We start from the raw sequence: 143,887 nt of genomic DNA on the forward strand, positions 1-143,887 counted from the left end.
CAACGTCTAGCTTTACAGTTGTGTGTGTGTTAGGGTAACGTAAGGGAATCCAGACACATATGGTGAACTGAAATTCCTGGCTTTTGCAGAGGGGGTGAATTTTGAAATTGAAATTGCAGTTATCATTGTGCAAATAACACAGCCAGCCGCTTGTTGAAAAAAAAAATAAAATTCTTTTGTTATTGCTGGTAATCATATGCCATAGGATCTGGGGGGACTACCCTCAGAATGATAAAAATCACCACAAAATGGTGTGAATTGTAGTACATAGTGTTCTAAGAAGCTCTAAAACATGATTTTGAAATCTCAGACAGAGTCTGGGATCAGATTTATATGTGTTTTGGAAGAACTAGTATTCACTGTGCTAAAGTGCAAAAGTGGGAAGACTGAGGCATTTGAAAAATTCACCCAATTGACTTAGATCAGATCACTAGGCCTATTCAACCACACTAGATAAACTTCCCTCCTCCTCACTGTTATTTCTTCTTATTTCTTGAAAGATAAACATCCAAGGTCAAGATCAAGAGTAAATAATTGCATTTGGCATTCCCATTTGTTTAACCTTGTATAGGTGATGCAATAAATTTAATTACATTGCATGAATCTATTTCATGCAAATGTTTTCTTCTTTCTAGTCACTTTTGGTCAGTCTGCATAGCAGGATACAATTTCCCCCAAAAGACTAAGTGAGATCTAAATAAGTTTCTGTGGTAACACCAAAACTGTTTGCATCCATTCAACACTCATATGAGCTAGTAAGCTAGTGGAGCTCTTTGTCAATACTTCTGCAGTGCTTTCCATATCCCAGCGAGATCAGTCAGGGCTGCTCTATGACTCTAGATTGTGCCATGTACTCATACTCTTACCCTTTCCCACTGATTTAAATGGGTAGCTTTCACTTGTTTCAGGAAGTGAAAGGCTTTTCCTCATCCATATGGGAAGATGCCACAGAACCATAGATACCATAATAGGGATGAGGCCAATAAAGACATAGAGAAATGGACTACAGAAATTAAACAACAATTAGATCCCTTTATAGGTCTGTAAGCCATCCAGTAAAATTCAACACAGGATTATATCCTTGCTTTAGACATGGATGGTTTGGTTGAACTCTTTCTTTAAATTCCGTTGATTTTTCCTCTGATGCCTGAAAACTCTGTAGAAATAGTCATGCCTTTTTAGGATTCATATTCTCTTAGCTGGACATTGAACCGAGAGTTTTCAAAAGCAATTTTTGTCACCCCCTTTTTATAGTATATTTCTTGGTTTCAAAATCAGCAACAATGACCTGACCATTTATGGAGATGTCACAATCAGTATTACTCTGCTTCATATCTGCAAAAGTTATCTTTACTTGCCTTTAAAAAATTACATTTTCCAGACAATTTCCCTATAGTAAGACAACCTATGGACTTGTAATGTCTCAAAATTGATTTAGAGAGATTTTTAAGAGGATATCATTAATAATCTTCAATGAGCATTGTTTTGCATCAAGTCCATTGGAGGATGGCCAACTGTGTTTGAAAGTCCTTGTGTTTAAATCTAAAAAGTTCCACATATTTTTCAGAAACTAGCCTATCAAGCAATGGTCTGCTGTCAGATTTGATAAAGTTGGATACCACATGTGCTCAGTATATGATCCAAAACAGGAAGCACAGTATCCGATGAAGGAGATGACAAAATGCCAACAGCGGATATCTGGAATATGTGCTCCTCAAAAGGAAAAGATATTTTGCCATTGGGCAATAGTTCACAGAAATCAGCTGCAATTGTCTCCTTTCACTTGGTGCTCTGCAGTTCAGATATTTGAATCGTTCTGAGAGCCTTCTCCACAGCCCTTGAAATTACTGAAGAAAATGATAGTGATTAATCTGTTCTTCCATCAGTTTGCCAATGAATGAAAAAGATATTTTCCCCTTAATACTTCTTCGATTTGCATTGGGAATTCATGAATTCAGTACAGGCTGTAATTTTGGCTTATTTCAGACATATTTTCAAAACATATATGCTTATTTATTAACCTTTAAATAGTTTAGCCCCCATCTAACAAGCCAAGATTACAATTTCTGTGGCGTTTTCTGAGATGGGTGAGGCCCGGCAGTTCTTCACATTTCTCTGATGTCTTTAGTGGATGGCTCTGTCACTTGGTCTCTTCCTTTTAGGGACTAACATATTGATTATCATCACATTGACACTGTCTGGAAATGCTTGGCCCACCTGTCCTTTATTTCAATACTGTGAAAGATTCTACTGGTATTTTCCATTCCTGGTCCTGGCAAAATAATCTACCACTCAGATATGGTCTTCTTTAGCAATGTATATGGACTTGGAAGCCTTATAGGCCTCTCATTGGTATGCATTATTTCTGTCTTTAGTCTTCTAACTTATTTACTTTTGGTGCTGTTTTCCTTTTGAACATCTGGGCTCCAGTGTGTCCAAAAGCCCTCCCAAAATCCACAACTGCTGTTCAAGGAACCCCTAACAGGCTCCATAAAAATTAAGTGAGGTATGCAGTCACTGAGGAATGCTTCATGTCTTTTGTTTACTGAAAAGTAGCACATCTTTCTCAGCTTTTTCTGTTTCCTATTCATATACTACTACCTAACCTTTACAACTCATTCCCTCACTTATAGCATCTTTCTATATCCAGTTGTCCATAATGTCACTGAATTCTTTATGCATGTAGATATAATTAATACAAGCATCTACATATAGTAGGAACAAAAATACCAGAAACCAAGTGACAAAGAAAGAGCAGGGCAAATGCAGTTTTTATAGGTCCCCAGAGCCAGCTTTGGTTGTTTGTTGAGAATGAGGTCCTCACACACCTGGACTGGCCAAAATACAGCTATTTATAGTGCTTATCACTCTCTAGGTTTTTTTAGAAATATGGAGGGCCTGAATTTTACTACATTCAATTCTTTCTTTTATGCTACCTATTATACTTTTCGCTATTATTTTGCCCCAGTATTGTGTTACAGTAAGTATCAATCTCTATTATTTCCAGTACTTCACATACTTTGTCCCACTTTTCCCATCACTTCTCCCAGCTTCTCTTACAACCTTGTTCCCTAAATTTTGCACATAAGCCGGTTAAGTACACAGACAGCTATGACAATGTAGCGCTAAAAAGAATATACCATGTAAATAATTTATTTCCCAGAAATAACTGTATTTCTTTTGGCTGTTCAGTGGTATGACAAATCTAGTTCTACCAGTGCCACCTAAAGAGAAGGGTTGCTATATTTGCTTTCATTGAAGCCAACATAAACCAGAACTAAATTAGAACCGTTAACCACGCTAATGAAATTGGCAACACTCACCAACAGTAGCAATGGGAAAGGCAAGTGCAATATATGATGATGCACGTGCCCCAGCTCCATTAAAGATCAAGACATGACTCACAAATTCTGGAGCCACTGAACTGGCAGCAATATAGCCTGGTCAAGGGAAAAACAAAACTCCTCACCCAAGCAGAGATTATATTGCACATTAAGATTTAGTTCTGAAACAGGCTTTTACAATTGGTTTTATTATTTTTCCCCAGCTCCTGTGGGAAGACTGTCTGGCTGCAAGATAAAGAAAAGAATAATAAGAAAATTGGAAGCAATTAACCAGAACTACTGAAAATGTTCCCGTCAATCTCTAAACTCTGGGTTTTCATCCTTACTTAAGAAGTCAAGCAGACACTGCTCAGAGGTTCAGCTACCAGCTCTAAATGATTACACCAGAAACAGGGAGCATTTGAAATAAATGGAACAGCTGTCTGTATCGCCTTGGCTATAAAAGAGACTGTATTTCAATAAAGAAACGCAAATAATGAAGTATTTTCTCGGGCTATTGGGAGCTTTTCCCTTTCAGTCTGCTGGTTTCCCCTGGAGCTTACAGAACACCTGTTCCAAGAAGTTTCTGGGACTGAATAGTTAGAAGGTGGATTTCCTTCTCAAAACAGCTAGAAAAATACATACAGGATGCAAATCATCAAGTAAGGGGAGGCTTTCTATTGTTGATACTTCAAGGTTTTTTTGTTTTGTTTTGTTTTGTTTTACTTAGAATGGTAATTTCAGCCATATACAATGTGCTTGCTTTGAGTCTGTGATTTTATTTTGTGATTTATCTTCATCCTTGCATTTTTGCATTTATAGAAAAGATGAGTGGAATAGTTTTGTTCTAACAGAGGAGGAATAAGTAACAAATCTGAGAAGAGATTTTCCCTGACTCTCAGCTACACTGAGCTGTTTTGAGTCATCCAACTCACATTACAGCACCTAGACCAGTGCAAACACCTGTTTGCTAGGGCACAAAATAACATCATATAGGATTTATTTTTGCAGCCTGAGACTGAAAAATATATCATTATTTTACATGAAATCAAACTTTCATGCTTAAAAAAAAAAAAAAAAAAGAAAAGAAAAGTTTGGATTATCTACAGACTGATTAGACTGGGATTAGAGAAGAAATAGGGTAACCTTTCTTCTCATTCAGCTTTCTTCTGGCTGCTGGGACAGAACAAGAATGACATGTATGGTCTATACTGCCAATATAAAGCAATAAAAAACAAATAATGATGCTCTCCACACACATATGAGTAACATGAAACCTAAGGTATAAATGTCACTCAGAGATGCACCTCTGAGAGAGAGTGTGACTCCGAGGGGATTTGTAGGCTGTGTGGTTTATGCTGTTTACTGTGAATTTCCAAGGGAAAAGTTCCACATTCTAGGTGAGGAAGGGGAGATAACTATATTGTTTTAACACAAATAACTTTTGGATTTCAGTTAAAAAAATCTATTTCAAAACATGTAAGACTTTCATTAAAAAAAAATCATTTTTAAAGCATATTAAAAGCTCTAACATAGTGTCTGCTGCCAGCAGAGCCCCACTGCAGTGCTGTTGGAGGAAGGAGGACAGCATCGTTATTTATGAGTATCTGCACTCTCTCAGCCTTTCACAAAACCCTAATTTTATTTGGCAGCTCTTAAGAATCTCTGAGAAACTGGGTCTTTTGTTATCACTGCATCCATCTAACTTCTGCACCCAAAGACATGGACGCATTTTTGTAAATGAAGAAAAGAAGCCCAAACTCTCTGTCATCAGTGTCACACTACTGTTTTAGCCCCTGAACCCTCTGCAGCCAGGCACCAACAAGTGCCCCTTTCTGCTCCTTCCATCTCCAGCTTTTACAATAATTTCTCTGAGAACAGAATCAGACCTCAGTCATCTGTTTTCATTGGTGGAAAAAAAAAATTATTAGTTTGAGGGGCTTATTTTTCTCCCATTAATTTTTTCTAACCTCATCCCTTCCTCATTTGCTTTCTCAGTTTTACTTCCAGCCAGTTCACAAATACTTGTGCATGTGTTAATCTGTGCATGTATATATATATGTACATGCGTATATTTATATATAAGTTGAAAACATTTCTATCTGTTCAGATAACTTGCTGTTGTTTGCAACATGATACAGCCAGTCCTTTTGACTTCAGTGTGAATTAACAGTCTGATGCTGTACAATAAGACTTTTCTCTCCCAAGAGTTTGTTCCAAGATTGTGGAACCCAGACTAGCAAAGAACATCTGCCACAGTTAGTGGAAGCCCTAAGAATTCTTGTGAATAAATAGATTGGAAAGTAGGTTGGAAATTTCTCAGAGAGATATAAATTTAAAAAAATGAAATCCAGTTGAAGTACCCAGTTTCCCTGGGAGAATACAAGTCTAGCCAACCCGAGTTTAAATGCATGTGGTAGTGATCACTGGATGCTGTTTCCAGTTTTCAAAAACAATCATAGCTAAATTATTGTCATTTAAATATAGCTTTTAATAAAGAAATATCGCACATAAGTATAATTGCAAATCTCCTTTATAATGAAAATATTTTTAAAAAATGGAATAGTGTATTTTTTAAAACTTCCTTAAGGTATTTTTCCCTACTGCCAGGTATAACCAGAATCTTAGGTGAACATTAAAGGTTACATCAGTAAAAGTTATTGACGATGAACAATACAGATCAGATACCTTTTAAGTGCTGTGATCCACATTTTACATCAATCTGTTTTTCCAAATAGTTATGGTGATAACTCTTAGCAGATCAGAGTCAGTGAAAATCTTCTTTTCAAAGGCAGAGATCTCAAATACTTTGACTTTCACTTTTTTTTTCCACTCTCTTTTCTTGGACTTGCCTTCTTCATTTCAGTTGCACACTCACTCTCCCAGTTATTAAGTTAACCCAGTCCTCTGGAGACTGTCTTTGGTTTTTTTTGATGCTTACCATAGAGGGAGTATTATAAAGCAAAACATTTGGGTTATATAGTTTATAAGATAATAGATAGAGGTTACCAGCTTCGTGGGAAATACTTTATTCCTATAAAAAAAAAATATTGTCTGGCTTGATTTAGTATAGCTTTGGTACGTAGAATAAATCATTTACAGCTGACTTACCCGTGCACATGCTTTGGGGATGAGGAACACATGCATGTTATCAATCCATTATTTGTGCTGCAGTTCATTACCACTTGTGTGCTGGACAGCGACATCACTGTCTACCCTAGATCTGAGGGTGTAGCATTAATGGCAATAGATATCAAGCTGTTGGGAAGAAAGCAAAAGCTAGATTGTGGTCGGATTAACATTTGATTGCCTAAACAGTACAGCTTTGAAAGCATGGGAAAATTTGCCTAGTGAGCAAGCTGGATTTTTTTTAAAAAAACATTAAGCCTGCCAAGCTCCCAAACCTAAAGGGAAAAAAGAGCTTGTGGAGAACTTTAATTAAAGTAAATGGAGAAATCACCCCTCCTCCTTCTGAAAAAGACTTAAATATGCTATTTTAACTCTATGCTCATACTGGTTCTTTTTTGCTGATCAAAAAAAAAAGGTTAAGCATGAAATTTTTATAAATGTTTTCTGCTATTTCGGTCCTTATTTCCCTTTCTTCTGCTATTATGGAGAAAGAGGAGAAAGTCTATTCAAATGAATATTGGCCCAAACTGTTCCACAAGAAGTGTTTTTCCTAAATACACGCATGTACCAAGTATTTACTCATTTTAATCTGTTTTGGAGGCAGCATGAAGTTTTCTCCCACTCTTTTCTTGTTTCAGTACAGACTACTGAAGTGACTGTACTAAGGATGCCCTCTACTGAGAAAAAAAGGATAGAAGTCTAAATATCGGAGCTACAGAAAATCTTCATTAGCTAGTATAAATAGCAGAAGACCAATTTTTTCAAGAGTAAAGAATATTGAGTTTTATTCTTTCATTTTCTAACTTAAGAATATTTCTGATGATAGTGTGGGCCAGACATGATCACAAAATCATAAGCTATATGAATCCTAGCAAATCAAACCATTCCAGGGAACGTTCCTGGACAATTTGTCTTGAGTACTTTTAAAGTGCTAGGAGGGTCCCTCGCTCAAGTGTGGCTGACACCAATTAGCACACTCTCTAATATTTTCTGAGCACGGTTTGGGAGCTGGCACAAGCCACTATCATCCTGAGCAGTGTGCAGTTGACCACCATGTTTTAGAGAGTGAGAAAGTTTAGTACTATAAATTCAGACCACTGTGTACCAGCTGACATCATATCAGAAAATGTTTGCAGGCAGTTTTAACTTGCCAGTATGGAGGTAGAGTTAGAAAATAAAGCTATAAGGGCCCTGATAAGATTTTCTACTTTATCTCCTTGCACTGGGGTAGATCATGCATGACAAATATTCAGTGCTCCTGGCAGAAGTTTATCCATCCAGTTCTCAAAAATCTCCAAGGACAGAGATCTCATAACCTCCACTGTCAGTTCATTGAATTGATACTCTACTTGATATTGTTTGTATCTGGTCTAAATACACCCTGCAGCATAGTTACTCTTTTCTTAGCCCAGTGGACATAGGAAAAAAAATTTCCTTTCTGTAGCTACTACTTAGTTATTTGTGGATGACTATATCTTGTTGCAGTCTTTTCTTCTTAAGACTGAATATACTCAATTGCTTCAAAGTTTGGTCATGATTTGCAGATCTTTAATAGCACTTGTACATATGAAGAATTTAATTATTAACATACTAGAAAGTAATAGAGCATTAGAAAATCCCAGCAAATGTAGATACAACAGTCAGTGGTTGTTTCAGTAAAGCAAAATATTAGTAATCTAGAAACAAGCCAACTTACACTATTTCTTCCTTTTCTAGGTCATTCTGTCCTTCTGAAGCCCTGGTTCCCATAGAAACAAAAAGAACCAATTAAAATTAAAGACTATGATGAAGTAGGGGCTGTCTTTTTATCTACAAGTGGGAAAACTCTGTTTTTTCTTGAAGGACAAACTTTCCAAATGAAGTCAGTATCTCATACCCTGGTACTTTTTAAAAATAAACAAATAAACAAACATATGACTTCAGACTGTAAGAAATGTAATAGAGAATATCACCTACACCTGGTCTCACACTTCTTAATTTTGTTGCAAACATTTATGATATTTATTATGCCTTCGCCAGGTCGAGATCTTCCTTTGCAACTACACTGTAAGAGTTTCCCTCTGCAAGGTTTGTTTAAAATTTTTATTCTTAGTCACAGTTATTCCACTTCTTGGAGACTGGAGAGAAGGTTGCAGAAGTTTCACCTGATGGGTCCAAAAGAGATTTCTAAGACTTCCCCTCTATTATCAAAGTAAAGACGTGCAACTCCAGAGACTGAGTCATCTCATTCAAAACCACACATCTAACAGAGGTATGAAGAGTCATCTTCTGAAGATATCTGTTTCTTTCCACTGATAACAAAGTAAGTCCAGGACTGCTAACTCCTACTGAGATGGTTTGCAGAGAAATGCTAAAACAAAGGTTGGAGTGGGAAGGATGATCTCTTGTAATCACGAACAATTGCTAAAAAGTCTATTGGCAAATTCTGAATCTTTGAAAAATGCAACATCAGTGACATGCTATTGTGATAGATATCACAGGTCCAAACAGAGCCAAATAGCTTCCTGACGATGTGGATAATTTTGTTCCTGCTCATACTCTTTCACGATCATTAGCTCTGGTGCTATGCACTGCAAATACAGTATTTGTATTCAGAAAAGTTTCCGGAGTGAAAAGCAAATATTCTGTTTGGATGTGGTCCAAATGGTCTTCTTACTAGTATATACAGGGTAACATACTTACCAGGCACTACCAGTCATTTAAGAATGCACCCTCAAAAAATGTCAGGCTTCAGTGAGCTCATCCTTAGAGGAGGATCCAAACTGTGTTCTCCTATGTTCTCAGCTATCGCTAAGAAACAGACCTAACTCGTGTTGGCCACTGTAAGAGTCGTCCTCCTGGAACATGAATAACTTCATTGTAATAAGGAAAATATTTGCAATGAAAAGCAAAGCATTTGCTCTTTTGGCAGAAGGAATGTAATATTGGAAATTTATTTTTGAATGATGTTACCCAATTGCTTTATTTACTAAGCTTTTTCCTCCTTATCAAAAGGAAATTCTGTTTAATTCCCAATTTCAGCGTCAAAATAAGTGCTCATCCCTTCTTTAATATAGGAGGAGAGAGCCCACCAGCCTTTTTTCTTTATCACATCTTGGGCACTCTCCGGACTCAAACGAGTCCCCTCTCTTTTCAAGGGTCTTTGAGGTTTTTCCATGCTTTTTGATCCCAGATGAGATGGAGCCAGACGGGCAAATGCCTCCCATCACTTGATGGCCTGGCCATTGTTATCTGAACTCCTTTGAAGCTGGGAACCTGAAGCTCTTATCTGTGTCATTGTCTCACCTTTCCTGTTGAGCTCTGCAGCCATTCCTTTTACAGTTTCCTTTCAGTTCACTGTGCATTCAGATAGGCAGTAATACAAAGCAAGCAGAACCACACAGAGTCCCTGACAGATTAAACAGATAGTTTTCCAGCATTGCAACAGAGGCAGTTTCAGAAGATGAAGAAGCAGGGAGCTGGGTTTTTTGCTTTGTTTTGTTTTTTTGTTTGCTGTTTTTTAATGTTCTTCAGGAAAATCCTTCTAAAGTGTCACAAGGTGATTTCTTTGTGACCATAACCAGTCATGCAGGGTGAATGTTGGAAGGGATTCACTGATTTCAACCTCTTTCTAACAGAATATATTCCAGGAAAATGCAATATAATGGTGTGAGAATACAGGTTCACAGAGGCTGAGACATGTTCTCACTCATGTCTTTTGGTGGCAATGAGCTATTTGATAAAATTCATTAGTATGGAGTCTCTCCTATGGAAGGATATTCTGTAGACTGAAAGCTAGGTGTCTAAAAATTGAAATCATGTCAATGCTGTGTTCTGATTTAGACTGTGTGGATTTTTCTGTGTTGACATTCTGACCACGTGACATAGAAATCTATAGTGTACTTGAATAAAATTGACTACCTGGTAAGGCATAAAGGAAGATTTAAATAGAGATTTTGCACAAATTATTCTCACTTTACTTAAGTTACGAGAGTAGTTTCCCTTGCATTCCCCTATAGTCAATAGGTAGAAAGAGAGAGAGAGAGACTACAAAATGTCATCTAGAAAAACTTCTAGAAATGGACAATATTTGTAGGTGAAGGTAATATCTTTTATTTGATCTACTGATATAGTTGAAAGAATCAGGTACAGAAGCCTCCAGGTACAGAAGCCCTTCTTCAGGCTGGAAAGAGAAGCAGAAAAACTCTGACATCCAGAACTGGTATTGAACAGTATACCCTCTGTTAACAATTTCCAGGACCTACAAGCCTTTGATATACAAAGGAGGTAGCTATCAAAATGAGGTGTACTGAAAGAGAAGGCATCCTCAAGAAAATCTAGAATGAGATCAAATACCAGAAGAAGGAGTGGTTGTAATTGCTGGGATTTTTTGTTCTGTCTCAGTAGTTTTTGATATGGTCAAACCAGCTTAAAATAGTAAAAAGTGGTACTATTCTTCTTTTCTTATGAAAGCTGTGATCTGAGCCTTTTCTGGTTAGGACTGGAACATATATAGAGAAGGAAAAGTCATCTCACAATAGAACTGGATGAATATTTTTTTTTTTTTTTTTTCAAAAGACGAGTCAATAAAAAATAATAATAAAAAAAAAGCAGAGAATGAAGAAAGGAGAGTAGTTCCAGAAGAAGTAAATACTCAAATTAAGACTTTATGAAAAACAAAACTTTTAGAAAAAGTTTTTTGGATCAATACAAAATACTTGTGTTCAAAATGAAATATTTTATTTGGAGTTTTAATTAACTTCCCATCCTCTTTTTTTTTCTCTTTTTCCTGATTTTATTTTCATTGAAGTCATCATTTTAAATTAAAATATCACTTCAAAATGAAAAGGCAAGAAATTTAATCCGAAATATGTCCCAAAAAAAAAGACAGCTAGCTCTCTGGTAGATTGGGAACACAGTTTAACATAACTAATATTATATGACTTTTTTTAATCTTCTTTTTAGTTTGTCTGTTTCAATCTCATGTCTATACTCTATTGCTATCTCTGTGGTACAGAAATGACATTTTACTTGATAGTTTTAGAAAACCTAGCATTAAAAATCTGGCCTACATGTAGGCCTCTTTGGAATTATAGCCATTCATAGGATTAAAGCTTGTTAGAAGTTTTCCAGTGGAACTTTTTTGGATGAAGAAAGGAGATTACCCAAAAGTGAAATACTTCTCAGAAATGAAGAGAAGTTGCTGAAGTCGTGAAGGTGCAGGCCTGGGCTTCAGAATCAGCCAATTCTCAAAGTTTCCATCCAGAAGCTGTTTGTTTGGTTTCCTGTCACTTTGCTTACCCTGCCGATAGGCTACCAGGTGGATTGCCAGGCAGCTGAACTCAAACGCTTCAAAAACTCCATCAGCTCATAGGATGTTAAATAAGCTACACTGTTAAATGTATTAGTCCGAAGTGTCTAGTGCAACATAGTGTGAATACCACAAGTAGCTTATACACCCACTTTTCGACTTTAGCTTGTCACACAGCCCTACGTTACTCCTGCCCCCCTGAGTGTCCCTATGGCTCTAAAACACAAGTGCTATTTTTGTGGAGTTTTCTTCTGTTTAAGATCTTTGGCTTAATATGAGGGTTATGTTACAGCCCACCAAAGTGGTGCTCTTATAGCAGTGAATTCAAGAGATATAATGTATGCCAGAAGTATGCTTTCAAGGCATATGTGGACACACCTGAAGGTGCAAAGCCACCTGGTGTAGTGTGAGGAAGTATGAAGGGTGGAGAGAATCAAACCCTGTGCATTCACATCAGATCATAGTCTACAAAAAAAACATAAGATGCTAAACACATGCTGGCCAATAAGCCAAGAAAATTTCTAGTGCTTAAGGAAAATGCAAGAATTGGATTATTTTGCAACACTGTACAAATGCCAACAGGACATTCATTGCATTGACAAGAAGGCAACAGCAGTATTAGCCTAAATGACCATTCACTCATGTTGCAGCAGAATATGAATAGTTCATGAAAGCAAACAAAATAGCATGAATTGTAGCTGGACACAGATGCACAGGCTAATATGAAGTCAGAGACAATGATGAAGAAAATTCCAAGGAAAAGTCCAAGCTGAAGAAATAGAATGGCTACAATTCAGGCATCTTACAAGGGGGGATTTATACCCATTGAGAGAATTATACAATAAATGCAAATCATACATGTGGAAAGCAAGACCATTTGTTATGCTACTGGAGAAAGCTCCCACCAATCTGGTGTCAAAAATAAAGTGAAATCCCTACTGCATATAATCAAATCTGAGTTTGCAGACTAGACACTGGGAGAGTTCCTTCTCTGCTAGAACAGTGAAGATTCTCTTTAGAAATCACACAATAAGTAGACAAACCAAAAAAGCACCACCATGGAAAGAAATTAGAGACACATTCACTTGTAGAGACACAGAATAATAAATACATGTTAAAAAAAAAAAGAGAGAGAATATGCTCTCTCCAAAGTGAATTTTTTAGACATATGGTTGATGTGAAATAACTTTCTGCTCTTAGAGACACAACAGCATGTTTCTCTGTATTGTTATTTTCTTTTGGAAAAATAAACCATCATCTGCTTGTATTTTGTAACAAATTTTTTTCAAGGAAAATAGAGCAAACATTTTGGTGGTAAGGAGAGTGCTAAAGTCTATGTAAATGGCATTTTTTATCTAAAGAAATATAATTGAGGAACATAACCAAAGAATCTGAGCAGTTTCAGAAAGAGCCAGAGATGCTATGCAAAGGAAAATAAACATACCATAATAAACAAAATAGAAATTATTTCATATAGGAATAACACTTGGAGGAAAGAAAATGAACCACAGTAAGGTCAAAGCCACCATGGTCTACTTGGCTGATGAGGAACGGATTCAAAGATTTCTTGAAATAAGCTCATAGCCTGAGCCCATTACCATGTGAAGTTGGGAATGAGACACAAAACTTAAAACAGACTTTGGGAAAGTAACAAAATTTAATACAAGAGCCTCACTCCTACGTTGTCCATAGGTATCTTCACTGGGAGTGATTCGGTGTAGTCCTCAAATAGCAGGATAGGCAAAAGTGGCACTCAGTGGCTCATGCATGTCCTAACAAAAACTTGGTGCTCAAAAGAAGGAATAATTTGGCTTATGGTCTTATATTCTATATATTTTTGTGATTTTGTCTTGGAAGTCCACAGATAAATGAAACTGATTGATAGGGAAGTTAAAAAAGACATGGAGAATATCTCCAAGAATACAAAGAGGATTTTTTTCAGTTACTTATGTATGATATAGAAATTGAGTATAAACCTGTAAAAATAGCTGCAGGCACAATATAGAAGATTGAACAAAAGTGAATCGGGCCAGATTTTACAGCCAGAGTACATACAGAATAATGACAAAAACAGAAAAAAAGAGATTTTTCCTAACCTCCAATGAAAATAGTCAGAGGCAACTCTGCAGACAGTAATTGACTGTGCCTCTACTGCTGGCCAAAAAAGAACGGGAACTGATCTGAGCTAGTGGTTAAGCTGTGTGGACAAACTGGGTTTCAGTGCTTGAGCTCAGTCCCTAGTTGTCTTTTGCTTAGTAATGAAAGCGTACCTATTTTATAAACCGTCTTTCTCTATATTCCAGGAAGGAGGGATGTGAGCGTCAGCAAGCTGATGGCCCAGTAAGGTGCATAATGCAGCAACAAGTTCAGACAACTGCACCCTCAGACATGACATAACCTGAACTAATGCAATTATTGCTGCCTAAAAAAGATTAGGACTGATCGGAAAACCACGCTACAGCGAATCAAGCCACATCCAGCAGGCAGGCAGGTGTTTCCCATGATGTGTCTCAGTGTGCCAGTCGTGCAGACTAGGGGGACTTGCTAGGGTGCTCCGTGGCTCCCGTAACGTTTGGGTACGTTTCTCTCACAGATCCAGGATGCAGGAGAGGCGGCATACGCACCCTGGTATCTCTCTCACATGCAATTCAGAGAAAACAAGTCAGGCATCTGAACCCAGAAACTGGCAAGCTGCATTTTCGAGGCAGATCTTCTGAAATTACTGGAACACATCGCTGTAGTTTAGATGCTTTTAAAGCTTTATATTAAGCTAAAGCTGCTTATTGTTATTATTAACAATACTTATTGTTATTATTGCTGTGTTTGGCAGGAAGGAAAGTTGTGAGGAGCTGAGCCTTTAAAAACAGCATTGAGTGCATTGGAGCCAGCTGTTTTGTGGTGCAGAGGCTCATTTTATCCAGTAATGATCAATGGGAAATCAGACACTGAAGGCCGGAGACCTCGTCAGGTTCCTCACTTCCGAACACCTACCACACGCACTCCCGTCCACTGCGCCCTTGGTGGTTCCCCCCGGCTGTTGCTCCTGTTGGCCAGCACTGTCAGACCCAGAACTCTCTGTGCTTGTGGATTTGTGCATTTTTCTTTCTACCAAGGGGTGATATGAGGGTAAAGCCTCATTAGACAGAGATGTGTGCCACAAAAAAATCTACTGACTCCTCCACAGTCAGAAACCAAGAGTCTCAAGGCAAGACAGTCTATAAACCCTCCCATTTACTCCATTTACCCACTCACCTCCTAGCTGCATTCCCCACTATAAGGATGGTCGAGCTCTCCTGTTGCCCTGGCTATTCAGTTTGCGCTTCGCATCCTGCCAATTATCATGTGCATAGACCAAAATCAGTCACACCGCAGGCAGCCTCATGGTTAGAGCTTTCATACTCATTCAATTTTCTAATGGGAAGTGGATTTGAAAGTTCTCAAGTTTCTTCTTTTGACCAAAAATCCATAGGGTTTTCTTCAAAAGATCATAAAGAAAATTTTCAGTACTCTTAAAGGAAAATCAGTAATATCTTAATGAAAATACTATTATCTGTTATCTTGCATGACAAGGACTGGGAAGTCATTACACTGAACAAGCTGAAAATACATTCTTAAGAAGAGAAGTAGGCTCAAAATGTACTCATCCATGCTGTTTGCAAGCAGAAAATGATCCTGATCCATCACGAGGCTAGAAAAAAAAGAAAAGGTTTCATATCTCTGTTCTTCTTGGTTTTGGGGGGGTTAGATATTTGTTCAGTCTTTTTTTTTTAATGAAATTGTAATTTGTAATTTGCTCTTGTAATTCTGAAGGAAATTTTCTAGAAATGTGGGTACAATTATGTTAGATGAAACAGACCTTAGTAGCAAAGAAGAACAATGGATTTAAGCTTCTGAAATGTATAGAGACGTGTTCATGAACCAAACTGCAAAGTCTCACTCCTTCAATCACCAATTAATTGATGTTGCTACTATTTTTTTTGTGTTATCATAACACAGGATAACAACTATTCTGTGTATTTTAGAGAGCAAGCACAACTAGGCAGTTATTAACCAGTGTTTCCGTGTCTAAATCTGAGACAAAGATAAACAAAACTGCTAGAAAATCTCATATCTTGGAGCTGCAATTCTGCAGATTTCAGTATCAAGGGAAATAACCAATCTGCAACAGCAGAAAGCTGCTGTGTATGTGTATGTGTACATACGTGTATTTTTATAGCTATAGAAATGTTTTCAATTCAACCTGACTGGATGATGTCAAAGAAAGGATGTTTTTCAAGTTATTTATAAACTCATGGTGCTAATGATTCATTTTAGTCAAGTGACTACGATGCTGCATTTCATAACAAAATAAATGTTTAGTATAGCACCCGATGTTCGTATTCCAGTCAAATTGTCTCTCTGTAGGAAATACTAACTTCTGTTTCTGGGAATTACCTTTGTGAGGCTAATTTTATGGGAAAAAAAGGAAGAAAATGAAAATGAATGTTTAGTAAAAAAAAAAAAAAAACACAAACATCTGTAATATATTTTAACATAAAAATCTTAGATCCCAAACTGATGACCAGAAACTATGATTTGCACTTACTAACCAAAGTAAGAGAAAGCCAGAGAGAACAGTCAGAGATTGTGCTACCCAGTATGAATCATAAGATCAGAATACAGCCTTGTGTGAACAGCAAATATTTTAAATGGGGAATTCTGGAGGCTCAGTTCTGGTTCTTTATATTAAACAACAAAAGCATTTGAAATGTGGGTTTCCCTTGCTCAATTTAATTCATTTGCAGATAGCGTCTCAAAACCTGGTCCAGTACAAGAGTACCTAGTCATCACAGTAATCAGAGAATCAGCCTTTACTCACCGGTTGTTTTTTAAAGAATTTTGCAAACCAAACGTACCTCCCAGATAGCATTTCCTATTACTCTACTCACATTTCAGAGATGTGAGTCAAAGCACTTACAGTTGGGGAAGGGGTTCAAAGTCTTGCTTTGGTAAGCTAGAAAGCACTTTTTCAGCTTTATCTGACATATATTAAATAAGAAAAGTAGCTATGTAGTATAGGAGGAATGTAAAGTGTTATGATAAAGAACAGTAAAGATATGTAATAGGCACTGTATTTTAAAATCAAATTTTACACAAGGGAAGACTGTTGTTGACATTCGAGTTCAACAGAAAGGCTTACACAACCATTAATGAGAATTAGTGCTAGGGCAAATGTATGTAAGACAAACCATTCCTAGTATAGGCTCAGAAACCACCTTCAGCAACAGCTCAATTTTATGTATAGCTAGAATATGAGGGGAGTAGCCACTTTGTATTTGGTCAGAACTGCAAATGCATGCACAGATCAAATAAAATGCTGTAAAGCCTGGCTGCAGAAACTTATGAAACTTGACCAAGAGCCTCATGTTTTAGTCCTGTTTGTTTTAGAAGAGAAGGCATATTTCCTGACTCAAGAAAGATGGAAGTGAAAGAGAATGTAATCCAATTTTCTTCCCAGCATGTAGTCACCCAATTTTCCCTGAGAAGCCTCTGTCAAAAAAATCTTGATAACTCTCCAAGAAACTCATTTAGTGCATGTTTAACTTCTGAACAGGATGATGGGGTGATGGGAATTGAAGGACTGGACCACCATCTGTGCCTGGTCAAGTGACAGGAATATGCCTAACCTCATCATATCAGCTGACATGGTTTGCCCCAAAATCATGCTATAATGACAGGTAGCTGATCTATGTCACAGCATTTCTGCTGGAGAGAGGGAAGGTGTAGGGATACCCAGCCTCCAAGGACTGTATGAAATGTGGCAGGGAAGCAGGAGAGAGGAGCAAATGAAGTTCTGAAGGACCTTAATCTTCCTCACCCTCATACCTGATACATGGAAGAGTGACCATTAATTAACGAATGAGAGGCCAGTGCAATAGATGTATTCACATGTATATAGGAGAGAGTAAACTGGGATAATTGGACTTTCAGTGTATCTATCCAGTCCAGCTTTTTTGTTTGTTTGTTTGTTTTGGATGTTCCACTGTTATTTCCCTTTGATGCTCATTTCCACTTTGGGGTCTTTAATCCTCTGTGTATTCCTCTCTGCCTTAAATTCATCAGGATCTTTAAAAAATCCAAATGATTTTCTTAGAAGTTCAAAAAATAAGATAAATGCATGTAGCTGAGCTGCTATATGAACCTATGTAATCACATATTATAGAATCAGGTTAGTTATATCCTATGTGACACAAAGATTTGTAGCTCTGAGTTAACATGTTATCTTCATTTTCTTGCAGTCTTGGATGCAGGATAAGAACTACAAGGAGGACAGATTGTAAAGTCATATATTTGATGATAGTTAAAATGTACAGTGGACATATTATTTCCTTAAAATACAAAGTCCATATTTTAATTATTCACAAAGTATGTTGTGAATGTCAATTGAATTTGACAAATCTGAACTATGCATTCATTTCTGACTATTTCCCTTTGGCCTGTTACAGAATTAGTGATCTTAGTTCTGAAGGTGTCACTTGTCATTTTGAGTATCTTTGTATGATTCAGTCCTACTTGGCTAGTAGCACAGTCTAGTCTTTCATTTGTCATGTATAGTTATCCACTACAGTCAAAGAAACCTAGTCCTATTCCTGATATACATGCAACTTTCAGATATTTGGGCTTAGGCCTGAATGCTGTAAGTTCATGGACATCATAGTTAACGGAATTGATTGAAGATTGAATTTAATGATTTAGCAAAATTTAATAAAGGTTGTCTGCAGTGTCCTTGTGTCCATAATCTTCTCCCATGAAATCTTTTGGCAGAGACATATGGGCTACTATGTTCAAATGTAGTATCTTCGATACTCTTCTGGGACCTGATTCGCTTTGCCATACTCTGTTTGTAGTAGCTATCTACATCCATAAAAGCTGGTGGACTCTGTTAACAGTTCAGCGTGAGAGTACTTTTCACTCATTTGTACCATTTCCTGGTATAACTCGGAAAATTTTACTCAGGCAAAACACACTTTGCAACTTTTCATCCAGAACAAGCCGCATCAGCTCAGCTTTTCCGCCTATGCTTTAGGTAGCATCTCAGTGTCAGCAGGCATTATGTAGCCAAATGCTATTAGCATTAAACCTAGTTGATATTACTTCAAAGTATGACTAATGGCATTGTGACAAATTTGTCAGAACTTACCTGAACGGCATATTATTTGGATATGGGGATATTTTAACCATAATTTGCTTAGCATCAAACCAGAAATAAGTAAAAACTCTATTTAAAAAAAAATCCTCCTTGTATGTACTAGATCTCTGAGACTTATCCTGGTGCCATGTATTTATAGCATGAAGCAAACAGTAGGATTGGTAGTAATACTGCAAGAAAGCTACGGTATGATTTTACAGCCATTTCTACCTGAAAGGCTTTGTCATCTTTATCATCTGCCTGGATGATATATTAAGAATCCTCTCACATGGATTCTATTTTTGTAAATAACTTTCCCTTTCAGAGAAAATATAAATACATATAATTCAATAATAATTAGATCATTTTACAAAAGCTTTTTTGTCAACTGTCAAATTACTTGCAAACAACCTTCCATATTGTTCTACCACATTTCAGTAACCAAATAGCTTTGATTCAGAAAATCATTTCAAAATATTTTTTGTTCATGTGCAAGCAACTGCATTAGGAATTAATTTCCATAGCCAGAGCAGATGTAGCATCAAGCTGAGCTCCTTTCTTCAGGGGGTCTTCCTTGCAGCACTGACTGTGCACACCCAGGTATGGAGAATAAAGAGAAAAAGGAAAGAATTTCACTTTTTCTTTCTTTTCTTCAAATCTATACCACACTATTGATATGCATACCAGCACACAGCCACACAGAGAAGTAAGGCATAGGTAGACTAAGGCTCCTGCAGATGAGGATAGTGGTTATTCGAACTGAATTCTTTGTAAAGAAAAGGGTGTTCTCTATCAAATGTTATCCATCCTACACCTCATATAGGACCTGTAAAATAGGCCCATGATGAGAGTGATGAGGAGGAAAGTAGGGAGGGGGAGGTTCACTACAGTTCCTGCCATCTGGTGACACCTCACTGAAGGCTAAAGATAAGAAACGAGAGAGATTATTGTGAACTTTCTTTATCCTGTAGAGTTAGGAGGATGTTTACTTCCACTTACCTGGTGGCTACATATCAGAAATTTCTCTGTATCTGACTGGAAGCAGACTTCTTTATGATGTTTTTGTCACATCACTTTGTAAGTATATGCCATCTCCATGGAGCCTGAGAAGCAAACAGATGTGAATATTTTGTCCAACAGATGAGCTAAAGAAAGAAGACATGAAAGCAGGAAGATAGCATTCCTCCCTATACAGATACACATTTACCAAGCAGCAGAGGAGAGAGCAAGGCAGTGAAAGTTGTGATGAAGAGTAGCAACTGATTAAAGTTAAAACAGTTTTAACAAAGGGAATGAACAGGACGGAGAATGAGAAGAATGCAGGAGGAACTGTCTCAGAGATAAAACAGCTCACATTAGTCCTGATTCTTATGGGGAGATAGACAAATGTGGCCTCTGTAAGACAAAAGTATGCTAAGGAGGACAGAAGAAAGGGCAGAAGAAAGGACAGGGAAGAGGAAGAGGAATCAAAAGCAGAAGAGGAGGGGGAAGGCAAGGGATATGACTTTTATTTTATCAGCTTTCATTCACACAACTTTTGTGTAGCCTGATAAAAAATGGGACATGAGAGGGAAAAGGTTGGACACCTACTGTTGGAATCCTTGTTCCCAAGACAGTTGTCCATGTTTGTCCACTGATAATCTAATGCAGAAGGGATGCATATGCCAGTCAGCTGGTCTGGCTAGGCTCCACTAACAGCTCTAAGAGATCCACATGCTCTTAGAATATAAAAAAAAAAAGGTGAATTCAAGTTTCTTCAATCTATACAACATCTCTTTTCTTCTGTCAGTCTTCTGTCAGTGTGCTAACCACCCAGCATCTCCTGTCAACATGCTAACCAGCTAAATGTGGACAGTTATGTCAAATAAAGGTAATCATGGGTTTGACCAAATCTCACTTTTCTTTTCTTTCTTTTCTTTTTCTTTTCTTTCCCTCCCCCTCCCCCAAGGCACTTAGGCAGTATTTGAGTGTCAGTCTTCCTTGGTTTGAATCACAACAGTGTTTTAGATGACAGATAGATACCCATTTCCTAGCAACAGCAATTTGAGCATTTGCAGGTGATTAAAACCAAGAATCCAAGGAACTTTCAGCCATTTAGTGAGGTTCCTGGTGAACGTAGATGTCCAAGGGATTAGGTTAGCCCAGAAATAAAGTAGCTTTTTAGGAAATTCCAGCAGATTTTTCAGACTAGATCCCACTCAATATTTTTTATCATCTGATACCTTAAATGAAGCAATTCTACCACTTAAAGAAGAAGCCTAATTCCCTTGCTCTTTCACCCCCCACATCTACTACGTGAGAATCATCTCCAGCTTTGGAGCTCAGCATCACCCATGCAAATGCTAGGTAAATTTTCTGTAGCTGCATTTGCAGACTGAAGTTCAGCAGTCTGGCCCTATAACGATTAATCAGAATGTGGCTGGGATAACTGTGTTCCTTCTCCCATAACCATGAACCAGTGATTATTTCAAAGTCATACTTTGTAGTGTGATTCGCATTACTTCAGGACTAGGCAGAATTCACCTTATTTGACACATTTTAGTGCTGTTGCAATAGCTGATAACACACAAGAGGGGGAGGAAAGGGAAGAGGGAGAGAAAGGCACGCCAGGGAATGAGCAGCAAGTGCTTGCACAAACCTTTCTTTCAGTTCAAATATGTAAAGTGAGATAAATGGTCAAACTGCAGACATACTGTACTCAGCAGGAGCCAAAAACTGCTCCCTGGATTGGCAGCTCCAGAAGCCATCAGCACCGGATCCTCTCGGCAATTACCAGCTCGGAAATGTCCTTCCATTGATTGTGACAGACGTAAACCAGCTGCGTTGCAATAGCAAGAGAACAGAGGGAGGAAGAGACAGACGGCAGGACACAAACAGTACCAAACACTGGGACCAGCTGCAGCCTGCAGGTCACACTTCCATGTCAACAAAAAATGTTATTTAATATTTGCCAAACACTGAAGTAATTCATCACAAGGTATAAGTGGACCTATAATGTCTGAAATCGCCTGTTGAAGATTAACTGAACGTATCGCATTTCCAATGTGATGACCTAAATGGGAAACAAAATAGTCTGAACCTTGCAGGCAAGGCACTTATTCATTCTCTGCAGTAGCAGAGTTCCCATGCTGGTCAGTCCCAGCCACGCAGCTTGGAAAATCCCTGTGCCAGGATATTTGTATGCAGAAAGGACAGTGCTAAAACGGGACAGTGCCAGCCTGTCAGGATGCAGCCCAGTACGAGCGTCTGATCAAATGTGTGCAGCTGCCTTCATCTAATCTCAAGTCTGTATAAGACAGAATTGCTGTGAATCACCAGCTGAGAGCGGAAGAGGTTGATTATTGTTTAAACACAGAGATAAGCTGGCAATGAACTGTACATTGCTGGCGGGTGCCTCTAAAAATATCTGCTTTCCCTCTGCGGACAGTCTTCAAACGGACATCAGGCTTCCTGCCTGTAAAAGGTGGCACTTCCAAGAGAAATAGAGTCACAGCAAGCTGCCTGTACTGAAACACCGTAGTTGGTTTGCATCATTTCGAGTTATGACAACAGAACAAAGGAAAACCCTTAAAATACACAGAACTGAGGGAAGTCCCACAAGAACTTTATTGAAAGAAGAAATTACTCCACATGTCCCTAAGTGGAGATGAAAAGAAGGCTGGAAATGTCTTGTAATTTTGGGGTTATTACTTTTTAGTACATTGGGCTGAACATATAACTGTTTCGAATGCGTCTAAAAACAGGAAAAAGGCTCATTCAAGCTCAAGAGTCATCAATGACTTCCATTGCAGTACCATCCTTTGTATTGCCCCTTCGGAGCTGCAGTTTCCTACTGAAGGCATGAAGAAGCTGCAAGCTAGTGAGTTATGCACATTCCTGTAGTTATTATGTTATAACTAACCCATAGAGTACTTCTATAATATAATATTTCACAGGATTTCCTCAATAATTGCTTCAGGATCTACCCAGGACTGTTGTGCAAAAGCCGTAAGTATGCCTCTAGAGAACTGAGTAATTACAAGAGGTTTTAAATAACACAATTAAGTGTTTAAAATAATAAAACATATCAAGGTCACACAGTGATGAGAAAGTACAGCATGCAGCGTTCTCCCTCTTTCCACAATACTCTTCCTGGAACTGTACAGCGCTCATTACTTGGGCTTTCCGGAGAAGCATTCTGCACATCATAAAGGGCAGAATTAAATTCCTTTTTTTTTCTTGTTTTTTCTTTTTTTTTTTTTTTTTTTTTTTTTTTTTGGTGGGGACTCCAGAAGCATGTGTTCACTGCTGCTACTAACACCCGAGCTTGTGCATAACTTCCTTCGCACTTTGACGGTGTTAGTGTCGTTCTGCAGGCCCAGCTTCCAGTCAAGGCCAATAAAATTCTGTTCCAGTCTTCTGTCCTCTAATTTTTCCCATTCCACTTCTCTCTGTCATTTTCCACTCCAGTTATCCTTCTTCAAAATTTCCTTTCCTGCTGTTTACCCCCATTTTTTCTCCCCTACCTCAATAATTCCAGTTCTGCTAACCATTTCTGGAGTATATCAACCATTTCATTATTTTTGTTTCATAAAAGTTACATTTTTTACTTTAACAGACATGATTTAAGTGCTGCTTTAAAAGATTTTGAGACACTAAAACTTTGTCATTAAAGAAGACATATTTTTCACATATAAATACTTTACAAGTACAATAATATTTCACAGACCATCATTCATAAAACCCAAATTAACATGCAATATGCAATTACCAGTTCTATAATTACCAGTATTATTTCACACAGTCAGAGTAGACCCCAATAACCCACTTTCACTCTCTTCCAGTAATTCTCCCTGCTAGAGTCAAAGGTATTTTTGCTGGAAGCACTGAAGACTCGTGATCCTCTAATTCTTTATGAAAAAGTTTTAAAAATGCAGAATTTATATATCACAGTAGCAATTCTTCCTCAGACTGCAGTGGTGGGATTCATCTTTCCCTACTGCTTGCACCTAAATCTTAGATAGATAAGCCTGAATTCAAGAGAAAGAAAGAGGCAAAACAAAAGTCAATATTTAAGCAAAATATTTCAGCTGACCTAAACAATTTTATTTAGGAAAGATTTCTCAGTAAATTTATAAATGATCTATTTGTCCTGAAAATAAAGTTCAATGTTGATAATTTGAAGGTCCACCTATAGTTTTAGCCTCCATACAGACATAGTTAGCACTACCGGGAAAATGTTGCCAGAACCATTTCCTCAAAATGAGAAAGGAGAAGGACATGCCTATTCTGATTTTCTCTTTCATTCTTTGCAATAATTTTCAATAGTTCTCTCATTTTTCCAAGAGCAATACCAAGGCTTGTACATGAAACACATGTACCTGAAACTGAAACCTAATGAGCAAGAACTGATGGATATGCAGCCAGCAAAATTTCAGGTTCCCTTCTGATGAAATTCCATCTTTCAACACCTTTTTTAGTAGTCAATTTTGCACTGGAGTGATGGGGAAGGTGGAGAGAAACATTCTCTGTTATATTGTCAATCAAAATCTCACCAGCAATTTGGTTGTTTTTAATTGGATTTCATATAAAACTGAAAGAAGCACATCCCCCCCCCCTTTTTTTTCCTGAGTAGTCAGTATAGTACAGCTTCTCTAGCCGTACTATCCGTTACACTTATGCTTTCGGGGTAATGCAGCTTGTCTGGCTCTATTTAAAAGAATCCAGTTTAGCCACGGTGCCGACTACTTCTGCTCCAGAAGTCAGATATATTACTTAATAAGTGAAGGGGTGAAGCAACAAGCTTGACAAGAAACTTCCGAGTGATGTCATCAGGACAAGGACTCGGCCCAGCATGATCACAGCAAGAGAAACCACCGGGGAAGAGAGAAAGCTCCCCGGGGAAGACGTGGGGATTGTTATAGTCGAACCTTTCAGCATGACGGGCAGGAACAGACCAGAGAAGGACTTTGCCCTGCCTGGAGGAGATGTGAACTTCTGATCGTTAATAAACCAAGGATGACTGACAACTGATGAAATCAATTTCCTTTATCACAGCTGGTGGTCTCACAATTAGCAAAGCTTAGGGCAATTATGGGACTTAAATCTCTTCCCTTCTAGGTTTTGTGGGTTTATTTAGGTATTACTTTACATTACCATATTACTCTAGCACTTTTCATGCTAAAATGAATTTTCAGGCTGCGTGCTGGGGTCTCAGTCCTTCAATGCAATCTGTACAGTCAAACCACAGGAGAGCAGCAAGCCTCTGGGACTTTTCTTACAGGTAAGAGAGCTCCATCAATGCATCCAGCCCCAGAATTAGGGCATCAGGACTGCCCTAGGGGCACAGCCACATCCGCAGAGGGTGGCTAAAGAAGCCAGCTGTTGCCCAGGAAAGTGACTGCAAGCTGAAAGAAGGGATTAACCTCTGAATTTTTAAAGGTGAAAGGAGATTTTTAGTTGACAAAGAGAATGGGTAGGGCATTAACTTCAGGGAGTGCAGTATACCACCTTATGAAATCAATGAATACTAGCAAAAGGGGTAAGAAAATCTTCCCGGGTGATACCTATTATAAGATCAGAGCCAGTCTTTCTAGTTTGAAGCACAACCCCCCACCCCCCAAAAAACTTGCCAACAACAACAACACAGTTAATCTTGATTTGTCCCTTTTGGAAATGTGAAGGGATAAACAGGTGATACGTCATCCTAGGGACTCCACATACTTCAACACCATGAAAGAATATATAACATTATTTGTCTTGTTTGCACTGTGGTGATGCGCACCTGCAGTGTCCTCAGAGCCTTACTGTGCCATACACACAAGTAATGAAAGCTAGTCCTCTCCCCAACCCCCACAAAGGCATTTTTAATGGAAATAAACAAGACAGACAAAAGGTGGGAAGAGAAACCACAAATACTAAGAGCTCAAGTGTCCTTGTTTGCAGAGAGGCAGAAAGAAACTCAGCAGAAGGGGGGGAAAGTTGATGACAAGTCTGTCCACACACTTCTACCTAGGTACACTCTTGCTCAGCCCTACCAGGAGCCTTTCCCAGGTCTCAACCCACTTCTGAAATTGGGAAGCCAGGTCTTTTCATCAAAAATGGAGCAATCAATCATCCTTCCTTTCTATTAAAAGATGGAGTAGAAGGAGTGTCCACTTTTATCCAAAAACTTAGCAGTTAGGGCTCACTTCTGGTTTGTGGGACCTGAAGGAGAGTAGGAAGAAATGGAAGGAAAAATCTACCTTGCCTTGAAGATACTCCTTTCATGCCATTATCAAAATTCACAGAAAAGTAAATACATGTGAACATAGGCCAGTACTTTGGACTTGCTCAGAGGTAAGGAGATGTGTGCAGTGGTCTCTGCTTCAGGAGCCATCTAGGGAGCATCCAGGACTTGAGGCTCTCCCATGTCCTCACTGTTCCCAGCTGGTTGCTCAGATGCCTCCTCACTGAGGGTGTGTTGGCAGACTGGCTCAGACAGAAGTGCCCAAAAGTTCGGCAAATGTAGAGTGTCCTAACACTCGTGTTCTCTCGTGAACCTACACCATAGTCTTTCTGGTCCCCACTTGCAAAACAGGAATAAAAGACTTCTTTAGCCCCCATCAATGTAAATACATGAAAGACATAAGCTGCTCAGATTCCATATTAAGGAATCTATTTTGTATTAAGGAATTTCTATTCTGGCAGTATTACTTTAGCAAAAAGGGCCTATTACTAATTTTAAGACAAGCTCTTTTTAAATGCTGAAGTGTGTGCACGAACATATTTTAGGAGAAAACTCAGCATACGTTATACTTTTAAAAGGCCAGATCCTTTTCTGTGTTGAGTTTTTAAAACTTCCTCAAAATGCAATAACCTCCCCTTGTCCCCCACCCTCTCTGGACTTTTATCCAAAATCTCCATCATGTGCCTAATGAAAGTGTTGTGTTATGATTACCATAGCAACTACAATCCAACAGCTGCCTTAACATTTCATCTTCTGCTCATTTTAAAATGCTTCCTTTTTGCCAAAGAAAACTTTTCTCAATTATTTAATTTTTTTTACTACACACTGTTCACTCAGCTTGCAAAATAAACATTTAGAAAAAAAATCAACGGAAACTGCCTTGGTTTCTAACCACATATTTTGCTAATTGCTTTTATGCTTCTCTCAAGTCATTTTAAATGTTTCTGAGGCTGCACACTAAAAAGCTTACACTTTGTTTTGTAGATAAACTGATGGTTATGCACTACTGTGTAGAGCCACCGCAGATTGCCAGGAGCCACATCCAGCCCACAAACGCAAGGAGAGTCACTCAGCCCTACCCAGCCTCCTAATGGGGGGCACCAACCATTTTCTCACCCTCCCAGTCACTTGGATCTAACTGCCTGGCTTGGCTCACTTTTTGTCTCACATTTTGCTTCTCGTTCTTCCATCCATGCTTTCAACTCTGAGCTCTATCATACTTGCTTCCTGTGGACCTTCTCCTACTTTTGTAACTTCTATCTTTTGAGTAGCTTGGGAAAGAGGACAGTAGGAGAACATGGTTAAACACTTCGTCTCGCTCTGGCCGTGACAGAGGGAAAGGTTATGTGTGGTGAGGCACCTGGTTGGCGAGGAAGTCCTGGAGGCAGGATTTTGGAGATGCTGAAGAGAGTGCAGCAGGCCCCACTCAGTGACACAGCCAATGAGGTCCAGCATTTAAAGTTTCTCTGTTTCATGTGTACACAGGAATAAGAAAAAACATACTGGTTCTAAGCATATACAGATTAGCTCTGCTAGCTGATAGTCCATTTTGCTATTACTCATTTCACAAACAACAATCAGCTCTTAATTAGCTAAACTAGTCACCCTTTCCTTTTTCAACAGACAGAGCTTTCCCTCAAGCACTATGCAAGGCAGTCCAGGATGTGCAGGAAAGCACATTCTCTGTGTTTCTGCAGCATCTAAAGTCAGCAACCAATCTGTGCCTCGTTGCCTCGTCAACCTCTAAAATTATTGCTTTTAGATCCTTTCCCATCCTAGCCTCAGGTAGCACGGTGCCAGGAGAGTGTGGGCTGAACGTGTGATGGAGCATGGAGATGGGCACAGGACATTGAAAACAGACTGATTCAAAGTCCCAACTGGTCAGGTTGTCACGCAGCTTGGCAGAGGAGGAAGAGGCAGGATGTATGTGTGTTGAAGGGATTTTTCGCAGAATCATAGAATCAGTAAGGTTGGAAGGGACCTCTGGAGATCATCTAGTCCAACCTCCCTGCTCAGCAGGGTCACCTAGAGCATGGTAGGCAGGGTTGCATCCAGGCGGGCCTTGAAGATCTCCAGAGAAGGAGACTCCACAACCTCTCTGGGCAACCTGGGCCAGCGCTCCGTCACTCTCACAGGGAAGAAATTCCCCCTCACGCTCAGGCAGAACTTCCTGTGCTTCAGTTTGTGCCCGTTGCCTCTTGTCCTGTCACATGGGACAACTGAAAAGAGTTTGTCCCCGTCCCCTTGACACCCTCCCTTCAGGTACTTGTACACATTGATAAGATCCCCCCTCAGTCTTCTCTTCTTCAGGCTGAAGAGGCCCAGCTCTCGCAGCTGACAATTTTGACACTTGTAAAAATAAGACTAAAACTCAGAGCCATGTGGATGGAGAGGGATTAGGGTTTAACGTGAGTAAAACAGAGGGAATGAGCACATGGGTCTGAAAGCTTCAAACTGTTCTTTAGCTATTTTTTTTTTCAATTATCAGATATAAAGACAAACTAAAATTAACAATCCTTATCTAGAATACATGTATGTTTAAGGAAGAAGGAAAACCTTCAGAAGCAGTCAGCTTCCTGTCTTGTGCTTTTGAAATCTAGCTGATGGCTCACAGAACAGGTCTCAAATATGTATATATATATAAAATCCACACAGCTAAAAGTCGTCTATTTTAAAAGACAAGTGTTTGCTCACATGAGGAACATTGCACTCAAGTGTTCAGTCTTTGCAATCCATATGGATTTCATCAGCTTGTTTGCCAGGAATTTAGGAAAAACAAACTTTATTCATGTTCCTTAGAGAAATGAATTCAGTTCGTGGTCTGTGCAATAAGAAATACAGCTTGGGAACAAGAAAACCCAGGACATTCCTGGAACTGGAAGGTCACAGAGCCAAAAGTATAGATCCACTTAATATATGAAATGAATGACTAGCAGGGGCATCTTCATCAGCATTTGAAGTATGGGATTTCAGCTTAGAAAGTGATTTCTAGTCACATTCTATAAAGGGCACTCAGATGTAAAGTGCTTTCACAAGCTGCCCTGCACGCTGGATACTTCTGTTGCTCTGAGAAGAGGATAACTCCAAACCTCAAGTTCCCATTTCTGCTCTTTGTTTGGCTTGAGAAATCTGGGAATCCTTTCTTTCTGAACAGTCCCTCAGCTGCAACAGCAGGTCAGACATTAGGCACATGTTTTGTACATTAGGCACTGGATGAAAAAGAAGAATCACTCTTGAAGCAGAGACCTGAGCGCCCATATTCTCACCCTGCCCCAGTCTCCTGGCCACCACACTAGGACCATACCCCTTCTCTCCTGACCTCATTTGGGTCTCAGGGTTCCTGCTGTCCTGGCTGTATGTGAACAGGCTTGGACACTATCCCATCTCCCTGGCCTCACTCTGGAGAACCCCACAGGGACATTTCAGAAGATGTCATGGAAATGACTGAATCTTCCAAGACCTGACTTTTTAATTTCTCAAGTTGACATTATGGCCAGGTCTTTGGTAAAATCAAAAAGAGCTCCACACAGTGATGATACAAGAAGAGGCAGGCTAACAAGTATTAGAGAAAAGAGTTCCAGAAAGAGGGGGAGGGAGCTGCCAAGACTAACACCCTGTAATAACAGCAAAGACAGATCAGACTGTTTCAGAAGGTTTTAATTTCAGCACAAGCCTCTGAAGAAGACATCTTGTTTCATAAATGGAAGCATCACCACGGGCAGCTATGTTTTGAACTGAAGTCGACATTGTCATCAGGTGCTCCAAGACTATATACCAAACAGTATCCGTCAAGAGATACTGCTGGGCTATTAACCCTAAATGCTGCTTGTGAACCCTAAAGGGTCTTAGAGAGGAGACCCAGACACTCCACTCATTTTGGCTGAGCAAAATTGACTGAAGACGGTAAGTACTTCTGGTGTCTCTGCAAGCATTGGAGTACTTTATGCTGCTGAATAAAATGCAGTAAATGAGTACACTCCTAGTCTTAAGGACCCACAGTTTCTTAGTTGTGGAAGGGAATAATAACACCACCAGCTAACAAGGGTGTTATTGATTGATCCATGGCCCTGAGGCCATGTGGCAATGATGAGTTTGTATCCACAGTGCTTAGCGTTGCCCCTTTCTGGCAGACTTTTATTTGCTAAAGGGGATGGTCCAACAGAAATTGGGGTGAGCTACCAAGGAAGCAATGCAACTGGCCAGGAGTGCAATGCATGGATTCACTCCTTGTTTCTCCTTTCTTTCACGATATAGATTTGCCCCAAGAGGTGCAAGTGACTTGCTCTTCCAAAAGTGGGCACCTACTGTCACCTACAATGTACTTTAAATGTCTAAATGCTATTCAGAAGCTCTTTTTTTCTGAATCTGTGAGGGTTTCTACTCCTGATAAAAACTTACTCAATACATTTTTTTGTATCTTGAAATATTTCTAGGAAAAAAAAAAAAAAACAGAATTAATCACATCTGATGTTAGATGTTTAGATATTGAGATGGTGTGAGAAAAACACCTTCAAATGAGAACATTTTCAACTATCTTAGACCCCCCCAACTTAAAAATAGGATATATCCTATCTAGATATACCTAGAAATACCTGTACTCAATGGGTAACTGAGGCCTGATGCCTAATGTTTAACAGCTAAATGAAATATAACCTACCCCAAATGATTCAATACCATGCATATAAGGAATTTAATTGTATGTTCTTAGGTTTGATTTTTCCACAGATGATGAAAAGCCATGGATCTCTACATAATTTATTGATGTTTTGTTTTCTGCATCAGAAAGAACAGAAGGTTTGTGGAAGATGTGTTAACATAGATTGCTACTGTAAACAAACATATTTATCTCCAGTGTGAAGACAGTACTTATTTTAAAAGTATTTTAAAAGTGTAATGCACAAAAGGTATACTTTGATTCAATCTCAAAGCAAAAGTTCATAATTATGCAGATTTTTTTTACTGTCTAAATTTAAATAGCCAAGTCTAAAAGTTGTGCATTTTTAATTTTTTGTGGTTGTGACATTATAATATGATAACTCACCAGTTTTTAAAAGAAACAGTATTAGTGTCCTGTTATATTGAATTTGTTATGTTGGTTTGTTATATTGGTTTATTATACTGAATTAATGTTCCATTAGAACCCTTTCGGTAAGTAAAATGGCATTACTTGCTTGTATAGCATTCTTGGCAAGCCTCATAAAAAACATTTTTGATACTAAATTAATACTATGAGATAGATCTAGACAGTGATCTTACGTTTAGAACAGGACTACACACTTACTTCAAAATAGCAACAAAAACAGCAAAGAAAAGGAAATTAAAAAAAAAAAAAAGACAGTAACATTAGCTTCTTACATCTAAAGGCATTTCTTCTGATAAATATTTCTATGTATATTTACCCGGGGTAAACAGGATAGTACAATTTAGTCTCTTTTTCACACATTATTGTGAAAAATATCTTGTGAAATCACAGCTATTCTTCAAATAATATTGAGAAAAGTTTTTTTTGCAGCTGATCTGTTTTTTAGAGAATGAACCTGATTTTTTAGGAGGAGGTGTGCAGGGTCATGGTGGCCTGGCATTAGCACATTAAGCTGAGAAGAGAGGAGCTCTTCTTCCCTTCTGTCCTCTGCTAGAAAGGCCCCAGCAATGTTTTCTCTGTCTCTTTCTGCTCTGAGCAGCGTGAAGGGACCGAATCACATGAGCAAATCCATGGTTACCCCTATTTAACATTCAAGCGATGACACTTGGCTTGCCTTCCTCGTGGCAACCAGCACCCTCAGACACTTTCAACTGTTTGGCTGTCCAGCTCTCAGCAAGTCTTCAGGTGGTGTTTGGGTACATGCTAAGAAAGTGAAAAATCCTGCATGCTATGGGTTAATTTTTATGCTGATGACTGTAGCTGTTTACTTTTTAAACAAATGCCTAATATACACTGCAACTTGCTGAGTGCACAGCCCAACACAGACCACAGGAAATCTATGTGACAGCCAGGAAGGCAGAATTGTTAGCATGGTTCTGCATTACAGTTGAAAAAAAATATTGTGAGATCTGAGGAAGAAAAGTTGATGCTACAAAAAAACATCGCAAATGGCTATTTTCTAAGAAGAGACATCTATTAATAGCACAGGCATAAATAACTCTTCCCATTTTGTTTAAAGGATTATTGCGCTTTTCACCCCGTTTTTTTTAGCGGAAGTAAAGAAGACTTTGTAATGTCAAGCAAATAAACCAGCCTAACATAAAGTTCTCACTGGAGATAAGAAAACACAGGAGGCTATTTATTGCTATATTTTTACATTTTGTTTCTGTTCTCCTTTCATCTGCATTAACATAGTCATTAAACTGACAGGTGAGGGAGGGTCACAGTGTGTATTGTGCTATTGAAAGCCAGTCGTGTATAAGGGAGTATCAAATTATTTGTTTAGAGTGAGTTACTGCTTGATGTAGTTCCCCAGGGTCTAGATCCACCCATACACATAAAATAGTTACTTGTTTTTTCAAGAAAGAGTAAACAGACATGATGTGTCTACCTCTGCTTTTTAAGGTGTAAACATCTGCAGCAAGTCTGAGGTTTGATTCTTCCTCCAGTTATAATGGTGAAAGGAGAGTTGCTTCGCAGAATACAGTTGAATTCCAGCAGTAAACAAAGAAAGAATAAGGCTCATTGTGCTTTTAATTTTGTTTCATGTAGGCAAAAGGAGAGAAAATTGATTTTAGTCTCAGCCTTTTTTTTCTCATACATGTCACTGATGCATTTCCATCCCTTGGAGAGTTGGTGAATGTGGGAATACAGACTCTAATACAAAACACTTGGCCTGTTTTCAGTTCCTAACACATACTCCAGAGTTCATGTTATGGTTATCAGAAAGAATCTATGAAAAATGAAGCTGCACACAACTGCGGAGCATCAGCGTGGCTTAACCTTGTCAAGTGGGGATGAAACAGGAAGCGCTTTGTGACACTGACTGGCAGAAACACAAACTGATGAAGAAAACACGCTGCAGGAAAGAGGATCTTAGACGGTGAGTTAGAGCTCAGGACATTAACTAGAACTATATTCTACCAGGGCCGAGATCAGAGAAGCCTGACATACTTGTTAAATGTTTCATCAAAAGGATTAGTTCCAGCAGCTTTTTTTAACGTTTCCTACGGCACGATTTACCCGAAGGTGGCCGAGGGCAGCTGGGGTTGCCCTCTGAGATAACATTTTTAATTGTACAAATGCCATTTCTTAATGTCATAATCCCCAGGTTAATGCAGCCCAGGTCCCTCTCAGACGCGCTGAGAGCTGCCAGGAACACGGGGCCGTGGTCACACGTGCCAAAAACAGTTAAAATGGCCACGTTTCAGTGAGGACCTAACCAAACGTCATGGGTATTTTCCAGCATTTCGTCCGCGTGCTTTTGCACTCTATTAAACATTCCCAACCCATATAGAAAACAAAGAAAAAAAAATATTCCTATGCTGTATTGCTAAGGATCAACAGCCAAATATAGTCACTGTGCAGTGGGACAGCTCAGGGATGGGGCAAGAGAAAAAGGAAGGACAGAAAAGCAGAAAGTGAAGAATCCAAAAAAAAAAAAAAAAAAAAAAAATTGGGTACCACCAAGTCTTACATTTCACTGTCCTTTGGCAGTACAGACTAAAAAGAAATATATTTAAAAAGAAGAACCTTGACATATGCTGTTAAAGTTTCAGTGTACCGGCTAGATTTTAGCAGACGTCATATTTTCCACATGCAAAGAAGCTGTCTATTTGTTTGCAGTCAATGTACTCTGTCTTCACTTAGAACAAACATTTCTAAGAAAAGACGTTCACACCACATAGTTCAAAGCGTAAAGTTATCTTCACTTTTAAACACAACAGATGGTTTGCTCAGTGTGCTAAGCCATCACCTATACCTTCAGTTCCCACCTAGGGAAACATTCCTCACTGATGCAACCCAGGCCCATGAAGGTTGAGGTTCAATTAAGCAGATAAACTGGATCTGGGCTGGCTTTATGCAGGGCAAACATGGGTATTTCTGTATCATGCTTCCAGAATTTGCACTGTGGGACAGCATGGGTCAGAGACGTTCACGGGGGAACAAGGGTGTGGGAATGGGCAAAATGCTGGGTGCTGGGAAGGGAAGAGAGCAGCGTGAAGAGAAGACAGCTCCAACTGTGGGGTGAGAAGAGGGGGCAAGAAGGTGGATCAAGTTGGGCTACTCTCACAGGGCTTCAGAAAAGTTGGGAAACATCAATAATTGGCCATAATCCTGTTTCCTATTTTCGTAAGGTTTCCTGAATTGCTATTGATTGGTACACCTGCAGCAATTTGTAAAGAAAAATGGGAATTTGTGGAAGACCTGTATAAAAAGGAGAGTTTTTTCTGCTAAATACTATAAAGAGGGAATAAGGAGAGGAATAAGGAGAGGAAAGATTTTACACAGAAAGGAGTACTGACCGCAGCAGAGCCAAGCAACTCACCAAGAAAACTGTCAGAATTCAGAGGGGAAGGGGTTATTTAAAATAGGAATTGGGGAAACGCTAACAGGTGCTGGAGAGCACTCAACTCAGATAAAGACATCTGCTAGCGATGTCAAGAGCACAAAGGTAACTCTGTATCTGGTAGTAAAGGGAAGGATAAAAATGACAACTGAACAGGAAATGGGAAAGACTGGGATTGGAGAGGTACCCCCCCCTGCAAAGAAACAGGGTGTCAGATGGCAGAGTAAAATACACACAGACACACAAAACTGTGAATACAGATGCTTGCGAGAAGCCTTGAAAGGAGAAAAAAAAAAAGAAAAAAAAAAAGAAACAGGTTCACTGGAATGGCTGGCACAGAGAGAGGATGAAAGCATAAAAGCATTTCTGAAACACCACTGAGTGGTAAATATTAAGGCAGCAGTATCCTGCCATTAAGCTTTATACATCAATATGAGATGTCTTTTCAAAAGACACTCTAGCTCCTATAGAAGCTACAGGCTTGATTTAAAAGCTGTGTTTGGGGACATAGGGTCTGCATTGCACAGGAGATCTGATCAGCTATTCATAACGATCCTCTGACTAAAATATAGAAATGAACTGGTATAAAATATAACAGATGGACAGATCAACTTGCACAGATGAAGCAATCTGTATAAACAGTTCTGTGAGATTTTAAGTCATTGAAAGATGGTCTTTTCCTTTACCAAATGTGTGTCTACATTAAGTCAGCTTATGGTAAAACATATTGCAACATATGCACTCATTCATTTAAAGAAGTTACTGAAAAAAAGAGTTAAAATAAACTGTCAGGGCCTTTGTACTTTTGTTTAATACAAAACACACAGAACCTTTTCAGTTAATTGTGTGTTTGATCATCAATATCCTGTCTTTTGCAAGTAAATACTCCCACACAAGAAATGCAAATAAGGTTCTTTTGAGTATAGGAGCTTTCAACTACTTTCAGTTTATTTATCTAGAGTATTCCACATGCTGGTGTTCATCTTTCTCGTAATAGAGCTTAAAAACAACCATCAGCTTGATGAGCTTTAATAAAAGGCAATAAACAGAGCTAACAACGTAAATTGAAAGTAAATACATAGTACCAGTAGCATCATATAACGTGGTAAGATTTATGACAGAACTCTCTCAGGAAAAGTACTTGATTAACTTTCTGTTCCAAAAACATCTATACTTAGGACACGTGTGAATTCACACTCCATCACCAAATTCTATTTTTTTTTTAATAAAAGACAAGAACTATTTTGCTCCTGGCTTCGCTACAAAGAAATATTTGTAAGCTAAAGGTGATTCCATTCCCACTAATTCAGTGGCAGAAAGAACAAAGTTCCCACACCAAAAGCTACAGACAGCTCAGCCCAGATCCCTTCTGTAGGTGATTTTTTTTTCTGTCTTTTTCCATTGCCTATACAAGAAAAGCAACTGTCTTCCTAACTGAGACACCTCTTGTGACTTCAGTTGCACTTAGGATAATGCCTCTGAGATTCTGGGTCTTGTGGATCTACAAAAGATGTGGGGTCTATCCCCAGTGGAGTTAGAACTGTCACTGCAACACATGCAGAAATGCTCCTAATTCACATTAAAAAAGTGAGTCCCTTCCCATAGGTACACCTGGTGGGAGATCTTATTTAGGCACTGGAAATCATCCAGCCCTAACAGCTTGGCATTTGTGGCAGGCTGCACAAGGGAAATCTCGTAAGGACTCAAAAAGTGCCCCTGACTGAGCTCCATCCTGCCATGTAAAGCTGCTACTACAACATGTCCCTTGCATAATTGCTTCATGGATTCTTTATGTCTTTAAGGCTAAATCTGGATTTTCAACTTCTCTGTTTAGCCTCCCTGTCACCTTAGAGGTACCTAAGTGATAGTTTCTCTAGTAAACTTCCTCTGGTACCTAAAATAGTAATGCCTTTCTCTTGGGCATACCCAGGACAACCTAAGTTTTGAGGTTTTCTGGAGAACTGGCACCTAGTTCACATCTAAAGACAGACAAAATTTCCAGATTAGACACTCCTCTGCCTGCAGAGGCCAATCTGAGAATTGTTTTTGTGCCATATCTTTCAATATCTCTAAAAATGATTTAGGCACCCAAGAACAAACCACAGGGAGATACATCCCTCCACTTGTAATTGATGGCCGGGAACCCTCTCCTGGAACTAGGTTATTAAACCAACCATTTCTTACAAAAGAGGAAGGCCTCATATTTCTTGCACTGCCAGTGAGTACTTTAATCACTGGCCAGGATAAGACACACATCCTTTACTAGCCATTCTGAGAAAGGATGAATTGAAGTAATTAGCTCCAGGAGACGCTTCACAGCTATGGTTTCCAACACGTAGCGGGCTTTTTTTTGCAACTTCCAAGAAAGCATTTTACTTTCAATAGAAGTGCCTAAATCACACTATCTTATAAGTATTTCCTAATATCTAGCTAAGTTTCTCTACTCCATACCAACTTCTGAGGATCTCTTTTCTCTTCTAGTGCTTTAATTTCACTAGTGGTGAAGAGTTAAATTCCTTTAATCTAATATCAGCAGTCCAAAAGACGTGTGCATAAACTAAGCTAGTCCTCTAGGCTCCCTCTACAGTCAATGGAGAGACATAGGTGTTTCCAGAGGGTGACACATCTCTTGCCCCATTTAATATACCGAGTTGAATCCACTACTAAAAGGAACTTACACAAGGAACAAGATAAAATAAAATTGTCTAATATGGTACCACTGAGAAAAGTTCCTCAGTTTCTACCAGACTGTATCGGGAGGGTCTTTGAAGGCTTTATAGAAATCCTTAACACCAAGCAGGTGTAAATCAGTCAATCAGTTCCTGCGGTCGTCAAAGCTAAGCAAACTATCTTCCAAGTCAGCATTGTACAAGGCTTTCCAGTCACAAACAATGAATATCAGAAATGGCAAGAGCCTGTGCAATTCAGAGCCAAGCACTGACAACATTTGAAGTCGAGTTAAAAATACAACCACTGTCCAAATTCCAAACAAGGCAGGCAACAACTGCAGATGGTTATAGGGGATACAGTAGCAGTGATATACAAACACTTGCACAGCAAGACACTATCCAACTGCATGCTATCCCAGTTCAGTATTTTTCTTAGAATTTCTTGCAGACAATTATTTTATGTTCATTCTAAAAGTTATTTTAACCAAGCTGATAAACTCACATAAAACATAGTGTTTGACTGCCTCATTTCCACATTCATGTCATGTAGGCCTTTAATTCAAATGTTTCTTCAGCAGTCCTTGATAAATAACACAGGGCTCGTTCAGACTCTTGCTATAACCCCTCTACTCATAGTAAAGTTTTCCCCTAAATCAAGCATCAGCCCTTTTCTAATGCCATGTAAGACAATCTCATATGCTGAATTCCTACTCATAGCAGGAGCAGTAGGATGGGGACTTCTGTGCCAAAGTCTGTGTGTGGAAGCCCCTTCTGCAGCTTTAGAGCAAGATCTATCTTTCTTCAACATGTCTTGTTTCTTTATCCAACTTAAACAAAAGTTTGCCGAACTTCTTATTAAAAACCTCTAGTGGTAGAATTCCATGGCCTTCTAGGCATTTTAGTTTAATCCTTACTTGTCATCCTCTATGTTAAAAATATTTTTTGCCCAATTCTCTTTCACTGGAGCTTAAATATATAATTTCTTGTGGACAAGAAAAACATGTGATCCCTGTCATTTTGAAAGAAATTATTTAAACTTTATTACCATTCTCCTCCCTTCCACTCCATCTTCTTCATTATGTTACGCTGGAAGTCAGCAAATAGCATTGTTAAATACGCATGGCTACATGTGCTAAAGGTGAAAGTTCTGTTCATGTTTTAAAGAGAAAGAAATCTTATTTTTAGCTATGTGCTGTGGAATCTTTTGGGGAATTGTTGCAAGCTTGTCTGTATCACCCTGACCAGCCCTCAGGATGCCTCGACTTGCAGCTGGACATTGCATATGTTTGTTCATAGCAGGATTCACCTTGTCCAAATACAAATATTTGAAATGTAGGCAACTAGTCTAAGCATATCACCCGGACTACCTCAAAATGAGGAGAAAGAAGAATCTCTGGAGAGTCATTAACACACTCCCCCCCATTTTAGAAATCTCTCTTGAGTGGGGTGAATCCATGTCCCTTGAACACAGAGGGACCTCAAAGCATCCTTTAACTTGACTTTAACACAGAGCAGGAGATATCTTAATCTTAGTAACCATGTCTGGGATCACAAGCTATATATCTATGTGTCTGCTTCACCAAAAAATGTTGTGGCTTTCACGTACAGATTTTTCAGGAGACGAACTAAGAAAGTCGTAGTTACTTTTCAAATATTGTCCTACATGATCTTTCAGGATAGCAGCAAAGCAGCCATATCCTATCCATAGTGTGTTGGGAGACCATCCTGTTCCCAAATCTTCTTGCACAGCTTTTCAAACAGTACTTGAATTTTGCAATGCTGGTGACAATTCACATGGCCTACAGAACAAATATATGCTTTTGCAGGAGTTCATCACATAAACTTATCTGAAAAGCTTAGAGAAAAACTCAGGCTTTAAAAGCTAGAACATAAACCTATTTATTGGGCCTAAAATGTATTGCCTAAATGTGAGCCATAAGGTTGGAAAATATGTGGCCATATTGAGGTGTGTCTCGCTTTTCGTTATTTGCTAGCAGAGATCTTTCAAAGTCCAAGAAGATGGTGATGGGTAGGTAGCATGTTTCCCCAGATGATGTTTTGATACAGTTTCTGGCACTATCCCTTGCAATTTAATTTTTGGGGAAAGTGAGCCTTAAAGTGACAATCTATCCCTGAATAAAGATTAAGGGCTATGCTTCGTAGATGCACCAACTTTTTTTTCCTTCTTTATAGTATTGAAAGCAGAGAGGAAAAGGCAGGCAGATGCATGTCATAAATAAACCTAGAGTGAACAAAAAGCAGATCTCCTGAGGAACTTGCTGTCTCAGGACCAGGACTTGGAGCACAAAGAAATGAAGCAAGCACGACCCTTCGCAGAGGAAGTCCTCCTCAAAAAGTTAGAATATGCAGAGAAAGCAAAACAGTTTCACAAGACAAAAGTATATGGGCTTCTAATCCCATGAAAGTAGTATACGCTCTATTGCAAATCCAGAGTCAACAGAGCTTTCCTTTAACACAGGCGCAGCACAGTTAAACCACGGACCTAATACTGATAAAGTTGTTATCCCTTAGGAATTCTTTCAAAAAGTGTCAGGTTTTTTTTAAAGGATTTAAACAGAGATTAAATATATATATATATATATATATATATATATATATTTTATATATATATATATATATATATATATAATCGTTCACTCTTTTTTTCTCCTAACTATTTTAATGGATTATAACACAGATGGATCTTCAGACCTGGGGGACAACAACAACAGCACGAAGAAAACCCGCAGGCATTTTAAAGCACTGACTGCTTTAAAAACTCCAAACCATAGTAACTGATATACTGTAAAGCCCCAGAAAGCAACAGGAAAATTTGGCAGTACTCACTATACCTTGCAATGAAAGGATGGTAGGATCTGCTTTATTTATTCTGTGTTAAGCACAATTGCTTTTTTTTTTTCTTTCCTTCTTCGTTCAGCAAATCTCCGACCAACAGAGCTGCAGCCGGGCACAGCATTAGGGACACGGAGGGGAGCCAGGCGTCCCCCCGCACCTTGGGCTGCCGCTGCTCGGCAGAGGGGCTGCGCATCAGCAGCAGCGAGGTGACAAGGAGATGACAGCTGGAGCTGGAAAGTGTCTGCAGGAGGAACCGCTCAGAGCAGTACAGCTCTGCCTACAAACATTTACTGATAAGCGCTGTCAGAGCTATGACGGGCTAGGGACATGAGCAAGGAAAAGTCTAGAAGGAGACATCATATCTTTTACTGGACCCAACTAATATCACTGGGAAAAAAAATAAGGACAGGATTTCATGATCCAGAGACGAGCCAGTACATCTGAAAGCTCTCTGTTTTTTCAGGGTTATCAGTGCATCTAACAAAAGACTTTGTGGGCCTCTGGCCACAAATCTTGCCTCATATACATTTCTGGATCAGCATTTTCAGCTATTACAATTCTAATCCAGCCTTTCAGAAAGCTAATGGGAAAATAAAAATTAATGAGTCACTGGGCACAAGCCAGAGGGAGATGTAAATAAATAAATAGACTGGAAAGCTATTATAACCTTCAGAATGACATTGTCCTTGCCAGATGCAATTTTTTGACTCAGGCATATACCTGTTTTGACAGTTCCAAGTATTGGCATGTGCTGATAAAAAAATAAAAGGGAAGGCAGTAGCTAGAATTTATCCACGGTGGTTTTGCAGCAGTAGCGAGAGACTCGGTCAGCGAAAGAAGCTGAATTCTGCTTCCAGTTAGGATGGCAGATGGCCAGTACGCCGCAGCACGTATGTGCAAAGCACGTATGCACACATCATGTATGGCCGTGAGATGGCCAGAGAAGTAAAGGCAAAATCCATCCTTGTGTCACACCTAGAGGCTCCATTTGAGTTATCCCTTCAGTGAGACATTTTGCCAACTATTATGCTCATCACAACCTTTGGTCTTTTCCTTCTTCAGCCCTCCTTCCACACATGCTTCTGCATCACCTCTGCTTCTTAGCAGCTCCTTCTCCTATCTGATAATCAGCAGCTCCTGCCCAGCTTTGCACGTTTGTCTGCATCTCTTTCTGGGAAGTTTGGCACCAAGTATGTGTTATCTCCTTCCACTCCGAGCTGCCAAGATAGGAGCCACTTGGCTCTCCATGAGCATTGCAACCAGAAAAAGTAGGTTTTCTGCCTGAAAAAATATTAGGGCACGGGTACCTCATTCCAGTAGCATTTTTTTCCCCTAAACAACCCAAAGTTTCTCATAGATCTGGCACAAAGGGTGTCTTGGTTCATGGTGACTGCTGAGCATTGCACTGCAGTGGGGAGCAGAGCTGAGGGACTACAGAGAACAATTCACCCATCTTAGTACAGGAGGAAAAAAGAGACAGAAATATCCCAGAATTTTTCAAGGAGAAACACAGAAACCAGAGCTTACTGAAAAATCACGTCGAAAACTGTGTGACTGTTTTTTTTTTCCTATTCTGTCTCCTGCATCCTCTTCCTCCCCCATGCACACACATATACACATCTCCTTATTTATCTTCCCAGCTGGAATGATAGTATTTGCCCTATAGCCTCCACAGAGAAAAGTTACAAATGTTCGCTATTCTTAAAGAATTGGCTTACTTCTTTGAAGAGAAAAGGAAAATAGAATCAAAAAAATTTTGCAGTTAGTTTCCAAAGGGTTAACTTAACATGATTTTTTTTTAAATAAAATAAAAGCTCGTAGCTCCTGAGATAGTATCAACCCATTAAACATAGGTAAGAATATGAGAGGGAAAGAGACGGGAACAGATATTATATATGTAAGGAAAATTAAAACTCAGGATGTTGGGCGTGGGGGGAATGTGCTTTGAAGTACAAAAGATCCATTGTCAATGTGGGACAAAACCTCCCCAGTATGGGACAGAGATAAAAAGGAGGGAGTTTCTAACAGATCAAGGTCAACCAAGATATATGAATAACATAAATGCTATTAATCTCGTACAGCATGAATCAGAGAACTGCAGCAGGGTATAGCTGTGTGGCGGAGTTCATGGCATGAGTGTTTTATGCCACTTTGTATTAGATAATGAGCGTATTCATCACAGACTCCTACACATCATCCAAACTGGCAGAGAAGGAGCTTGAGAGAACAAATCAAAGAGCTGGATCTAAAGTTCAGAAAGGTAATAGGGATGTTCAAATACTGCCCCAAGTTTAGATATTTGCAGGCATCCATACAATCTCACTCTGCAGGAAATAGCGTGAGAAAGAAGCTCTTAGTTGGACAGCTTGTTGCTTATTATTTATGATGCTGTCTCTGTCATAACAGCTGATTTTACCAATTAAAAAAGCTGTAGAGCAATACAAGAAAAGATTAGACTAGAAGTCTCTTTCTTCATGTGCATTTTTTCCCCCCTTCTCATGGTTGCAAATTCAGAAACACAAAGAGAATCAATTTTCATCTTGGAGAGCTTAATCTAAACATTGTTGAGAAGCAAGAGACTGAGCCATGCTGGAGTGAAAAAGTATATAACCAGATGTAATTCTGATTTCACATGTTGCATTTCCACACATTTTAGTCTCCTGAAATTCCAAAGGCACATGTGTTCCACAGGAGAAGCTTACGGGATAATTTATCTTGGGGAGGAAGGAAATGAAAAGGTATACATGTATGTATATAATTTTGACAACAATCTGCAACCAGACTGTGTGCAGTGGTTTGCACTTCCATTTATTTATTCCAAATAAACATTTTAACTCAATGACATGGATCTATGTAGCCTGGTTTTCCTGATTATTATGCTTTTCAGATTTTTGAAAGAAAGCTGAAATACAGTTGGGATCAAATTAAAATTCCAAAACCAACTAATTCCTTCTCCCTGAGGTTAGCAGGGCTTTCTCAGCATGAACCTAGACTTGCATTCAATTCTACATTTTGGTGCCACATAATCAATGGAAAAGGGCAAGCCCTGTAATGGGGCCAGCTCTCCACAATGAGCACATCCAAACTTTAAAAAAGATTTTGAAAAAGGGGCTGATTATTTGCCGTGCAGTAGCATCTAGAGGCTATGCTGCACTTGGAGCTGCTCTGCAATGCTCAATGTCTACATATACATGCATACGTGCATACATATTTTGTGTGCATATATAGAAACAATATACACATGCTTATGTATATGTCCATATATACATATAGGCAATATATATTATAAACTGTTTCTTAACCTGGTCTTTAGGAGGTACATTGTTTCGATTCAAGTAAAGGGAAGTTTGGGGGAGGGAAGGGATAAAAAAGGAGAAGAAAAAGATGCAATGGTTCAGGATAAAGCAAGCTCAGCAAACATTTGAGGACTTTTCAAAGACAGCACCAATACTATGAACATGAAAGATACTGTCACTCCTTCAGCTAACTTACAGAATGGGCTTGAACAGGACAGGAAGAGCCATGGAGATCAAAGGAAATGTAGCAGATTTATTTAAAAAATGTCAGCATAATCAACAATTTGTCTAGGGAAAATCAGACAGAACAACAGAGCAAGATTCAGACCACCAAATGCTCCTCATAGGTACCTATATCCAAGTATCCAAACGATCCTGAAAGTCTGTACCTGCCAGCAGTGCCTAAACCTCAGGTTCCTAAAAGCCACCAGGGCTTCCCTGGTGAGCCTGAATGTTCCCAGAGCATCTCATCTCAGGCACAATGCTCCCAGAGAAGAGGCATGGACCAGGCAGAGAGACCCCTACCTCTCACATGGGCTCTGTTGCAGTACATAGTCCAAGTCCTTGCTTCAGGTCCCTCTGGCAATATCCATACCTTTGGACAAAGCAGGCCTGGAATATTTCTCTGGGTCTGAGGCCACATAGGAGCCAGCCTGGCATGCATCTACACAGCTGAACTCTCCTCCTCTTAAAATTGGTGCTGGCTGCATCCGAGCTCCTTCCTGGGAGTTGCTCTGGAACACCTAGTCCCCAGAGCTTCTTGTGGGCATCTCTGTGAGTTTCAGGCTCCTCTCACCTAGAAGTCTACCTAGAGACCCTGTTTTGCAGAACAACTTCTAGTCAAAAGATTGTTGTGTGACCAGCACTTGCTACCTGTCTTATTGGAGCCATGGGCACTGTGCAGCCATAAGAGCAAAAGGTGACCCGAGAAGAGGGAGTCTGACCCTGCGGAGTACTTGTCAGGACATTAAGCTGAGAGGGGGAAATCTGAAATATCAGACTCTACTTCCACAATTTTGTCAGACATAAAGCTCATCCTCAGTCTCCTTCGACTCCCTGAAAGCTCCTTGCCATATCAAACATCTATACTCTAGCAGATGTTACTCATATAGACCTGAGCCGCACAAAGGAGGGGAAATTGAGCTGGTCTGTATTTCTCTAGAAGGGAAGGAATCATCACATAAGGAGGAACAAGAAATAGCACATTCACATGAAAAACTGCAGTCTGCATTAAATAGAGAAGTGGATCAGAGTATCTTCTTCCCAACTTCAGAGAATAAAATAAGAACTCTGCCTTTGTGACAGGTCCCATCCTTACAATAGCCCAGTGCTGGGATAATTTCCCCAACCAGGATGCAATTTCACAATCCACCTTGTGTCACTAGATGAATAGAGGTGAGTGAGGGGAAAAGAAAGTGCAAACTTTAGAGTTTACTGTGGTAGCTTAAGCACCAGAGACTATTTTTGGTGAAAGTTGTTCAAAGGCTGATAATGAGAATCAGGTACCCACAGCCTTCACTTGTAGGAACATCTGTGTGAGATATGCACACATCTCCCGACACTAGAGGCTGGAGGCAGTGCAAGCCTCAGCACTAGTGCCATGCTGCTAAGAGGGCAGAGGGAAAGACATATAGATATGCTGTAAGGATAGAAGAACCAGTCAATGAAATCTTAATATTATACTTGCATAGCAGCAGAGCTATGGACATAACATTTGTTTTTATTTCAATTTAATTACTACGTTCAATTTATTTGGATGTGTGAGATAAGAAAAAAATCTCTCAGAGGCTTTTACCTCATAGTTAAATATAGTGGTGAAGCAGTTAACATAGCCATATGTATCACCGCATTGGCACGGGGGGGAGGGGAAGGGGGGGGTTATCTTTTATTGGCACCATTTTATCCCCAGAGACAATAGGAGATTGTTCTCGCTGTGTGTAAAAAGATCTTGTTCTGGCAAGTAGGGTTTTCCCAGTCAACAAGTTTAAAATCCTTGGTAAGGGAGACATATGCCTTGTTGGAACGAGCCTGTTAAGCATCTCTTCACAGCAGCAATCGTTTCACCATTAACTATTCCAAAGGCAGCTACAAAACAGAGCCCATGTATGCTGTCAAATAAGGCAGATAAGAAAGTGTAAAACTTGCCCCTTCTATACTATTATTACAAGGACTAAGAAAAAAAGGTTGATTATTCTTCTGAAGACATAACCTGTAACTGTTAGAAACTATATGGTGAGAGGAAATTCAACTCAAAACTGAATTTTAAGGAGCTAGAAGACATTTTGATCACTAAAAATACAAAAATCATGTGAAAATAAGGGCTCTAATTCCCTGCAGTAGATGCTTGTGTGTGTTTTTTACCAGACTTTCTTTTTAATTCATGTTTTCCTGATTGTATAAATAGTGCAATACATAATCACAGCACTTGGAGGCATTCGGAATAAGAAGGTATTTACATCAGAGATGTACATGCAAGATTATGTGTCCAGGGTAAATTTTTATCTCCATCTTTAAATAAATATTATGTTTCATCCACACCCAAAGTTTTGAAAGAAAGCTGTTTCAGTGTAAACGATCAGCTTCCTGGCCAGTCGTTAAATTATTTGTTGGCTTGTTGCTGAGAAGTTCAGATTCTGCACTGTTGCATTCACCTTACAAATTTTGATTAGGCAGATAACCCACCCTGGACTCATCCAGCCACTGCGGCTTATTTGTAGCTGTGCCACAGTGTTTGGCTGGCTGAGCATTTCAGTTGTTCTCATCTGCAGAGGCTATAAAGTGACTTGGTTGCTACCAGATTTGTCAGCAATTAGAAACACAGGCATGAATGATGGCAGACCTTGCTGTACATTTCATGAATGCCCACAGTTCAGCCCTCCTGCAAAATATGCTTTCAAATCTCAGATTACACTGAAAAATAAAGTTTCTAGCAGTTGGAGTTGCAGAGTTCGCTTTTGAAATGTTTACTGAGCACAAGGCAATGCAACAGTGATTACAAGCTAATCAAACCAACAAGTTCCCGGCTATATGAACTACCCAGAAGCTCATAGCTGAACCGTGATCCTATAGCCATGACTGCTGGTATTTTTCCAGATGCAATGAAATTCATCATTTTGAGGCAGACGGAAAATGAAACGTTGAAAAGCCTTGCCCTGCAGGGATCAATCTGCAGCTGCATTTTCCTCTCCGTCTTTTCTCTACAAGGCCTGGTTAGTTATAGATCCATGAATAAATTCTTTTTTGTTTTACTTAAGTCACAGAAGGAAATCATTGAAAAATTTAAAAAGGCAATTTTTTCCAAACCAGAAAGAGACTCAAGGAGAGGGATTCTTACTGGTGACAAAACAAAACGAACAAAAAAAAAAAAATGTTTCAGGTCAAACAAAATATTCCTTTGCCAATTGTTCAAATGGCTAGGCTTGGGCATCATTTGTAAAGCGAAAGCAGTAGTGCCCACAAGTAGGATTTGGGAGATACTCTTTCAGCTTTTTTTCCTACTGGGATTTGAAATCCACAACAGCCATATCTTGGGAGAGGATCCTACCCGCCACGACAAAGCAGCCAAGCTTTGCCAAGCTCTCCCTCTGGAGCTGATCCATCCCTTTAGACAAAGTAATTGCTTAAATATACATTGAACAAAGAGAGCGGGAAATGACTTTCTGGCCTATCAGCTTGGGCACTCTGCTGGGAGGTAAGACAAACCACTGAATAATTCCTTAATGATTTCATTATTTCAGTAACCCAATAATTTTTATTGAATAAGTTATCATCAGGTATTGAGAAAATAGCCCCCCAGATACCCTATTGCTTTTTGGGGAGATAAGTGTCATGGTTCAAATCCTTTTCAGGAGAAATTGAGACCTGAAGCCTCTCCAGAGAGGTGCTCTAGTGACAGGCTTGTTGGACAAAGTAGAAAGCATTTTCCAGAGGCATTTTAAATTCATATCTTGAATTATAAACAGGGAAGAACTACAGAAATCTCAAGCTAATTGTTTTAAAAAGCACTTTATTTGCTTTATTTATGGGCTCTGGGCTCTGGCGGGAGGTTACCTCCGGGTCCCCCCGATAGCCGGTCTCTTACTGGAACTCAGATACGTCTCCTTTGCTTCCTGCCACCTCCGCCCAGGAACAGCCGGAGGTACTGCCTGGCCAAATAGACTGCCAGAGAGCAATTTAGACACTGCAAAAATCAATAATCAACTCCCACATTTCCTGATATATGTAAAAGGAGGAAGAGTGAGATGCTTGACAAAACCACATTACAGACCCCAAAGTCTTGCAGAACAAGGACAACTGGAGAATTTAGTCAAAGAACCAAGTGTCATCAGTAGTAGTGATTGTGACAATATCACAAATTTTATAGTCATATTTTCAGCTTTAAGTCAGCTAAGTAGTTTGGTACAAAAGAGAGGTTATTGGAATAAAAAGGACATTGCTGTAGAATTTAAACATTTCTTAATCAGAAAGAGGTTGCACTGTGCCATGAGGAGAATTCCTTATCCCACCACCTCTGCCTCCTGGTCACAGGGAAGTCTAGCTTTGATTTTCAGAGCCTGAAAACTTTGCCATCTGTTCTCGCTTGAGGAAAATACTCAGTTTATCTTTCCCATTTGTTTTAAGCTGTTTTTAAACAAGAGAGGCTCAAAATACAGGCTGTGTGCAACAGCATATGATACAGTTAATTTCTCTCACCATCTAATGTTAACAACATATGGAGACTGGCCTGAATTGCCAAGGACATAAATCTATGTCTGTCTCTTGGTTTGCTCGCTGAATCTCCACTTTTTATTACTATACATTCCTATACTGAACTTCACCAAAACACCTGGTGGGAACGTTCCAGAGGAACGAAGCTTGCTGCCCAGAAGAGAGTCCTCTTCCCCCTCCCCAAAACCCCATCTCTCATGAATCTCCTTTTGTCTAAGTCTAGCTTTACATTTCCATTGATAGAGCGCATTTCAGTAATAAACTTGATAAATGTTTACAGTTGCAGACAAATGTCTACAATGCGCTGGGTGTTTCTTTAAAATTATTTGATTTGCGGATGACTTCAGAGTTCATGACAGCAAGGGACATTAGTATTGGTCAGAGCCAAACCAACTGTGGGCAGGTATTGTGCAAGCTTCCTCACCATTTTGCCAGCTGACCTCATTCTTGACCTGCAAATTCTCTGCTATTCCCTTCCCATGCCAAACTATGCAGTGGTTTTGAGATGCACACAAATAAACTAGCAAGCTCTTCCCAACATGCTGAATTAACCAGTATTTGAACTCAAGCTTCGGGCTGAAGACATTTACGCGAACCTCGGATTGCATCGAGACCAAAATTTGGTGTTTCAAGGCCACTTGTTCAAATGGATGTTAATCTTGCATCTTTTGTTAACTTAGTTGAGTAGTGAAAGAAAAATGTAGGCATAATAACAGGAAGCAAATAATTATGAATTTTTTTTTACTGAGCTGCAAATGAGCCCGCAGTGCAATTCCCTGTAAAGCCACTGGAACAGACACCCTGGAGACCTGGAAATGGGCATTTTCCCCTCACTTTCTAAGTACAGAGTCAAGACAAACGTGGATATTTTTCTCCTTCCTATGTATAGCATTAAACTATGTGCTTGTAAGCACTTGAGATCTGAAAGATGGACTCTCTGACTGCAATCAATACATGCATCTAGTCTCTTTGCAAGAGACCACAAAGGCTTTGTAAGAGACTTACAAAGTCTATATGAACTCTAAAATAGGAACAAAGTCCAATATGCAAAACCCACATGTCTCAGGTGAAACCAGATGTTAATCGATGTGTGTTTATTCTCTTCTCTGTGTATCCTGCCTCTTCATCATGTATGTAATGCATAGACTTCACTTTCATTGTAGCTATATATCTTTTAAGTCTGCCAGAGATGAAGAACTAAGCTGTCATCATACGGCCTTCTTTGTGTTAAAATAAAAATTATAGAACTAAAGTTCACTGGTGAGACTTTTTTTTTTTTTAATGAAGCTTTAGCTAACTATCTCTGGGACAAATATTGATCAGTTTTTCATAGAAGGTAATTTTTATTAAAAAAATCTGGCTGCATAACCTCGAGCAATAATGTTTTTCAGTATTTATTGAAATATTATATGATGAGCTAGATTATTAATCAGAAACTTCTACTGTGTTGCCTTGCATGGTGTGAAAGCATTTGGGTTTCAAACAATGTATATCAGCACAACTTATCTCTTTACATTTCAGTGACTTTCTGTCAATTATTTTGACCATTTCAGGCTTTATTTATTTATTTTAGTTCTAGTTCTTAATCCCCTTTTGGGGAATATATTAAGCCTCAAGAATATAAACATCCAATAAATACCATGTCAAGAAAGTGTCTTTTCTTTATATGGAGAAATTAATCCAAAGTTGCCTATGTTTGGAGGAAAACAAAACAAAACAAAACAAACAGCCAGACGAGGAGGAGGAAGGAGCGAGCACTGTTATGCCCTACCCAGATAGATGTTGGGATCTTTCCTTTTAAAGTAGGACTCGCCAGACCCAAATTCATTGCTTTTTTGGAACTAGGAGTCATGGCACCTTTCAAGAGCAGTGAAAGAAAGCACACTGTATGCTGCTGCAAATGCTCCTTTATCGCTGTGTCAACAGTGGCTGAGGCCTCAGCGCGTAGCGTCGGAGCTATTTACTTTCGGCCTGAAAAGCCTCTCATCAGCTCAGGCGGACAGTTTGCAACAAGCCGCTTTCAATGCATGGTGCCTATTTTTCGGTGGCCTTAGAGCAAGGTGCAGAAACGTTGTGTCCAGCTGTTGTCAACGCTGCATTTCACCGCTGCAGAGTTTACCCCGAGCTGTTTCTGCCTTGGTCACGTTCCAGCCGAGGGGGACAGGGAGGAAAGGGAGGTTACGGCACAGGGAGCATGACAAGCTCCCTATCAGCTCCCTTTGCCAATCCGGAAAGGAGTTTTGCAAATAGGTCACTCATTAAAAGTTTATATAGCTGAATTCAGGAAGCCTCCTCCAAGTAGAACAACGGCAAAGAAAAAAAGGGTTTTATTGAGCCTTCTGGGTGGGCACAAGCATCTGGCAGAATCCAAAGCCTACATAAAGCGATACCTTTCAGATACTTATCAAGCCCCTCGGTAAGCGGTCAGTTATTATTTACCCTTGTGTAAACAACTCGGTAATCAGTTTTGTACCTCTTTACAGAAACCCAAAGGAGGAAAACTTGACTACAATATTAAACAACTCACATTTACCTTAAAAAAAAAAAAAAAAAAAAAGAAAGAAAGAAAAAGATTAAGCAAGATGAAAAAAATCCTAAAAATTGATCCTACAAAAGAGGCCTCTTTTCTCAACTCCTCTCTTTGAAAGCAAGGGGACCACTTACAAACATAAAGTGAAGATTAGGTGCTAACGTTGGCAGGATTTGAGACCTTACAGCTTGTGAAACTATCTGAACTTGGTCTCTCTGGCTGGGCAGGGCAAGTGTATTCTGTAACACACCTTCCTTTCATAATTGTTCGGATCCAGGGATATTTTCACAGCTCACTGCAACTCCCTTCCTTTGTATGGAAACCAACATGCCAGAGGATGGGATGCAGAGCAAAATGAGAAGCTGGGAGGCACTCCTACAACTATGAAAAACTAAATATTAATATGTATCTCCTGCTACCTGCAGGGAATTCACACAGTTACAGTATTTTAACTTGTATAATGATGGGGAGAGCACGTTTGAGCTTTTAAGTTATGGTAGACTTCCCAGTTCCCCACTGGATGCAATTAAAAGCTCTTTGACTCCTCCGGCTTGTTGCAGTATGGTTTGGATCACTGCTTAGTTCATGCAGGAGATTAAAATGTTCAGACTTGACCTTTAAATTCACAAGCAAATCCTCCTTAGCTGTAACTGGATCAGTTTCCAGGAGCTGCAGGAGAGAATCTATGCATTTTCTTAAGTTGTGTAGAGACTTGTTCCAAATTTATCTGACTGAATTTGTTGGATAACGAAAATGGGTTTTTAAGTTACGTCCATCCTGCTAAAAAAGCAGGATGGAACAAAAGCACCAAAGCCTTGGTCTTCTGTGCTGTTTAGTCATTAGGTCATTCCCTGGCATTTGGACTGCTCTAGCTAAACTCTCCCCATGACCAAACTTGGATGCAGTTCTGCCAAGCATTTATTCCAGAAGAGGCTCCCAAAACACAACATGGGTAAGACTGCACCAGGTTGGATTCTCTTTCCTCTACTACTATCTTAAGTCCTCCAACACTATCTCAGCAGCACTTGTACCCTTGAGCACTCCCACTTACTGCAGACTATCCGTTTCCCGCCGGAAAAGCATCGCTCTGAGGAGTTGCCACATAGCCCACATTTCAGATGCTTTCAACCACAACACAAACATAAGTAATTTTATCTTAGGACCAAACAAAACCTAAGGCCAAGTGACATGGAAGTATGTAGCGTAGATGCAGCCAATCTGCTCCAGGTCTGCTTGGTCTTAGTAGCATAAGAGGAAGCCACTCCACACCATGAATTTAGGGCCAAGGATCCCTTTCTGCTACTATAAAATTAGGTTAATTCATGACACAATGTGCAACTTCCAAGCCCTCTCTTGAAAGTGTTTTCTAATAGTTAACAGCCATCTTGCAGTGGGGTTTGTTACTCTTCAATGACATTAAGACTCAGAACTGATAGAGCTCTTGGCTTTTGGGGAGCAGCATTCAAGAATCAAAAGAGCTTGTAGATTTCTGAATATGGGAGAATTCCCAAAATCTCAAAACCTGTCAATTAATCTTGAAATATCAACCAGAATGCCATTCATAAAGTGGATAGACACCCTAGGAACTTGACAAATTTTGACTAGCACATCACTGCTTTGCATTTATAACACACTGTACCAGCTCTAGCACAAAAACATGCACAGCCATTCACAAGCCATACCTGAAAGGGGCCTGACCATGAAAATTTGTTTCCCACTTTTCTCTGGTCTTTGTTAAGTAATTAGCCACTCTAATCACAACAATATACCAAAACACTAGGGAAAGAAGTCCCACAACTCAATGACATGTTTTGTGAAAAAAATCCCCATCTGCATACTAGCTTCATTAAGTTTCCCTCAGTTCTTGGAAAGAAGACAGTGAACAGCAGATTCCTATTTACTTGTGAAACAAAGTCTGTAGGAAAACAGGATTTCACAAAGCCCAAACCATTTCATTTGAAACACCAAAGACTGAAGTTTATTGCCAAATACAAGGCAAGATTCTGAGAGAGCCTGAGGGATTGGCAGCTCTGAAAGCTGTGGTATCCTCAGCCACAGGACAGATGTGCCCTAAGGACCAGCGACACTGGGAATAGGGGCAAATTGCTCAATAGAATTTCAAAGAAGAAAAGACAGTTTCCTGTAAATAAGAATCTTTTCAGTAAGCACAAGTGTGACCAAAAGGCATCATTTTCTTAAAAACCTACAAGGCACACTTAAAAGTGCAGTTTTCAGTCTTAAGTACTTTTCAACACTGATTCATTTGCCTCAATTTGGATATATGTCTTTAGATGGAATGAGCATCTTTAACAAATGCATGTCTTCTTACCTGACCACAGGTAAGTCACTCGCTTAGATGACTATGCTTTTAGATAGATTAAACTAGATTACATGAATTCCACTTCAAGTGATTTAGATACTTAAATCTCAATTAATTTAAAAGCAATTTTTAAGGCAGGTCCAAACCAGACAGACATGCTTGGTGCTGCAATACCTAGAGTTAGTCTGAAATAGGATTCACAGGAAAATACCTAAATTCCCACGTACAAAGCAAAAGGCCTCCTGGTAGCAACAATGTTAGGAACTATTAAGAGAATTCACAGCATCCAGTGCTCTGAGTGCTTAAACAAGCTGGCAGGAAATAGTATAAGAGGGCCTAACATCCTTTTTTAGGCTTGGAAACATATGCAATTCATTAGGGATTGGATGTTCTTTCTCTCTCTTTAAACAAGAGAACTTAAAACACTTTCTCCCCCCCACTTCACTCAGTAGTTGAACAGTTTGCATTGCTGCTCAGTAATTGAGACATCTCGGTTCCAGCCTTCCTCATGCCAAAGGCCTGGGATTCATGTGCCAGGAAAGAGTTCAGAGCTCCAGGGTACTGTGGAAGGAGCCACTGTGCACAGCCTTTGTTGAAACTAGGTCATTGACAATCATGAATGAGGATAATTAAGCATTGAAACGAGCTGCCCAGAGAGGTTGTGGAATCTCTGCTCTTGGGAGGCTTCAAGACCCAACTGACAAAGTCCTAAGCAATGTGGTTTGAATTCAGCATTTGGCCCTGTGTTTAACAGGAGTCTGTGCTAGATGACCTCCTGTGGCCTCTTCCAATACAAATGAGGCTCGGTGAATGCAGAAATCAAAGAAAAGCAGGTGAGAGGACATCTAGCTATAGCACTTGAATAGGAGTTGGGATACCCAGAGAAGATTGCATTTTCCTTTACTTTAAACATAGAAACAACTCAGAGTGGGAACTTGATGTCTACCTGTTGTATATCTGAGCAGCGCATCTAAGTTCCTGAATCTGGTTTTAAACTGCAACATACAGCAGTTAGTTACTTATCTGTCACTATCACCCCCCCCCCCAAAAAAAAAAAAAATCTAATTAACATGGATACTTAAGATATGCTAAACAGCATGATGCTGGCACTCAGAATGGTCCAAAAGGCATAAGCTAGAGTCTGACCAAAGTTGGGCGACCTGAGCTGGAACCAGCCATGTCAGACCCAAGCTGGTTCAACACTGAAATTTCTGAATGATATTTCCCAGAAGTTCAGATATCAGAGACATACAAGAAGAAGCCTAGGATGGTTCTGTATGCAGCTAGCGCAGGTACAGAGGGCTTATTAGCTGAGTACGTATGACATGCAGAGGCAGCTATACCATTTCCAAACTCAAACCTAAACCTAACTGCCACATAGTTGCCATGACTAAACTGCCGAGTACAGAGCTGGCAGCCAAACAGCACCAGGGTCTGCCTGTGGCACTCACTGATTTGTAATGCAGACAATTCTCAAATATCCAGATGTAGTCTAACTGTATGGTAATTTTCATTTGAAGGGCTGACCAATTTCAAACTAATTAGGAGTACTAATACTAACAGATTCCACTGTATCTGCTTCATGAGTCCCCAATCTGGATAAAATAACATGCACTAGGTGCTTAATCACTTCTGTAACACAACTGTATAATTAGAATCTCTAAAAAACATGTGGAGCTGGAATATGCCAAGCACTGCACAAGGGTTAACACAAGCCTCAAAAGGCTGGAATAGCAAAAAATGGAGAAAAAAAGCAGCAAACATCATCATTCTCTTTGTATCTTACAGTTGACAGCTGAGATACAGAAGTAGTAAATCATCTGCTGAAACTTCTCAAGCAAACAAAGCAAAACTCATCAGTTTTACTGTGTTTTAATGCATATCATCTTTCCTCTTGATGTCATTGGAGAAGAAATGTATACTGTGTGTATATAAAATACACTTTATAGGTCACTTTATAGGTATGGGCTACAGACAAATCAAATTCTATGTATGGCACATATATAGCCAAACTATTGTCATGCGAAAAAGTTTTTAAAAGCCACAGGGAAATAATGTAATAAGTGTTTTGTGTAACATTTACTGACAGCAAACTAAGGAATTTTCCAAGTTCTTTGATTCTGAAAGCAAAGAACAAAACATCTGCTTTTGCATTAGTTTTCCACGTTCTAAAAGTGATCATCCTTTACTTTATGCTACATAGCATAAAGTCAAAGCCAAAGGTCCTTCTCCGCATCATGGCTCTTCAAAAGAATTGGTGGAAAGCAAAGATTATGCATCAAGCACCACACAGATTTGGCTAAGTTATCAGATATACCCAGTCTTAAGAACTGCACTCACCTCGCAACAATCCTTTGTAGGGTCTGAACATGGGGAAAAACAAGCTACCAAAAACATTTCTCAGAAAATGACAGGTGTATAAAATTTCAAGTTAGTTCTTTTCACAGAACAGACATTTGCCTTCACTTACAAAATCATGAATTTTATCTGTAGGCCTTTTATAGCTAGATAGTTAGGCAGATAGACAGATAAAACACATTAACTTTGGGAAGACTGTAAATACAAATTCATTTGTAAGACTGATTGGAAGCACAGCTTCTTCTGCTGAGTTTTTATTAATGCTGATGATTTGCAAGGCAAGACCTTGCAGAACTGAAGTTATTTTTGCAGGACTTGCTGTGTTTAAAGTCAAAAAGCTGAAAGAAAAAAAATTTCTTTTACTTTACTCTTTTGGGTATGCTCTCTGGATCAATTCGATTTTTAAATTCTTCACAATTCACTGATTATGAAACCTTCCTAAGTAATTTTTACATTCATAGTTCAAAGCAGCAGAGTCTCCTATGAGTAATCTAAGTGACCAGTATTTAAGAGCTCTAACATTCATCCTTTAGTCCTTTAGAATCCCCAAAGAAAAATCTTCAAACAAATATAAAAATCAAATGAAGTTAGAAGCTAATGAACAACCATTCTAACAAGAAAATGTTAACATGCTACCTAAAACTTTTTGTTCGCTTAAGTCATGTATGATATTAGACACTATAGAACTGGTAAGTGTTCAGATAGATACAGATAGACACACACAGAAATATTTCTAGTAAGCAGAAGTTTCTTTTACACAGTGCAAATTTTGTAAGCAAAATAACAGTTCCTAAGAATTCAGCCATGAACCATCATGCCCTCTATACCAGGTGGTTGTAGAAAGTGACCAGTAAGATCAGTAGCAAGTGTTCATAAAAATCTTGCAGCAACTTAACAGACCTTAAAACATATTCTCGGAACTTAATGTTTGTCACTTTCTAAACTGAAGCTTGGGTGGACACTACACCGAGTAAAACAGTAGATTACCCAACATCACAAGATTTGTGACAATATATATAGTTGACAACACTGATTTCTGCATTAATATAAACTTAATTGTTGCAAGAGTTAAAGAGGCTGCATATGCCAGATTGTATAACTGAAAACAGGGGTGAAAATTACATTCTGCCTGGCAGGGCAGGGGAAGAGCCAGAGACATTTCTCATAGGCCAGACTAGGCCAAGTGTCTTAGTGGGCAGCCCTTTGGGACATCCTTCTCTCTGTTAAAGTGGGTAAGAATTTGCTGTTTCAGTAGTTGTCTCCAGAACACAAAAGCAATACTAAGGGCTATTTCCACAGATCAAGTATATATGCTAAAGGGCTTGGGCACAGCCTTGGTCAGCTGAGGAGAAACGGAACGATGCACACAAGTACGCTCACACACCACAGTGCCAGAATCAACTGCTATATCAGCTGCTGCAAAAGCAGAGTTAAAGGTCCAAGCACTCTTCCTTCCCTTGCTTCTCTCCCGTCCTTAATCCTGTCAGTAAGTCTAGGCTTAAGATGCAGTAAAAGACATGCAGCAATTCTGGTTTGATCCAATGACATGCCTACAGCACACTGCATAGCAACACTCATGATCCTTATTAACCAAAGGGTTAAGTACAGACCTGAGTTAAACAATACGTGAGATGATAGGGCTGTCTTCAAAAGTTCATTGCTGTTCTGAGAAGTACAGAGACAAGGTTGATCTATCAAAAACAATTCCTCATACTTTAAGACTAAAATCTGCATAAAGAGTTTCTAAGAAAGATGCGAGGAATATTGTCAAGTGTAGAAGTTGGTGATTAGAAAACAGTCAGAGAGACTTCAAAAGAAGAGCTGACTAGCTGCACAGTAATCCCACAGGCACTCATACTAACAGTTATATCACAGCTAGCACTAGCTTTATTTCAATAGCATATACAGGAAGATCTGCAGACTTCACTCAAACACCTAGTCAACACTAATGGAAAAATACACCTAAAACTTCAGAATCTAGTAGTGAGTTCTCATCTGATGAGCTCTCATCTCAGTAGTAGCAGAAGTAAATTTATGATACGTTAATGGAAAAAAGTATTTATTGAAGCCAGCAATGCAGCTGCAATTACATTAAACTATTCATTTGAAGAACATATGCAAGTGCAGTTTGCTTTATTTTAATAATAAACAAATTATGCCAGCAGCAGTCTGTTTCATATGAAACTTGGCATTTGGAACTCAGTCCTACACTAATCTAGCAAATTAAGAAGGATGGGCATCTGTCTCTGCAGGCATGCATAATGAAAAATAAGTGAACAACTTGCTGAGTGGACAACATAAGAAAAAGAAGGGACATGAAAGTGGAAAGAATAAGGTAAGTAGAGAAGATGCATCAGGTTTAAGTATCCTGGGAAGTTCAGAGGAAAAAGGTGATAATCACGAGAACCTGGGGTAGGTGAAAATAACACTACAGAACAAACACAATACATTGAACTGGACTGTTTACAGGTAGCTATGCATATATTCTAATCACCCTTTAAGGTAATTTGGAATTTTTGCCTTGTTGACAGACTGCCATATCCAAGACTAGAGATTAATCACACTCTCTTCAAAAGTACAAGCAGCAATGGGAATGTTCATGTGATGAAACTGCAAGTGAACAATATTAACAATCTCACAAGAGGAACTAATGCAGAATATTATGGGAGAAATCTCTCTTCCACATCTAGAGAGTAAAGAGTCTTCTTACGTTAAGAAAGCACATTAATAAAACCACTTCCTCATCTGTTAGCATCATCCAACAGGAAGTCAGTGGAATCCAGGAAGAGTAGAGTGCTGAAACAAAGTTGAAGTGTTTTACAGGATGAGGATCATATCCATACTACAGGTAAGACAAAGCAAATTATTGGAGACAATCTTCTCTCCTTAGAAGAGTCATCTGCCTGGGAAGAGTTAGTGACAGATCATTTCCAAAATGTGTTAATAGAGCTGCAGACTATTGGAACCATATTCAAGATTTCTCTCTTCCTGTGGTGTCCACATCAATGAAAACAAGCAAGGAAAACCTATAGAATTCATGCAATACATTCAATACACGCAAGTTACATGAATTAAGTGGAATCTCCATCTGCCATTACGCTCCAGACTTCAAAGTTTGATTTGCATTCATACAAAATCCTTTACAGTCAAGTCCTCTGTGATACCAGGGTGGGGAGGTTTTCTTTTGTTTTTTCCTTTTCTCTCTCTTTTTTTCTCCTCTCCAAGTAAGACACAAAGCAAAGCTGGCCAGGTGTCTAAACCACAGAGCCAGCTGCTCTTAACCAAGCTCACAGGAAATAGCAAGGAAAATATGCAGCATTTGACACATCTGGAATAGATTGCACAGTCTTTGAAAACAGTGTCCCAATTCCCTTCCTCCTGCTGATGAGATTTCAGGCTACCAAACTGCTGCATTAACTATACAGGATTAGATAACATGTACATTTTTAACCCTACATATTCTGTCTGAAGGATTCTTCCAAGTTAGCCCAGGGGAAAAAAAATATATATATCTGAATAAAGCATTCTATAAAGTCTTAGTGGAGCAAATGGAAATAAATCAACTGGAAAACTGCCATTTAATTTGGGAACAATTCATACAGTTAGAAAATAGTACCTGCTGATATAAGATATAGAAATATACGAAAAGAATCAATATTGTATGCCTGGCACACTTTCATTAACTCATTAAGAGAAACATCTTTATAGTATGCTCCAGTAAAACACAAGATGAAAAGGAAAAGAAAACAGACTGGTTAGTATCCATTTAGCCAATATTTTTGCAATTCCACATTAACACAAATACTGCAGTGTGTAGTTTTCAATGTGAAGTGTAAAAAACCAAAGAGCAGAAATCTTAATTAGCAAAACAAAGCAATGTTTTATTATTTGCTTCTTTTTTATAACGACAATGAATGCAAAAGAACATAGAAAAAGAACAGGTAAGTATAGAGGGAAATTCCAATCAGATATTGAACATAGTACTAAACATTTTTATTCCCTAAAAAAAGCTGAGAAGTGGAGGTGTCCCTTAAGTTAGTCTACAATCGCTTTTAATATCTCTGAAAAGATTAAGAAAATGAATAATGTGACCAGTTTATATATGCACTTTAAACATTATAGATACAAAATTGAATATAGCACTAGCTTAATGACAACATAAACCTCATTTTTAATGTTAGCAATAAAAAAAGCAGAATTCTAATATGAAAAGAAAAAAAAATGGAGGAAAGTATCTGCATCTTTTTCTTCCACAAAGGTGCAACCAATAACCAACGTATTTTGCAACTGAGATTCCAGTTGTACAAAGGATTGAGAGATGTATTCTCCTACTCAGGGAGAAGCATAAATTTCACAAACATTTAAGGAAATTCAATGTGCATGAACAGAAAAGAGTACCCCTTCAGAGATGATATTTTTAAGAAAGTAATGGTAAACTTGAATGAGTACAGGGAGAAGTGCAACATAATTTTTCCATTTTGCATTTTAAAAATATGATTTTCCCCCCTTCATCACAGAATCACACACAATCACAGAATGGTTGAGGTTGGAAGGGACCTCTGGAGACCATCTAATCCAACCCCCTCTGCTCAAGCAGGGTCACCTATAGCATCTTGGACAGGATCATGGCCAGACGGGCTTTGAATATCTCCAGAGAAAGAGACTCCACAACCTCTCTGGGCAACCTGTTCCAGTGCTCTGTCACTCTCCAGTAAAGAAGTTTTTCCTTATAGGCAGGTGGAATAGATTATTTCCAAAATTACCTTGGATTTAAACTGTTCTATTCTTATGAAATGACAATGTATTTACTCTAAACACACACTGTCAGATACCTGTATGAACTTTTTTTTGAGAAGACCTTCAAAGGGGATGTTGTATTTGTACTGAACTCAAGGCTTTTAAATAAAGCTAGTGTTTATAAACCAGGGAATGCATGTGCAATACCCTGTTTTAGGAACAAAGGTGCACCTACAAGGACCCAACTGCATAATCATGGACTAAGGATATACAGCTGTCCTTCCCTGCTAACATGAATAAATATTATCTTTTAACAGGATTATGCATATGAATAAGGACATTCAGGCTCAGCCAAAACCAGTTAACAGAAATTCATGTGAGCAAACTTAGGATGAGACAATTCAATGCCTTTACAACCAAAATTCTACCTAACAGTAACTGTATCCTTAATAGCCATATCAACAACAACAAAAAATATAGGTAGCTCATATGAAGATTAAGCATAATTTAGAGAATACGCTGTTACAAAATATACTTTGACTCATTTCCTAAGAAGTAATTTAAACAGTAATTTATGCAGAGTTATTTACAGGGAACTCAAAGTGATATATCAGTTTTAAGCAAACCAGTATATTGGTTTGAATTTGATGAAGTATTGATGAATACAAGCTTGTGATAACAAGGGCAGGTTTCAGTAAACTTAAAAGTTCTACACAATCAGGTGAATCTAAATTAGATAAAAATTTGTGTCTGATTTGGTTAATCTGAATCATTTGATGTATTCTATTTTTACTCCAGATCAGTAAGTCAGTGGTACATACATGCGGTAAAAGAAATTATCACTTAAATCTTTCAAATAACAAGCATAGATTAGCCAAGTCTGACTATACTTTAGCTATATTAATAGATAGTTTGTTCTTACTTCAATACTATCCTCAAAGCACATATGCAAATGTGCTGAAAGAAAAGGCAGTAATTATAAATATTTACTCGAATGACCAGAACTGGCACTTGACCATAAACCATCCTGTCATTCATTTCTGAAGCTGTATCTTCACTAATTTGTCTTCTGCTTTTAGTAGTCTTCTATTCTATTAATTTGGAGAGTTAGAGATCATCTGGAAATTTCACACTGGTATAGGAAAGGAATGTCTGTTCGATGCAGTCTGGAGATAAAAAAGAATTGTACTTCAGTTCATCAGTGTGATTAGCTGTAAGCAACACTGCTAATTGAGGTAAGAACTAGAAGCAGTAAAAGAGCAGCTTCCCCTCCCCCTGTATTGGCTATGTCAGGATGGCAGAAGAAAGTGAACGTTTCAGTATTATTTTCTCAAAGTTACATTCTGAAAGAACACTTGAGGATCTTTTACAATTTTAGAGATAACATTTGTTATTTATTTAATAAAATTAGTAGTCATTGGGCAGGACTTATCTGTTTGCATAAAAACAAAGTCACTTAAGCTTGGTGGAAACTAATTTGAACTTCTTGTTTACATTTAATACTTAAGACACTTCAACAAATAATATTTAGGCTTCCAGCTCTCTAAAGGGACTCCACAAATCTTGTCAGCCCATGCAGCACAGTGATGAGAAATGCTTTTAGCTAAAGGACCAATTCAGAAGCCTCTGAAGTCAGACTGGACAGCTCATTAACTTCAGTTGATACTGAATAAGGCATTAGCATCTTGCCCTAAAGCAGATTTAACACCAAGAGAAGAAAGAATCGCAGACTACATCATCATACATTCTCATTAATACCTTCAAGCTTCAAATACCAGTTTTCAAATACCAGCTAGTCCCAACAGTTATGTTTAAAGTCATATTTTTATGTTTTATTATACTAAAAGCTACCATTTAGATAAATATGTTTTCATGCAGTCTCTACTCTACAGATTTTCTTATTCTGAAGAGGTCACTGTATTGCTAAGAAAACAAAAGACACGTTACTGCTGTAAAAAGGAAATGCTGTAATGTAGACAGTTTAGGTTGACTACTAAAAGGCAATAAAATTCTGTTATTTAACACTTGAACTTACTTCATAGTTTGGACAAAATGGCACATAGTAAAAACATTACATTATAGTTATGTTCACTTAACAGTTTTATTCCATGATCAAGAACTTTATAGTATAGCGCAAGTATTGAGCTTCCATATTTATCATTAGCCATTTGTTTAAATGTGTACCACTGTATTAAATAAAAGGAGCCATTCTTTCTAGGTAAATACTGTATCATTTTTTTTTCAGACTTCCAATAAGGTGTTGCTGGTAACTTCGCATTGATCCTGTGGCCAATCTTGAAAAAAAGAAGTTAAGAAAATTTGCTTTATTACAATAAACATAGCTTCTCGGTTAAGCCAAAATATCTCATTTAAGCATTTTATGTAAATTGCAGAGTAATGAAGATGCTATAGTACTTGTTTGTGGATTGAAATTTATCTAGTCATGCAGGTAAGTTAAAAAGTTAAATACTAATCGTGTAACTACTTTAAGTTACATAGTGAAGTCCAGCAGATCCACCTCATGGATAAAAAAGAACTTTAAAAGTGGTATGTGCCAGACTGATTAGTCAGCTACCTGATGGTTATATAAAGCACATTGTTGAATACACAACAATCATCCTTGTACATGACTATTTTAAGACAGTCATGTAAAGAGAGGCAATACGTATCTACATTGTTTGCATGTCGAGACCCACGTTAATCAGATTTAATATGCAGGCAGATCAGTGCTTCCTAGCTTGCTGACAAGTTGACTACTAAAGTCAGTTTCCCCACACAAAGGACAGTATCTTGATGGGCATCAAATACTGTTTCTTGCTCAGGAAGAACAGATTTTATTTTTATTTTCATTTGTGAACTTTAGTTTCAGGGAGGAAACAATGGAGTAACAATGGGGGTAACAATGAGGAAATAGGTTTACTTTCAACTGCATGATTTCAAGATATACTAGTTGTTTCCAAGCATATATAGAACATATGCAACATTCATGGCAGAGATCTTTGGAAACTATGCAATAGTAAGAAATTCTTTGTTCATGACTGAAATCTGAATTTTTTTGATATTTAATTCTGCTTCTCAAGAGTTTTCCTGGGAGAGATAAGATTATCTCACCACTAAAAACTGCTTACCTTTAGTACAAGAAAAAAAATCTTGTCCTGTGAGCAGCTGCCATACTTTCAGACATATTTCTGACTTTAAGATAATTGACAAATCCTCGAAAGAACAGGAGGAGTCCTGAAAATGTCAGAAATGCACAAAATGAAGCGCACCAATACGTCAAAGTACACAATAACCTAATTTATCAAAATAATTTTTAAAAGCTTGATTATATTAAAAAACAGTCAGCAAGGCCTGTTTGCATTATTCACAAACAAATTCAATAGGCAAGTGTTCTGCTTTTAGCTTACAGGTATGATAAATATATTCTTATGAAAGGCTTTTCAGAAATTTTACTCATTCTGGGTTCAATTATCACCCACTAAAAGCATTACATGAAAGATGTTTAAAAAAGAATAAATGCTCTAAAAAAAAGTGTATACTATTTTCAAGTAGAATTTTTAGAAGTTACGACTATGTTAGAGGACTGCCTAAACCCCAGGTAAACTTAAACATTTCTGAAGTACATGAATGTGTCGCCAATCAAAGAAAAAAAAAAAAAAAAAAAAAAGAAAGAAACAAGACAGTACAGAGTGTTCCAGCACCAAACTAGTAACAAGTTATAGTAACTGATGGCTTGAGATTTAGCCATCCAGTAAAACACACTTGTCCTAATGGAGGGAAAATCATTAGTTGATTCAAAGATTACTCAACATCAGTTATGACTACATTTATTATGCTCACCTCCACATTTAAGTATCTAAATTTAGCCATGTCTGAAAAAATATTTCAGCTCTAACAATTTACTGAACTACTATAAGAACAAGAGATACAGAATTGCCACAGGGAAGTTACAGTTGTAACAAAGGAAATCACTCATATATATTGTTAAGGTCATTCTACCCACTGAGAGGTTCACAGGACATTTGAACACACACACCAAGGAGTGGGGGGCACTCCACACACCCTACAATGTTGCATAGTGGAGACAGCTCTTAGATCTATTTTTCTTTTGCTGAGTAAACTTCAGCATGTTAATCTGCCCAATTGGGTGTCTAAATCTGAATTTCACATATGGGGAAACAGAAGTCCAGAGGGATATTCTTTTCACCCTAGAACAGGTAAGGTGCACTGCCCTAAGCAGACCCTCTCCCCCTACAGGTTAGTGAGGGCCTACTGCCAGTGTCTCAGGCACAGAAAACTAACACATCTTCAGGGCAGGGCAGAAGAATACACATTAGTTTCTCCCAAATTAGAAATATTATGCTATGCATCTGATAACTCATTTTTAATTTTGACATGCATCAGGAAAACATAGTAGTTCTAAAGCATTATTAAATGTGTAAAAAAAGAGAAAGAACACAGTGGCTAACATTTAAAAATTTTAATCATTCAAGATTTATTTAGAAAGTACAAGAATTTAATGCCAACATCTAACAGCATATCTGTACAGTGCTTGCTCTTGCAGAAAAGAATACACCAGCTAAGATTAATCCTCAGTTTGATCCATACCAGGAAAGCCCACATTTAAGTTAAATATACATCTTTAGGATCAGCTTTGCTTCTCAGAAAATGGAGTTAACCATACTTGAATCTGAGCTGAGTGACTCAATACTAGGCGCATCACTACACAGAAATTAGATTCATCTGTATTTAAGGACAAGGTAGGTACCTTGAAGACAGATATATGTTTGCATGTAACTGATCCTTGAAAATTTTCCAAATGAAAATCTAAACTAAAGCTTAACAAGTTTAACAAATTTCAGTTTTCTTCATTTTCTCTTACATCCTGATAAGCTCTTTACTCTTACATATATACTTTGCTATTTGATGCACCTTCTGTTGTCCTCACCAAGACCTTGTTCCCTGCTCCTGCCCCATGCTAATTTCTTATCGAAATGTTTTTATCTTTTTTCTTTCTTTCTTTCTTTTTTTAAACCTCTTTAGGACACGAAAAAGCCAGAGAATGAATGAATCACTAATGGCTGCATCTTTGACCTAAGCCAATACATTTTTGCACTTAATGCAAATTCTGCATAGAAGAAAAAGTAGTAAGATCTGAATTAGAAGTCTACAACAAAAGCTGCTAGCCAGATATTACCAGAGATTTTCAGCTGAACCTGGGGCAAAGTAGCTGAAACAGCAAAAGGTGAGTAGGCAGCTTTCAAAATGCCTGAAAGCATATTTGTTGCATTACACACATTGGAAAGCCAATCCAAGTTCAATCCATATTTTATATTTCTCCTTTGGGGGTAAGGAGCTATCCATTGTGTTCCCCAAAAAGAAACACTGCCTAAAATTTAAAGTTAGAATTGTCTTTTTCTTCATTTTTTACTGTACATAATAGCTCTTTATAAGTAGATCATTTTACTTTTCCATAGAGTGTGAGCACATTTTCCAGGCTCCAAAAGAAAAGAAGGGAGCAGAAACAGGTGAACACTACAAGAGAGACAGGATGACAACATATGGGTTAAGTATGTCAACAGACTATTCAAAAGACAAAGAATCAAATTTGGTTTACTCATTTTTAAAGAAACAGAATACACTAAATAGTATATCCTGTAATTTGAAAGTTGTCTGAAACACTGAGATAAAGATCTCAATTTGGCAGGTTTAGCAGAACCCTCATGACTTGATAATGCTCCTTCTTTCATGTCCTACTAAGTAGTTCTATTGGGGTAAATTCTTCTGCATCATTCTAGTAATCTCAGTGTATTCATTTCATTAGTTTAAAATTGTCAATGGCATATTTCAATCACTATTTCATAAGACAAGGGAATGTCACTTGCTGGATATATATTGCATATCTCATGATGCCTTTCATTCCAAGGTATATTATAAACTTAGTGAGTTGACAGAAAAGAAAGAAGATCTTCAACTAGGCAAGGCTGAAAATAAGGCTTTCCTAAATAAGCAGTTTAACTTCTGAATGAGCCAAGTGCCCCAGAAGGCTAGTATAAAGAGGAATTACAAATGCACAGCTCTGACAGATAGGTTGAAGGAAGATGTTAGGGGAAGAATTAAATACTTGTATAAAAGTGAGTGTTAAACCCCACTTTCAGGTACCATAACATCCTTGCTTTAATTAAAAAGTTTATCTGGAGATGGCTGTATGTGCGAAGAGTCATTTCACTTGCTCCTCGAATGCAGTCACCTCAAATAGAGTATGAAAGCATTCAAGGGGAGTGGTTCTGTGAAGTATTAAAAATTTGCAGTTTCTGTATACTTCAAGCAACAAAGTACACAGCAGTCGAATAAGGTGAGTATTAAAGTCTCGGACAAATGCCCTCAAGCATTATTAAAAGGAGGATGAAGAAATATTCAGATAACTTTGCTATTTATCCCACAAGTAATGCCAGAAATCTTACACAATCACAAACAAAATCTCAGCTTTTATAATTTACTCAACATTCATCCTTTGCTCTCAGTCATTAGCTCAATTGACTAAAAGGAAAGACTGCCACCTACTGAATCATCAGCAGGTTACTAAATTTCTAGGGACAGAAAATAAAATGGATAGTAGCATTCATCACCCCAGTAAAAGCAAGCTTTTCAGATTTTATATTCAAATTATAAAATCCACATTAGGAAAAAGGTATTATAATTAAAAAAAATGACAGAAGAACAGAACTAAAAGTGCATAAAACTTTGAGCCTAGGCAGACAGACTTTTAAAAAGAGAATTGACATCATGGAAGCACTGTGATCAGAGCATGAAGCCATTCTCTTGTCTGACTGAGTAACTACTAATGTAGTATGCATTTCATAGGACTAGGAAAGGACATTTCATGACCTGAGTACAGGGCAACAAACTCCACCTTCTTTGGATCAGTCACATTTCTTAAAATGTAAAATTTGACTTATAAGTTTACACATATGAACATTAGTTATCACTCATTTCTACTATTTTTCCACAAAAAAGCCTGGAGGTGTACAGTTTCTTAGAACAGTTGTTATACAGTTTGTGTAAAAAATACAAATTAAAAGTCTCAAATACATACGTAATCATATGTGCAGAAAAAAATTCTTGAGTGGAAGTTAATTAAACAGCCTGCAGTTCACACAACATGATAGTAACCAAAAAGCTGGTGAACACCAAGGAAATAAAAAGAAACATACAAAACTACCAATAGTTAAAGAAAAACATACAGCTAAATTGTTGCAGAACTATTTACAAATGACGGGCACAATTCGTCTTTAAGTACTTCCACATAAAAACATAAATATTTTCAATTGCCACTTACCAAGTACAAGAAATATCCACCAAAGCCAGTACTGTCCATTGAAATATCCAGTAAAGTAATCTGAGAACTGAAATACATTCATAAGGTTTAACTTCAGTAAGATAGGTGACTAAGACATTTAATGCCTATTTAAACATAGAAAGGATAGAGGAAAAAGCACATTTGAATAAAAATAACAGATTATGGTAAAATATAAAACTGGTATTTGTACAGCAATAGACTACACCTGATACTGGAACTGTTATTTGTATTCTTCAGCAAAGTTATTTCAAATCCTCTAAAAACCACTTAGTATTACTTGCTGGAATCATCTGACACTTTATTACAATGAATCACTGTTGTCGATTTTTTCCCAATGCCTACCATCCCAACACATTAGAGCAGCCTGCTGCTTCAGATATTAACACCAGAAGCCACATTAGTTTAATCTTATCAGATGGGGATGTTCTGCTGACCCCTCAAAAGAAGAGCTTCTGACCTTCTGTATACCCCCTACTGTTAATCGCTGCCAAGAATACCAGCCCCATAAAGACCCCCAACTCATTAAAGTCTTTTCATTTCCAAACCAGTATTCAGTTCCCAGCAGTGAGCTGAACACAGCTAAATGAACCTTGAAGTGGCATTTCAACTGTTCCTGTTAGTGACCAGGGTAGACAGTTTTGTCCTCTCTGTGATGTGGGAGGCAGCTGGAGGGCAGGGCGTGATGGTATTGGAGACAGGTATCTTTGCCTTTACCAGACTCCAGACTGCATGCTCCACTGATAAAAAGGCTAATCAAATGTCTCCAAAGTTCACATTGGAAATAGGAATAGAAAGATGTGTGAAAAGTTAACAGAAGGAATAAAACACCCTGTTTAGTAGCAGCTACGCTTCCCATTCTGCTTTCATGTATAATGCATCCTGCCACAGTACTTGCCCATTTGTCATTTCTAGCACATTTCAGTAGTGTCAATCCAGAGACTGTGTAATTCAGACACTGCTTACTCTAAAAAGAGGATATTGGGCCACACCTTCAACCAGATAAGCGTCAGTGTCATTTAATAAATTTTACATGAAAATAGAGCATAATTCATCCTTTTTTTTTCCCCCTCAAGTAACTGTGTATGGAGACCCACAGATATTTTCTCTATAATAGAGTCAGACCACATGCTTTCTTTAAAGTCCTAATCCTGTACTCATATTCATTTCTATAAACAATTCAAGGAAATAAAATAAATAATAAAAAAAGAATTGCTAAATCAATTTAAAATAATTAGTACTTATATTGCCCCCACATAAATACTAATATTTCCACTATCCAGCAGAGAAAGCATTTTGTATTTTCATAGTTCATTAAAATAACAGATATTTGATTCACACCACTACTAAAATCCTATCTCACATTATAGTCAGTATTTTAAGTTCTTTAAACATACCTACCAATCCATTTTCTTTCAAATTTATAATTCCATTTAATTGGGAAGAAGGTTTATTAAATCAGCAATCAATCACTGGCTTGTATGTATTACTCTCACACTTTCTGTATGCAAAAGAAATCATTGTTGCAGAATTTCCCCAAATTTTACTTTTATCAACTTTTACTAGAAGGGGAAAAAAGCACCAATAGAGAGAGAGAATACACATGAACCAGGATTGTTTAGACACTATTGTATTTCATACCACTGACCCTAAGTGAAAAAGGGCAATACAAGCCTTCTGAAGCTCGAAGCAAAGGAACAGAACTTCATCCGCATACACACTGCATCACCAACAAGACAACGTTGTCAATATGCACCCAATGAACTTTGGGGGTTAATTTCTCTTTGCAAAGGGGGACAACACAGGGAGATGGTAATCACTACAGAAAAAGCAGTCCTGAGGTCTTGAATTGGTCAGCTCAAGTATTTTAAATCAGCAATATATTAATATATTAGAATTTAAATATCAACTACAACACAGTAATTCTTCAAGGAAGTTTAAGATATACTAATTTGGGGGTTTATTATAAGAAAAGAACATATTCCCATCTGCTTGACAATAATAAAACTGTCACAATGATTAAGTTCTGCCTTCTCCTTAGTATGCCTTAAGAAAAGTTGAAAATAACCCCAATGGATATACAATTGAAAAATTCAGGTCTTCTCCCCCATTAAAACAAATTCTACCCCAACCCCTAAACTCCAGATAAATGCATCAGAATCACCTCTGGTCCAGAAGAATTCCATGCATCCTAAGGAACCAAAAAACCCACTCTCAGCCATAACAAGGATGCAGGGCATGTCCAAGAAGGACAATCTCTTCTCTAAAAATCACTGTTTGATTTTGACATGATTTAGTATATATGTGTCTTATAAGGAGAAAATACCAAATTCTTCAAGGGAGAATAGTTTAGCAATACACTTCTGAAATGTTCTTCTGATAGGTAGAGCCTAGATGTTCATACAGGACAGTATTTCTGAACAGTACCAAAACTGTCTTGATACTTTCTCCATTTTTTCCTGTATGCTTGTTCAAAGAATGGGTCACTCTACATTCCTAATTTCATTAGAATGTGAAATGATAAATCAGATAAAAATACTCTTAAGTTTCATTAGTAAGTAATATAGAAAATTCTCTGATGAAATGGAAAGTCAGAGCCAATTCTGGGCATATTTAAGCTTTTTAATATACAGAATTTTAAAATATTTTGTGTTTTTATAATTCCATTATTATCTACTTTTAAATAAATCTTTATGCTCTCAGTCTATAGACAAAGAAGCACATACAGCATAAATCAAGAAACATACCCGTACAATGAGAATCCATTTGATCAGTGAGAGACCAAATCCACAGATTGCCCCATACCTTCCAGCTATGGTATTTGTTATACAGAAGGATAAACAAAATCCAATCCAGTTGAAAATAAATGCCACTATAAAATAAAAGAAACAGTAGTTTCTGTTAATTCGCACAGATAAGCAAACACTTGACATTAGTTTCACTTATAAACTAATAAGGATATCCTTACACAGTCAGAAGTTCCCTTCTAATAATTCAAGCTTTCAGAAATTTAGCTTGAATCCAGACATTTCCAATGGTATATTCACTTAAAAATAAAGCAAACAGTAAATAGGTTGGAGTCTACTGCTTTACATGAGAACATTCCACAAATAAAGCATTACATTGCTACTGAAACCAACTAGGTAAAATTAGATGAGAATGGTCATACAAGCAAAGGACTACAACACATAGGATCTGGCTTAAAAACAACGAGCAAAAAAAAAAACAACCTTGCTACTTTTTTATAGCCAAGAATATAATTATTATGCATACATATGCTCATATATCAAGGTTGCATATTCGGCTTTACCCAACTTGGATAGAACAGAATGAAAGTATCTGATCTTGTTCTGTAAGTATATTATAGAAATGACAATAAGTTGAGAAGCTAACGTTTCATTGGTTACTGTCTTCTCTTTTAACAAGATCTATATCCAAACACCCGATATCAGAAATCTTAGACACTTTACACAAAAGCATAAGAAATCAAACAAAGGACACCGTGTCTAACTACTTCTGCTACTTCATTAATGATCTTACACAACTCAGTTTTACAACTTAAATTTTCACATCTGCACACGAAGTTGGCAAACATCATCATCATCTGCATGACTGCAGTTTGAGTAGATTAGGTCGAAGCATGGGAATACTGATTAGGTGATGTTCCAGTCAGAGTAAGTGAGGGCAACTTAAAAAATTGGTATAAGTTAAGTGAGTAGAGGGAGGAGAGACAGCTATTCTATTAACAAGAATATTTAATCTGGACATTCAGATATCTTTCCAAAATAGGAAAAAAAATGATTTATATTCAAGAAAAATTAGGTAAGTAGTTAAAAAAAATAAATATATAAAATAAGCTCTTTAAACTCACCCTACTGCTGGTTTTTATAAATTTCAGTAACTAGTTCTTTAATGCCTCTCTGCTCCTGTCTCAGCACAGCAATCTACCCCTCTTCATTTATCCCTGCTACTCAAACAACTGTGACTTTGATAATGGCTCCAATGTTTGGTAGACTTAAAATGGTGAGAAGACAGACATGTTTCTAATGGACTATGCATACTAGAGGAATTTCTAGGATATTTAAAATTTTAAAGATTATATTAAAAAAGGGATTTGTATAGCACCTGAACTCAGTTGTGTATTATACAATTATAAATTCCTCTTTCCCCTCCTATACCATAAGGTACAGGGAGGGAGGAAAATGAGTTCTTATACTCAAATTTGAACACAATGGCAGTTTTACCCTCCTTTCCATTTTCTTTAAAGGAATACTCAAAATAAATCCAAAGTGACTGGAAGAATATTAGGTGGATATTTAATACTTATTTATTTGCCCAACTCCTGAAAGGCAACAGTATGTTCTAATATTGTTCACAACAGCTTTCTTCTCTTAAATCAGTGGGCTTGTCCATCAAGTTGTAAGCAGACAATGAAAGCAAGAAAGAAAAAGCATAAACTGCAAAGTTGTAAACTGCAAGTTCACAAATCTCAAATAAAATGAGCTATAAACAGAAGAAAAATCTCACTACTTAAGTTTTAACTTGTATCTATCCACTATAAAAATTCTGCTATGGGTACCTGATCTAAGTTCAGCAATGCGGAACTTTTTACTTCCATCCAAATCTAATCATCATCCTAGGAAGCCTCTCCAACATTTGCCTTATGTCACGTGAACTTAATATGGTCAACATCAAACTCTTCATCTTTTCATTCTTTCACACTGCTTGGTCACAAAATTCTTTCCTTTCCATCATAAATATATCTCCAGCTTCTAGACGGACTGCATCAAATGAGACTTTTATCTATATCCTAATTGGTTTTTTTCCTCTAAAGACTAACCTTATCTAACTCTCTTTTTTCTATCACGATTTCCTGTCCAGGAATATGTGGTCAGTCAGGCAAGTTCCCTGAGCTTTGCGGCCCACACTGCATCTGGTAAGAATAACCAAAAATAATTTGTGCAATTCCTGTCTATCCCAAGCCATGAGACATCACAGCAGTAAAAGGTGTCCATAATTTTCATCCTTTTATTGCTTTATGGAATCCATAGCATAAGTTTCTTCCCAAAGCTGAAGGAAAAAAAGGGGAATGAGAGGGCCAGGGGAGAAACTAGTAAAATGAAATATATATATACGAAATACATATCTACTACACAGAGATGACTTAGTCTTTGTGCGAGTTTCCTGCAGCTACCAACGCAGCCCTTTACTTTTTGTCTGCATCCACTCAAAATTTAAACGATGCTCTTCAGCTATTAAGGAGACTACCTTTTCCTTCAAACCACTTAGACTTCCCAAGACACTCTTGTACAGACAATGTTCCTGATCTGACACTAATACAGATTATCATAAAGATGACAGTCATTCCCAAACATGAGATAAAGTCTGACAAGCTGGTGTAACCACATCTTTGTTTTAAATTAAAAAATATTCTTTACTTCTATTTACTCATCCTCTTTACACACACACAAGAAAGAGAGAGAAAATACACATGCATAAGTGTATATTAATGTAATTTACATAAAAAGAATGCAGCCATTAGGGTTGCTTCCTAACCACAACAGAACTCATAACAAACCTGGAGGAAGAAGTTGCTTGGTGATGGGGGTAGAAGGGAATAGACTTTTTATTTAAAAACCCTCTTGATATCTAATGTAGTGGGCACAATAATTCTGTTGGACTTGTATTTCTCTTTATAGTTGCAATAAAATAATCCCAGCTGAAACACAAAAACATAGAATATTTCAAACGTTCCAAGTCTAATATGCTTATAATCTGTCCATGGAAATAAGGCTACTCATGAGCTATTTCCACATCCCAAACTCTTCTGATGGACAGCAGTGAGCATAGGCCTTTTTTTTTTTTTTTTTTTTGATATCAGAAATCAAAGTTTGAAATAAAAATCTTTTAGCTATCTGTAATTCTAAAACAGTTGGAGTAAAATTATTTAACTAGAAAACAAGCTTGCATTTGTTGCCGTCCTTCATCCTCTAACTACAGGGAAAGGCAAAGATTACATACGAAGCTGTATTTTGTCATTACTAGTTTACTAACACTTGTTAATGTTGCTTCTTTTAAAAAAAGCAAAATTCCTAACACTTAGAGAACAAACCTGTGCTTGCTTTTTGCCAATGCTCATTAAGTTGCAAAGGATCTTTTTACTATGTTCCTACAATTTGCAGTAAACAAAGAAAATCTAGTTTATTACTATGTTAAACTGCTTTATACAAGTAGGTTTTTTAATGGATTGAAATACATGACAAGATGTAACAATAATTACAAGCACACTAGAATTAATCTATTTTTTTCCCCACAATGGTTATTCTGTTTCACTTGCTGATTTTTTGACTTAAGTTTTCTACAGCTACACCTTAATCACTTGTCTTAAGTTTGTAAGCAGTACCATGAAAACCTGCCAATAAAACTGGTTTGAAGATCTGTGCTGGTTACAAGTTTTAGCCACAGCTCAAGCCTGTATAAAGGTTCTAATAGTAACTATATAAACAAAATCCAACTATGACCACTTCTTTGTCCCATGATATTTTTTTCTTATTTTTAATACCAAGAAAACAGAGTTTCACACCTGGCATAAGCATACTGTAATAAAAACTCTTCAATTCTTAAAGCATTACTAGAAATCATTTTCCCTACTGCTGTGCAGAACTTATTTCATTCTTGAACTGGGAAACAATTTTCCTCCTATCTGAAGGCTTCACTTTAAGTCTGCTGATGATCAATAGGGTGCTACGAACTTCAATAGACAAAAAATGTATTTAGAATCTGATCAAAAGTTATCCCAGCAGTAAAATTAGTATAAAAATACCTAAGATTTAAGCGCCTGATATTTAGTTTCAAACCTCTGTGGTATATTGCATTATCTTCTAAACGGAGTCTAAAATGTGAACTAGCAGAAAGATTTAAAAAGAATCCCCTTCATATGCATGTTTGGAGTAGAAATTGCATGCATGAACATGCATCCATATATGCATAGGAGAAAAAAAGAGAGAACTAGAAAAATACAAAACAGTGATCTCTAAAGGAGATAACTGTTTAAGTAAACTTTTTCATCAAAAATATCCATCTTATAGATCTGGTATTTTCACCAGAAAAAGTGTGTTTCGAGTCTCAAAAGAAACTCAATCTATTTGCTTTCAATCACAGCAAGCACAATTTATCTTTTCTGAAAGGAAGAAAATATCGCAGGAAACAGCATGCTTCTTTCCAAAATCATATGGCATTAACAGCATATTAAAAACCTGGATACAAAATGCTGCAATTTTCTTCATCTACCCTGTTTTCACCAGCCTTTGAATACTAACTTTCTGCATGTCTCTGACTATTCTCAAATTGAATGAAAAATTTCAGTAGCTAGGATTTTTTTTTCCCTTAAAATACCTTCAAATAGTTTAACAAAAAGCTTCAAGTAGTTTAATAAGGCTATGGAGATATGACAAGACCTAATTAAGGGGGGGAACACCTGAGTCAGAGAAAACAGGGCTGAAAGGGGTCCAGAGTTATATTTATTTCATTTCACTGTTTGAGAACAGGATTAGCTATACCTATGCTATTCCTAAGAATGTCTAATTTGTTTTTCTACTCAGTGATGAATGTTCCAAAACTTCCCTATGCATTTTATTTCTAGTGCTTCATTATCCTTGCTGAGAATTTCTTTTTCCTTAAAGCCCAACTGGAAGTTTTCTTGTTCCAATTATTTTTCATTACATCCAAAATGCATGGAGAAATTAAATTTCTCTGCAAAAAGAAGCTAGGTGACTGTGTACGAAGGTCAGCCAGGCACCCCCGATAATCAGGGGGAAACAGGCATTCCCAAAATGGTTGCTTTATCTCCTCCCAACAGCAGCAGTTTTAGTCAAATGATTTCCTCTCAGCTCCTCTTGCATGACTAAGGGAAACCTGTTTAACAATCATACTGCAGACATCTAGAAGTCAGGTTTTTAAATTCACAGGAAATTTAGAGCATGCTTAAGTAGTATTCTTCAGGAAGCACACAATAGGAGGCTGTGCTCACCCCGAGCTTGCACTAAAACTCAGCCTCTCAACTTCAGGTAGATACCTTGATATTTATTAAAACTTCAGGTAGATTCCCTAGTTTGTACATATTTTATAGACTGAAGTGTCCACTAGTTTTGAAAATGGTGCGAACATTAGCTTGCAAGTTTTGCTGTGGATATTATCTGTTCCAATATAGCATCTGGAACAGAATGTGCATTAATGTTTCTCCACACTATGAATTTTATTGGTGGGAACTGCAGTTATAGCGTTTAAATCGCCAAGATATCAATTCAAAAAGAATAAATGAGATCTCCAGATGAGAACTTAAACTACACCTGTCTGATCAAAAAGTATTCTCCCTTCTTTTCTCCTTACTCTGAAGTGATGATTAACTCTTTGAGAGATTCCAGTTAATATTCAAATTTTCTAGAGTATAGGGAGAATCTCTGCACTCCTTGTGGGGTCCAGAGGTGAAAAGGCTGATTTATATTCTAATGCATTCACTATATAGGAGAGAAAAATCATATAAGCCTTTTACCACTGTCCCAAAATACCTCCTTTCCAATTCTGTTATGAGCAGACTAAGCACAAAAAACCCAAACAAACCACATCCATTTGGGCATAAATTACTATATCATTAAAATTGTATGCAAAATGGAAAAAAACAGCTAAAGATTTCCTCCTGTTCTGTTTTGTATACAAAAAGTGACTCCTTCTGAGAAAGTTATCTACTAAGTGCTTCCTACTACATTCTGAAAAGTTTTTACTACGCTATATATGGCATATCCAACTAAAATACATAATACACAAATTATATTAAGTGGTCTGATAAGAGTAATTCGCTGCCTTTGATCAAATATATTCATTTAAATTAGAAATGGACAAACACCAAATTATTCACACGCCAACACAGCCAAAGATTTCAAAAGTGAAACTACTTTCTGAAAGTATGGTTTTAGTACACGCTGGAGATAAATTAGATGTTACGTATATTTAACTTGTTTCCAGATTTTTCCACCATTTCCAAATCAAACACCAAAAAAAAAAAAAAAAAAAAAAAAAAAAAAAAAAAAAAAACAGCAACAACAACAAAACAGAGTCATTTTGCAAACACAAAGACATTAAAAACATTTGTTCATGTGAAGGGCTTTTCTTCTTTTGACTGTAGTGACTCAGTCAGTCCAGTTAGGCTAACTGCAATAGTACTTTATGATCCAGTTCATACCTGGATAGGAAAGAAGTTCATAGCGTGCATACACAACTCTTATTTGTAACTGTGTCACCAGGGAATATGTTTTTTCTTAAAAGGAAACACAACAAAACAACAAAAAAACCTGAATATACAAACACCCCCTCTCAAAGACCAAAAACATACCGCAGACCTGGCCACTAGATGGCCTGCAAGACAGCAATTTTATGCAATATAGACAGCTACCACTAGATGGCATGTAATGATAATTAGTCGATTGCAACAAGCAGAATAGTAAAAAGTTTTTTTAAAAAACTAAATTTCAGTTAAATTAAAAGAGTTCACTGCATTGTTTTATATTTAAAACTATGGCAAAAAAAGCCCCTCAAGGTCCCTCTCTCCCTCATTAGATTTATAGTCTTTCTAGAAATGCTATACATAACAGTCAAAGGAGGAGGTGGGAGAGTGAATTTAGAACAGCTCATTCTTCTCATGACCATCTCACTACAACACAACGCCTAATAGTGTTTTCTTGCATTCTAACTACATGTGAGAACTTACTGTAGGTTCTCGGCAGTCAGTCACCTCTGCTTACAGCATTTTAAAATGCCCCCATATACAAGTGAAAGACATTTAACTTCATTTTAATTTCTTACTCCCTTAAATAGAAATGGGACTACCCACACACTCCCACTTAAGATTGATTCTTGCTAAGTTAAATTAATTTTTCATTTAGCTTTTTAATTTTCTAATAAAAAAATCTCAAGAGTATCATAGGTCTACTTCCTACAGGGTTTTGTACACTAGTCATAATATGAACACAAATGAACGGTATGCTATTGAAATTTCCATACGTAACTGGTTTCTATAATAGTCAACATAGACACTAATTAAGCATATGCTTGCATTAATATCTTGTAATATATTTAAATTGGAAAGGTTACTCATTTTATGCATTTCACTCAAAGGAAAGCAAAGTTGGATGGACATATAGTCTCAAAATAGGTAAGAAAAATTTTGATTTACAGAATTTTTTGAAAAATATGTAAAAAGTGCTCTGTGCAGTCTCAGCTAACTGGCTAAACTAAAAGAAAAACTACTAGTTTATCCAAGTCAACTTCTCCATTCTTGAAGGTGTGTACAAAGGCTCTGGGCATGCACTTTTGGTCAAACATTTGTATATAATTAGAGCCTTCACTTTCCTTAATTGAGTATCTGCATAGAGTGATTTTTATTACTTGTCTGTTCCTAGATGCAAGCTAACAAGATCATTTTCAGCTGAGATTAGGAACTTAACTATAGTAGAACCAAAATTTTTGTTTGAAGTTTCACTGCTGACAACCTATTTGCTTGTCCTCCAAATGCAGCACAAATGAAGGCCTGAAGCAGGCTCTAGAAGCACGAAGCAAGTTCACACAATGCAGAACCCATACTGGTTGAACACAAACAGTTATAGCAAATGGGCTGAGGAAGAAAAGGAAAGAGACTAATTAAGCCAAGCTCTCCCCTTCCTCCCCGCAAGAACATATCCTTTTTATGGTCCAACTACAGAAAGGTCAGGCTACAAACTCGCTTTGTCTCTTTATTTATACATTTGCTATAAAAGGTAGCTGCATACCCCCATACTTCTGTGCATTGAAATGAAAATCCTGAATTATCCAAGTATGTTGTACCAACAAGAAAAAGAATTTGTGAAACTTCCATATTCTACATCCTCAATAATTAAACAAACTGTAAAAGACAAGAAAAACTTGAACTAATATGAAGTATAAGCTGAAAAGACATAAAGGGGACTTTACTGAATATCAATTGTCTTTCATCCTGACGCATGCTAAAATGAACAGATGTATCTCAAATTTTCATAAAAGCTGCAAAATAAGAGATTTTGGAAAGGAGAAACATCCTCAGAAATTAAAAATAAACACACAATTGGGAAAACAAAGGCAGATTCTTTCTAGAAGTAACTTACAGTGATACTTTCAACTTTGCTCAGTGCGATACTTAAATTAGAAGATAAGATGTGCACAGCACATAGAGCCTTGAATAAGTGCTACAGTAGTGCTGTTGACTATCAGGGATCACCTGAAGACTGGATATTTTGTATTTTTATATGCCAGTGGTTAGTTACACCTGAAAATAAGTATGGCTGGATTTGTTCCCACAAATCCACCCACAGCTATTTAATTCAGTACACTAACCAAAGCAACTTTCATATGGTACATTGTATCTCTCTCAAATTCCTTCTACCTAAAAATTGACTGACAATTTCTAATCCAGCCTTTAATTAGAGTTGGTAATCCTACACATAACCAAAATTCCTAACTCACAGTTTACAATCTAGCTATGTTTCCGAACACTTACTGTGACCTTGTTTTGTCCTCTTATCTGTGATAGGTGTCTGACAACTGGAAAAAAGTGCAACGTACTTGCTACTTCTGGAACAAAAAGTGTTTATATCTGTGTACAGGTAGTAATAATCCATTTGTTACAGTAAATTATTATAGTTTATCACAGCTGTCTTTTTTTAGTCCATAGAAATAAGGTACAGTTAAGATATACCTCAATAGGTCTGGGATATAAAATAACTTACTGAAAAATGCCAACATGAAGATGCCATCATTGCCCACTCTAAGCTGATCTGCATCACTGAAATCATCCCGTGGTGGATACTCTTCTTCCTGGATTTACAGGTTAGTGATAATTTAGTGAAAAGTTTATTTTAGAGTAACTATCTGTAGGTTTAAAGTATTAATTATGTTTCTAAAAGTAGGAGAGAATTGACATTTCTGTAACAAGTCCACACAAGGGCATTTTAAAAGAAAAAGAATTAATATCTATAAAACAAGTCTTGCTTATACTGATAGAGCTCAGATTTTAATTGAAAACTTTCTGTAAAAGATATGTACATATTGTATACTCATCTTAAACGAGACTAGAAATTATCTTAAATGAAAGTTTCAGACACGAGTATTTTTTACAGTCAAAATCAGCAGAAATCTCTATCGTTACTATCTCTCTCATATCTTAATATGCAGCTAAGGAAATAAATATCTTTTTAGAAAGAATGATTTCACAATTATTTTTCTTAAAGGCAAGCCTTTTTATTGCTTCTCAAACTACATGACAAAACTTTATTCTAAAGTTAGTATTTTAAGACAAGTTGCTGATGCAACAACACAGCACTAACCAATTCTACTGTCCTCTAATCCACTGCAGAATACATACAAAGCAAGGAGTCTCTAATGACACTAGAGGGCACAAGCACATCAAGAGCATTTACAAGTTTTCTAAACTCAAATCACAATACTTTAAGTCAAACATAACTGAACAGACAAATGTCAGTCAAAACAATCTAAAGGTTTCTCTAGCCATGTCAAAATACTAGATCTTAAAACACTGAAAGTATGGATTTATTTTGTTTCTCAATACTCTATTTTCAGCAGGACTTGGTAGATCTTGCAAATACATTTCTGTGCAGAATTAAGACGTGACCACAATCGTAGCCTGGGAAAAACAAATTTTCATGATGAGAGCACTTAAAGACAGCCTGATGGAAACTGTAAAACCAATTAAAAACATCAGTTCCTGCAGTTAAGTGAACAATAGTAAAACAAGACAGAATGATTCAAGTTAAGTAGCACAGCCGATTAACAGTAGTAAAACAGTATAGATAAAAACATGAGCATTTATTTACTTTTCCTACAATTTTTTTCTCCATTTAATCATAATAGGTTAGAATTGAGATAAGATGTGCTCTATAAAAAACATATAATTCAATAGAGATTCATCAAAATAAGATTTATTTAGCTGTTTTTCCCACAGCAAACAATTGCTACTGAAATAGTGTACTTCTGATTTTATCACATTATTCAGTTGCTGTATCAAATGTTATTTTGCATGTTAAGTTCATAACTAAAATGATCTTAAAATAAATCAAAATGATCTGCTATGTCACTGACATGTTTGCTCACCTTTGTAAATATAAAAGAATAATTTACCAGGGGAGCAATGACTGCTAAATATATGCTAGAACAAACTATGCCAAACTCAAGGCGGCTAGCACTACCCTCCATAACATACGCATGAAATTCCAGATACTTTCTTTCATTCCAGATTAATAATCCAGGACTCTGCATCAGATAAATTACTTCAAAAACACTGCCATTCACACAGATAATTCAAATGAAAACACAGGAAAATGGCAGCAGCAATCTTAAGAGGCTGTAATTAAATTCTACATAATTTCAGATTTCCCTGAATGGTGATCTTATGCTAAACTAATGCTTTCATAGTCACCTAACTTTGCTGCAGCTGTAATACTGAAGGGAGAGGGGAAGTAAAGGTTGAAAATGCATTAAACAATGCGCATGTGCTTGTCTCTGAAATGTTTACCTCAAGTTCCTTTTTTCAAGTTAGGATAACAAAAAAAAAAAAAAAAAAAAAGAAAAAAAAAAATCCAATTCAAATTTCAGAAGGCCCATAAAAATCTCCTATATAAAACAACTTTTTCCATGCTTTTGAACTGCCTTGTAACCTCTGCACTTCACATTGCCATTTCTGTATCAATTAGGGAGCTACTCTCTATACAAAATGTTTCTTTAGGAAAATAAGATTTTGCTCAACTACAGTAACAAGTTTAACAGGTTTCTCTATGTGCACATTGCTAAGGCTTACACATGTAAGAAGCAAGTCAATATATAACCCTGGATACACATGAGCAAACATTTGCACGTAGGCACTTTCATAGTAAGCATAAACAACCTGTAATTAATCATGTTGCATGTGAAAGGAGAACTACATTAAACTAAGTTCCACTTACTGTCTCCAAACACCGGCATATTAATTTACCAGAATCTTTAAGAATGATGAAATAGGCTTTTCCACCTTTAAATCATATTCAAATTAAGTTTCCAGGTACATCCACCACTTGGTACTAAATGGTTTAATGATCATAGTCCTGTAGATGGAAGATACCAATGGGCAATGGTCATGCCCCCAAGCATAAGCTGTCCCTCGCAACACAATGTTATTCAATGAGCTAATTAGTATCAACTGTCCCAATTTTTCTTCAAATATAATTGTTTGACACCTTTTTGGCCACATTTTAAGAGGCTATGTAGAATGACTCTCAGCTGCTGCTGAGAACTAAACATAACTCCGTAGTAATAATTCTATTAATACATCGTTCTCAATTAGAATAATTATTTGAATAGACACACATGAAAATTGCTAAAATACATAATATTGTTTCACGATCTTATATTGATTTTTGACAGTTAGCCATGTTAAGGACTGTGGACAATTCTATCTGCTAAACATGTCACAAAATGTGTACTTACTTTTCCTTACACCAGAGAAACAGCTAAACAGCAAAATACATTATCAACATAAATGCAAGCCACACAGTAACATCTCTGACCAAAACAACATCAAATTTCACACAGCATGTATTGAAATTGAACCTATTAACTTCTCTCAAACTACAGTTCTGTAGTTACTCTATGAAAAGAGGATCATTTTTTTCTCCCAGGCTTTGTAAATTCCTTTAATTTGAAACCTAGGATGGCTAACAGCGAGATGACCACCTTTAATCAAAGAAAGGATCAGTCTTCAGAAACCCCTTGAATAATAAAACTGGCATAATGTTGTGCAATATAGATGATTTACAAAGAAACAACTCCCTAGAAAAAGTGACAAATTAGCAAATAAAACTAATTAATGATACTTTCAGCACATAAAACAATATTGAGAAGTCAATGGTTGCAGGAAGGAGGGAAAAAAAGCATGAAGAACCCCAGAAACATTTGTTTGCCAGTAGGAAAATTCATAGTTAAAGTCTAAACTAGAGAGAACTATACCATACCTCTGAAGGACTGAGGAATATTTCATCAAACAGACTCCTAGATTCCCTAAACTGGGCGTGCTAAGCATGTAAAAACAGAAAAATATAAGACAAATGCAACTAAAGTAGAACATTAAGTAAAAGCCATTTATTACAACATACAGATCATAACCATTAAAAATATTTTTGTCTGCTTAAATAACCTTTCAAAATTGACCTTGAGAATTTGAAAATATCAAAAGCCAGGTAACTAATGCTATTACTACTGATGACAAAGGCTTGTTACAATTTCTTTGATATGTTGAGCTTGCTGGGAGCCTTTATAAAAAAGGCATGTTAACACTCAAACTATTGTTTTAAGACAAACTTCACAAAGGAAGTCAAGCACTGAAAAACATCAATAAACGCTAAGCTTCGATTGCTGAAAATCTGTGGATACAGGAACTATGACAGAGTAGTAAGGTAACAATAAAATTTTCTTAAGATTCCTACCTTGTGCAGAAAAAGAAAAGGATAGAAGCAATTTATTAAATGTGCTATCATTTTATACAGTTTTCCTCTCTTGCTCAATGAACAGCTTTTTTGCATGCTTTACCGCACACTTTAGAATATACCTTGAAACAATTTTCAGCTTCTTCATAGATTGCTCAACATAACCTAAGGACATTTAATCTTTTGCAGATGTTAACACTATTGCAGTGAAGGGAAAATACTACTCTTAGTTTACATGTAAGAAGTTAAAGGCATAGGTCATAGCACAGTTCACATGCCATCAGAGCACTAATGTTGTAAGGCTGAAAACTCAAACTACAAGCTATGTATGTTCTGAAAACTGTATAAAACAATTCTGACATTGTCTGCAGCTGCTACTGCTTGCAATCTCAAACACAATGAAAGTGAGAAAGCAATTAGATAGTAATAGCGCAAAGTTTAAGTGATTTATCTGTTCTCCCATGGGTATGTAGAGGTAAGGATCACAATCCTTCTCTTCAGAATGGCAAACCACCACTTCAATTATAAAACGACGTTTTTTCTTTTTCCAGTTATCTGCTAGATGGCGACAGTCTTACACAGCTTTAGCTGACCCCTGTGTACATCCATCATAGGTACTAAGTAAAGTAGAGATTCTGTGGAATTATCATATGGTCAGGTGATTAAAATAGCATCAATTAAAACTGCACTGGCACATAAGACTAATTTCATCTAAAAAAACCCTTGGCTTTGTCTTATATTACTTTTTTCCAAAGCTTGACTTTGCAAGTTTAAGTGTTTCTTGACTACAGTTTGTGGGGCAGGTCTTTTTTTATTTTCTTTGTTTAAAAAAACAAAAACAAGTTGAGTAAAAATTCTATAAAACCTGAGACTCCTAGCAGTCAGCAGGACTGTTACTTTTAGATACACTGAAAAGACTTCTGTCACTAACTTAATGCTAACTTAAGTCTACAACCTTAAGAAACACTTGTAATTTTGGGAAATGATTGTTTTTCCCATCAATTTTTCAGAAGGAGGTTTTTTTTGTAGTATCAGCACCTACTTACTGAATTTTGAGCTCTACTGTATGTTTTAAGAAAGTATATGGACAGACTTTATGCAAACATTTATGTTTGCCACAATATCCTACTCCTCTACCTCCCACCATTCCAGATTCCTTTTCCTTGCCTTCATTTTACTCCGTTTTCCTATTTGCATTCTTCCTTGAGCAAGGAATTTTAGTCATTTTAATCATTTAGTTTTTGACTCTTCTCACGTTGCATAATTTCCAACTAACAGTTATTTTCTTTCCTCAGCTCTACAAGTGTCTTCTCTTGCATCCTGACACACTCCTACCAGTGTTCCTCCTCCCTCCCTATGCTCACATTTTCTCACATCCACTTCAACTCCTTTTCCAATACCACATTTTGAGTTCCTTCCGCAGCCAATCTCAGATTATCCTTCTCACTCTTGCTCCTAACTAAAATAGCTCAATATATTCCTCCCTCTAAATCAGTGCTTAGCATATACCCTTGCCATTTCTCATTTTGACTATTAGTCCCATCCTCCCTGACCCGATTTTTCTTTCCTCAGTTTAAGGCAGTTACCTCTTAGTCCAAACGAAAACAGACTTCTCTTCCCATAATACTTAAGCTCCCACAGATTTAAACTCCTCATCCCTTGTCCTTTTTCCCTCCACTTACATTGATGCCCTAACATTTGAATCAAGTGTCTTTCTTCTTCCTTATGGACCAAAGGCCAAGAATAGTAAAAACTACTTTAGGGCACAGGAGAATTTCCCATTTCCCAGGTCCAGTGCTTTCTCTAAAAGTAGTCAAGAGCAGTCATAAGGTATATCTATTTTCAGACTTATAATCCCCTTCTGATATAGAACATTTGAAAGTGTTCTCTGTGGACAGTACATCTGCAGTCCCATCCTCTTCACAGCTGTGAGCAGTCTAAATTTATCCGGGGAAGACAAATTCCACAGACTTACCAAAAAGCTATATCTCTGAACTGTGGAGAAAAGCTTATAATTTGGCCAAAATCAGACAGAGTTTCTGAGAAAGGCAAAAGACATTTCTGGCACAGTAACCAGAGCATGGAAGCGTTAAAGTTCTCCAAAACAAAAGCATTAAGAACATGGGCAAAATCAGTGGGTTTTGGTTAGCTTTTTTTTTTTCTTGGAATTAGCTGAACCATATTGAGATTTTCCAAAGAAATTCAGCTCAAAGATGACTGACTGTACACCTAGAACTTTCATCATACAATGATTAAGATTTGCAAAGTTAAAAGCAACAGGAGTCTTGCAAGAGTTGCATATGCCTTATCTGAAGTGCCACAGGACTGGCAATGTTAAAAGTTAAGGCTTAGGGTGCTCAAGTTCCAAGTAAGCTTAAAGGTTCATAATTTCAAATTTGGAATTCAAATCAGTATTTCAGCAAAAGTTTTGCTTGTATGAAAAGAGTACAAATCTGTGCTCCTGCTAAAGAAGTTAAAAAAAGTTACAATCATTCAACTGGAGATCATCATAGCAGAAACTTGGCAACTGACTAAGCAAATGTTCCTAATGCACTGCCACATTTAGTAAAAGATTTGTGCAACACCTTCACTGGTAATGTTACATGAATTCATTTTAACTTCAGCTGTTCCTACCTTAAAGAAACTCTTGTGCCTGTGATTGTTGCATGGTAGTAGTAACAACTTCCATCTGGGTCAGCATAAATTTTTTCTGATCACAAAGACTCCTCTGAACACACTGTGACTGACAGGTATAACCCAGTCAGTCAGTTTATAAATATCTCAACTGCAATCACATACAATTTCAACACGGGGTGTTTTATGAAAGCCATGGAAATCTAACTTGAGAATAGTATGTTACAGCTAATCACATGAAGTACTAGAAGCTCCACTTTCCAGAATTTGGATAAGAAAGAACAAGATCATCAACTGTTTACAAAATGAAACTAACGTTTAATACTACCTGCAAATATCAACTTTCTACTTTGAAGACTGTATTCTTTATAATGTTAATTTTAACAAACCTATAAGCACTGTATATATACATCCACTAGTTAACTTACTTTTTTTAAAAAAAAAGTCATGGTAAATAGTATTTGGAACATCATTTCTTCAAAATTCAATATTAAAGTTTTCATGAAAAACAGGGATCTTTCCTTCTGAAAGAGCTACAGTATTGGAGGTTTTGCCCCTTCCAGACTGCTGGAATTTCCTTCTTCGGTTGTTAGTTTATTACCACCTGAAACACTCAAAATGAGCACAACTCTAAGAAGTAAAATTAATAGGAGTTTTTAATTAAAAGATGACAGGCTATCAAAAAGGCATAATTTGGCTTTAAAAGTTGTTTAGTAAGCTGTCATGCCTCAGAAAGAAGTGAATACACTTTTTACAGTATTTTACAACTAACTTGCATGATCTATAAAGGACTAAAAAATCCAAAATATTTAAAATCACTATCACACTATTATTTTAATAAATATGTCACCATATGGTTCAAGCTATTATAAGTAGTCAAAATTAGCCTTAAAGATTTCACAAAGTTGAAATAAAGGAGAACCATGTCACTTACTCGTTGGGCAACTTCTGCTGCAGCAGCTGCCATTGCTGCAGCTTTGGCCTTCTCTGCTTCATCATAAGTAGGAAGAGAGGTAGCTACACTGTATGGAGGTGGTACAGGATAAAATTCATTCTGTGTTTCTGTTCAAAACGAAGAGATTTATGCATTTTTAAACAAGAAAGATGTCAAGAATAGTAAATATTAAATATACAGAACTATTAAGCTTTAAAGTACCTACCACCAAATTCAACCTCTGTTGAATACAAAAAGTATTTGTACTTCAAATTCTTACAAGCTTTAAAATAAAATGTATTTTCATAAAATAAAATAGTGAACAATTTAAGGATGCTTGTAGTTTCTGCTCAAGGCAGAAACCTTAACCTAGATGTTGAAGAGCTAGTATGTTTAGGAACAAAGACTATACTTGCCAAGTTACATATCTAGATATTCTAACCAAAAAGCTGCTTTATCAAATCATACAAAAGATATGCAAAGATGAACCCTGAAAAGGGCTGCTAATTATTGATACTGATAAAAATACAGCATGGTAATGGTAGGACTTAATTAGCAGGGCCTTGTTACTAACTTCATTTGGTCCATGAAAATCAATTGTTCCAAACTTTCAATTTTACCACATTCTTTGAAAATATGTTCCTTATATTAAAATGGACAGGCTTCATTTTTATATATTGAAATAGTAAAGTGTCATCATAAAAAACCTTTAAAATAATTTTTTAACGATTTTTTTTTAAACACACTGAGTTTCTTCCCATAGCCTACAGCAGTTTGCAAAAAGATTCCTTCCACAGTCAAGATTTGTCAGCACAGGTGCCAATACCAGAGAGATATAATACACAGGATAATTCTGCATGGCTTTTGTTACGCTCTTAAATGTATCTTTCTGAAAGAACAGGGGTGGGAAATTGCAAAACAGGCCACAGATGATTCTGAAACACTTTCTCCGTGCATGGGAGATGCAACCTCAAGCAACTCTGCTTATAGCTGGCAACGTCCAAGTTCCTGTTTAAGTCTCCCATACCCCAAAGGAAAGTAACTACTTCATGAGAAAGGGAGGGAAAAAAAAAAAAAAAAATCTATCGAGAGATTTAAAACAATGCATTCACGGCATTTCACGTTGATATTTTCATTAAGCATGGCATGTTCCTTTAACAGGTTTTAGTTCTATAAATTGGCTTTTTCTTACAAAAACGCATCAAAATTGCTAATGAGGTCTATTATGGAGCACTGCTTTAAGACGTAAAGATTAAATGTGGAACTGAACCAACATGCAGACTTAAATAAAATCTAAGTAGCACACTAATTAATGAACATTCATTTAGTCTAGTAATTTGGAACAATAAGTGTGCTGCTTCTGAACATACCAGACAAAGATCTGCGCACAAAAAGCTCACTTTTTTACTCTTAATTGTCTGCATAGGGAAAAAAATCAACCAACCAAAAAAAAAAAAAAAAAAACCCACAACACCACACCACTTTGAACCAAGTGCTGATTCATACATTCTCTTCTTTAAGAAGCTGTTATGTAAAAGGAAAAATACCTGAGGTTGCAGCTGCTTCTACTGCTATGCTACAGTAAGGCGGAGGGGAAGTATCTGCTTCAGGTAAAGCTGCTGTCGGAGGAGTCTGTGGAGGCTCTGTAGAAGTGGAAGGTTGCTCAGCTGCTGAAGACTCTGGAGGGTCATCCTCATTGTGAAGCTTAAAGTAAATAAATACATCTCAGATGCACTCAAAGAATTTTTTACATAGCAATCCAATATTTGAAGAATCTTTTTCAAACTTAGAACAAAAATTCTTCTTCAACAAAAATTATTTATAAAATATGTTTTCTTCTTTTAAATGAAGTTTTAAGAGGACACTCCCAGTTAAGCATATAGAAAAATAAGAATCAGAATAAGCAAGTATGTTGATTAAAACCATAGAATTCAAATTTGGTAACTAGTCTTTCTTTTAAAATGGTTCTGATTGTTTTAGCTATATGAATAGTTTTCAGAAAACAGAAAAACTTTAGGGATGGCTACCAAAGCATCCACAGTTAAAACCCACAAACTCAGATGAATAAACTGAACATATCTGAAACAAAAGTTCTATAATTTTAATTTACAAGTTTGCAAAAAGATCTTACAGAATAACATTGTTTTCCTATCTGTAACAAGAATACTAAGGCTAGATTTACATTATACTTTACCTAATACAAAATTAATCAGACAAAAAAAAAAAAATACTTTCAGAGGAGTGTTAAATAAGTTTTACTAATGTTATGTTCCCACAAAATTTTTTTTTTAAATCCAGAGTATATTAAAGCTCTGCAGGTTACAAATCTATGACTATCTTTCTAAAAATAAATTAATGATAATAGGAAGAAAAACATGGAAATAAGACATTTCAATAGTAGGCAGGTAAGCTGAAAAGATAGTTCAAGGGAAAATACAAAATACTTCACAAGAAAACACCACAACAGAACAGTTTTATACAAATTTTGTAGTTTCTCATACTATCTCTTAATATATCAAATTAGAAAAGTGACAAAATCATTTAAGTTTTGATTTTTATTAATCATTAACTTTTTAAAATAAGTTTAAAACACTTTTCAAAGTCCCTCTGAATACTATGTTGAAAAAAGTGTAGCACAACAATGAAAGGTTTTACCTATATATAAATATGTATGTGTGTGCGTGTGCACACACACACACACAATTAAGCAGAGATCATCTTCCAGGTGATGAAAGGGAATGTTGAGGGTGCAGAGAAACTGAGTAATCAAGTCATTTAATGTCTCATCAATGACCCAGAAAAAGTAGCAAACAGCTGAGAAATATGCATAGCTGTTTAGAGTGTTAAGGCCAGAAAAACAAAATCACCTCAAAATAATCCAATATGTTTAGGGATACAGAAAGCAAGTAAGACGACAAATAAAATCCTGATTTTGAAAAGGTCAAGCAGGTCAGAAAAAGTTTTGACTGAGAGCTACAAAAGTTACAATTCTAAATTAAGTATCATTAACAATAAAAATCTGGTGTTGAAATGGATATAACTATTTTTAAATATGTTTTAGATATATTTTTTAATAAAAGTGGCATTTTATTAGGAATGAGATGAGTAGTAACAGAAAATTACTGGCATACTTTTACATTAATGGCTGGTACACCCTGATCTGGAATGTGTGGGTAGTTCTGCTTACCCCGCTGCAGCAGCTTGGTCTATGAGCAGTGGAAGAAAAAGTCTAGTTAAGGGATTTGTCTGTTATTTTCATTCTTCCTCATCTTTTGCCCTCCCCTTCAGCGAGGGCAATGTGTTCTTCTACCAAAAATAGTGCATATAAAAAGACTGGCAACAGCTCATTGCCCAAAGAGCATGCAACTGCTCAATACCCACTTGTCCATTACCGAGGGAATTAATTTTGTGTGTTCTATCCACTTTCCTGAAAACTATTTTCATTAAAATTTGAAATTTAGTAACAGTTACAAATGATGGAGCTGACAAGAGGATGGGAAAAGAACATTCATGTAAGACTTTTCCTTCAAAAAAAGCTAACAAGGCAACCAACTGTAACAGCAACTGCGCATAGGGAACAGAAAAACTCCACACCACAGACTCCAAAGGAGTCCTTTACGCCCTTCAATGAAGTGTATTCAAAAGACACAGTCCTGGTCATTATTTTGAATGATTTATATTACAGGAAAGCATTTCTATTTATCTTGTCTCTTGCTATACAGGTCTTTCAGAAATTCTGAAATTCATAGTTATACTAATGCAGCAACTTAAAGAAAAACCACAACACTCCTTACAGAACATCCCATTATATTTAAAAAACAAAACAAAAACAAACAAAGAAAACTACACACACACACACACACACACACCAAGAAGCAGATTAAGCGGCTCAGATAGTTATAGCTGCAATGAAAGGGAAATTTGTTCCACGAGCAGATCGTAGCTTTTGTTAGTTCTGCCCCGTGTGTCTCATCTCCTGTGTTCTCCTCGAGGCAGTAACTTCAGGTCCTCTCACAGTCTTCCAGGACTCTGCTGGGGCAGAGGGGACTCACCCTGGCAAGCTGCAAGCTCTGCCTCTCCCAGCTGGGGAGGCAGCTGCTACCACACAAACTGGTAGGACCACCTCTCCTACTTTGTCTTCCCAGGGCACTGATTCATCTGTGTAGACATCTGCTTTCTTGAAATCTCTAGGTAGCTGGGTTCTTTCAAGCCTCCCTCTGTCCTGCTTCAGTTTGGCTGATACTGGCTGGTAAATTTAAGTTATTTTTGGACACAGGGGAAGCAGAGGTCTGACAGACAGCATAAATTTCATTTCCATAGAAACCAAGCTAAAAACACCAAGAATGGAAAAGAAAATGTCTATTTCGAGGCATTACTTAAATTATTATACTTAAGTGCTACCTTTTCAGGATTTAACATTAAAAGTTAAAATTCATCTAAATTTCTTTTTCAATGGTAAGATTATTCTACTCATTCTTTTAATTGAAGGAGTGGAAAGAACCCACATTTCAGTTTCCTCTCACAACAAATGAGCCACTATATGCAAGACAGTTGCTTTTGCCAAGATTATGGTCAAAATACTTGTTAGGATCTCTTGAACAACTACAGGCAACTGTAAATTACCACCTTCACCTGCTCCCCACAACACTATTTTAAGAGCAGGACTCAAAGGCATTTTTTTTCCTGTGTTAGTTTCGCGTCAAATGTTCTTTTCAATAACATTTTTTCTGCAACTAGTTCAGTTTGCCATCTCTAGCAATACTAGAGAAACCAAATTCTAGATTAAAGAAAAATAAATTTAGTTCTAGAAACCAAATTTTAGATAATTCAAAGCAAATTCCCTCACACATTAGTCTGCATGCAAAGTATCCAGTTGACTATACAGAGTTTTAAAATTAAAAACAGGGCATCCTTTAGTATATTTAGATTCTACCTAAACTATTTGCATGAGTATTGCATTTCCTGCTTCCCAGCCCCATAACTACAGTGCAATGTAGATTCAATAGCCATTGTGTTTAGACTTGCAAGCTACATCTAAATTAGGGCATTTTTAAAGTTCAAATATAGATATAGAAGCAATGGTTCTTCTGATATCAATGGAGACTACCAGAGAATAAGCAACACAGGAGAAAAATATTAATTTCCTTCAATATTTAACTTCATACTATCTTCAGATGATATTGCAAACAAGGTCTCTAAAGCAGTAATTCAATATTCTATTCCAGAAGCTGAAAAGTGTCTACGCGTTAACATTTTCATATCTTTCAACACTGAAAAAAGAGATAATACAGCCACTTTTATTTTAGCATTTCATTTTTACTGTAAATTACTTAAGGAAATAAATAACAGGAGGAAGTCTTCTTTAAGTCCTCCATTTTGATTGTGTAATGAATAATTTCCAAAGCAATCAGATGAGATGGCTGAAATCAGCTGACATCCTACAACAGAATATGAACTGGAAGAAAGGGCTTCGTAGCACAGAATCCCTTTACCAAGGAAATGGCTGCAGATGGTTTTACTCTTCAAGCTTTTCAGAAAAAAATACTTAAAGTGGGAGGAATACTAACATTTTTCATCTACCTCCAGATTAAGAGTTTGTCAAACTACAAATGTCTGCTTCCTTGTATAAACTGAGTTTGTGTGTTTTCTGATTTATTGATTGATTTTAAGAAGAGTGGCAATATAGGAAAAATTACTAAAATATGTCTCACTTATAAGACAGCAGAGGAAAAGGATATACTATGACGATCTCTGTCATACTGTACCATATGACAGATCTGTATCATACTTCCACAAGATTAGCCAGACATTTTCTGATCAAGTGGATTAAAGTTGCACATGTTATCTCTTATCATCCTGACAGTGTATTGTACGAAAAATGATATACACACTCAGCCTATGTTATCCAATTTTACGCACATTAGAAAATGGAAAATACAGCAATTTTCAAAAGAATGTGCGTGATTTACACAAGTGCGATTTACAGAAACTCAATATTGTGATATATATGTAAATAAGTATTGCAACATAATTTCAACAGTGTTTTATAAGCACTACATAGACCTTTGGAAAAAAGAAGCTGTTTTCACATTGTATCTCCTTTAGTATAGTAGAAAACTATGCACAAGTCACCACCATTTAGAAAAAAGGCATCTAGCTTTCCTCCTCTATTTTCATTTATATGTGTACTACAAGATCATCTTGACAAAGACTGACGTAGATAAGCTTTTATATGAGTTTTAGTAGTGATGGTTCTGCCTTGGCCAAAGAACTTCACAACACTGACATTAGTGACCTTAAATTACAAGCACTTTTAATTTGTCCTTCTTTCTAGCCTTTCAAATGATAGTACAGTTACACTTTCTAGGAAGTTTGGTTCTTCCAGTTTTGACCTCATACAAATCAGTTCATGAGTTTATCCAAACTGTATTAAAATCAGTACAACACATGGAAATGCCATAACCACGGACCTAACACTATGCTTTAAGTAAAAATGTGGAACTAACATAAGTAGATCATGCTCTAATCAAAATAATATTGGTTTCACTGTGGTATAGACTACTCATGTATTTTTAGAAAGACCCATAAAAAAATTATAAACACTACTGAAGCACACAGTTAGGTAAGAACTACAGGACCAGAAGAGATAGACAAAGTCTCCTATGGAAAAAAAAATGCTGCAAGTTTCTTATCATCAGTAGAAAGGGGGGGGGGGAGGAAGAGGAGGAGAAAAAAAAAGGGCAAAAAAAAAAAAAAGCCTATTCACAATGACCTTTGAGAAAACAGATGCCTGGAATGATCTTGTAAAAATAACAGTTTGTAAGAAAAAACTGTACAGAAAAATATGTAATTTTAACTTCACAACTTTCTTCTTAATATCAGTTTTCACTCTCTAGCAAAGTATTGTTTTACAACAAGAGCACGCTTTTGTTTACAAATTCCTGTTGTAATGTCAACCAACCAAGAACCCATGCAGATCAAAATTAACTTCCTCTCTACTGAAAGCTATTTGCAGTTTGTCAAGTGTGCTCTATTCTAAAATACACAGTACTGGCCACAGTCAGAGAACACTTTCCTTCCCCCCCCTCCCCCAATCTGACTCTCTAAAGATGTTAGCCAGAGTCTTTAAAGGGAATAAATACTATTTTAAAATACAAAGTAATGAAGTTACATAAGGTATTTTAGTACATTCAGGTAAAACACAAAAGCTCAGCAAATTTCAGCAACTTTTGCTTTTAATCTGGCTTACATCTACAACATTAACCGATCAAAGCTGATTAGCATACAACAGTGCACAGAGCAGATCTACAAAATTTTTCTTCCACCATCCCATCACTTCACAAGCACTAACCACCACAAATGTCCAGATCTAGAACTACTCCTTCTTGATAGTGGAGAGGGTTTTTTGATAAATCTCTGCAAAAAGTTTTAATAGTACTCAATATGTTATAAGGTCACAGATATAAAATCTGCACTAGAAGCAGAAAAACAGAACAGAAGGCCATTGCTGCCATTCCACAGCTGTGTAGAAATACCAAATGTGTCCACTAAATAAGGATTAGGTACCATGGAAACTCACAACCTCTGGAGGCAAATTTCTACTGAAAAGAATCCAGAGATTTATACTGAATGTTGTTGAAAAATATGTTGCAACAGAATGATTCTTCTGCCAAAGTTAGACTCTTCATATAAAAATAGAGTGATCCATAGCAACTGAAAGTGTTTTATATGCAGTTCACTATAAAAAAACCACATTCACATTAATGTAAACAGTGAAATCATTTTAGCAGTTCTCTTATATCAGAGGGCTAAGTCTATGAATTTTTCAAGTTTTTTTTTTTTTTTTTTTTTTTTTTTTTTTTTTTTTTAAGAAGAAGCATGTAAGCATTTGATGATAAAATTAAAATAGCAATCAGGACTTCCCAGGGGAAGGGGAAAAATATCCTAAAAGCTACCACATGTATAAAATGTGACTATTTCATTTCTCATTGATTGTAATCCAGATTTAAACAATTAACACATACAACATAGGATATGCATTTGTATTAATTCCTTTTTGTTTCTAAGATAGTTATTTCTTCCCCTCTCACATATCAATAGCAGATGCAGAGCCACCCTTAGTAAAGGACAGTCAATAACATACCATGTGTCAATACTGGAACTCTTTTCTGTAAGTAGATATTCTGAGACTAACACTAACTAAAAGGGTTTTCCTTCAAACTGGTTCTGTTTCTTTCTACTTTACTTGCTAGCTGTTTTTTTTTTTTTTTCCTTCTAATATAGACATTCAGAGATAATTTTGAATACTGAAATTCTGAGATGTCTGAAACAGATATTTGATTTTTAACATGAAATTACAAATACTGCATAGTTTCCAAGAGTTTTTCCCTATTGCATGGTTATAGGAGTTAATTGTGAAAGTTGCCACTAAAAAAGAATTTATCTCTAAAAAAAAGATGACTTGTACTGGTATTTTTCAAATCTTAAAGCATCAGTATAAAAATGGTTCTAGAAAATAGGTGGTAAAAAAAACTCACTAGAGCTAGTACACAATTAGGTATGCTAATTCTGAGCTATTCTAAATCTAAAAGTTATTTTAAAAAATCACTATGTACCATGCAGCCTTCTGTTGGTCAAGTGAACACTCATAACAGTTTGAGGAACTAGTCTAAATCCAGTAAGTAAAATACAAGATGAAGCTCTCCTCCTTGAAGACTTTTTAGTTAGAACTAAGTATGTTTAATAAAGATCCATTTATACAAAAGTATGTTATTTGGATCAGTGGTTAGTCTGAAGCAGCGTTTTGTCTTCAACTATACAGGGAAAGTCCACAAGCCTGGTCACTATTTGCCCATTTTTCTCAAACTTCCCCAAAACTGGCAAACGTTATGCTATGGATGCTACATCTCTGTCTACTCCACTTAGTGTTACGGACTTCTCCATGAATATGCCTTTTTGAATTTGCTAATACTATTTGCCTCTCACATAATAACAAATTGATTTAAATCATACAAAAGTAACTACACAGAAGTGAACAAAGTTTCAGTCTGTGCTCTTCAGCTCTAATATTGTATGATCTGGTGAATAACAGCTCCACAATCACTTCATCCACTGCCTTGATGACTTTGTTGTGAGTTTTGATCATTTCCAGCACCCAACGACCCATTTTACTCTGCTTCTAAAGCAGCTGCTTCAACCTCTTAGCTGTTCTTCCATTTACCTTCTCTTGTTCCACTACGTTCTTCTTGTGAGACACCAAAACTGCATACAATACTAAAATGCAGTTGGTACCAAGTTGGTACACAATGACAAGACTAAACTTCCTGCTTACATTCAATCCCTTTCCCGGTAATGGACAATGTTTTGTCAGGATTTGTTGGCAGTTGTCATTAACCAACAGCTTCAGCAAAGCATCGGTGACCACTTCAAGAATCCCTAAGCAAAAAGTCACTTCTTTGATCAGGACTTGCTACACTGGTTTCATGCAAGTACTTTTAACCATTCTGAAGTAACTCAGCACATACAAAACATGTAAACTGTAAAAAATAATGGGTATATTAAAACCTGTAAAATTGGGAAATGGACAGAACTGTCATCAATAACAGACTCATCATTTAACAATTAGTCTCAGCTTCCATTCCAGCCTACATTCATCTGGGCTGAAAATTTCAGTGTTGACACAAAAAGCTAAGCATTTCTGTATATATTAGCCATTAGGTGAAACATGAATAAAGTACAAAAGAAAGGTTTGTGCACACAGCTTCCTAACAAGGACAATGAGGGAGGATACTAAAATTCACAAATTGAGTATGTAGGGAGAAGGATAAGGAAGAAAAGGAGGTCCTTCTAGAGAAGTATAATACCAAATGAACGGCAGAAGAGTCTTGATATGAGAGAGGTAAGAAAGAAAGGACCCGAGTCTGTCTCCTGTCTCACAATTGAATTGCCCTTGAAAATTCTAGAGTAAAACCCCAAGAAAAGCTTAGATAGCATTATAGACAGCACAGAGGGCTTTCACCTGTGTATCTGAATAAAGCTAGTCATGCTGGAACAGTCTCCCCCTCAACAGTACTAAATAGTCCAGTTAAAATCACTGGATTAAATAATCCATAAATCAGAGGGGTAAGTCAACAAAAGCAAGCCTTCTTTATTCTTATTAACAGGTCAATCCTTACCTGGCTTTTACAGCCTATCTCATTCCTTAACAACTGAAAAAAACGAGTAGTCAAACTCTTCAATTTAAAATACCAGCAAACCAGATAGAGAGATGATACACACAGAAGTTCCAACAGCTTCAAAAACAGGAAGATCCATATATGTGACCTGATCACACTTTTTTCGTGCATTATATGCAAAAGAATAGGTCTTACCGAAGATACTCTTCTTCTATCTTTTCTCCTCTATCCACTATGGGACTCTCATCTTTAATAAAGTTTAGTGACAAAGACAAATACAACTCAAAGAACAGCAATAAAAAGTCCTCTCTTTAAAGAATGTGTTTTGTGTCTCAACTGATCATATCCAATTTGAGTTTTTTTGTTTTGTTCTTTTTTAAAAAAATAGAAGGTGATGTTATGGCCAAACAGTGCTGATTAAGCATTTTTAAGCAAGCAAACATGCTACGTGGCTCAATGAGCGATTTTCCGGATCTGTCAGTGATGCAAGGTATGATGCACAGGTCTAGAAGCCGGCACTTCCCAATAGGTCAAGTTTTGTGACTAATAGTCAAATAAACAAAAAATACATTGTAGCTGAGCAGGAAGCTTGACTGTTCAAAGATGGGAAGAAGCAGATGACCAAACTAGTACTACCTAGTCATCCTGGGAAGTCAAAGAAAGGGAAGGTAGCAGACACTGAGATAAGAGAAAGGAGAGTCTGATGGAATATAGTGACATACTGATCATCAGCTGTGACCCAGTGCTGCAGGACTTTAGTAGCCTCCTCATTATTTGAATTATATACTCTCACTCTAGAATTCAGAACAGATTTTTAAAAGTAAATAGCTTATACTACTTCCCCCCCCCCCCCACGCATGTGCTACTAATCAATTTTGTGATTGCTGCTCTGGAGTTTTAACAGTCTCAGTGCTTCTGTATATTCCTTCAGAACACCTTAAGTAATATTTCCCTTGAACTCCAGAATATGATAGTTGAGTCAAAATACCAGCATAAAGCAGACAATTATCCTCAGTTTCACTTCATACTCTTACTCCAGATGTCAGCTATGAAAAGCGAGTGATGCCTTTGATAAAAGGCATGAGACAAGTGTTAATTAACTATGCTGACCATTACCAAATCATGTTCAATGTTAACTTGTATCTTACCACACAAATTAAATCTTTTATTTCCTGCGGTAGTGAGATAAATGCCACTGTAAATATCCTTTTGTCAATAACTTTTTCTCAAAGCTGATCTACACAACCTTTTCAGGTCAGAGAAAAGCAAAAACAGGTTAAACAGTAAGCTATGCATACAGCTTTACCGAGGACATGATTTTGACCTTTATTACAACAATAATCCATCTGTCAACATTAATAGGCTTGCTGTCAAAAGGCAAAATACTATTCAGTACTAAAATTGGACAAACTTATGTTTGTCAATATGTTAAGTTACAATACAATAGTTAGAGACTAAGAATTTTTTTTTACTACTTTTACTGAAAACACATGTTTTTAAGAAAGAAGATGACAAACTTCTGCCAACCATCCTGAACAGCAACTGAAGAATAGGATTACAAACATAAATACAACAGAATTAGTAATATACAGGATATGGTTTATGTTTTTTATGTCTATAATATTCAAAGTTTGGAGGGTTCCCCCCAAACTGTTCATTCTAAACACAGAGGAGGCACAGTTGGGGGTGTTTGAGGATGACTCAATATCTAATGCTTAGGGTACATAATAATTAAAATGTAAGTTAAGCTGTATCAGTTTTAGGCTACTCTTAGTCTCTGATAATGGAAAATATGTTTAAGCGGAATAAGCAGTTAAATGTTAAAATGGAAATATATTTTCCATTTTCATTCTAAGTCTGAAAGCCACAAGGCATCCACATCCTGAAATGTCCTGAGAGTCCAGGCAATGCATGACTTCAGCACAAAACAGAAGTTGTTGGTCATTTTCATTAAAAGCACAGCTGGCAAAGGGGGTGCCCATTTAACTAAAACAGGCTAGCTGTTATACTTGTCCAGGAAGTAGGAGACCTAAGCCTGAAGCAGCCCAAACCCACATTCTTGTCTGTACAATAGCTTAGTTTCAGTAGGAAGAGTTGCCAGTGCCCCTCCCACCTAATAAGCTTCCAAGTTTTTTATTCTTTCTTTGCCCATAATCTCCTAGGATAAATTTCCTTCGCAAATTGAGAATGGCATGCCTAATATGGGTGTATTGGTATACAGGCCATTTGTTCACTCTCCTGTCCAAAGCAGCCTAAACACCTGTAGTCTGGAAGCAGGTTTTAAACTATGAAACTGAACACAGCAATCACACCTAGGACTGTGAACTCCATTCTAGGACTGAAGTCCCAAAAAGTTAGGTATCATGACAGTACCAGTTGCCATATGCTCATTCTTTTGTGGATACGGTCTTTAGGAAGACTGTTTCAAAAATAAAGCTAATGCCTAAATGTAGCCTACGTGCCTCAGTTTCTCCATCTGGAAGACTGCTACCAACATTTTATATTAATATAGTGCTTTTTAAGCATGGGATTTCTGAGACCAATCTACCTCATTTTTCAGATATGAATGTGCTCAAATAGTGGATAGAGCTTCTTTCTTTAAGCAGCATGATAGAAAGAAATCTAGCTTGGCCACATAACAGATGACTTTTGCTAAGAATCTTGTTATTCAAGACCACTTTATTCCCCCCCTCCCTTTTTTAATAGGATAGCAACATTTACTAGAAGTGTCTTATATGTGCATGACCCAGTCTGAAGCTGTCCTTTTCCATCTGCTCTGAGCAGTGACACCTTTCTTCTGCATTTGTGCATCTTCTACAATTTCAAAAGATGGGCTCAGCCAAGCCAATAGCTTGCTGCTACCAAAAAGCAGTCTTTCTTGCACTCTTTTCTGCCTGCAATTCCCTTGTGCAAATTCATTATTTAATCTTAAATTTAGGCCTATCAAATCATTTACTAGAACTGAATAATATAAAAAAAAAGTGCAAAATAACCATAAGAGACAGAACAAGATAATGAGAGTAGTAACTAAAAGGTATGAATAAGAACTGCAGGCATTTTCTGTTTAATTTAACTTCAGTTAGTTATACATTTATGTTCAGTTAAACATTGGAATATGATGGTCAAAAATTACTGGAAGAGAAGGGGAAGAAGATTCAGAAGACAAAAGTAAGTCGAAATTTTTACAAAACGTTTAGAAAGCCAGCTTCATCACAAATCAGTCAGCAGATACATCTATAGAGGGTGATATTCACATACCCTATTACTATGATTGATTTTACCACTACTATTAAAATTTTTAATCTGTAGGGAATAAAGAAGATTGAGATAGAGGACCTGTACCTAAAGAAAAAAAAAAAGAAAAAAAAATCCATTCATGTGGAGACTCCCATCTGCAGTTTTTCCAGAGCATGATCTGAGAGTTAGATGAGGTTTTCTTCTTCAAATGCAGACATCTAAGCATACTCTTTGAAATGACCTTGAGTTTTAAATTTGAACATCTGTATTCTTCCTTTTGTGCTTATAATGGTAATACTTGAGAAAACAATTCCAAGTTGCTTACAGGCCATAATAGTCTAGTATTAAGGTCTTAGGTTAGATCTAAATTATTCATTACTATGAGAACCCAATCTCTTTGGGAGACTGTGACCAACTAAGGTCAACACTTCTCAATGTTTTTCTGCAAGTCTGATGGACTGTATCACCTCACAGAGGGATGAGACAAAAAGGCAAAGTTCTGTTTAATCAGTAGTGGCTTTTGACAGTAACAAGTTCTTGTATGAAAAAATAAAATGAACAATGGGATATGTGATATCTAGAAAAGTTTCCCTGAATTTTGGAGAAAAGCTTAAAGTATGCTATTAGTAAGCTATAGTAACTGTTTTTACTTCTTTTCTATCAGTGAGACAGGGCTTCCTCCTGTGAAGTAGATCCTTAGTTAGGTAGTAAATTTGTGACTCACAGAGAAAGAGATCCAAAAGCCACATGGTTATGACAACAAATAAAGTTAGACCATCCTGCTTTGGAATGGAAGAACAAGACAATCTAAAGATTTACAGAGAGGAAAAAAGAGAAAAGATTGTACCTATCTGATACTTCATCTCCTTGACCTGTCAGGAACACAGAGAGAAACTGAGATTTATTTTCTTCTTCCATATGAAACAAGTGTTTAAAAGTCTACCTAAAAAGTTAAAAAGATACACAGCATGACTACTGTATTTGCAAATATACCACAATGCTTATAATAATTTTTCATCTTCATCTGTTAGGGATTTTTTAAAGCAAAATAGGAAAAAAAAAATGTTTATAAAAATTAAGTTGTTCTTTAAATACATTATATTCAATTTAATACAATTTTCTATTGGTAAAAATGTTGAAGAATGAGTAAATTATAAATTTAAAATCTTTATTATTACATTCTAAAACTAAGGTATAAGCACAGCCCATTCTTTGAAAGCTCAACTTATCTCATTTCAGAGGACCCTTATAAGCCCTTCTAAACTACTAAAAGCTTAAAGTGCAAAATGCCAGTGCATTGAAAAGTTTTCACCTTCAATGGTTAAGAGTTTTGCATCACTAAATGTGCCAGCTTAACTGTCACAAGCACAGTCAAGCAATAAATAGCAAAGCTTATCATTTAACATATCTTTACTCGATATTCTTCTGTACTACAAACACAGAAGTCTCCTAAAAGGAACAGTTTACCTTCCAGTTACGATTTCACAACTTCACAGCCAGACGTATTGAAAGCAATGGAATTTCCCTAATGTGAGCTAGCTTGATCATTCAGTAACACCAATTATCCAAAGATGACAAATATTATACCATATTCTAGATGTAGGCTATGATTCTTATATGAAAGATGCAAAAAAAAAAAAAAAAAAAAAAAAGGAGAGAGAAAAAAAACAGTAATACTTGGGTAATTTTTTTTTTAACCAATTACTATTAGGTTCAGTCCCATGCAAAGAAACAAAAGAAGAAATTTTTCTTCTGTGCACATTTCCTGTGTAGGTTTACTTTCACGTGTGTTCAAGACATACAAAGACTTGACTTTGATTCACGTTAAAGAGACAGTAATACAAATATAAGAAATCATTGAATTATCATCAATGATATCATCATCATTCATTGACGAATAATCTTCTTGAGTCAAGAAATACAGAATATTAAGTGTTCGTTGTGGCTGTACAGCTCTTTACAACATGTAGCATTATACAAGCAAAGTGTTTATAGGATTCAGTGATGAAAATTGATACTATTTCTAAAAAACATACACAATTTGACACACAAAATTCATGAACTTTAAGAAACAAACAAAAAAAAATCCCAACAAATTGCAGGCTGAAGTCTTGGAGTTCTTCATCACTCTAGAAACCAAAGCAGCATTTCCAATACCTTACTGTAGCACCTGGAGTTCAGTGGTATGACAAGTTTAGGAACAGCTTAAGTGATGTCTGTGTGGACAGTTGGCCTTTTGTTTCATCTATCCTGGTTTGCTACTTACCTACTTACCCTTTAGCACTTAAACTACCCTATAGTGAAAGACAATCAACTACCTGACCAAAGATTATTAAAAGATTATTAATCAAAAGCCTTAATGAATTAACATGAGGAAGGGACCAATTAACATTTAAGAAATTCAGTGTATATATATACATGTGGCTTTCAACAGGATGTATATACCTATATTGTTCATACACATGTGAGAAAGTATCCCTCATTATTCAGTTACTTGGAAAAATAATGTTTCACAGAAAAAGGCAATCCCAAACTCTAATACTCAGTTGTTCAACCTTTTTTCAGCATTTTTCATCCATTTCACCAGAAAACTGCTGAATTTCTTTTTCTTAGCTTCAGTAAAGATTAATAAATCATTCAAACCACCTTTTCTGTGAACAAGCTTAAACCAGAAGCAGATATATCACGCAACAAGATATTAACGCACTTAGGGACAGATGCTAGAACGTAAAAGGACACAGAAAAATTATCGCTGAACAATTTATTATATTTTGTTAAGTTGATGCCTCAGTCCCCCAGTCCAACAAAAGGAGAACAGAAAGAAACAAACACGCAGGAAAGGACACATTTACAAACAAGATTGCTGTACGCAAGTGACCAAGGAAAGAAAAAGGAAGGAACGCAGACAACAAAGATTGACTAATTTATTTCTGATGTCATACTCCTGCCCGAAAGCATGACAAATTCTTACCTATCAATTAGTTGTCTTTTCTGCCTTACGAAGAAAGGACAGGAAAGGATGGGCAGACAGCAGTACAACACAAGTACCTTGCATGCCTGAGGCAGAAAAGTGATGTAACATTGATTTACTGTCTGCTCTTAGTCTACAGCACTTATTGCACTGTACTTCCAAGTAGCAGCTTTTTAACAGTTGCATGATTTTAATATTTTAAAATAAAAAAATAAAAACCACAGATGCTTAAAAGTCTTTTAGTTTAACTCACTTAAAGAAACCACAAACAAAAAGAGGTAGCAGTGAGACAGCTTCTTCAACCTCGCTGAAGTGCTACTAATTACTGTCATTGCTATGAACTGATTAGAAGCCAGTAATTCTTTTTATTTTGTTTAGTAGAAAACTTGTCCTAAATAGAGCAAAAAGGGTCAATCACAAGTAAAGGCAGAATGGGTGGAATGTGGAAAAAAAATGCTATTTATTAAAATAAGAAAAGAAAACACAAAACAGTGAACAGCACTGGTCAGAATTCATGAGCTTAGCAATAGGGAGTGGGAGGCTGATAAAACTATTGCTGTGATAAAACTATGTTAGCCACACATTCCTCCCCTACATTTGCCCCTAAAAATTAGGGCATGACAATAAAACAGGCATTTTCAAAAGCTGAAATAACCTTTTGCTTATCATCTGTCACAGTCATTACGTAAGCAAATACATCATAACTCTTAAGATTACAGCTTTAATAATCAGGGGCCAGTTAAGTGTATCTGTAATTGTCTTGTTCTTCCATTGTCTGACCCAGTACAGTAAGCAAGTAACATTTTGAAAGTCTCAATGTCAAGCAGTCAGATGTACTGCTTAGTAAAAAGCAACAATATGGTCCTTCCTAAAAGGCAGTAATCAGCAAGATCTTATTTTGAACTCTGGAGTGCAAAGATTAAAACAGCACTTTTGTTGTTCTTTTGAATTTATAGTCAGTTATTTAATGTGCTGTAATTGCAGAGGCTTCAGGGAACACTTCCATAACAAAATTCAGTTACATAAACTGGCCACAAAGTTTAATATACATGGGGAATTGATTGGACTAGTTCTTACTGTATTACATCAATATTGGTCCTTTTAGAACTTTGCACTGAAAAGTATTTATTCAAAGCTGGGCATCAGCACCCTAGTTGGAAGTTTCAAATCACATATAACAAAAAAATAGAGGCAAATTATTTCTTCATTCCATCTTACATGCTTTTTTCTACTCATTTCTTTGAATAACAGAATTAAATTTTCTATTATATTTACCTGACCTTTAATAACATATACTTTTGAGGCCTTTTAAAACATACCTTGGATACTTCAGACCTCAGGGAGATTATAGTGTTTGAAGGCTCTTTAGAAAATGCTCTGCCAGCATTTTCATTCAGTTTTGTAAAGAAGAGCCAATGACTTCAGAACTTCTGCTTATTCTAAACTATGGTAATGTGGCACAGGAAGAAAAGCATGTTAGAAGGCTATTAACTGAACTGTACAGTGTACTGGGACTTCCAAGTGTCCTAGAAGTATACATCACTCCTGAGAAGATGCAGACTGTTGTGGGGGAGGAGGTATGATCTTCAGGTATAAGACTATCCCACAATATGATCACTCAAGAGCAAACAGAAGCGTCTCACACTGTTGGCAGGACTATCAAAATGAATGTTCACATAACAAAGGTTTTCTTATTACTTATTTTAGAGCATAACCTAGGAAAAATAGGTATACAGACTTCTATATTTATTTTAACTCTTACGAGTTCTTTGCCTGCAACCCAGAAAAAACATTTACATCCAGAAAGCTGTGTAATATCACCAGACCCAGAAATACAAGATGACGTTTACAAAAGTAAACGTTAACGACTTCTGCAATAATTGTTTTCACCGTTTAAGTTGTAAAACACAAACAGTAATATAAACAATTCAGGCTTTAGATGGAGAACTGTACAAGAGATCTAAATTACAATCAATAGCAAAGATTTCAGATTTTTATGGCATCTCCTTAAATATATAGCAAAACCATAAAGTACATGGAACTAAAGCTTAAAACTGAAACTTCTGAAGAGGCTGACTATGCTTAAGTCATTTTTGTGACTAATAATCAGAAAAGCTCACGCCTTTTAACTATAATTGACATTAACAACTGAATGAAACAAGCGGTACAACCAACTCAGGCTGGAAGAAGAGCTTAGTATCTTAAATTACTGCTTCAGTAACAAAGGTTAAGAGGAAAGAAAGAATAGCATTTAAATTAGACTCAATGAACTGTAAAGTATGGTAGACTAATCTTCAGTAAACCACTGTCCTTTATGTGTGTGTGTATATTCATGTGTGTATACCTACATACATATGTATACACACAGGATTGCCGATCTGTCTTTGGTGTTTTACAGTACACTGAATCTAACTTTTAGTAAGCCACTGCACACGTGTGTGTGTGTGTGCACGCACATGTACATAAGTCCTACGGCTTATACAAGATTAGAGTATACACACATCAAAATCTATCCCTGTGCTAGATAGCTAAGAACTACTTTAAAAGGCTTTAGAACAGAAATGACACTTCTCTGGCATGCGTATTAACTAGAGATATTCCCCTACCCTTAATTCCACAGCCAGATAGCACAAAATACTGTTCTTCTTCAAATAAACTTTTGTCAGGACAGCAGCTTGAACTGCCAGTTAAATGCCCAAACAGAGCCAGCCTCTATGAATTTCTCCCAGGCATCACAGAAGAAGTAACAAGCCGTACAAAGGAGACGAGTTACCTCTTACCTAAGAGGGAAGCTCAAGCCGCTGGGCGAGGGCGGAGAAGACCGAGACAACCACCACGCAGCTAGTCACCAGACCAGGAAAACCCGCGGGGGGGGGGGGGGGGGGGAAGGCCGCAGCCGCCGCCCCACCGCCGCCGCCCCGAGCGGGGGAGGCACGAGCAGCTCGGCGGCGCACCAGCCCCCCGGGACGCGCGGCCCCACGGCGGGGCCCGGCCGCGCCAGCCCCCCACCGCGCGCGCGCAAGGGGCGAGCTCGGGCCCGGGCGGCGCTGCAGAAACGCGAGGCGGCCCCAGCCAGACCCTGGGGCCGCGCAGGCCCGAGAAAAGAGGAGAAAAACAAGGGAAAAACAGGCCTCGACTCCCCACCACCCGCCCCGCGCGGACCGACCCCGCGGCCGGCCGCACTCACCACTTGGTAGCGGCTGGCGGGCTGGTAGTGCTCCATTCTGCCCGCCGACACGCACAGAGGCGCGGCCGCCGCTCCTCCGACCGGCCCCGCGCCGCTCTTCCTCCTTCCTCCTCGCCCGCTCAACCGCCGCCGCCGCCGCCTCGGCCCTTCGCCCGCCCCCTCCAGCGGCTGGGCCGGCCCCGCTGCCGCCGCCCCTCCCCCCGCCAGGGGCGGGGCCGCACCGCCCACCGCCGCCTCGCTTCCGGCAGCTGGGCGGGGGGGGGGGAGCGCGCCGCGGTCGCGCGGCCCCGCCCTCTGTGACGCGCCGGGCCGCCGCGCGTGCTCCGCCGCCCGTTGCGCCCTTGTCCCCGCAGCCCGGCGGCCGCGCGCCTGCGCAGAGCTGCTCCCCGGCCGTTGGGCGCGGCGGGGAGGCTTGGGCGTTTTGGGGTGCGTGTGCGTTTGCCCTCCCGTAGGGCAAAACGGGCTACGCGCATGGCATGTCCGCCCTTCCTTAAACACCCGCCGGCGCTCGTATGTGCCCTCGACGTCACTCCTCTCTGTGTAGTTCCCTTCTGTTTTTTTTCTGAGCCTCTAGTCCAGGCCGGGGCCTTCTCCATCTTCTCTGTCATTACCAGAGTGGCAGCAGAGATTTGATCCTCCATGTTATCACCCCCGGAGCTGCTCCAACGGTGGAGCTGATGGTGCTGGCGTTGGCAGCGTGGCTGCCCCGGTGTGCCGTGTCGCCACGGTGCAGCTCCCTGCCGGCCCTGCTGGCTTGCATCCCCCAGCCCCTCTCAGGGTGCTCAAGCACACTGGGCTGCCGGCAGGGTTAGTGCACCACTGCCCTTCCGCTCTCTTTCCTGCAGTATTTCTCTTCCTTGTGCAGTGCTGGCCAGGCTATTCTGTCCCCAAAGCACACGAAGCTTAGGAGCTTATCCATGTCTCGCAAGAATAAATAGGTACAGCATAAAGAAAGTATCCTTGAGGCCTACAGAAAAATCTTCAACAGGTATCTTTCTCTACTAAAATCAAAAGTCTATTTGTTGTCCTCTGTTCCTTTGAAAATTCAAGGCAAAGCACCATTCTATGACAAAAAGAGAAGAAAAATATTGTGGTTTTCTCTTCTCTGGTCCTCCTAAAACTGTGAATGTCTCTTCCTCCTAAAACAGTAAATGTTTATGTGTTTATGTAGTGGTGATGACCACCTGGGGTAAAGGCAGTGAAAATTTTCATCCAGTGGCATATCGGATCAGTATGGCTCATTCCTAGGTTCCAAACTGTCAGATATATAGGTTAAAATAATTTCCAAATAGCTGGGCGTACAGCTCTCGGCTGCAGTAGAAAGGAGCATTTGTCCAGTGGAGTATAACTGATCCATGGGATAAATACTCTCACGAAAACAGTTGCTTGCTCTCAGCAATGGCTCGCAGCAGAACTTTATCCCCCATAGCCCCAGTCACTGCCATTATCCAGGCAGCCGGCTTATTCAGAAGCTGACCTGAGCTGCAGGGTAAGCATTTTCTTGCAAGGCAGTCATTACTGATAAGCTGGATAAGGACTTGCAGGAGTGGCGTTTAAGCCCTAGTATATGTGTGTGGGAGGGCAGAGAAGTGAGAGCTGGGGCAGGGAGTGAAGGTGCACAGCAGGAGGAGGGTGGGAGCACCATGTGTTCAGGACCTCATTTGCAGCTAGTATCTGGTGGCTGCAACTGTTATTAATACCCAAACAAATAAAGTTTGGGGAACTTATGGTCTACTCTATTGTTTGTTGCATTTCTTATGTTCCTCATTCAAGAACTTTGTTGTGCGCAGAAAGCCTTCACATTCTAGAAACAAAGTTGGCAGAGAAATACAGGTTAGAAATGGATTAATGTTATTATTTTCCTAGCAGGATTTCCTCCCTTTTCCTCTTTACCTCTCTACATAATGAAAGTTTCTGTGTTTAATTATTCTGTCTTAAACAGAAGATTTATTAGCACAGGTCATGTTGAGTTTAAGAATAGTATGTACAGAGTACTGTACTGTGCTTCTGCTAACAAACAGAAAGAAAAGCTCTTAATTATATTACCAGATTTCATGGGAAAAGGAATTTAGACCATTCATATAATAGGTTTAACTTCTAGTATCTTCTATACTATTAAAAACAAATTTCCCCCAAATAAACTGGTTTTAAAGTATTGAATGTCACATCTTAGCCTAGGAGGACATTTTCTGGAAAGTACTGAAGTAATCAGAAATGGAGTTTTGAAGTGAAATTTTGTAAATGTCTGACCTCCACATTTTTTTCTATTTTTTGTACTTCAGCTCTATCAAATAAAGAGACCTTGAATTACCAGACTGGACACCAGATAAGTTCTGCTAATAGCTTTCAAAGAATATTTAATTCTGTAAATATTTAAACAGAGTAGAAACACATACAACACAGCTCACAAGCAGAGTTTGTGAGTGTAAGTGAAGTGTGAATGAATTGATTTAATAGGAAGTAACTTGTAATTTGAAATTTTAAATACATACACATATATATATATTTTAAGGCAAGAAAAGACAGCAGATAGGAACCAGAGTATCTTTAATATGGAAATTAGAAAATATTCCACAGCAGCTTGCAAAGAGAACCAGCAGAGGAATATTGTGTGCGTGGGAAGGGAGCAGCATACTTAAGGATGAACTTTGGATGGGTGATACAGCCTAAGAGATATACAGAGACTCAACTTCTTTTCTCTAGTAGTATTACCAATTCATCTTTAAACAGACAATTTGGCTTTTGGTTCTGAGTATGTCCATCCTTCAGTTCTTGCTCCATCTGGAATGCTGTAACTCTTCTTTTTAAAGCCATGTAACTGGATGGGTGGGTATGTTATTGCACTGATAGGAGGCTAAAAAGGAAGGTCATACATTTCTGTCAGATCTTTTTTATTTTCAAAATAATGTTATCTGTATATTTTAACTGTCTGGTTCTGGAGATTCTGTCTAAGGCAGAATATTAATCTATAGTATAAAGTAATCAGCAAGCACTAAGGCATTTGTAAATACATGTTAAACATGAGAAATGTGTATTTCAGACAGTTAGAACTATACTACCTGGATAACCAAATCATGTTGATTAAAATATTTGAATGATACTAGTTTTAAATATTTACCTTTTTTTGTGTTTGACCTCCTTAAAGCACAACATACAGTGACAGTAATGGTTATCACTGTTTTCTGGATCATATAGTAATTTGTTTATCATAAAAAAGCTCTACTTATGGAAAGTGCTCAGTATGTAAATAAAAAAATGTCAAAATGACATTTAAAAGAAAGCATTGCTTTAAATTTGTTTTAGGAAAGAAGAAACTTATTTGCTTTTAGTCAGCAACTTTACAACAGTTTAAACTTTGCTCTAACATGAAAATGAACCAACAAAGGAATCTTCTTGGTAGTAATTGATGCAAGCTTGATACTGTGAAAAGATAACTTGGAAGATGGGGTGGGAGGTCTGAGTTCAGACACACCTAAACTTATTTACACAACTCCAATCAGCACAAGATTATTATATAGTAAGTAGAAGTCTACTCAAATTTTTAATATTTCTGATGGAACAGAAGTATTACACAATAGGTAAGCATCAGAACTAGGCCAATTTTATTTTAATATACATAAAGCAATATTGCATTTTCATATTATTTTACTCTTTGATACTATTTTAAGTCAATATTATGCTTACTATGCTGTTTTGCTTACTATACTGTGTAAAAAACCTAGAGAGAATAAAAGCTGTTCATTTCTATCCAAAAAATGAAGAAAAAAATAAAAAAATCTCAGTTTTTATAACTTAATTTTGCATTTTGAGCCTTGGTTTTCTAGCCTGTAATACAAAGAGTGTTTTGAGACTAAAAACAGATTTTTCCAAAGGTAAATTTAAAGAAATTAATATACTTACCGAATTTATTTATGAACTGACCTGAAACGAGGTCATGGATTTACTGTTTTTGTTTGTTTGTTTTCTTCACTGTTTGCAAACTATGCTTATAATTTATTTAGTTTTGATTCTGTGTTCTTGGTTGTGTAAACTGCATACAATTTCTGATCTCTGTATGGATTTTGATAGCTACTCTAAGAAGGAAGTTTGCTAAAAGAAACCACTGGGACTGGATTTCTCAGAAAGAAACAGCAGGTGGCTGGCTTGGTTTTCTTCACCTTTTCTTCTCCTTTTCTAGGCAGCACCAGCAATGCTAGAGCCATCATTAACAGGAACACTAGGCTACTTTTAAGATTTCTTAGCTGAATACAGAGTTTCAATTAAATTATCATCATCTTTGTTCAGTGTGTATATACATATATATGTATATTGCAAATCAAGTCCAATATCACACAGATAAATCTAAACCAGCTTTAAATATAAGTACTGCAGGACAGAGCTCTGGATAGCAAACATCTCAAATATTTGTCTTGGTCTAAGCTGGATTTTACAGTCTACCCTGATCCGTATACTGCCACAGCTACTTCCTGTTACTCATAGAGACAGTTTAAAATTTGTTCAGGTATATCCAGACAAGCTCATCACAGAGCAATTAAACTTATATTTTGTCTAAACCTATAGTGGCTCTGTGTCTCTGTTGTCTTCCTTATAACTTACATTCATTACCTTTACTGGACAAGTATGCAAGTACAGTTAAAAGAGCAGAGCATAGAAATAGGGGAAGGAAAATTATCCACCAAACAGATACAGCTATGCTTCAAACAAATTCAAGGAGCCAGCTCTCACATTACCATCAATATATAGCTTCTTCAGTATAGCTGGGTTTTTTTTGGGGGGGGGGGGAGAGATGGGGGGGAAACAATGTTATGACCAGCACTGAAATATGATCTATTTAGCTGGTTTTGTGGAGTAAGCATCAGTGGAAGTGGTACTGAATGCAAAAATAAAGGCTGATGCAAGTGATGTCAGTATGTGCTAGTCTCTGAGAGGGGGTTATTCTTAAAAAGTCATATTTCCACATAATATGACACAGACTAGATTTTACTGTGAAGAATGAATGGAAAAGCTAACAGTTTCACACAGGTCACAGAAGGTTCTAATAATGAGCAGGATGGATCTGCTAAATTTCCACCTCATCAGAAAGGTATGTGATGTTTGAAAGAAATTAGTACAAGGCAAAAGAGTTATACTAGTAAATTGAGTATTTGCCAGTTTAAAACTGCTATTTTAGAAAATCTGGTTTATCAGTTTAAAATCTATGGGTTTATAACTATTTTCATTGAAAGTACCTTGTAATAAAAGATAATCATTTAAATAGTTGTGTGGACATTACAGGAAAACAAAACAAAACAAAAACTGAATTAATTAAAAATTTTAAATAAGTTTATATGTTACAGTTTTTCAGTATTTTTTCAGGTAGAGATCTGATGTTAAAAATCTTACCTTTACAATACCCAATGTGTGGTAATAATGTGAAAAAAAAAAAAAATTCCCCATATGGCTTTGAAGTTTCCATTTAGCAAATGGAGTTGAATGGAATGTGCAAAAGTCAGACAGTCAATAAAACTGATGACAGTAATGTAGAAATACAGTTTAAAACATGTAAATACACACCAAAATATGAAGGAATGTGGGAAATATGTAAGAAAATATATTCAATTAGAAATTAAGAAAAATTCCAAAAACATTTGAAATCTGATGGGAAAACGTGGAAGAAATGGTAGAAAATGTAGTGTGCTTGTGCAGTGAAAATCGATACAGATTGATGGTGCAGGAAGAAATCCATTGGTATTATGAAGCCCTATTTGGACAAAATATGTCCACTGTGATCTTGGCAACACCTGTATTTTTTGTACTATCAGCAAAGTATTAAGTAAAAAATAATGTCAGTGTGTATTTCTTAGGAAATAGATTATTCAAATATTTGTTCACCCATTAATCAGTTATTTTTTTTTCAAAGTGCCTTTTAGTCAACTTCCTGTGAATGATGTGACCATTGTCACAACGTAGAAACACTGTGAATGAAAATACTTGAAAACTTTTCCTTAATGAAGCAAGTACACATATAAGCCTAAACAGTAAAGGGCTGGATGTTATCTGAAAATCATTTTGTTATTCAACAAGAGAAGAAAAGACCAAGTAATAAATGCACAAATAAGTCCATACTCTTATAGTGCCAATATTGCCTTAAAATATTAACTACAATGTATGATCTGTGACCTATCAAGGGAAACTGTATATGTATTCACAGTAAGTTTAATGTATTGGCAGTTCTCAAACTTGTAACACAATATAAAAATCTATTTTAAGACAATATAAAATAAAAACTGTATATTCAGTATCAAAATGAAAATTCCATCCCCGATTATCCAAGTTAGATGTAATATAAATTAGATATAAAATAAAGCTCTGCATAAATTATACACCTCTTGGATTAGGAACCATTGTGTTTGTAATAAAAATGCATAAAAACAATGCAATGCTGCATTGCTTCCTTCCACTGTTACAGTGGCTCCATGTAATGCCAGCATAGTTTTCTTTGGAAGAAAGTCAGGATGTAAATAAAAATATAATAACACGATGTCATTAACTAAGATATCATCAGGGAAAGCTAGCCAGTTGCTACACTAATTCAATCTAAAATCTAGCCAAGGCCTGTGCCCTAGGTTTTCCGTTGATAGGCCATGAGCATTCTATATTTTTCAAAGCTCTTCAAATGACTTTTAGAGGATATCTTACATAAATAATTCTCCCAATTTAGAGATGGAAAACTTGTATGGAGTTAGAACTGTCTGGATATGACCTCTTATTTCACCAAGTAACTCGTTAAACAAAGAAAAAATATTCTTTTACACTGGAATAGCACATTAACGCTCAACACATATTACATGAACAGAATACACTATACTGTTTCAGCTAAACAGTGGCAGCCTCTGAAGCTTGTAACTGGAACTTGTAATGCACAAACACATAGTCACAACTGTAATTAGAATTGCTCAAGTGTTTCCCTGCTCTTGTTTTCAAAAGCACATAGCTTTCTGGAAAAAATGTCTAATATGCTGAAACTGAGTGGAAATATCTTTCAACATTTAAACTGATCTAGCACTGAAGTGGCAGAAAGTTAAACTAAAATTTGAGAAATAGTCTTCAATTACGATTTTCACTGAAGTGAGCTTCTGTTTTTGTTGTGTGTGGCATGTATTTAACTTCAGGAATAATATTTCAGCATTCATATCAGTTTCAAGGCAGAAAAGACAGTGCTGCACTTGGATGGCTTAAATACTTGTATTTAATGTAAAAAATGTACAGAATGTACAGAAGTGCTGTAAACTCAGAAGTTCAGTATAGGTTTGCTCCTGTACAGGGTTGGGTGAGTTCAGCTACAAAGGAGGAACACTTATCTTGAAATTCTTGTTAGCTGTATTGTCCAGATTTATTCCACTCGAGGAAAGTTATCTCATCTAAATTTAGATGTTTCTATTGCAGAGGTCTACATCTGATCTATATATCCAGACTTTATTTACAATCAATGGAGAAGGACACTTTCAGAATGCAATTAATCTCATTCTAAGAAAAATGCATAAAGTAAGTCCGATGAATCATGTTTTCTAAGTGTCTATTTCTCTTCCTTTACTACAAAGGGATCCTAAGATGACTAGCTCAGTTGTAGATGTCTATACAATAGACGTAGGGATTTAAGTGAAATTAGTCTTACTTTGGTGCCCATGCACTGAGATCAGAGGATGTTGGCTATCAGTATCCAGTGAGGGTATGAGAGACCACTTAGTTTCTTTATGCTTCTTGCCAAGGTTATAAACATTGAATTGAGCAGTCCCTAAGTAAATTAACCAAAATAGTTTCCTAATTTACATGACTTCATAATAATGTATAAGAATAAATCATACAATACAGATCTCTACTATTAGACAACTCCTGGCCATCAGAAAGGACAGGCTGTATCTCATCCCCATAACCACAGTTACTTTAAAATAAATAAATAAATATTGCTTGAAGGGCTGGCTCCTATATGTTGATGCCATTGAATCACAAGCAGTGACCTTAGCTGAGGACCGTGGCATTGTTCTGCCAACAGAAGCATCAGTTCTGCCCATTTCCATCAAGGACAAATGCCACATAAAGTAGACACTGAAACCTAGTTGTTCTGTATATCTTTGATAAGGATATGTTTCTCAGAAAAATACCAGAAGCTACTTCATTTCAGTGTTAAATCTCAGATTATGGTAAGATATCTTGGTTTATTAGCTCTTAATAGATCTTAATGGCATCTTCATTTAGTTTATAGGGTTCATTTAATCTGTGCATCTAGCCTCCAAAGGCTTTGAAGTCTTGCTCTAAATGTCTTAGTGTTAAGTAGACATAATAGAGGCAATCTTATGTATTTCTGGTGGAAAGTTGAGGAAAAGGTCACTGGAGAGTTTATTTTGCTTATTTCAGAATAAAGGAGAGATTAAGTGTGAAAGGATACTTAAAAGGTTAATAGTAAACTAGTCTCCTGCACTTCTGCAACTTTGTTCACATCTGAGTTATGTTCTCTAGATAAATCTGGAAGTGAATTAGCCGCCACACCAGTTCTGCAATGCAGCCATAACAGAAAAGAAAGAGAACCTCCTTATACAAGAGAACAAGCGACAGATGATCAAGTCTATGGCATGTCACAGCAAAGTGCTTAACTTAATAGTTGTATGAATTAAGCAAGCTTAATTTCCTTCTCTTCTGGAATACTGTGTAATGAGCACTTCAGAAGTGTCGAATCACGCGCTGATATTATCATTATTAGGCTGTTTGCACTGACAAATGTAATAAGAAGTAAGATAGTGAGAGTTGAAAATGGGAGCCTACAAAATCCAGGGGCAATGTTAAGTCTCAGAAAAAAAGAGAAGGCTGCAGAATCGAGGGGAAATAGAAGAATGATTTGCAAGAACCTTTTGAAACCTCGCTGCCAACAGATATGAGAAACCATATAACCTAAGAAGTTGGCTGATACTTTGAAAGAGTTTAACTGGAATTAAGAAAGACTCCTTTCCTCTTTGTATTTATGAGTCTAAGATCACTTCCTAAGTCCTGTTTCCTCCAGACCACATGCCAACATTTCAAGGACAGACTTGTGCATGTATCATACCCAATTTCCTAGCCCTTTTTGAGTACCATATCACATTTCCACAGAAGTGAAACCCAGAACTGCAGGCTGAATGGGAGCCATGATGCTTTACAACTTTTTTCTGATATAAACTCTGAGATGAAGATCTCAGAGTCTAGTACAAGAATCACAGCAAATAAATCTATAACACAGCAGGTATCCTGAAAAGTCAGCATGTGATAAGCAATATGACTGGAATTTATATGTGTCAGCAAGTGATGAAGAATGTTGCTCAACTAAGCACAAAAATGTCTTCTGCTTGGAAGGGCATATTCATCTGGAATATTTTTACTCTGAAGCAAATGTTCCAGTCATGAAGGAAGTATAATATTTGTCTCATTCAGACAACATCAAAGTTGAGCGATAGAAAAGCTGGTACTAAATGTATAATGTTCCAGTTGTTCTGAGGTATAAAGTTTCACAGAGCTAGATAAGACCATGGTATTTGCACTTCAAAACTGTTTTGCCAAGCATGTGCTTTTCAGGAGGACTTACAGAAACATTATTTGATCTCAGCACTGTCAGAACTAGAGTAAGAAAAGATTAATAATTCATTCTCCTTGGAGATCAAGCAATGCATTCATAATGTATCCTAGACTAGAAGAAAGTCTTAGGAGGATTCAGAAAACATTTAGGACACTACATGTGGGACTGAGCTGATCAAATAAAGACATCTATTACAGGGTGAGCTCTCTAGACTCTTTAAGCTTGTAGCCAAGTACGTATGGTGCTACCGTTGCTGGTAATAAGCTACAGGCTGTGTTAAGCTGAAAAACAGGCCACAGGATTTGTCAAGATTTGTCTGGACCTGCCTTGGTCTGCCTGGAGCTTTATTTTAGTTTGTCTAGATGTAACAGTGATTTTCTGATAACCAGGTGATTATTACTTAATTGGTTTTAGCTTTTGTTTAGCTTTATATAATTGAGTGGTGTAATGCTTATTGTTATCTATCTATCAATGTTTAACTGATAGAGACTAATAACATGTAGGATTTTTTCCCCTATAATGAACTATCTATGACCCTAGAATAAAAAGTGCAGTATGGAGGAGTACAGGCAGGGATGATACCAGAAGCCTTGAAAGTACAGACACAGGATGATAACAGAGGCCTCAGGGCCACAAACAACTCACCAATAGTCAATTACTGGCCATCAAAGGAATGCAACCTTGGAAAGTGGGCAAAACAAGCCCAGTTAGGGGTAACAAAAGAACAAAGAATAAATATCTGACATATGTAAAACACACCATACACAGTGGATGTAATGCGAATTGTGAGCCCATGAATAAAGAACAAGTGGCCTGTGTTAGCCAGTATATAATAAAAACAAGAAGCAGACCGAAGAGAGAGGAGGAAGAAACCACCAAAATCAGCATCATATTTCCTGAAGAGAGACGAAAGAAACCCCCACCATCTTACTTCTTCCAGTGAAGGGAAGGATACGATGCTGATGACTTACTATAACACCCTCACCCCAAGACTGAAGCCATCAATCTTGGCACCCTGAGTCACAGTGGAAGGGTGAGCATAATACTAGAGAAAGGGACAGTTACTAGAAAGCTTTGACATTTCAGTTTTTTTAACTGCATCATTACTCTGACGAGCTGTAGTAATTGGATAACTGGGATTGTAAGTATTAGTATCATTGTGACTAGTCTAATAACAATTCTTTGATTAGACTGTCAAGACTTTAGACTAAAAACAAATTTCCAGCTCTGCATTGAAGGTGTGTGGTCCACATAAACTGCAGAAGTTGTAGTGCAACAAATTGATTGGGGCAAACCAAGCAGCAACGTGGATACAACAAATTAGTAACAAATCTGTGGAGAATGTAGACAACCTAGCTTAAAATTTAGTGCAACTATTGATTGTGTTGATTAGATCTCCACTGACTGTAATGGGAGCTTAGATATCCAGCTTATATGTAGACAACATAGAGAATTTAGGTATCATATTTGAGATTCTCTGAATCTGATCTCTACGTACTTCTGTTGCCACCAGATTGTATAGTAGATTTCCAAACATCTTCTCGCATAAAGGACATAAGGACATAGCTATTGGCTATGATTCATATAGTAAATTACTTGATCTTGAATTCTTTCATATTTGCCATGTAGTATGTCAGAACTCACCTAAGTTCAACAGATAATTCTAGCTATAGTCTGCATGCCATCAAAATGCTACAAAATGTCAATCTAAAATCCCGCTGATGTTTTCTTTGTTTAAATGAAAGGATCCCAAATAAGTGTGAGGCGGACTTCTTTTGTTTTCTTCTCTATCAGGGAATTAGCAATGGATGCATGTCAAATGAAAAGGGTTGAATTGTAGAATCATGCAGATTGGAAGGCGTCTCTGAAGGTAAACCAGCCCAACTCCCTGCTCAAAGCAGGCCCAGTTAGACCAGATTACTCTGGCCTTGCCAAGTCAAATGTTGGGTATCTCCAAGGCTGGAGCGTCTATTCAAAGTAGAGTCTACATTTGCTCCATTCTCTCCATTGGTATTAAGAAGGGCTTATTTGCTATCTTTAGACAAAGCTTAATAAACACTTGAAAAAAACAATATATAATTATGCTAGCACTATTCAATATGCCATATGTTTCTTATCAGTCTCAGAGAAGATCCAGGTCTAAATGTGCCTTTTGTTTGACCCAGTATAGCTGTTCTTATGTTTTTATGCAACTTAAATTCAGCAGCTTTTGGAGATACAGTTATAAGTCTGAGTAAGCACCCAGACAGGGGAAAAATCCCCTCACATAAATTCTTGGTTTCAGGAGGATCTTTTTTTTTTTTTTTTTTTTTTTTTTTGGAAAAAGGAGTCTAAGGACACAAAAATTTTGGAATCCTACCAAGGTATGATTATTTATAGCATCAGATGTAGAAGACCCTTAACTCCATCTGAAGCAGATGCTCATATGAACAGAGCCAAGGGAGGATAAAAGGATAAAAGACAGCTTTTTTGTTGCTTTTCTCTGAATCAGAGAAAGAAGAATACTGCTTAAGTACTAGAGAGATTTTTGTAATTGGAGCCTATAGACACATCGTAAAATAAGCCTTTTTTTAATTATGAGAAGGCTATCTATCACCACACTGATGATAATAGATAGGGAAGTTGAGTTTCAGCAAAGGAAAAAACAGTATGAACATAACTAAATACTCTACTGTTCCCAAGCATTATATGTGACATCTACTACTGGAAAAAAAGTGTGATTGATATGTCATAGAAGGCAATAGTTAATCAGTCAGTATTCAGGCAATCAACATTGAACAAATTCTGCAGACAAACATTATCTGTCTTTAAAATAATGAAAAGAGGCTGATACCATGCTCCTTTATCAAAAATCTAACAGACAAATTAATATCTCTAATAGTGGAAGTTGCTAATTCAGTTCACTATTACTATTGTTGCTATTATATGCAAGTAATTATATTTAGTGCTCACGCTTGTAAATGCCATTAGAATTGGTATATGTGATCACCATGGCATAACTGAGTCATAAGAGCTCTTAAACTGGAAGACTTAAATGAAATCCCAATACGGGGGGGGGGGGGGGGGGGGGAGGAGAATCTCTATAGGAAAAAAAAAAACAGCGCAAATGAGAAAATATACCCAGGTCTAGCTCTAATACTTTCTTCTTTCCCAATGCCTCCTGTAAAATTTTGAGGGAAGTGCCTCTAAATATAGCTTGTCAGGATCTCTCTGATACTGCTGAAGAGGGTCAGGGTCCAATCCCTAGCCCTGTTATCAAGCGACATTAGACTAGCTTACTTCCCAACGGCATAAATAGGAAAAGGAAATAAGCAGTGACTAGGCTTCTTTCATTCTTCGTGTCTTCAATACAGAGACTGGCAATATTCAGGACACAAGCACAATCTCAACAGACCTTACTAACTAGAATACTCCTGTCTTAAGTATGTAAACTGTGTACACCATAGCTGGAATATTCACAGGCAAGTACTCAAAATATGGATGCTTGGTACTTTAGAAAAATAAACCATTATAAGTTGGATCTGTACTGAATATCATGCAGAGTTCAAGACTTGAAATACCTGTCTCCGAATCTGTGATTTGAATCCATGATAACCAAGAAAAGATGCAGAACCACAACTGCTCTCTGCTGTTTTTGTGATACGAAATAGGCGAGAGTTAGTGATTGCTTGTGATTTTTGAATAGTCCCTCCATGACTCAGTATTTCTCATAGGATGTAAACTCTGCCACAAATTTCTCTTCTTTTTGCTTCAAAGTGCTAGGTATCATCTAATTTTATCTCATAGACAAACACAGAGAAGGACAAAAACTGTCCGGTTCCCCTTTACGACAGCAAAACGAAAGAGGTATATAATGCTCAGCACCTCAGTGTCAGGCTTCTCAGCAAGATGGTGGCAGTGGATGCAAAAAGCCATAAATATATTGTGATATTTAAGAAGATGGCAAAATAGATTTAAATGCCAGACTGCAATGTGCCCACAATTGAACATGTTGGACCAAATCCATTTCATGCTTTTCAAAGGTATAATTGTACAGCCTGCAGCTCTATCTGTCCTTATTCCAGAGATATATTATTTCCTTTTAAGAATTTGATGCAGTGGTCCTTTTTAGCATGATCACATTTCAGCTATTTATTTATTTTTTTTCTGTAACTTCAGTTGATGGCTGTTTATTTAAGACTAACTCCAAGGTCATCTTTTGTAAATATCTAATGGGACCATTTGAAGAAAATAATGGGAGTTTAGGTTTATTAGTAACAATAATTGAAGTTTCTGATGTTTGTTTTATGATAGTACATACAGTTTGTTTTCAAAGGTCACAGGATCTGAAATGTCATGTTTGGTTTTAAGACTGTTAAACACGAATACATGTAGCTGACTGCAATGAGGTTTTAAGGTTATTTCTGAATTGCAGGTAAGTGCAGTGGAAATGCTGTTACTCTGAATCTTGTTATAGAAGAGTCACAGAGGCACAGGAATGAATTCTTCCTGAAGCCACATTTCCTTCCTGTAAGTCTCTACGGAACAAAAGCAAATTTCCTGCAGAAGATCTCATTCATCCCAATGAGAGCAGAATTGTATACTTTAAAAGGAAAGAGGATTAAAAAAAAAAAAAAAAAAAAAAAAAAAAAAAAAAAAGTTACTGTAGGGGAAGTATGTTTTCTCTGGCTACTATAAAGGAGCTACTACATTGTCTGGCATTCCCCTGAAGCAGTGTCCTTGTCAGCACAGAGGCTGGATGAAAGCTCTTGCATCACTTTTTATCAGAGGGAGACACAATTGCTGAAGATGTTGTGCCAAAGTACACATTAGTATTTGATTTTTTTAAAAATACCCTTGTGTCCAAAGCCAAAGAACAAATATAATTTTATATTTTCCTACACCCTGGTACAATATCATGGTGTCACTTAAGCTAAGTATGAATAATTTATTCAATGAATCACTATTTTTTCTTTTTAAACAAGTACTTAGCCTAAAATAGGGTAATAGTGTCTTCTGCAATAACAGTTAGTACCACAATAGCAGAACTTCCTAAAGTTAAAATAAGCAAGATTAAAATAAGCATCTTTGAACTGTAAGGGACAGATACTCTGCACCTCTCTGTTTTGATCTGCACAAAGGCACGAAGCAGCTGTAAAACCAGGATTAACAATTCCCTCTATAGAGAAATTCTCAGATGTCATCAAGCTAATAAATTGTTCCAAGACCTCTTTTTTCCTTCCTTTTATGATTTTCTGGAATAAAGTAGAAATCCCATAAATCAGAATATGGGAAAAATATTTAGAAAAAATAGTCATAAGACTATATCAACCTTGACAATGATTTATTTGCCTTCAGTTTAAGGGAAAGAAAAGCTGGAAAAGCTTTCCTTTTGATGTCTCCCTCCCAAATATAGCTGTACTTCACAACATACCAAACCAATCAGAGATGTTTGTTTGTTCATTTGTTTTAGAGACACACTTTTTCCAGCATTTAAGACTATGAGGGAGAGACTTCTGTGATGCCCTTGGATACTCAAGATATCCTACTAGGGCTGGCAGAATGTAGGGGAGACCTCAGCTTTTTGAGGTGTCTGATGGCATCCATCCCAAACCTGAGGGCCTCTTAGATGCTTGCTAGATGCCTACGTTAAAGCAACCTTTTGTATCTTTTCTGTCTAATCTCCCCTACTCCCCCCACACCCTGAAGCCAACACAGCAGCCTCTTGAGGAAAAAAGGAGTTGTAACTCACAGTAGCAGTTAATTTCTGAATAGATAAAATTATCTTACTACCTTTTTTAGCTCTTGAAAATTTTAAATGGAGATACTGATTTAAATTTTCACGGAAAGAAATGAATCAGATAAATGAAACAGCAACAGGCTGACAACAAAGGCCTAGTAGAAGATTAAAATATATAGATGCATGACCACTTATACTAATAATCTGATATTATGATGTTAATAGATAATATTGAGGCAAATAATGGAAAATTTTAAATTACACAGAAGTTACATAAAGGAGAAAGGGTTTTTAGGGACTGATAATATCCTGAAAAAAGACTTTTACACACCAAAGCTTGTCTTTTTTCAAGTTGTTATCTAGTAAATAAAAATCTCTCTCCCACAGGTTTTGCCTCACTTTTGTTCTTAAACTGTCATGAAAATCCCAACACTACTTCCATGCATATTTGACAAATCAAATAAGTGTTAAATATTACTTGGGATACAGCAACAGATTAGGAATACTGAGACTGGCCAAAATGTGAGCTGTCAGATTGTCTTCTCCAAACTCTATGTTGCTCCATAGGAAAATTCCTTTTTCCTGGCAGTTGCTAGATTATAAAATTTGGTCCCATAAGATTCTTCTTGGAATCTGACTGGATCCCAATCAAGTATTAATGAAAACTAAAAGATAATTACACTAGTAATTACTTGTCTAATAGTGTCAATCTCTCAACTATCTCATACTTAAAGAACAGCTTTAATTTTAATTATTCATATTGGCTTATTTCCTTTATTAGGTATCCTATATTAGACATGCTTTACTTATGCAAAAGGAGGAGTTCAGAAAATGCTTTGAAAAAATTATGACATCAGCTGATAGCAGCTTTTTGGGGGGATGTCAGAATACTAATAAGGGACAGACTGTGAGGCTGTAAGGCACTGAAAGGCCACCAAAAAGAAGTCACAATTAAGATTAATTGAGTTGCTCATAAAACACTCTTTTGAGGAATCCAAAATAAAGATAGGAAGATCAGAAAATATTAATAAATCAAGCTTGTGGATTTTAAAACTGTGTGAATGTTATGACTAAGTTTGACAAACAAGGAGGCCATCAGATAGCATGAAACAGGAGGAACAACAGGAATAATATGAATGGCGTTTCAGTAAAGACTGGAAAACAGCAACTGAGAACATATGCCTCAAATAGCATATGTCTTCAGAGGCAGAATCTCTGAAAAAATATGATAAGGCAGAAGAAAAGCCAAGAGACAGCAGGTTATACAAAATGTCCCTCTCCCTCAGGATCTTGCACAGGGAACAGGACAAGGGTATAGAGATATGGCCGTAGAATATTTGCCCAGTCTCCACAAGCTGTGGCTCCCCAACCATATGTAACATCTATGTTTCTAACAGTCCTTGGTGGGATTTTCTTCCATTAATTTGTTCATTGTTTTCTGATCTCTTTGAAAGCTTTAATATTCTAGGTCCACATGGCACAGAGATCTACAATTCTATTATACATCGTGTGAAGAACTATTGCCTTTGTGATTTTTAATGTTATCCGCTGGCTTCATTTGATACACCTAAGAGAGAGTGAGCTCTCTTCATGCTCTTCACCTTACTTGCATAGACTACTGTCTCTCCTGAGCCTTTTCTTTTTCAGACCTCCTAGGTCTTGTATTGAAAGAGCCAGTGTAGAGCTGGTAGCTCTGAGAAGGAGATGGAGTAGGACAAAAGGAATATGGGAAGACATTATCATTGAACTAAAGAAGTTCTGATGGAAAATGAAAATGAGAATCTTTGCATTTCAAAGAATATAGTTACAGAACTATAGAGAGAAGACTTGAATAATCTTAATTATCTTAAAAGCAAACTAGAGCTTCTGGAAGCAAATTTTGCAGAGAGAGATTTTGGAGAAAGAAATTTCGAAGAAATGCAGGAGAAAATCAGATTACTTGGGAACAGCAAAATATGAGATGTTCATAAATCTTTTTAATTATTAAATCCCTAAGATAATAAAAAGCTAGATCTAGAAGTCTGGAAATATCTCAGTGGAACAGAAGAAGGTTATCACATACCAAATTCTAAGAAAATGTGACAAGATCAGATCAAAAGATTATCATGGCACTTCCACCACTACAGCTATCTGTGTTACATTATCCTGAAATCAAAGGAAATGAGAAGGAAACACCAATATGGGATTTGAAATAAAGGAATTCATGGGGATCAAATATTTTAAATTCTCAGCTGCATGAGAAAAAAAATGGAAGATAATATTAAATATATTAATCTTAGCAACCCTGACAAAGCATAACATGACATTTTGTAAGACAGCCTTTGGCTTTGGAATTCCAAATAGAACATTTGAATGATATAATTGTATGCTAATAGCCAAAAATGTAGTATGGGAGAAGGGAAGAAAATCTGTCTTTATTTTTGTATCTATTCATGAGTACACCAGGATGTACTCTATCCTAGTATTCTTTAAAAAGCATGTGGTGAATTCTGAAATTTTCAGAACATCACAACCATGAAAAGAATTCTATCATCTTTTTAGATAAGTTAACAACTTGTTTATAATATGAGATATGGAAAATATGGGGAAAATGAATTATTGGAGTAGAAGAAAGTAATTTAAGATCAACACATGGAAAATTATATTTATTGCTGTAAACTGACCAGAGATATTAGCCATCAGCCAGTAACTGTAAACATCTATAATTTAAAGTATTTTAAAAACTTACAAGCATTAACTGAGATGAATTACTTCTGGATAGAGTAAAATATAGCCTGGATGCAGAGAAAGAATATTTAAAATTTTTCTTTAGATAACTTTAGCCCCCAAAATTAATTGTGAAACACTGTCTCATACACCAAAGTTTCTTAAAAGTCTTGTTTTCTGTAGGTGTAACATTTGATGATAGCTAATGAGGAAGAAAGATAATTCAATATATTAGAAAATAAAATAACAAAAATAAACTTTCATGTCAGTGAGCATGATTTTTTGTTTATTTTCCATTATTAAATATGTAGGCACTTAATTATCATTTGAATCCATTCCTTCTTCCAAAATACTTTGAAATAGTTACAGGTTCAATAGGCAGAACATATAGGAAAACGTTAAGGTGGTATGACCACATAAGTCACAGAATCGCAGACTGGGTAAGGTTGGAAGGGACCTCTGGAGATCATCTAGTCCAACCTCCCTGCTCAAGCAGGGTCACCTAGAGCATGGTAGACAGGGTTGCATCCAGGCGGGCCTTGAAGATCTCCAGAGAAGGAGACTCCACAACCTCTCTGGGCAACCTGGGCCAGTGCTCCGTCACTCTCACAGGGAAGAAATTCCCCCTCACGCTCAGGCAGAACTTCCTGTGCTTCAGTTTGTGCCCATTGCCTCTTGTCCTGTCACATGGGACAACTGAAAAGAGTTTGGCCCCATCCCCTTGACACTCTCCCTTCAGGTACTTGTACACATTGATACGATCCCCCCTCAGTCTTCTCTCCTCCAGGCTGAACAGGCCCAGCTCTCGCAGCCGTTCCTCATAGGGCAGGTGCTCCAGCCCTCTGATCATCCTCGTAGCCCTACGCTGGACTCTCTCCAGTAGCTCCATGTCTCTCTTGTACTGGGGAGCCCAGAACCATCATCTTCCCAAAGAAACAGGCTAAGATTCTTGATCAGAATGGAATCGGATTATTTCTCCCATAATGTAGAAATGTTCATATGGAAAGCTTACTTACTGACCCTACCATGATCAATCAGACTAACAAGACTCATGTATTTAAGAAATAGTGAAATCCTGATATTTGTTTATCCATGGGTCTTCACATTCAGGCTATGTAAAAGGCCATATAGTGATTCTAAGACTCCAAACTCCATTTGAAAGAAACTTTATATTCAGTAGGTGTGGTATCAATAACATAATTACAAAATGAGTAATACTTGGCTAAGTAGAGAGACATTATACATAGGTGCACAGAATGGCTACATATTCTAATATACCTGCAATATTTTTTTTAAAACTTTATTCAGACAATAGCAAAAACCCAAAACAAGAATGATTTATTAGAGCATTACAATGGAAATGATAGGTAACAATCACGGTCATTATCAAAAACACTAATTTATCTAAAAATTCAAACAAATCTAGTATATTTTTTTTATTATTCATAATCAGACTTTTTAGTTTGGAGCTCTGGCTCACTGTCTCAACTACTCGTTCATATAAGTCAGGACTGAAATCTATATTTCTAAACATTCTTCTAACATCCCTCGACTCTCAAATACTGATATGACTTGAAGAGGTAGTGTCCTGATCAACAGTCATTTTTTATTTTATCATAGCATATATTTTTCATGGAGAGATAAACAATTGGATGGGAGAAATTACTTCCATATTTGAGCAATGTCTGCTTTAATAGCAAGGATATGAATGTTAATTTTACCAATCATGCTTTTCATGAAAGATACACAAGGATCATATTTTAATATTATTTTTCCATTTTTGCCAGTCATGGTGGTGATGGTTCTACATATATCCACAAATGTACTGTCTGCTATAATTTAGAAGAATGAGAAGTTATGGAGCTCCATAGTTAGCAATACCTCAAAGTAATCAGTTATGAAAAAATCAGAAATAAGGACAACACAAGACTGAGCAATTTTACAGTATTTGTTGTAAAGTCTGATAATTTTTCTGTGAATGTCTACTTGAAATACATTCAATTATTTAACCTATTGCAGATGTAAGAAAAAAAGTAAAGGAGAAAAAAGTCTTTGAATCCAAAAGCAATAATATAGCAGCATGAAGAGAAGTAAGTGCTGACTAGCAAGACCTGTTCTAGGTTACTCATGGACAAAAGTCAATATCTGAAAGTAATATTCTGGATATCACAACAGGAAATGTAACAATAATTAACTTTGCTGAATGATAAATATGGTTCCTATAAAGAAAATGTGCCTTGTCTGCAGCAGGCTGCAGGTAAATAACTAAAGCTTCTTAGTACAGACCGACTAATCTGTACAGTGTATGTTCCAGGGAAGGCCTTGCAACAATGAAAGCATTAATGTTGCCAGTAATTAAAAAATTCAGATAATTTTGAGCAGTGCTTACTTTATAAAACAGATATATGATATAATATCAAAAAAGATTTTTTAACATATAATAAAGCATGGCTATAAAATGAAGGAAGTAGGTTATTCAGGAAGTATTTTCCTTAAACTGTTTTAGCAAAATAGACACAAATTAGACTCTACATTAGAGTTTTCTGTCATAGACTAGTACAAAATTGATCTATGAATATGTAGGAAGTCTACAGCTTACAATAATTATGGAAACAGTTTGTACATGTCTATGGATGAGACGCTGAAAATAAACAATGGTAATCTGTCCTTGTTTCAGTGCTCTAAAATCTTAATTTTGCACCCTGTTGTGAATTAGAAATGCAAACAAACTTCAAAAGAAAAAAATACATTCCCCATGCTCAAACATATGTGTGCCTTGGGGTGCTAATATTTGAAGACAAAATACACCATGTAGTAGCAAGAGTTGTGTCAGGAACATGAACAATTTTGAATGTAATATCACATTCTTGCTTTGAATTACTATGAACAAAGATGACGTTGCTCAGATCACAAAGGAGAAGGGTACTAACATGCAAAGTGATAGAAGAAAAGCAACATAAAAGTGAAGCGTCTTGGTTTTGTATAATGAAGAATTATATACGTGAAAAACAAACCAAAGGTCTTAAAGATAGATCACTAATTAAGCTTGTAAAGCCATGGCTATAATTAAGACATAACCTTAATATATTTATTTATGCAGTTAAAAAATATATGTATATGAGACATAGTTTTGACAAGATTAGAATGGTATATACCTTGAAAAGGAAACTATTGAATTTTTTCACACATATCACATGAATGAAATATTTAAGGGAAAAATAAATAGTATAACCTTTATTATCAATTATTGTTTTATTTAATTTTATTTGTTCCCAACAGGTTATTAATAACATGATATAAATGAACATGATAATACTTCTGTGGCTACAGAATCACAAAATCACAAAATGGTAAAGGTTAGAAGGGACCTCAGGAGATCACCTGCAGATACAACTACTGAATGTATCCATTTAAACAGAATGTATCAGAGTTATTGTTACACTGACTAAAGATGCAAGATACCATGGTAGCATGAATGATATGTAGTCTGTTTATAAATCAAAAAAGGCTTTTTTTTTTTTTTTTTTTTTTTTTTTTTTTTTTTTTTTTTTTAACAATTTAAGTTCAAAATCAAAACATAGCCATTTGCTATGAATAGAGGGAGTTCCAGCAGGAGAACTTAAATGAGCTATTTATAGTTTTACTGGTGTTGAGACAAGCTAGTTATATGCCAGCAGTAGCTGAGCATTTACTGAGGAAAAGGGAGACCTGTCCCTGCATAAAGGGTCTAGATTTCAGATATTTTTCTGTTATCTGTGTTCTAGCAAGTGTTCTAGCTGCTATGGCAAAAAAAGTACAAAAGAACTTTGTCCTTCCTCTCCCTGGTATTGAACCAGGCCCTTCAGGGAGCTGAGCAGAGACACCCAGTACAGGATTTGCCTGACCTAATTTTAGACATGGCATGGTGATCTGAGTTAGCTGCCTGGACTATCTTCATAGCAAGTGAAAAAATAGGCAGTTTTATGGCATCATTCATCTCAGTTAAAACAAATACTTATAATAGGTCAAATCAATCACATCCTAGAAATATTGTTAACCATAAAGGAAGTCCAAAGTGACTAGTAAGCAAAATAGATCATAGATTCACAAGACAGTTCAGATGAGAAGAGATCAGAGGATGTCTCTAGTCCAACCTCCTGCTCAAAGCAGGGCCAGCTCTGAAGTCAGACCAGGTTGCTCAGGGCTTTATTCAGTCAGGTCTTGAAAACATCTATGGACAGAGACGGCACAACATCTCTGGACAATCTGTTCCGCTGTTTGAATGTCCTCATGAGGAAAAAAATCTTCCTTATATCCAGCCTGTTTCATTTTGCATCAATTGCCTCTCATTCTCCCACCATGCACTGCTGTAAGAGCCTGGCTCCATTTCCTTGATGTTTTCTCCATAGGTACTGGGGCTGTTCTGAGGTGCCACCACAGTCAACTCTTCTCCAGGCTAAGCCAGCCCTGGTCCTTCAGCCTCTCCTTGTCAGAGGGCAAGAGCTCCGACTATCCTGGTAGCCCTCCCCTGACTCGCCTCAGTTTATCAATGTCTTTTTGTACTGGGGGCCCAACACTGGATGCAGTATTAGACATGTAGCCTAACAAGTGCTGACTACAGGGCACACATAGCTCTGGGTGCTTCTGGCCATCTTTGCTGACTGGGTGCACTGGTGGTCCATGTTCAGCTTGCTGTACCCAGGGGAACGCAGGGCATTTTCCATGTAGCTGCTCTCCAGCCAATCAGTCACCTGTATCACTGCCAGGGGGTGTCTTCCTTCCCAGGGACAGGACTTTGCATTCCTCCTTGTTGAATTTCATGATGTTTCTGTTGGCTCATTCCTCAAGCTTGTCTAAGTCCCTCTGATTGGCAGCCTTGACCTTAGCACATCAAGCGGTTCCCCCAATTTGATGTCATCTGAAAACTCGCTGAAAGTGCACTGCCACTTCCTCCAAATCACTGATAAAGATGTTAAACAGAATAGGTCCTGGTATAGACCCCTGCTGGTTACTGGCCTTTAAGCAGAATTAGCTTCTGAGCCTGTCTCTCCAACCAGTTTTTGACCAATCTGGTTGTTCATCCATCTACATTGTAAAGTCCTAACATAAATACAAGAATATTATGAAGGAATATTATTACTAACATCAAGGCAAATGATATCCATTGCTCTCCCCTCATTCATAGCTCCAAGTATTTTGTCACAGAAGGCAATCAGACAAGTCAGCCTTGATTTGCCCTTGGTAAATCCATGCAGGTTGTTCTCAATACCATGTCTTCCTTTCTTTGCCTGCAAATGTGTGCCTAGATAACTTGTTCGATGATTTTCTCAGGGAGTGAAGTGAGACTGACAGGCTTGTAGCTGCCCAGATCATCCTCTCAGATTTTTTGACAACATTTGTCTTTCTCCACTCATCAAGGGTCTCCTCTGATCTCCATGGCTTTTTAAAAATGGTAGAGAGCTACCTTCCAAGGACATCATCCAGCTTTCTCAGCATCTACAGATAACAGCCCATCAGGTCATACGTATTTGTTTGGAGTGAGTCCTTTCAAGTAATCCCTTCCTTGGTCCTCATTCACAGCTGGTAGTTTCTCTCCTCCTTGAACTCTGTCTCTAAGCACAGAGGCCTCATTAGTGAAAGCTAAAGCAAAGAAGGTATTGAGCACCTAAGTTTATCTGTCTCCGCAGTTACTAAATCATGCATCCCATTGAGCAATGTCTCCATATTTTCCTTATTACAGCCCCACATTTTTCTTGTTGGCACAACAGACGTAAAGCTAGGTATTTTGAATCATAACTCTTCTTAATGTACAACATATTTCAGTCAAAGGCAAGCTAGGAGTAAAGCATGGTATGTCAAAAAGGAGCATTGTGTAGCACCTACATTAGTGTAGTTTTAGGTAACTAAGTATGCTTCATTAGGAAAAGTGTTTTTGATTACTGAAGTACTAAAGATGTAGTTAAATAAAAGTTTATTTAGGTACCTAAATTCCGACCAGAGTGAAAAAAAGGAAAAAAAAAAAAAAAAACCATAAGTTTCTTATTGAGTTATAGTCAATGAATTTTATGCTGACAGGGCCTGACTTTCTTTGGATCTAATGTCTTCTAAAATACATGCCAACTCAGTTGTTTCTACATCTGCAGAGCACACATCCATGCCCTTTCTTTAATTAAACCAAAATGGTTATTTTATCCACTGAGCCCTTTCAGTACTTAGTGAGGAAAAGCAGCAGTGAATCCTTTGTTTATCATGGATGGGACACAAAACTGAGGGTATTTTTGCTTAATCTCATGAAATATATAGGTGCCACGAGACTGCAAAGGCAGTAGGTGGTTGTGCAGAATGCTGGTCAGCATTCCTGCACTAAGGGATTTAGAACCTGTTACCTTCCAGAACAGGAAGAGCTTAAGTTCGGTGATTTCAGTTGCACATACTGAAATGGCTTCTTAAACCCAGGATGAAGGATGCATTAAATGGCATGAATTGTCACACACAATGCATTTGTTCAGAGCCCATAGTGTCAGTTGGGATCTCTAGACACTTTAAAATTGTAAGAGTGATCAATACATATATATAATGTGTATGCATTTAATCTACTATTACTTAAACTACTTGCTGTACTTTGTATTATCATTCTATAGTATCCTTAAGAATTTGTAAAAGGTTAGATCTAATTTACATCACATGTACTTACCCATCTCATAGGCTAATCTGAGGATTAGTAATTACAACTTCAATAAGTCATAAACCATTTCATAATCGGCTTAGTTTTTAACATCTACATGGTAGTATTACTATACAAAACAATCTATAAGAGATCCAGAACTATTTTGGATCGCAGATAGTAAGTCAGCATCTGTTCTCACATCTGGAATTTTAGTATATAGTGTTAAGATGCAAGGTGTGTGATTTTTTTTTTTTACCATTTAGAAGGCTCTATTATACACAGCTATTATACAAATCAGCTATTCAATTCGCATGTAATTGAAGGTTCACTGTGTATACTTACAATAAAACCAAACTACAAAGCAATGTTGTTATTCAAGCTAAAACAGTAAACACTACCAGAATATGATATCCAACCCATGCAATAGATTCACTTGACAGCTAGACCTTCTTTCAGGATGCACAGCGATGGATCCACAAAATAACCATAGCATTTTCTCAGAGAAATTTGAGGCAAAAGCCTCAATAGAAATAGAGGTCTAAGTGTTCTGTATTGACATTTTCAGTGTGTGCAGCAGAAAAATGCTATATGGTAAAGGAGGGGAAAAATAAAGAAAAGGATTTGAGAGTTAAGTGATCGCAGGAAATGCCTCAATTCAGAAAGTATCTCTGTTTAGGATAAGACTTAAGCAACTATGTTAAGTCTCTTTGTCTATGTCTAGACTGACCGACTGTGGTCATGCTGTGGGGTCTTGAACTCCTGATAGAACAGACATAGAGGCAACTATGGCTCTCTGGTTTTTGTCTAGCCTCAATACCTCTTTCTTCTCCTCAGAAATAAGAGCCTAAGAGTAGATACGGATGCCAGTATGTGCTGGTTTCTCACAGCTGGCTGCACATCTGGCCTAAGAAATGTGAAAATATTCCTGTGTTTGGTAATATAAACATGACAGGTGCAGTCACAAGCTGCTCAAATAGCAGAAATGCTTCCTACAGTTTGGTCAAAGCAAAGAAACTCTCCATTGCCAATAGCGGTTCAGGGTCATGGGAGCTTCCAGCTGGGAAAATGCAATTGGATGGCATTACCAGAGAACCTGGCCCAGTCAACCAAGCGAAGGTCAGAAGCCTGGTCTTGCACATAAACCATTAAACTGGGTCTGGGTTCAAGTCCCATTTCTGCCAAAAAGCCTTCTTGTACAGCTTCAAGAAGGTTCTGCTCCTTATCTGAAAAGTGAGGCTAATAATACTTTTTCTGTTTAGCTTGTAAACTTTTCCACTGCAATCTTTAACTATGTATTGGCATTCTGTCTGACAAAGCACTCAGTCAGCTGGAATTTGTAGCTATTAAAAAATGGAAACAATTAAGAAGAGAAAGAGCAATGTAGCATGTAGCCATGTTGCTGGCAACAGCAATGCTTCAATCCTTGAGCTGAAACATTGGCTAATAACGAAGACACCACAATGTATCTATATCCTTTCCTTGAATAGCTACAAAAATCTTTTTTTTTGCGCCACTTCATCAGGGCAGGACTCTGATCTTGGAGCTGCCTCATCACTATGGACTTGCCTGGAGATCGCTGAGTTGAGGCTGACCCTGATTATACTTACGGACATGATCTTTACTCATTGATTTGACTTCCAGCTTGACCTTGGACCTGCCTTATCACTATGGACATGCCTATTGACCTGCCTTGTTTTCTAACCCTGGTCACGGTCACCGGCCCAACTTTGTTGTTCTTGTTTGGGTACGGTGGGACTGCGCCCCTGATGGTGAGGCACGGCCTTTTGAGCCTCACCGTCACCCTCTGCTTCCAGCTCCCCTTCTTTTGTGGAACCCGTGGGCTCATTCTTGCTGCTTTTCGACAGAGCATAGCTGTAAAGCAATCAGCAAAATGTAACTGTATTATCAAGTACTACGAAAAGTATATGTATGTTTGTATTACAGATGATGCTGTAAATTTTTGGAACTGCTTGTAGCTTGCTATAAAACAATAATCCTCCCTCCTCATTCAAATCACTTCTTAAAATAAATTTTTTAATACATTTTTTGTCTAAGATGGCCTTCTGCTTTACTCCTTCATGTATGCCTCAAAGTGTCATATGTAGCTTCCTGTTTGGATAACATCTGAGATGACTCTATGGACCTGCATGAACACGGCTACTTTCTATGTATTGGTACAGAACAAAACACACATTTGGAGAGAAATAAATACCAGAAATATGACCTTTAACATTCAGGAAATGCCAAATTCACAGTGAAAAAGGCCAAGTGTAGAAAGAATATCTATCTGGCCAAGCAACTTTTCATTTTATAGCTGCACAGATGTCTTTTATTTTCCTTTCTAGTCATTATTCTTCAGAGGAACTTAACTATCAAAATAATCCAATATGCTTGGGTTATACCTTAGAGAAAACCAATAAATAAAAAATAAAAATACCCGCACATTTTTGTAGTGGTGTTAAACCCTAAGATGCTATTACTTTACTTTTATTATCAGAACGGCTATTTGGGGGGGGGGGGGGTGGGGGGAGGAGGAGGAGGAAAAGAGTAATCATTGTATATTTTAGCTACAGTTTAGCTTTATAACTTTTGATTAAAAAAAATAGATTACCTTCTCTGAAGTTACTTTATACCCTTAACTAAGACTGCCAGATGACTCCAAATACAGACTGACTTAAAAGGGACCATACTTGAACTAATTTAACCCACTTAAATCTGGCTGGCCTTCAAAGCCAGCTGGTATTTTCCTTGCATTGCACAGTTGAGAACCCTTCAGTCAGCTAATTTGGGTATTCCCCTTGCCCTCATAATTTGACACTCCATTTATCCAAGGGCTTTTCACATCCCTCATTCACTTTGGACAAATAATGAGGAACAGTGTTGTTTAAATCAGAGAGACTATAACAAATATTGAAAGGAGACTTATTCCTGAGCTTACGAAGTTTACTATTTCCTTTGAAATTACCTGATTGTGTGTCTAGTATGCACCCCTTTATGACATATAAATTTATAGGAATTACTTCTGCTGAAGTTCTACTGTAAACTGCAGTCATTAATATTTTTATCCCTATTATCATCCTCATCAATACTTTTAAAACTTCTCATATTTTTTATTTTTCTGCATGACATCCTTTCAGATCCCTCAAAACAGGATTTTTTCCCCCACATGTTGATTATTTACCAGGTTAATAGTATACCAGTAAATCGTTTTTTGGTGATCAGTTTATCGTAGGTATATTTTTCTAATGTCATATGCAGCTAGGCAAACACAACCAAAAAAGTATGTGACCAGTTTTCCAATTTGAACTCTTTTTCCAAACATTAATAGTGATTTTTCATCTTTATTTAAATGTGTTGCCCATTGCATGGCTTTGTTTGCTTGGGTGGGTTTTACTTCTAAAAATAAATTAAAAAAAAGAATAAAATAGTTAAAAATAGATTAGTAATTATTTACAATTCCCTTTGTTGTTATAAGCATGCCTGGTTTTGAGAAAATACTAATCAGAAAATGTTAAGCAACCATCTTCTGAAAACATGTGCTTTTCCAGGTATGTCCATATAAATGATTAAAATTTATATACTCAAAATCATAGGCTGAATTTTGAAAAAGGTATGTATAAAGAAAACCTTGCCCTGTTGAAATTCTTGGTAAAACTGAGTGACTTCTTTGGGGATAGTATTTTACAAGTTCTTAATGTAATGGCTGCCAGATATTAATAGCAAACTTTTTTTTTTTTTTTTTTTTTTTTTTTTTTTTAATGGCATGAAATTAAGGATTTTAGCTAGTACATTAGTTTCCCTTGAACTTTTTCTATTCCTCCTACTTCCTCCATTTGGAGCTCTGGCCTTCAGTTTGTTTACATCTCCTTCATTAGATTAAACTAATCTACATGTATCTTAGTATATTTATAGGAAACATCATTCCCTCATGGATACCCTTTGCTGATGAGGGTATTTCTATTTTTAGTTGATCTACATATTTACTGAGCACTGATGCAAGTGTTTAGTTTCAGACCTGTAATATATTCAACTTTTCTTGAGTCACCTACTTTCTGAACTTACTACTACGGGTGGCAAAGATGTCAAATACTTGTGTACAAATTGTATTTGTTTTTTACATTTCCAAAACTTATACATCTGAAATTCTGTCAGCTTCACAGCTCAGAATACGTATGTTTTGCTGAGTTACCCTCCAGAAAATATTTATCTACATAAAAAAATCTATCTATATAAAACTGTAGGTACATATAAACTAAACAAAATGATAAACTACCTATAAAGATATTATCAATCTATTTTTTTTTTTTTTTTGCAAAACCTGGGATACATTAGATTTGATTTCATTTGATATTGACCTAGTTGCTACTATGCCCTTTGTACTGTTATTGGAGTGCCTGTTTAGAGGTGAAGAGTCTCTGTCACTGAAGCCATCTCCTTTGAGTATTTTGGGAGAGCCCTCTAGCGGGAAAAGAGAAGGGTTTTGTAAGAGTTCTCCCCCACCCCCATTATACTACATACTGAAGAACATGATAGGCCAACATTGAAACATGGTGAAGAAAAAGAAAAAAGAGAATTTTGCTAATATAAGTTAGAAACAAAAAATGTTGTAGATCAGATCAGGTCAGGTTGTTCCTCTTCCGTTTCTTTTCTGCTTCTTTTTCCTCTTCCTCCTTCCTTTCCCCTTGCCTTTCTATGCATATTGTAAAATTTGGGAATTTTCAACCAAATCCAATCACTCTACTGCAGTAGCGCTATCTTCAGTATGGACAAAAAAAAATAATAATAATAAAAAAATCCTGCATGCTATGGTTCCTTTGGCTTCAACAGAAATGTGGTAAGCATAAACTGGCAGAAAGGATTTGTGAACCTGAACCATCCTACAGTGTTGAGAAATACGTTCTCAAAGCAGAATCCATTCAATATCATCTACCACATCCAGTGTGAGAAATGCTCTCCCTATCTTATTTTCACGCCAACCAAAATAGTTCTATTTGTGGAGTATTCCTGGCTTACTACCTTTGGGAGCTGAAGTTCAAATTTAGCCAATATGATATATGATATGACTAACTTCAAATACAGATAAACATCATTAATTATCTGACCGTCAATAGAAGTTCTGTAAATAACATCATGGACTTTAGAAGAAGAGTTGAAGGAACTTGTACGGCACTATTCAAAGCACAGAAGCTGACATGAAAGAAAGTAAGAATAAAAGCCAGAGAGTGAAATCCTACTTTCTTTGAAATCTATTGCTGAATTTACCTGTACTTCAGTGAGGCCAATATTTGTAAAGCTTCCACTGACTGAACGAGTTGAAATTTCACCCAAAGCGTGTAGTAAAAGAGCTAGAGAAGTTGAAATAAGAGCAGTATTTAACAATGCTTATACAGTAGGACAAGACCAAGATCATAGTGCCAAATATACCTCACAAACACACACTCTTGGAAAGCGTAATCCATAGATGATCCTAGGTCCCACTTCCACAAACCACATTCAAATAATTAAATAATGCCAGAGCCCTTATCTTGCTGCACGTGGCTAGTTTGAAGACTTTATGTGTTTTTATATACTGTATCACAATATTTAATTAGATCATACCAGAATCTCTGTTTGTTAGGATTTTTTAAAATTATTTTCCTTAAAAAAATCATTAGAAGTGTCAGTCTCATTCAAAATAAAACAGCTTGCAGACAAACAAAAAATTGTAATTAGCAGTAACTGAAAAATATCTGTAGTAGGCTTTAGTAAATAAAAGTCTACTTTTATTTACTAAAATAAAGCATAAGCAAAGGCATAAATATGAATCTTTTTTCAGTAGCTCAAAAGCATCACATAGATGACACATTTTAATTTTAACTGGAGAATCTTTAAAAAAGCTTCATATAACTCTTGTCATAGGAAAACAATGTGACTGTCCTAGGTTAAATAGGCTAAGCAGTAGAAATTATCATTAGAGTGTAATTAGTCACAACCGATTTTCTGCTGTCTTTCTCTACAAAGTCAGGAACATCTAAGTAGCATGGAAGAGAATAACATTTACTATTAAAAAGTTGGAAGAAATTTCATACACTTTTAGTGTCCTTAAAATAATATTTTTAATACAAGTACATTGGAAAATTACTGTAGTCAAAGTACACACATATTACACAGCTCACCACAGAAAGGCTTTGTAACATGCTTAAAAATACTTTCTAATATGAGACTGAAGTGAATCAAATATTTCTAATAGTATTATCTTGATAAGCTTCACATTTCTCAGTGACTGTGTAAGAAAATGTAAAAAAAAAAAACCTCTAAAAGCTTTTACGAATGGGAGTCTTTCATTTTGAATAGTATTACTAGCTACTCATAAAACTGCAAACAGATTTTATGCCTTTTTTTTTTTTTTTTTTTTTTGAGATTCTTGCAAACATCCAGTTCTTAATTTTGCCTTCATTAAATTATACAAAAACGATGAGGGGAAAAAAGTCTTCTAGAATGTCTCTTCTAAAAATAAATTCACATATTTTTCTCTGATAAATAATCAAAGTAACCCCCTATAGCATAGCCAACAAGAAACAATGTCTGTGCTCCCTCTTCTGGCATTCTAGCAGTATTAACCTAAACAAATCCTAACTGCAGGCATAAAGGCTGAGGCCTGTGCACAACAGAGAGAATCCATAAATAAAAATGTGAAGTACTAGTTTTTTCAGCTTCATTAAAGACCAAAAAAAAAAAAAAAAAAAAAAGTTCTTTCAAATGGAAACTGAAATGATTACAAAAATATATTTTATTTCTAAACTTCCCGAAAGTCTTTTCCAAGATCAGACAGCTGAAAAATATAAAGTTTTCTTGTATATTGGATGATAGCACTTTTTCAATATTTGTATTACTGCAGTAATAATAATCCAACTAGTTACAGAAATTCTGATCTCTGTGGCAGAAATATGAAAACAGTAAAATAATATCATATATCAAACAAATTGCTCACAAAGAATATTTAAATAACCTTTTTATTGCCAAAATTATTTCCTTTTTCACTGGCTAATCCATAAACCCGGTAACTGGCCCTTCCTCAAAAAATATCTAATAGAAATAAAAAACAGCTAGTATCACCCTCTCAGCAGCAATTTTGTTCTATATTGCTCTAAGAAGAACTCATACATCCATGACTGCACTGTTTCACTATACCTGATTCTGCATATCATAGTCTATTGTGGAGTATAATAGATATTGTAAATTATACAACTCTCACCTCAAATATGTTAGAAAATATCTTAAAATTCTTGGGTAGTGTTTCCAATGCACTGAATACAGAGCTGTAAGGAGCTGCCTTTGTCAGACCAGTTATAGGGCAATGCTGAGCCATCTTTAAAAATGGTAGGCATGTAGTTTTAATTGAAATGATTATTTAACTTCATTTATAATTAAAAGTAAATTACTGGTTTCAAAATAAATGGATACATTTGGATGGATTCATGTACAATTTGTCATCTGTGATTATTATTTCATTTACAAGTTTGATTATCATCTTAGACAGCTGAGGTAGCTCAGAGGCAGAACAGGGTTCACACCATGACTCAGGAATGTCTTTATTCAAGTGTCATGCAATCCACACAAATGCTGGCTTGGAAAAACCTTTTTTCTCTGAGTTTTCCAATTCAGCAGGAAGGTAGGATGGGCATATTGCATAGCAGGATAGGCAAAATTAAAATCCTGCTTGCTTCGCCATGGTTTGTGGATACCTGCTAACATCTGAAATTAAAAAATATCATGTCTTCTATTTCTGCATAGGTTTGTATATCTGTATACACTACACAATACCTATAGAAAATCTGACAAAATTTGTCAAATAGTCCTCATACATGTGCTGTGCAATACAGCCTAAAACTGTAGCCTTATGGCCAAAAATGAGTTAGAGCTTTAGCTGGTATATGATGCATGCAATGAGTGGGTAGAGTTTGGAAATAACACTAGGGATGGAGTTTATTAGAAAGCCAGCCTCTCTCCCCTTGCGGTAAATCTCCCCCCACACACAGCAGTCCCACACTCCAGGGCATGGGGGCCAATGCTGCTGTGCTGTCATCAGTATTATGGCTCTGTCCAGCCTTGAAGAGCCACTGTGTTCCCACCAGGGCCTGTGGCCTCATGGACACCTCCATCACAGCACTTTGCCTGAGGGCAGCACTGGTGGCTGCCAGCCTCACGTGCAGGCACAAATCCAGGCGTGAACCTGCCCTGAAATTGTTTGCTTGCACAGAGGACAGGAATGACACAGTTGCTACTTGTTGATTGTACTAAGATGACTTCCAGAAGATGGAGTCATAGGGGCAGAGTTATGAGCTTTGTCTTTCCTTTCCTGCTCCACCTCATCTTGTGAAGGAGGTATTAATTACACCCTGAGCCCTTTTCAGTCATCCTTCCCATAGGCACAAACCGCAGTAAGCTTAATTTCGCAGCCAATGGCAAAGTGGCACAATCCAAAACAAGCTGTCCCCTCATTAGTGTAAACTAATGAGGTTCTACAACATGAGCATCCTATATTGCAAAACTGACCCACTTCATGGCATTTTATACTTTTATGAGATGTACACATTTAGAGACGTACAAAATAGTTTTGGAGTGTAATATGACTTCAGAAGTGTGATGAACATTGTGAAATATCCACAACTACTACTATCTCTACATTTAAACAAACAACAAAAAACACAGAGAGTATATCCATCTGATTTTGACTCCAAAAACTTATCTGACCTTGGCTTTCAAGAAAACCTGTTTAAAAGCGTTAATATCTGTTTTAAAAAGTAATACTCAGTTGTATGACTTGCAAACTCAGGCTAAATACCACATGCATCAGCTTCAAATAACTTCAAACACTTATGGTTCAGAAGTCTAGAAGATTAAGAACCTCTAGGTATAAATCAGTGTCAACAAAAATAAAAACTTACAGAGAGTTTTTCAGCCATGGATAGTGACTGAATGATTTATGAAGGTGACCCTCCCTAATGACCCTAACTTACATACAAGAAAATTGAGGAGGGGCAAGAGCACAACCTTTCCCTTTGAAAGTATATACTTTCAAAAGTATACACTAATATATTAGTCTGGAAATCTTAAATATGGAAGTACCCCCCAAAAAACAACTGTTGATCCTAAAAATATAAATGCACTGGATTAATTTTGTGCCTGTAAATAAGGTAAAGGAACAAAATACAACAACCTTAGCAGATTTTATGGAAAGACAGATTATAAATGCTTTTGCACTCCCAAGCCCTGAGAATGCTCTTTGTACATTTGTTTTACCCATCTCAGCACACATATAAGATAGACACAGGGACAGAAAACCTGGCTTCAGAACTGTCTGGCTAGCAACATTCTGCCAAAACCTTTCTCTAGCGGTATCACCTATCTTTTTTCCAGCAGCAACAGATAAACAGGAGTGATATACAATCCCGTAACTTAATTCTGTCACACAGAAATACCATTCTCATGGAAATGTCCTCTAATATCCACAGCATATTTCATGATTCAAATACTTGTACTTTCAGAATTGGAGGGAAACATTCAGCTCTTACAGATCATGTGCTCCGACAGGTCCCAGTTTTTAAGTTGCAATGGTTCAGTTTGACTCAAGTCACTATGCAGGAGTTAACAGTAAAAAAGCAAAGGACCGAGCATTCATAAAAGCGCTGATCTCTCTGAAGCATGATCAAGTAAGGGTAATATAAAGCTGATCTGCTGTTCTGCTGAAGCACTAGTAATTATGTTTACGTGAAAAGTTATACTAATGCCTCAGCTTTCAGATGCTCAGGAACTTGTGAAGCATTTGCTATCTGTGAAGGATGGAAGGGTGACTCTTCAGGTCTAGATCAGTTCCATAACAACCTCTTCAAAGCTCATAGTGATGCCTCTCAAGATGAAACTCACTATACAGTAGATGAGGACTATCAGAAGGTGATGCAGTTCATCTAAGATCAGGATTGTCCTCTAGTAGCCTCTCCTTCTCTACATTAACATATGGTGCCTTGATTGTCTCAGGAGCTTAAATTATATGGAAAAAATCTGGGCCCCTATGCATTTGGCCTCTTTTACACAGTGCAAAGGCATACACCTACAGATGGGCCACAAGTATCTAACAGCAGAACGTAAACTGAAAGTACAAAATACAAATCTGAACAACACAATAAAACATATTTTTTCCATAAAGACATCCAGGTGCCACCCAGTTCCACTGACTCTGTCATCACCTTCCACAAACAGCTGCCATCTTAACCAATGCTCTGATATGAGGGGCCATATAGGAGGTATATTGCAAGGACATGGAAGCCACAATCTCCAGATCATGCATTTAGATTCATCCAATCTGTAACTATGTCCATAATGCTTAATGTTTTCACTCCTTTGAAATTCTGGGAGATATTAGGTGCCCCTGTAGGCCTGGAACATCCATGATACAAAATCAAACTCACATTCAACACTAGTAGAAGAGCTACAACCAGAAATTAAAGTTTAAATCAGATTGCAAATGTCATCTCTCTCTCCTAAATAAAAAGGTGAAGTATTTGCAGATCAGATTGCCATATTTCAGAATTTGCAGATTGCCATTTGCAGAATTTCAGAATGCCATAGACCACTCTGACACCTTTCAAAAAATTAAACTTGCTTAAAACAGAAAAAAATCAAAAGGAATGAACATCTTACGTATGACATAAACAGTGACTAACAAAGGCAGAAGAAGTTTGGTAAAAAGATGAAGGCACCCAAAAGTTACTCTCTTCTACAAGTATATTTTGTTTTTAAAATTTAAAAATCTGAGTTAAAAAAAATGATATTCAAGAAAATGTCAGCTTCCAAAGAAAAATCTTCAATACTTAAAATACATTGATAAAGATTGGTTTTGAGCAAAATTCTAATGGCTTTAGAAAGGAATCACATGATCAGAAAAAAAAATCAGAAATCTCAAAAGGGATTGAAATGCCTGTCTTGTCGGCAAGGATATCAGCAACATTCAGCCCTCATGGAAGCGTGTATATAAAGATGTGAGTAAATATAATCCATTATCTTTAGACATCACATGTCACTAAGTTGAGTTCAGTAAAGACTGTTGCAAATTGTTAGACACAAAACAAATCTAGAGCTATTATATATGAAAACATATATACTGCTTTGAGGAACTTATGAGATTTTTACAGCCAAAGGGGCTATTAGAAATCATATTTTATGTGGAGGAGACTTAGAGACTGTGTTTTTTTGTTGGCTGTCATGTATACAAGGATCAAAATTAGTTATAAAGATGAGAATGACATAGATTGACGCAGTACTATTAGTGTTGTTTGCCTGAATTACTTCCATTGGCTACTGGTTTTACTACAGGATTAAGGAACAGAAAAAACATTTAGATTCTTATCGTAGTACCTAATTTCTGGGTGGCTGGCCCTTCAAAGAGCATTCTGAATCCCAGGCTAAGTGATCCCTTTTACATGTTCAAGGAAAGTTAACTTACTTCTACATTAAGAAACTTCTAGGCACCTCCAAGTTCCTGGGTCCAAATGCACACCTCAGATATGCCTTCATTTCAAATCTGAATGAAAACTGAAAGTTCCTCCTTAAACTCTGGTATTCATAGAAAGAAACGCAAGAACACCATGTACTCCAAAGGTCCCCTTCAGATGAGAGGTGAGGACCACAGGACTCATGGCAGTTGACAGTCACGGCAGCCTTAGTCCACTATTCTGCCTTTGCAGATGTACCTTTCAGCACTGGTTGACCATCTTTCAATGGTAACAAAATGCCGCAGCTTTATGACTTTTCAAATGTTCATCCATAGAAATGTCTCTAGAGAATTGCAGCCTCTGGAGATTTTCTGTCTATTACTGGAAGAGAAGATCAGGTGTCACTCACTCACCACTACGCAAGGAAATCAAAGTATAGCTTGTATATAGTACCTACTAAACTGGCAGTTTATTTGGCTGACTTTGATTCTCCAGATTTCAACCAACTTCAGCTCTGAAGGTGGTAATCAAGGCACAAATAATTGTGCACAGGCAGTCATGTCCTCTGCCAGCTCTTGCTTAGCTATCTTGGAGAATGTATTTCTCAACATCCTCTCTGCCGTGGTAAAGTTCTTCTCAGTAGTGAGGAAAATTGTAAATAAGGGCTGTAATCATGTATCTCTTGCCATGTTACAAATGCGAAGAGGGAAGGTTGAGATTTTCTGGAAGAATATAACTAGCGATGCTCTGTGCTTGGAACCAAAGAAGATGCTGGTGATGAATCCTGACAGGCTTCCCATGCTAAAACACAGCCAGATGTTGCCTTCTCACCTGTACACATCATCTTGCCTTCTTTCACCCATACTGTCTAGTAATCCCTCTGCTTTTATCCTTGCTCCACACAACAAAGATATGACTTCAGGATGCTCATAAACTGACAATTTGGTGAAGACTAAAGTTGCTGTGAAATCTGATTATGTAAACTTGCTCCTGCAGCAGAGAAAAACAAGCAGGCAGCCCTAGGGTTACCCATCCTGTCTTGAGATGGGTAGAATGAATGGTTTCCTTGAAACATCTGCCTTTGTTTATTGACTATACAAAAAGCTCCACTTATGAGCTTAGTCAGATGCCTATTTTTTTGGATATTCACTATGTTTAGTGAGATAAAACTGCCTCATTTTCATTCAATAGCCAGTTCACCCAGGGCCCAGACAAATGCAGCAATACACATGAACATTTAAGCTGAAGGCAGCGTAAGGAGTTTCTTTGGCCTGCTAACTGCTGCGGTTCGCACACCAGCAGCCTCTCCTGGGTGACCAGGCTGCTTCTCACCTCTCGCTTCCACTTGCCTAGGTCTGAACTCTGTTCCCAGCGCTGACGTTGAAACGATTATTATTTTCCGGGCCCGCGCTCTTAGAAAGGCGGCACCTTCTTCCACATCACCGGTCTGCAAGGTTGCTTCGCGGACCTTGTCGCCCTTCAGGGCAAGAACATGCAACAGCAGCCATCCGGCACCTCTCCCGTGAGTGAACGGGCCCGGGGGCGGACCTCTCCCGTCAACAACGCGGCTCCGCACTCGCAGCTTTTAGAGAAATATATATACATATACATATATATCTTTTTTTACTCGAACATTGTTCCTCCTCCCC

At 37.2% G+C, this 143,887-nt stretch overlaps 1 protein-coding gene and 1 long non-coding RNA gene across 3 annotated transcripts; both read right to left on the reverse strand.

The window, feature by feature from the left end:
- Window positions 1-11,198: 11,198 nt before the first annotated feature.
- LOC134135489 (uncharacterized) lies at window positions 11,199-40,351 on the reverse strand. The gene is made up of 4 exons (XR_009957293.1): window positions 40,131-40,351; window positions 20,501-20,628; window positions 19,910-20,013; window positions 11,199-15,430 (listed from the first exon to the last, which is right to left on the reverse strand). It is a non-coding gene; the product is annotated as an uncharacterized LOC134135489 (long non-coding RNA).
- An 18,854-nt stretch (window positions 40,352-59,205) lies between these two features.
- Window positions 59,206-106,255, reverse strand: NDFIP2 (Nedd4 family interacting protein 2). Of its 2 annotated transcripts, none has more exons than XM_062566850.1 (8): window positions 106,114-106,255; window positions 88,091-88,247; window positions 86,544-86,671; window positions 79,232-79,319; window positions 70,187-70,311; window positions 67,422-67,488; window positions 63,211-63,316; window positions 59,206-61,248 (listed from the first exon to the last, which is right to left on the reverse strand). In XM_062566850.1, exons 1-7 carry the CDS (start codon window positions 106,147-106,149, stop codon window positions 63,213-63,215), a joined length of 705 nt encoding a protein of 234 aa, XP_062422834.1. In that variant the 5' UTR covers window positions 106,150-106,255; the 3' UTR covers window positions 59,206-61,248; window positions 63,211-63,212. The 2 variants fall into 2 exon arrangements, with proteins under 2 accessions (XP_062422834.1, XP_062422833.1); XM_062566849.1 differs by having other exon boundaries at window positions 60,964-62,376.
- Between the last annotated feature and the right edge of the window lie 37,632 nt (window positions 106,256-143,887).

Source organism: Rhea pennata, chromosome 1, assembly GCF_028389875.1.
Source record: "Rhea pennata isolate bPtePen1 chromosome 1, bPtePen1.pri, whole genome shotgun sequence".
NCBI classification, from domain to species: domain Eukaryota; kingdom Metazoa; phylum Chordata; class Aves; order Rheiformes; family Rheidae; genus Rhea; species Rhea pennata.

Excerpts from the sequence above, each read along its gene's own strand:
- NDFIP2 (XM_062566850.1), bottom strand. The coding sequence starts at position 106,149 with ATGGAGCACTACCAGCCCGCCAGCCGCTACCAAGTG. Across the intron at positions 79,320-86,543 it reads CAGCAGAAGTTGCCCAACGA|GAAGAAGAGTATCCACCACG; the intron begins GTAAGTGACATG and ends CTGTAAATCCAG. Across the intron at positions 63,317-67,421 it reads GTGGATATTTCTTGTACTTG|GACTCCTCCTGTTCTTTCGA; the intron begins GTAAGTGGCAAT and ends TGACATTTTCAG.